The sequence below is a fragment of the Oryza glaberrima genome, chromosome 6 (genome assembly GCF_000147395.1).
Source record: "Oryza glaberrima chromosome 6, OglaRS2, whole genome shotgun sequence".
Lineage (NCBI taxonomy): Eukaryota > Viridiplantae > Streptophyta > Magnoliopsida > Poales > Poaceae > Oryza > Oryza glaberrima.
In genome coordinates, this window is record NC_068331.1 from 10,357,442 (window position 1) to 10,498,499 (window position 141,058).

The 141,058-nt window shown below is 42.9% G+C and overlaps 12 protein-coding genes and 3 pseudogenes across 20 annotated transcripts in view; 5 read left to right on the plus strand and 10 right to left on the minus strand.

Moving 5' to 3' along the window:
• The window catches only part of LOC127776891 (uncharacterized), a 3,038-nt gene extending 1,927 nt beyond the window's left edge, over window positions 1-1,111 (minus strand). The window contains exon 1 of the mRNA XM_052303461.1: window positions 1-1,111. This exon is cut by the window's left edge and continues 1,927 nt beyond it. Coding sequence (XP_052159421.1) covers window positions 1-1,111 — 1,111 coding nt within the window.
• Window positions 1,112-20,166: 19,055 nt separating this feature from the next.
• LOC127776153 (uncharacterized) lies at window positions 20,167-22,918 on the minus strand (annotated as a pseudogene).
• Window positions 22,919-29,205: 6,287 nt separating this feature from the next.
• Window positions 29,206-34,753, plus strand: LOC127776263 (uncharacterized). Its single transcript, XM_052302628.1, has 2 exons — window positions 29,206-33,474; window positions 33,578-34,753. Exon 1 carries the CDS (start codon window positions 29,898-29,900, stop codon window positions 32,820-32,822), a length of 2,925 nt encoding a protein of 974 aa, XP_052158588.1. The 5' UTR covers window positions 29,206-29,897; the 3' UTR covers window positions 32,823-33,474; window positions 33,578-34,753.
• Window positions 34,754-36,021: 1,268 nt separating this feature from the next.
• On the minus strand, window positions 36,022-39,629 carry LOC127776264 (nucleotide-sugar uncharacterized transporter 2-like). The gene is made up of 7 exons (XM_052302629.1): window positions 39,416-39,629; window positions 38,026-38,177; window positions 37,731-37,939; window positions 37,550-37,643; window positions 37,248-37,414; window positions 36,997-37,167; window positions 36,022-36,423 (listed from the first exon to the last, which is right to left on the minus strand). The coding sequence occupies exons 1-7, from the start codon at window positions 39,504-39,506 to the stop codon at window positions 36,141-36,143; spliced, it is 1,167 nt and encodes a 388-aa protein (XP_052158589.1). The 5' UTR covers window positions 39,507-39,629; the 3' UTR covers window positions 36,022-36,140.
• A 5,933-nt stretch (window positions 39,630-45,562) lies between these two features.
• LOC127776689 (uncharacterized) lies at window positions 45,563-49,806 on the plus strand. 2 transcript variants are annotated; one of them, XM_052303196.1, is made up of 3 exons: window positions 45,563-47,529; window positions 48,351-48,486; window positions 48,905-49,806. In XM_052303196.1, exons 1-2 carry the CDS (start codon window positions 45,682-45,684, stop codon window positions 48,447-48,449), a joined length of 1,947 nt encoding a protein of 648 aa, XP_052159156.1. In that variant the 5' UTR covers window positions 45,563-45,681; the 3' UTR covers window positions 48,450-48,486; window positions 48,905-49,806. The 2 variants fall into 2 exon arrangements, with proteins under 2 accessions (XP_052159156.1, XP_052159155.1); XM_052303195.1 differs by lacking the exon at window positions 48,905-49,806 and having other exon boundaries at window positions 48,351-48,754.
• Window positions 49,807-51,650: 1,844 nt separating this feature from the next.
• On the plus strand, window positions 51,651-59,990 carry LOC127776688 (C2 and GRAM domain-containing protein At1g03370). Its single transcript, XM_052303194.1, has 9 exons — window positions 51,651-52,896; window positions 53,867-55,144; window positions 55,499-55,681; window positions 55,773-56,056; window positions 56,146-56,262; window positions 56,929-57,191; window positions 57,360-57,528; window positions 57,641-57,913; window positions 59,275-59,990. Exons 1-9 carry the CDS (start codon window positions 52,545-52,547, stop codon window positions 59,467-59,469), a joined length of 3,114 nt encoding a protein of 1,037 aa, XP_052159154.1. The 5' UTR covers window positions 51,651-52,544; the 3' UTR covers window positions 59,470-59,990.
• Window positions 59,991-61,401: 1,411 nt separating this feature from the next.
• On the minus strand, window positions 61,402-70,705 carry LOC127776690 (mitotic checkpoint serine/threonine-protein kinase BUB1-like). Its single transcript, XM_052303198.1, has 8 exons — window positions 70,332-70,705; window positions 69,399-69,558; window positions 69,142-69,299; window positions 68,937-69,030; window positions 67,663-67,773; window positions 67,548-67,583; window positions 61,702-61,738; window positions 61,402-61,608 (listed from the first exon to the last, which is right to left on the minus strand). The coding sequence occupies exons 2-8, from the start codon at window positions 69,540-69,542 to the stop codon at window positions 61,601-61,603; spliced, it is 588 nt and encodes a 195-aa protein (XP_052159158.1). The 5' UTR covers window positions 69,543-69,558; window positions 70,332-70,705; the 3' UTR covers window positions 61,402-61,600.
• A 4,641-nt stretch (window positions 70,706-75,346) lies between these two features.
• Window positions 75,347-82,003, minus strand: LOC127777623 (zinc finger protein CONSTANS-LIKE 9-like). Of its 4 annotated transcripts, none has more exons than XM_052304224.1 (6): window positions 81,761-82,003; window positions 79,168-79,839; window positions 77,730-77,930; window positions 77,063-77,135; window positions 76,834-76,980; window positions 75,347-76,287 (listed from the first exon to the last, which is right to left on the minus strand). In XM_052304224.1, exons 2-6 carry the CDS (start codon window positions 79,756-79,758, stop codon window positions 76,238-76,240), a joined length of 1,062 nt encoding a protein of 353 aa, XP_052160184.1. In that variant the 5' UTR covers window positions 79,759-79,839; window positions 81,761-82,003; the 3' UTR covers window positions 75,347-76,237. The 4 variants fall into 4 exon arrangements, with proteins under 4 accessions (XP_052160184.1, XP_052160183.1, XP_052160182.1 ...); XM_052304223.1 differs by having other exon boundaries at window positions 75,349-76,287; window positions 77,063-77,138; window positions 81,761-82,002; XM_052304222.1 differs by having other exon boundaries at window positions 75,350-76,287; window positions 76,834-77,135; window positions 81,761-82,001.
• Window positions 82,004-88,989: 6,986 nt separating this feature from the next.
• Window positions 88,990-90,918, plus strand: LOC127776892 (uncharacterized; annotated as a pseudogene).
• Window positions 90,919-91,090: 172 nt separating this feature from the next.
• LOC127775611 (uncharacterized) lies at window positions 91,091-99,472 on the plus strand. 3 transcript variants are annotated; one of them, XM_052301875.1, is made up of 10 exons: window positions 91,091-91,299; window positions 92,503-92,583; window positions 93,074-93,192; window positions 93,784-94,403; window positions 94,501-95,693; window positions 95,789-95,868; window positions 96,260-96,355; window positions 96,440-96,513; window positions 98,516-98,660; window positions 99,187-99,472. In XM_052301875.1, exons 1-10 carry the CDS (start codon window positions 91,209-91,211, stop codon window positions 99,268-99,270), a joined length of 2,583 nt encoding a protein of 860 aa, XP_052157835.1. In that variant the 5' UTR covers window positions 91,091-91,208; the 3' UTR covers window positions 99,271-99,472. The 3 variants fall into 3 exon arrangements, 1 of the variants encoding a protein (XP_052157835.1); XR_008018005.1 differs by lacking the exons at window positions 98,516-98,660; window positions 99,187-99,472 and adding an exon at window positions 96,134-96,178 and having other exon boundaries at window positions 96,440-96,491; XR_008018004.1 differs by lacking the exons at window positions 96,440-96,513; window positions 98,516-98,660; window positions 99,187-99,472 and having other exon boundaries at window positions 95,789-96,178.
• A 538-nt stretch (window positions 99,473-100,010) lies between these two features.
• LOC127775612 (uncharacterized) lies at window positions 100,011-102,563 on the minus strand. The gene is made up of 5 exons (XM_052301877.1): window positions 102,286-102,563; window positions 102,014-102,162; window positions 101,777-101,938; window positions 101,021-101,136; window positions 100,011-100,505 (listed from the first exon to the last, which is right to left on the minus strand). The coding sequence occupies exons 1-5, from the start codon at window positions 102,443-102,445 to the stop codon at window positions 100,487-100,489; spliced, it is 606 nt and encodes a 201-aa protein (XP_052157837.1). The 5' UTR covers window positions 102,446-102,563; the 3' UTR covers window positions 100,011-100,486.
• Window positions 102,564-108,279: 5,716 nt separating this feature from the next.
• Window positions 108,280-110,441, minus strand: LOC127776893 (very-long-chain 3-oxoacyl-CoA reductase 1-like; annotated as a pseudogene).
• Window positions 110,442-121,872: 11,431 nt separating this feature from the next.
• LOC127775728 (very-long-chain 3-oxoacyl-CoA reductase 1-like) lies at window positions 121,873-123,380 on the minus strand. Its single transcript, XM_052302016.1, has 3 exons — window positions 122,706-123,380; window positions 122,547-122,616; window positions 121,873-122,422 (listed from the first exon to the last, which is right to left on the minus strand). Exons 1-3 carry the CDS (start codon window positions 123,374-123,376, stop codon window positions 122,174-122,176), a joined length of 990 nt encoding a protein of 329 aa, XP_052157976.1. The 5' UTR covers window positions 123,377-123,380; the 3' UTR covers window positions 121,873-122,173.
• Window positions 123,381-125,811: 2,431 nt separating this feature from the next.
• LOC127775727 (very-long-chain 3-oxoacyl-CoA reductase 1-like) lies at window positions 125,812-134,246 on the minus strand. 3 transcript variants are annotated; one of them, XM_052302014.1, is made up of 3 exons: window positions 133,450-134,246; window positions 126,948-127,017; window positions 125,812-126,798 (listed from the first exon to the last, which is right to left on the minus strand). In XM_052302014.1, the coding sequence occupies exons 1-3, from the start codon at window positions 134,109-134,111 to the stop codon at window positions 126,538-126,540; spliced, it is 993 nt and encodes a 330-aa protein (XP_052157974.1). In that variant the 5' UTR covers window positions 134,112-134,246; the 3' UTR covers window positions 125,812-126,537. The 3 variants fall into 3 exon arrangements, with proteins under 3 accessions (XP_052157974.1, XP_052157975.1, XP_052157972.1); XM_052302015.1 differs by lacking the exon at window positions 133,450-134,246 and adding an exon at window positions 127,747-128,320; XM_052302012.1 differs by lacking the exons at window positions 125,812-126,798; window positions 126,948-127,017 and adding exons at window positions 132,051-132,750; window positions 133,251-133,320.
• Window positions 134,247-140,105: 5,859 nt separating this feature from the next.
• Window positions 140,106-141,058, minus strand: part of LOC127776894 (very-long-chain 3-oxoacyl-CoA reductase 1-like) — a 1,740-nt gene continuing 787 nt past the window's right edge. Inside the window, exons 1-3 of the mRNA XM_052303463.1 lie at window positions 141,002-141,058; window positions 140,549-140,615; window positions 140,106-140,402 (exon numbers count right to left, since the gene is read on the minus strand). The exon at window positions 141,002-141,058 is cut by the window's right edge and continues 787 nt beyond it. Coding sequence (XP_052159423.1) covers window positions 140,106-140,402; window positions 140,549-140,615; window positions 141,002-141,058 — 421 coding nt within the window. The remainder of the gene's footprint in view (window positions 140,403-140,548; window positions 140,616-141,001) is intronic.

The window sequence follows — 141,058 nt, forward strand, 5'->3', positions numbered from 1 at the left end:
AACAACCATGTGTTTGTGCTTGCGGTTTAGTTTTTCTGGATAAAAACTTGATCACAGCAAGGCAAGAAATGTATAGGAGGACAGCGCCGATCAGGCAGAGGACGTACACGGTGGTCTCCGTCTCCCTGCAGCTGCCGGATGCGTAGGCGCCCATGAGACCAAGCAGCGCGAAGGCGATGGCCACGTTCAGCGCCGATAGCCTTCTCCCGTTGTTGCCCATGCTGGTGCTCAGGAGCAACATGATGACAGTGAGCGACGCGACGAACGCGACGGTGTTCAAGACGAAGAACGCCACGAAGCGCCAGTAGTGGCCCTCCTGCAGGACGGGGTCACCGGCGCGGTGGTGGCCACCGCCGGCGGCGGCGGCGCCACCCTCCTCGGCAGCATGCTCCCATGTGCCACCCGGAGGGCTCAAACCTGCCGTGTACGTGATCGTCACCATGAAGATGGAGAGCAGCATCAAGACCTTGCGCCGCTCTTTGGGGCGGAGCTTGCCATCCTCCACGGTCTCCTTCATGTCAAGCGGGTTACTTGAGCAACCATGGAGATGGCCATCCTCCATGTCCATGGCCTTCTCCTTGTCAGGTGAGTCGTGCACTGTCTTCTTCTCAGGCGTGTCGGTAGAAGGGGCGACCAGCGCATGAACCACGATGTAGACGAAGATGGTTGCCGAAAGCACCGAGGCGAAGATGGTGGTGTGCCTGCCCCGGCAGCTCCCGGCGATGTAGGCCACCATGAGGCAGAGCAGATCGACCACCATGACCCCTCGCACCGCCATGAGCCGGGGCCCCTCCACGCGGAACGGTAGGAGGAGGATGGTGAGCACGAGCGACGCCACGAACGCCGTCGCGTTGAAGTAGTAGAACAGGTCGTACCGGAGGCGGCGGGTGTCCGGCAGGATGGGGTCGCCGGTGAGGTGTTCGTCCGTGGTCTCCAGCCAGACGCCCCCCGGCGGGTCGAGCCCCGCGATGTAGGTCACCGTCGCCACCAGGATGGCGAGCAGCAGGAGGTACTTGCGCAGCTGCCACTCCCGCGATTTGGGGTGGCTCGCCACCGTCGCCTTCCCACCACCACCCGGCTGCTGCTTGTTGTCGTCGGCGTCGGGCTCCATTTGCACGGTGCAAACTGTCTCAGCTACGGGAGCTGAAGTCGCCTGTATTGTGTGATCCTGATTAGTGGTGTGCAAATGCTGTTATTGCAGATGATGATGATGCTGTATATATATATATATATATATATAGTGTAGCTGCGTTTGCAAGTCAAGTCGCGGCTAAGAAAATAAAATGTGGTGGTCAGGTCGCGTCGTTGTTTAAGCTGCTTCTCGGTGCTCAACCAGCCCTTCCATTTCCCAACCTCCGTGATGATAGTCTGACAGTCACATGTGAATGCAGAGTGCACGCCATGGATGACCTGACATGGTGCCATGACATGGTGCCAAGTCAAGCTGATTTAAAAGTGAAGGTATAATAGTGCACGAATATGGGAATCAATACTACAATGAATTGGAAATCCATTTAAGTACTAGCAGTAGTTATGGCCAGTTTGTGGGATATTGTGTGTTATGATATGCTACATTAATGGCAAAATTTGCTACGGAGCATCCAAAAAACATGTAATTAGCTGGTGGACATCGCAAGAACACGAATTTGCTATTGGGCAAAAAAAAAACTGGTAATTAGCTGATAAACACTCATGGTCATATTTTATTATTTCAAGAGGAGCGAAACTGATGTGGAGTACGATTCTGCCCCTACGCAGCTTCAATCGATGAGGTCGGCAGCAGGACGGTGGCAGGTGGCAACGGACGGCCGGCAGCAGGACGATGGCATCGATAGCAGCTCCTCCGCGTCGCCTCCGTCTGCCACCTCTACCTTGTCCTCTAGAGGTTGTTCCCCGACACCGAGCACCTCTGCCCTGGCGTCAACGTCTTTCCCAACCTCGTCAAGCTCGGCATCTGCTACACCTGAGCCATCATTGCGGAGCAGATCCGTCCACCGCGCATGAGGTCCATGTCACCGCTCGGCGGCACGTCCTTGTGGCTCAAGCTGCTCGATGTGCTTGTCCCCGCCCCGGATCTTGCTTGGCTCCCTTGCACTCGGCTGGGTCGGAAGAGCTAGCCGCGAGACCATCGCATGAGGACCCTTGACGCCGCCGAAGTCGCTTGAGCTCCCCCGCCACCGCCCTTTTGCCAGTCGCTGCCGTCCCACTGCCAGCCTCGTTGAGCTAGAGGAAGATCTAGGGAAGAAGATAAGTCTTTCAGGTGGGTCCCACATAGCAAGTTTGACCAGGGGCAAACTTGTCTTTAATGAGCGTTTCTCTCTCCAATTCCTCTGGAAATAATAAAATAACGTCGCGGGTGTCTATTAGCTAATTACTAGTTTTTTGTGGTGCTCGATAGCAAATTCGCGTTCTTCCGATGTCCACCAACTAGTTGCACGTTTTTTATGCTCCGTAGCAAATTTTGCCTACATTAATTGTTGAATGAAGTAAGTTTGACCAATATTTTTATTTATTCCACTTGTGTTAAAAAAAGAAGCATGCGGACACTTATATAAATTGGGCCGAGCATTGCATGTGTTAACACTATATGTCAAACAAGCTATACTTTTTGGTACACATCTCTCCTTTTTCATATTATTCATTGTGCTTTAGATCGATAAATAAATTATCTGCTTTGGTGGTCTTAGATTATATAAATACCAAAAAAAATGCATGTGCATTGCAATAAGTGAAGACAATTTTCATGATTGATAAAAGTGTAAAGTGCACAGACGGTTTTTAAACTTGTTTAGATGTGTCATCTCAGTCTCTAGACTCTCAAAATACATATTTTAGTCCTCGAACTTATCATGAGTGTCATATAAGTCCCAAACGGGCTCCAATATTTTTAGGTGAAGATAAAGAAGGTAGTCAAAAATGTTATTTTAAAGAGAACTGAGAAGGTTTACAGTGTGTTCAGAACTACAGGTTTCTAACTTCTACTCATTCGTTTTTCACACCTATGCTTCTCGACCTAATAAATAGTGTATTTTCTAAAAGAACATTCTATATAAAAATTGCTTTTAAAAATCACATTAATCTATTTATTTCAGTTTTTATAGGTATACTTAATTAATTATGCAGTAATGAGCCACCCTGTTTTATATGCGCGAAAGAGAAGTTTCCAACTTCTCACCTGAACACAGCCTAAAGAGTATTTTTGTTTTATTTTCATGTTAGGGCCCTAAGGGAACATAATGGAAGACTTAGATGGCAAAGTCATCCTTGAAAGGTTACATGTTGTGGCAACTTTGGGTAATTGGGTAATTGGCAAAGTCATCCTTCAGGTTTTTGGCCTTTTTTTTTCTTTTTTAGCAAATGACCATCTGTGTCAGTGTATTTTTAATAATAGAATAGAATCTTAGCCTTTGCTCAGAGAGTTTCAGCTAATTATTACAATAATTGTTCAAAACATATCATATCTCAACAATTCATAAAGAACACAACTAAAATGATAGAGGTACACACCAAACCACTAACACCAACTGAAGAGATAAACCACATACTTATTGAATTATATTTGCAAATCTCAAGCCGAAGTTGACGAAAAGTTAGTGTTGGTAAAAAAAAAACCCCTTCTCTAAAAAAAATGCAAATGTATCTATTCTCTAGATAATCCGACATGTGGCATACGGGGGTACTCAGTTTCAGGTTACGAACACTACGAAATTTTTCGCTCTTCAATCTTCACCTAGTTCCACAGGTTGGATGTATTTCCATGAAACATACCATGTCAATCAAGTTTCGTGGTAAAAGCTTCAAGAGATGATGGGATTGTGGGGGTCATTTCAAGAATGTATAGTATATTATACTCTCTCTTGTTCTAAATTATAACAACATTATAATACAAATTTGAATAAATTAAAACCATATATATATCTTGAGTCTGTCAAGATTAAGATTCAGAGTACTAATCAGTGATATAAATCTAGATTATTATATTTTAAAACAGATAGATTGTTTTTTATCACGTGCTATATAGTATTATTATTATTATTATTATATATTTTTTATACACATATGACGCACACGCACACCACCACCATGCATGCATTCACATGTGCTATTATTATTATTATTATTATTATTATTATTATTATTATCGCACACATCACCACACAGGCACGCCACGCTCACACACCTAAGTGTGTCCCTTAACCCACTTTCAAATAGAGTGAAACCAGTAGCGTATATCTGATCCCACTAATTATTTTGTTGAAGTCCACTAAATCTACATTCAATAATATCAAGATTTAAATCCTAAGAGCAGTTACAATAGGATGACTCAGCAGGCTCCAAAATATGCCACGTCATTTAATTCCTAGGTGGAAGAGAGAGAAATAAGGAAAGAGAATAAAGCCGGCGACTATTCTATCGCCGGGCACCAGCACAGTTTTTCACGCGCGAGCAGCACAGGTAACAATAAAATAATGTTTTATGTGGGGGGCCAAAATCCAATATCGTTACTGAACAGGGAAACAGTGATTAAAAAAACTAGAGGATACCCCGTGCGTTGCTGCAGGACTTGGTTAACATCAATTTGTTAGATAGGAAGTACAATCTTAAGAAGAAACAGAAGAAACAAATAGATTTCTTGGAGAAATTCTTTTTAGCAGCCCTATCCAAAATTTGTAGATAATTTAGGTAGCACATGTCAACTGAAGGAGCGTTCAGCCGTAAAGCTCTTTTATACGGATTGACGGGTTGGATACATGTAGATGTGTATAGAGAGGGGCCAATGTGTTCATATGTGCTACATTTGACACTGAGGAGGTGAAGAGACTCACCCGGTGACTAATGGGTTGGGTTCTATGTTGCATTTCATCCAACGTCTGAGAAGCAATCTAATGCATTCATCCAACGGTTCACAATTTGATGATGACGTGGAAGCACGAGGTTTGAGCTTTTGGCCTTAACTTCATAGAAAAAAGGGATAGGAAAACTGTCATTCACTACACCAAATTCTCACATCTCTGACGGAATACCTGTGACGGGCAAACGAAATGGTCACTGATGACCGTCACAGGTGACTAGTTACCTGTGACGGGTCGCAGCTGGACGGCCCGTCAGAGGTGAGGTTTACTCACCTCAAACGGCTTGAAGTCCTAACTCGTTTGAGATGACTTCTGCTACTATATATATATATATATATATATATATATATATATATATATATATATATATATATATATATATATATATCCGAATCATACACTTGCGGGGCCCACAGGAGGAGATAAGGCTGGCTCCCTCTCCTCCACTTCTCCTCTATCTCTTCCATTTCTTCTCTATCTCTCCTCTCTTTCTCTGTGCAAGGGCGGGAGGGGAGGCGCGGCGACGCCGGGCCAGCGGGGGCGGGAGGGGAAGCGCGGCGGCGGCGCTGGCCTGGCCGCCAGATTCGGCAGGGGCGAGAGGAGGCGCGGTGGCGGATGACGGCGGGATGGGAGGCGGGTGAGGCCCGGCGGCGGCAGCGGTCTCCACCTCCGCCGCCTCTGCCGGCGACGCCTCCAACCACGCCTCCGCCTCCGCCCGCGCTAGCCGGCCGCCACCTAGGCCTCCACCTCCGCCGACGCCTCCCCCCGCCTCCCGGCCGCCAATGCCACTGACGCCTCCCTCACCTCCACCACCAACCGCGCTACCCGCCGGATCCGACCTCCACGAGGCCAGGGATGTGCAGATCTGAATGCTAGGTACCACCTCCTCCATCCCTACCCACTGGCCACCTCGGTGAGGTTTCTTCTTGTTGTTGTTTTTTTACTTAAATCTTGTTGTTGTTGTTGTTGTTGTTGTTGATTTGAGGTGTTTGGTTTGAGAATGTGGGCTCTAATGGTGGTTTCTTGTTTCTTGATTTTTGTTTGGTGGTGCAGCAGTAGAGGAGTGCCTCTTCGAGATCCTCCGCCGCCTCCACCTGCGTCTCACGTCGCTGGTTCATCGCTGGTTCGTCATGGAGGACGACGAACTGTCGGCCAGTGTGCCCCTTTTGTGAATGATATGATATTGTTGTACGATAAATTCTTGCCATGCCCTTTTGTGAATGATTGCTATATGAGATGGTGATGCGGTGATGGAGGACGATGAACTGTCAGTGATTGCTATATTGTCAGTTTGAGGTTTTGGCGATGGTGATGCGGTGACAATGTGCTCCAATTTTCTTGCTAGGGTTTTTTTACACCTGTGATGGGTTGCAATCTATTTTTCTTTTTTTTTTGCTGGATTATAGACATCACTGACGGCTCACAAACTAATGCGCCGTTTGAGATAATAGTTACCTGTGACGGGTTCTATACGTGGCCCGTCATAGGGGCTGGTCACCACTGACGGCCCTTTACCCATCAAAGGTGAAGAGAGTCATCACTGACCACTAATCTCTGACGAGGGGCTGAATCCATCAGAGGTGATGGTTTAGGCCCGTCACAGCTAGCATGGTCCGGCATAGTGATTGGAAGCTATGTAGAGATGGAGTGCAGCTCACTTACTGTATGGGCTAGTTTTGAATATTAGCTGCAACATGCTGACATGGTATTTTTGTCACCGGTAGCTAGCGCTACTATTGACCTTCCTCTAATAGGTGTAGTCATTAACTCATAACTCTAGCACAACACGATAAGTATTTTCCCAATTAGAAATAGATAGAATACCAGCCAGTTTTGCACCATTGTGCCGCGCGGCCGGCCACAACCCGCACGAAACTGCAAACTGCTGTTGTCATTTAGCGGTACGATCTCGAGGCGCAAACATCATGTGGCAGCGGTGGTGGCCGGGTGGGAAGATGTACGGAAACGTGGTGGCGGCATTGAGCGGAGCGCGCGGCTGCTGCTCAGCTCGATGGGAGCTGCGCTTGCCGTGGGGATCGAGTCCCGGGGGCTTTGGTGCTCGATGAAATGCCCCGGCCACCGGAATGCGCGAAAGATGTTCGACGAAATACGTACGAGAGGATGGGCCGTCAGCTCTCTTCTCATGGCGAATTGGCGATCCCTCCTGCGGGACCTCGCCGAAAGTGAACTGTCGGAATCAGAAGAAATAGGGGTCAGGAGTGGGGGATCCTTTCTCCTAATGATTGAACAAAGCCGTTTTGCTTCTCTAACCAGGAATACCAGGTCTGATGTCCTTTTCAGCGAGTAGTTGTACAACTGAGATATAATCCTTCTCAATGGCAAGAGGCAACAATATCCCGGCACTACCATCGATTTTTAGAAGCATTTTTAGATAATAAAAATGGTTTACATGTCTCCGCCTTTTGTCATAAGGCACACAAACCAATAATCTTCTCCTGGAAAGTAAGAGCTAGAGAAGGCTGAAAGTAAAGTAAGATGGATGTGACAGATTGTTAGGAACCCAATTCTTCCAATTCAATAGCAAGGATCCACCATACAAGCAACCATTGTTTTGGGGTGAAAAAGAGAAGAAGAAACTAGGGAATACAAGTTCTAGAAGCTTCTAGAACTAGCATAGGTAGCTGGAGGTATGAAGAGAGGTAGAGAGAGATCGCCAAGGTTCCAGCCCGGAACCAGGACGCCGCCGTGGCCGAAGCCGCCGATGCCTGTTCTGTTCGATGGCTTCCTGGCACCTTGTTGGTGCTGCTTTGTTGCCTCTCTAGTTGGGCCTTGTTGGGCTGGATTGGAGAATAGTCGACGAAGCTCATGATTAGCCCAACAATACATGACAATCCCCTTTTCTTTAAATTTGGCTTGTCCCAAGCCAATAAGATATATCCCCTGGCTCCCCTGGCTGATAACTTCTCAATCCCTTTAAATCTTTCTTGTGTGACATATAGCAGGAGCAATGTATTGATCTTCTTGCCAACATTAAGGCTCAACATTTTGGTATGCTGCAAAGAGTGACACCCCTGCTTGCTCAAATATCGAGTCCACATTGGTTTATGATTCACTTCAGCTCTCGGCATTCTCATTTTATCAGTCAAGCATTTGTAATGCCAAGTGGTTCCTGAAGTAGTATATGCCACATCATCAAGTACCACCGATGCAGGAACTAGCCCAAAAGGACATACCTTATATTGAACTGAACTAGCACCTTCCTCAAAGCTCTTCACCCTCGTGTAACTTTTATCTTCAGCATTCAAATTTAACAACTTCTCTGCACCATATAGGACCTTGTAACTTGCTTGCTGCCATGATTCAGGAACTAATATTGTCATGCCAATATGTCTCATAACCCATTTTTCTGCTCTGCTAATCCAGAAAGGCAATAACACTGGGTATCTTCTGTGCAGCCCAACACAAGTGCATTCAGAAGATGTCCATAATGTTGATTTACCTCCTGTTGTGATCCCTCTTGGAAACTCGTTGACTTTAGTAATCAAAAGATGGAACAATGAAATGACAGAGACATTCCATTTTAGCTTGCCAACTGGAAGTTGTATTACCAATAGACAACACAAGCAGATCCCCATACCAGAATTCCATGGCATCAGCTTTTCTTTGATGATTAATCTGATCAAGTCCCCTTCAAGGTGTTCACACTGTTCCAAAACATTAATTGACATGCCAAATAATTTCAGCTTGTCAACATGGTTGCTTTTGAAGGAAATGATCTCATAACCACACTGCCTAGTACTGCTCAGCTCCACAATAAGCACACTTGCAAGAATCAAGTGACTCCAACTTAAGTAGCAGTCATTTAAGTCTAGGACATACAACTCAATGATCATCAATAATCCTTCCTTATTGTGATCAACCAAAATTGTCCTCCATAACTCCACTTCTCTTTGATTCACCAAAATGTATGTGAGGTCATCTTCATGGGGTGGAGGCCAAGGTTTTAATCTAGCCCAATGTAATGCTAAAATCATCATCACAGTGGGAAGCACCACAATATTGGAAATTACCATAGAAAGACACTTACTTGAGTGGGAGGTGGCCATGGTGGCACTAGATGTTCCACTGTCCTACAAAAATTGAATCCTGGCCATGGTAAAGGCCTCAGCTCACATACTCTAACCACTCCACCTAACCAAGGTGATGGCCATGGATTTTTGTTGAAATACTCCATCAGCAACTTGTCATCTCTAGTACATTTCATCGAACGCCCACCAGGCGCCAGCATTTTAAGGAAGAAAACAAAACCCAACCTTTGTGCCCTGACTAGCGTGGGCTAACTTAGCATTGTGACGATGTCCAGCTTGTCAAGAAAGAGTGGGAACACAACCCCAGTCTGGATGGTACCAGTGTTGACCATCATACCAAACATCGAACAGTTGGTGGGCATCGCCTTGGTACTATCAGGGGTGTCGATGTGGGTGCCGCTGGTGGTGCTGTCAGTAGCTACCAACTCCATCAATGACTTGACAGAGGTGGCACAAGTAACCACCACAGCCACAGTGAGATCGGGCTTATTGTCGAAGCTAGAACATAGCGTCGAACACTTGGTGGGCGTGACCTTGGGGAGGTCCTTGGTGGCAATGTAGGGAGCTTGGTCCATGTCCTTCCTGTCTCCTAGCTCCCAGGCAGCTGTTGGAGCAAGCATCTCACCAATGTGATTTGAATTCGCCGCCACCCAAGTGATGTTGTTGTTGGGGCATTCCGTCAAACACTTGGTAGGTGCTAGAGGAGGTGATGCCATGGGTGTTGTAGGTGATGTAGCCTTAAGGACAGCGGTGGTTGCCCTGATGGCTGCAATCATCTCCTCGGCGGCTGTTGGCGGCTGTTAAATGTCGATTCTATACCGCCAACATCTGCATAAAGATCAGATAATAAAACATCCAACATAGAGATATGTGATTAATCTCACATATTCCACAAGTGTTGGTATATATTTGTATGCAGACAATAAACCCCGATGTTGGGAGGAAAATCAGACTACAGTGAGGAGAAACATGTATCCATACAAGGAGGGGTTGTGAACTTCATCCAAATACCAGTAAATCAACTCAAAACTCCGAGAAATGGATAGTGGAGGTCCAGGGGAGAAGATGGGCCAAGAGCCAGGCTAGATGGGCCCAGCCCAGGTTCGGCCGAACCACAATCTCAGCCATCCAGGCTGGGGTTTGGCATGGACGGTCCTGATCATCTCCTAATGGCGGTTGCAGGGCATTTCAGACATTTCCCCTTCACTAACCGTCATACGTACCCCTATATAAAGACATCACTCCCTCACTTCACACATACACTTCCAAACTTGAGCTGAATTATAATAGGCTCTATTGTATTATATTATATACTAGAATAGGAAGAGAGTAGAGTAGAAGGAGTCGGAAGAATTCCGGAGTTGTCGGTAATCTTCTCCTATTTCTTTTATTCTGTTTATTACTCTGAATTCAATATAATATTCTTCTTGAGCAATTTAGATTTACCTTGTGAGAATTATCTCTTGGTTAGTTCCTAATTAGCGTACGGGATTATTGTTCACTATAATCAACTAAAATATAGTGAATGCTTTGGTGAGTTATAAACACTAAAGTAGATATTAATTGCTTAGACGTGGTGTTTAGGTAATTATTATCTAGTAATTGTTGCGTATCCCACAATACGTTTGAGGTGGGTGTAAAGGTGGTGACAGCTCTCGAGATCACTAAAGTCCTCCCTGTCTGGGTACGTAGTAGAGCGACATCTGAGAACAGCGGGTTGACAGTGCCTGAAGTATTGCGTCAGGATTCCCTGGACACTATTTCTCACTGGTAAATCCTCTCTATCCTAGCCTATCATTTGCTTGGTGTCCTTGGATGAACCGGAGGAAGCTCTGATCACACACGTTCCCTTGGATTCGATACCTTTGGAATACTCCGTAGGGGAAGTGCTACATTGGTATATTCGTGCGCTTGCGGATTCTATCTGTAACCGTACCAAATACCAACAAGCATTTCTGACGCCGTTGCCGGGGAACGGTTGCTGATCATTTCCGAACCCAGTTCATCCTCATATCCTTTTTCATTTTTTTTATTCTACCTTCACCCCCGCTATCCTAGAGAAGTATTCCTGTCAACTCTTCTCGACCATGGAGCAACCTCTTTTTGAGCTGTCTGCTCCTCGGGGCGAATTCTATGAGGGGCGAATTCTATGAGCCACCTCCTTCATTGGAGCCCATTTATACAACTGGCTATGAAATTCGTCCCGAACTAATTAGTATGGTTAGGGAAAATCCTTTTTCTGGTTTTGATCTAGAGAATCCTTACCATCATCTGCGAGACTTTGAACAAGTCTGCTCATGCCTTAAGATTCGTGGCATGAGACAAGAAACCGTGCGGTGGAAATTGTTTCCGTTTTCTCTTCAAGAGAGAGCAAAGCAATGGTACACCTCCACCGTTGGATGTGTAAACGGTAGCTGGGAAAAGATGCGAGACAGATTTTGTCTTGCCTTCTTCCCAGTTACTCGTATTACTGCCCTTCGAGTAGAAATTCTTGGTTTCAAGCAAATCAAAAACGAATCAATCGGTGTAGCTTGGTCCAGATTCACTAAGTTAGTGCAGTCCGAACCAACCCTGTCCTTACCCGAGTATGTGCTTCTCCAACATTTCCATACGGGTTTGGATGAGTCTGCATTCTATCTGGACATAACCGCTGGAGGATCGTTCATGCATAAAACGCCGTCAGAAGGAAAAACGATTTTGGATCACATTCTAGAAAACACTTCCTTCATGACGCAGTCCAATGAACCCCAGCTGGAGGCATCCGTGTCCAAGATAGAGGTGCCTCTAACGATCGAGCCACTTGCTGAACCATCTATTTCTACTAGCTCGATTAATGAGAAGGTTCCTGAGCAGCCGTCCGTCGAGAATGAAGAAATTCAGACTCCGGATTGTGCCACAATTATGTTCAGGGAAGGTTTTGACGAAGACTACGGCAATACCCTGAACTATTTTAGCAAGAGGAAACCACCCGTTCCTTTGTCACCTCCCGATCCTATGGAACTTGGGTTCCTGCAAGAAACTGTCCGGGAGTTGACATCCATAATGAGCGACGAATGGCTAAGGGAGGCAGAGCTTTCATCCAAAGTAATTCGGATAAATACCGCTCCCCGAATCATTCCTTGCCATCTGGAAGGGAACGACGTAGATATTCTCTACAGTCCAACAGTCGGGGCCAACCTCGTCTGTGAATCTTTTGCATTCGCTTATTTAAGCGATAAGGCAGTGACCCCGACAACCAAATTCTTCAAGCATTCGAACGGAAATATCATCGAAGGATTTAGGATTGTGCAAGATGTGCCTGTCTGCTTTGAAGACAGGGAGGCGATCTTGGATTTCCACGTCTTTGAAATCCAAGACTTTGATATCCTAGTCGGGCTGCCCATTGAGCAACTTCTCATCAACACACCCCGATTAGGTAACCTCAAAATAACACGGGGAGAGAATGAATTCTCAATTCCATTCTCGCAGGCAAGGATCACCTTGACCGACACTCTATTAGAAATTGAGTCAGCGGAAGAGGTTACTGCAGTTCCTCCTCATGAGTCTCCCGAGGCCCTTCTGGAAGATGAGGTCCCCGACTTCATCAAGGAAGAAGCAGATCCTGGTGAGACTGTCAACCTACCAATTATGGAACCACCACCTCGACCTCCGCTCGAGCTTAAACCTCTACCCCCAGGCCTACGATATGCTTTCCTACACAATGACAAAGAAGCCCCTGTCATAATCAGTGACAAGCTCTCTGAAGACAAGACTCAACGCCTTCTTACCGTGTTGGAAAAGCATCATTTTGTTCTTGGCTACTCGCTCCAGGACCATAGGGGGATTAATCTCGCACTTTGCACCCATCATATTCCTATTGACCCCGAGAGTACTCCCTCCAGGTTGTGCCGAAGAAGGGAGGAATGACGATCGTTGCAAATGCTCAAAATGAACTAATTCCGCATGGAGGATGTGCATCGATTACAGGAAACTTAACAAGGCTTCAAAAAAGGATCATTTCCCACTACCCTTCATTGATGAAATGTTGGAACGGCTGGCAAATCATTCCTTTTTATGTTTCCTTGATGGGTATTCCGGGTATCATCAAATTCCTATCCATCCGGAGGACCAGAGTAAGATTATGTTCACATGTCCGTATGGCACCTATGCATACCGTAGGATGTCCTTCGGACTGTGTAATGCTCCTGCATCGTTCCAAAGGTGCATGATGTCTATTTTCTCGGACATGATCGAAGATATCATGGAAGTCTTCATGGATGACTTCTCAGTTTATGGAAAGACTTTCGGTCATTGTCTGCAGAATCTAGACAAAGTCTTACAACGATGCCAAGAAAAAGACCTGGTGCTTAATTGGGAAAAGTGTTATTTTATGGTCCATGAAGGAATAGTTCTTGGGCATCGAGTGTCCGAACGAGGAATCAAAGTTGATCGTGCTAAAATCTATGTTATAGATCCACTTCCTCCTCCTGTGAACATCAAAGGAATCCGCAGCTTCTTGGGTCATGCCGGCTTTTATAGAAGGTTCATTAAGGACTTCTCTACAATCGCCAGACCTCTGACCAATCTGCTAGCCAAGGATGCGCCCTTTGAGTTTGATGACGCGTGCCTAAAATCTTTTGAAATTCTCAAAAAGGCACTCGTCTCTGCTCTAATCATTCAACCTCCTGATTGGACTCTGCCCTTCGAGATCATGTGTGATGCAAGTGACTTCGCTGTTGGTGCGGTCTTCGGCCAAACCAAAGATAAAAAGCATCATGTAATCTGTTACGCTAGCAAAACTCTAACCGGAGCCCAGTTGAATAACGCAACTACTGAAAAAGAGCTGCTCGCGGTTGTTCTTGCTATCGATAAGTTTAGATCTTACTTAGTAGGAGCCAAGGTGATAATTTATACTGATCATACTGCTTTAAAATACCTGCTCACTAAGAAAGATGCTAAACCTCGTCTCTTAAGATGGATTTTGCTGCTCCAAGAATTTGACTTAGAAATTAAAGATAAAAAGGGAGTAGAAAATTCTGTAGCAGATCATTTGTCCAGGCTGCAGATCACTAACATGCAGGAACAGCCGATCAATGATTTCTTAAGAGATGACATGTTGATGACGGTTAGCGACTCCAACCCATGGTATGCCAACATAGTGAACTACATGGTATCCAAGTACATACCACCAGGGGAAAATCAACGAAAACTAAAGTATGAAAGTCGCCGTGACATATGGGATGAGCCATACCTATATCGGGTCTGCTCTGATGGCCTGCTACGAAGATGTGTGCCAACTGAAGGACTCAAAATCATAGAACGATGCCATGCCTCACCCTATGGTGGCCATTACGGTGCATTCCGCACCCAGGCCAAGATTTGGCAAAGTGGTTTCTTCTGGCCAACAATGTACGAAGACTCAAGAGAATTCGTTAGAAGATGCACCAGCTGCCAGAGGCAAGGAGGAATCACTTCTCGCGATGCAATGCCCCTCACATACAATTTGCGAGTCGAGATATTCGATGTTTGGGGTATAGACTTCATGGGACCTTTCCCTAAGTCTCGCAGCTGTGAGTACATTCTGGTGGCAGTTGACTATGTCTCCAAGTGGGTTGAGGCTATGCCGTGCAGCGCCGCGGATGCGAGGCATGCCAAGAAGATGTTCACAGAAACCATCTTCCCTAGATTTGGTACCCCCAAAATGGTCATAAGTGACGGAGGTTCTCATTTCATGACAAAACCTTCCGAGACCTCCTACGAGAAATGGGAGCCAAACACAATGTGGCCACTCCTTACCATCCACAGACCAGTGGACAAGCAGAAACATCAAACAAACAAATCAAGAATATTCTGCAAAAGACGGTCAACAAAATGGGAACAGGATGGAAGGATAGATTACTGGACGCACTGTGGGCATACTGGACAGCATACAAGACACCCATTGGAATGTACCCATATCAGATAGTTTACGGGAAGCCATGTCGACTCCCTGTAGAACTTGAGCACAGAGCATACTAGGCCATTAGGAATTGGAACATGGATTTTGAGGGAGCATGAGAATGGAGAAAAATGCAGATCGCTGAACTTGAGGAATGGAGAGAAAAGGCTTACCACAACGCAAAGATATACAAAGAAAGGACGAAGCGCTGGCACGACAAAAGAATAAAGATCAAGAAATTCAAGTCAGGAGACAAAGTACTGATGTTCAAATCTAGGGTTAAGCTCTTCGGCCACGGAAAACTGCACAGCAAATGGGAAGGACCGTTCGACGTTATCGACACCTCTTCGCACGGGGCAATCACACTCCGCAACGAATCAGGTAACATATTTAAGGTAAACGGTCAACGCCTAAAGATTTTCCTTGAGCTAAATGAAACTTTAGATGAAGAAGTGGACGTTATTGAATTAATTGATTATGAACCATGATGATCTCATCCATTGCATGCTTAAAACCCTATATAGTTGTCATTTTTGTGCTTAGAATAAGTTTTAGTGGGACTAGGAAGAAAATTGGGGGCCTGCCGGACTCACTAGGGTTCGGCCGAACCTCATGGTTCGGCCCCGGATTTGAATGGTAGTCTCCCCTGCTCGTCCTGAGTCTGTTTAGATGCGAGTTCGGAGGTAGATCAGTCGTACCAGCACCAGAGCCCCTGTTCTTCCTCCTCTCTCTCTCACATTTTTGCAACCTTTCTATCCATCTCAACCCAATTCCCTTGCTCCATCATCTCCAAATCACCAATGGCTAGCAAATCCTTGATTCCATTCACCGGCTCTTTATCCAATTCCACATACGACCTCACCGGAGAGCCGACACCGGCGAATCAATTGATCCCGGTAGAACACTACACCATGGAAGGGGTGAACGCTATATGGGCTCAACGCCTTGCAGCTGTGTCAGGCTCCCCTGCAATTTTGGAGCCGATCGATGAGCTCCCTAGTTCGGCCGAACCAGGGGTTCGGCCGAACCCTTATCGTCCCCGATCGGCCCCCCGTTCGGTAGCGTGATCCCTCTCCCCTCGCCATGTTACAAGAACAAAAATCTGGGGGGATTCGCTTGCACGACGGCCGACTACGGGAGAGCTCGGTTTGTTGAAGGCACGATGCCTTTTCCAAGATGACGGGAAGGCCGCACTGCCTCCCGCCGAGCGCTATGTGGGCACCCTCTTCACCAAGGCAGGGGATGAGGTGCTCCACAAGTATACCACACCCACTGCTACTCTATCCACCCCAAAGGGGGAGCGTTTCCGTATTCAGGGAGTACGAACTCCCGGCGATGGGTATGGTAAGGGTTTACTCCGGCCTTTGACGGCATTGGAGAAGGAGGGGGCAGAGGAATCCCGTAGCCCTCCACCTATGAAGGTGAAGTGTTATTTGACGTCCCCTCCAATTGTAAGGGCTCCCGGCCAATTCCAAGAGGATGAGGTGAAATCACCGGAGCCCTCGATCCACAAGCTCGCCGCTCAAGTGAAGAAACTCCGCAAGGAGAACATAGAGCTTAGGGATCATAATGCGGAGCTAGGGGTAGAACTTGTTGAACTTAGGAATAGTTTTGATACCCTTAGTCGCGGTTTGTGCGCTAAGATCAAGCGTGCATTCATAGATATGGGAAAGGAAAATAAGTATTATGCTAATTAGATGTTTCCTTTCCCATGAATAAAATAGTAGTAGGTGCTTGGTTTTATCTTTTCCAATCATGTAAGCACTAGCTATAAATAATGTGGCTCATTGGTGTTAACCCCAATGTTTGCCAAAGTTTGTTTTTGTTTTATGTTTAATAAAATTCAGGTTTTGAATAAGTGTGGGGGAGATATCTCAGCTTCTGACATGCATATGCCCTGAAAATTGTTGAAATATCTGAACACCTGGAAGCACTGAACTCTGCAGAAAATTGCAGATAAATTGGGCACCAGAGTGGTTCGGCCGAACCAAAGCTAGCCCCAATCCCTCTCAATTTTCACAGGTAAGTAGGTAAACACGTCTTGTATCTGTATATCTCCACCATGGTATAGTACTAGAGCTGAAAATTCAGAAACAATTGATTCAAGCATAAGTGAAAGATAAAATTTCCAACTAACGAAATTCTTCATGTGATTGATCTTGTATATTCATTATTCCTAGTTGAACTTGTGCTTGTGAACAACCAACCATGATTAGGGAACCTTATACATCTAAGTGATTGTTTTATGTGAGATGATTAAGATGAAAGGAATTCTTGCAACTCTTGTCATGACTCTTGGGAATTTGTTTTCAAAATAAAATTGTTTCTAAAGGCTCAATCCTCCAATTGACTTTACCTTATACCTACCAAGGCCATATGCAAGTACATTAATGATCAACCTTATCATGCATATGACTGCTTGACATTATATTGAGCTTTGTCAAATTTGTGCGACTTGTGTTAGATATCCTTCATACTCTTATGATCAAAGGGTCAATTCCACTTTCATTTCCACATATAAAATTAAGCTAAGCTTCTACACTGGAAGTTGGCTTTCCACAAAAATATCCATTCAAATAAACTCCTGTGTTGAACTATGCTTTCTTCTCCTGGAAAAGCTCTTGGCCAAAAGAAAATGAGAAAAGGAGGGAAAGGCATGGCTATATATATAAAAAAAAAGAGAAGACGGAAATAAAGCTTGCTCTCAAACAATGAGCAAAGCAGAAAAAAATATAAAATATAGCCATGTCCCTTCCACAATCATGCCAAGAGAATCAATTGGAGAGAAAGTATAGTAAAAAGGGAGAATCATTTCTTCAATTCATCATTCCACAAAATATTTTACTTTTCCATTTTCCACCACAAATAAAGACCCTTGATCTAGGAGTATGACTGATGATCCTCTTGAGTCCATATCTTTGGCTTTGCAATATATATAATGCAGGTATGTCCCAATTTATCCCTACCAAATTCCACATATTAGCCTTAGAATAGGGATAAGTTCTGGCACATTTTGCCTTGGTGAGGATCCAAAGAAAATATACATCTTCGAGAGACAAGAGAGAAAGTCAATATGAGGAAAAGAGCTAGTTTGCGAAAATTCATAAAAATCCCCTGAGTTTGGCAGAGAAGTAAGAAGGACTGGAATCAAGATCATTCCATTTATCAATTACTCAAGATGGTAAGATAGCCACTGAAAAAATTCACAGGTACAGGTATGGTTGTGAATGATTTATATGCTTGATTCATATCTTGAAGAAATTCATTCTACACTAACCTTTACTCAGGGACGAGCAAAGGGCTAAGTATGGGGGGTTTTGTTGACGGCTGTTAAATGTCGATTCTATACCGCCAACATCTGCATAAAGATCAGATAATAAAACATCCAACATAGAGATAGGTGCTTAATCTCACATATTCCACAAGTGTTGGTATATATTTGTATGCAGACAATAAACCCCGATGTTGGGAGGAAAATCAGACTACAATGAGGAGAATCATGTATCCATACAAGGAGGGGTTGTGAACTTCATCCAAATACCAGTAAATCAACCCAAAACTCCGAGAAATGGATAGAGGAGGTCCATGGGAGAAGATGAGCCAAGAGCCAGGCCAGATGGGCCCAGCCCAGGTTCGGCCGAACCACAATCTCAGCCATCCAGGCTGGGGTTTGGCGTGGACGGTCCTGATCATCTCCTGATGGCAGTTGCGGGGCATTTTGGACATTTCCCCTTCGCCAACCATCATACCTACCCCTATATAAAGACATCACTCCCTCACTTCACACACACACACTTCCAAGCTTGAGCTGAATTATAAGAGGCTCTATTGTACTATATTGTATACTAGAATAGGAAGAAAGTGGAGTAGAAGGAGTCGGAAGAATTCCGGAGTTGTCGGTAATCTTCTCCTATTTCTTTTATTCTGTTTATTACTCTGAATTCAATATAATATTCTTCTGGAGTAATTTAGATTTACCTTGTGAGAATTATCTCTTGGTTAGTTCCTAATTAGCGTACGGGATTATTGTTCACTATAATCAACTAAAATATACTGATTGCTTTGGTGAGTTATAAACACTAAAGTAGATATTAATTGCTTAGACGTGGTGTTTAGGTAATTATTATCCAGTAATTGCTGCGTATCCCACAGTACGTTTGAGGTGGGTGTAGAGGTGGTGACAGCCCTCGAGATCACTGAAGTCCACCCTGTCTGGGTACGTAGTAGAGCGACATCTGGGAACAGCGGGTTGCCAGTGCCTGAAGTATTGCGTTAGGATTCCCTGGACACTATTTCTCACTAGTAAATCCTCTCTATCCTGGCCTATCGTTTTCTTGGTGTCTTTGGATGAACCGGAGGAAGCTCTGATCACACACGTTCCCTTGGATTCGATACCCTTGGAATACTCCGTAGGGGAAGTGCATCGGTATATCCATGCGCTTGCGGATTCTATCTGTAACCGTATCAAATACCAATAGCAGCCTTGCTCCTACAAGCCTCTATCTCTTGCAACTTATGTGGTATTTGATTGAACTTCTCCTCTTGCCTACGGTTGGCCTCCATCAACTCAAACTTCTCAAGAAGCTGGTCTAAAGCTTTGTCCATGGATATTCCCTCCTTCTTCATGGTGGATTTGATGGGAACAGTCTCTGATATCCTTTCATCATCATTGAACACCTCAGGCTGGCTTGGCATTCCATCGAACATGTTGTGGGCGTTGGTGTCATGAGCACCACCCTTGCCCAAATCAAGCAACCACTCGCGTGGGGGCGTTGCTGAAGTGCACTCCAATCGACTCCATGATAGAAATTCCACGAATCGACGACTCTGATACCAGATTGTTAGGAACCCAATTCTTCCAATTCAATAGCAAGGATCCACCATACAAGCAACCATTGTTTTGGGGTGAAAAAGAGAAGAAGAAACTAGGGAATACAAGTTCTGGAAGCTTCTAGAACTAGGAGAGGTAGCTAGAGGTATGAAGAGAGGTAGAGGAGAGAGATCGCCAAGGTTCCAGCCCGGAAACCAGGACGCCGCTGCCGCCGTGGCCGAAGCCACCGATTTGATACAAATTTGCTACTAAAACATGTTCCATGAAAACTGATTTCATTTATTTGGGAGACAAACTAACAATCACCTATGGAAGACTCCAACTAATAATAGTTAACATCGAGATACAAACTCTCACACATTTCCAGCAAGCACAACAATACATATCATGTGACTTTCCATCAGATGGCTGGATGGTTATTTCTTACAAGTAGCACAACATCTAAGCACACATAATTGGAAAACGTAGAGCACTAAACGAGCCGAGCCAGCATGCATCTAGCATATATGCAAATCGTCAAACACGAGCAGCTTGCGACGACGGACGAGAGCCGACCCCTCCATTGCCATCCTGTTCCCTGCCACAATGGCGTGAACTCAGACCAGCATATATCGCAACGTAGACCAGCACCGTGGCGGCCACCGTGACGACGTAGACGGAGGTCCCCCGGTCCCTGCTGCTCCCCGTCGCGTAGGCCGCCAGAAGGGCGAGCAAATCAACCACGGCCACCGCGTGCACCACTGTGATCAGTGGCAAGAAGGAGCTTAGCTTCCGCACCACCACCCCCCTCAGTAGTAGCACGATGACAAGGACGGACGCCGCGAAGGAGACGGAGTTGCTGTATAAGAATGCAAGGTAGTGCCGCCGGTCGCTGTCGCGGAGGATCGGGTCACCCGCGGCGTGCCCCTCCCCTTCGTCAGCGGCGGGCCACACGTCGCCCGGTGGTGTAAGGCCAGCCTGGTAGGTGATGGTGGCTGCCAGGGTACTTGCACAACTTGTGTGTTGTGATGTGCTGGCCATTAGTGACCACATCGCCAACAAGCTCAGTATCATCGTCGGCATGGTTACTACCATCCCCATTTCTGACCATTGGATGGGAACGGTGAATGTACAGGATGGCAAGAGTTAACCCTAGGTTGGCCGAGCCAAGGACGTACATGGATTCTTGCATCCTTCGAGAGGTGCCGCAGGCAAAGGCACCCGTCAATCCAGCCAAGACAACAAATACGTAGCAGTAGAGCGCCTTGCAGTACGCCATATCAATCTCAGAGAGGCTTTGGCTCACCAGGGAAACGATGGTGACAACGGACGCCATGAAGCTCGTCGTGTTGCAGAAGAAGAAGGCCGTGTACCAGCCACGGTGGTTGTCACCAAGGACTGGATCTCCATTATGGTGTTCTTCATCGGCATGTTCGATCCAGAAGCCGCCCGGTGGAGTTAGCCCAGCTTGGTAGGTGATGGTGATGGCCAGTACTGCAAGATTGAGCAACAGCTTTTGCCTCTTCTGCAATTCCCTTTTTCTTTTCTGCTCCGCTAACGACACATTTCCATTGTTCCCCCGAGTCAGAGACTTGCAACTCACAATGTAGGTCACTACTAACAGTACAATGATGGCAGCAACCAAGACGAAGATAGATAGGGAGGCACCAATATCTCTCCAGCTTCCAGCAGCGTAGGCACCCATGAGTCCCATAAGGTCCAGTATTATAGCGGCATGGAGCGCATATCGGTTGACTAGATCCTTGCTCTGCAATATGATCACAACAATGATGGATGCCACAAAGGCAGCCGAGTTGCAATAGAAGAAGACCTTGTACCGGATAGCATGAGTAGCGAGGAGTATCAGGTCACCGCCATTGTGGCCACCCTCATTGTCTCGCCAAACTCCACCAGGCGGGTCTAGGCCGGCCTGGTATGTCACTGTTGCCGTGAGTGTGGCTAGTAGAAGTATCATAGAGCGGCCATTGTTTAATGGATTCGCATGGGCTTCACTACTATGCTGTCTATGCACAACCATTGTTGATTCCGTAGGTGTCATTCGGGGGAGACCTGGTGTTCCTGCCATTACTGGTTCACCTTCTCCCACTGGAACAATTCGCACCAATGGTTGTATTGTCACTCTGCGACCGGGTGCTCCTGCCAACGAGTGGTGTTGGCTCTTGAATCCACCGAAAAGACACTCAACAATGGGAAGACAAGAAACGCAGAGGAGGATAACAGCTATAGCACCAGCTACGCAGCCGACTTGCACGGTGAAGATCCACTCCGTGCAGCTGCCCGAGACGTAGGCCCCCAAGAGCCCGAGAAGAGCCATGGTGATGATGAACACGTGAAGTGCAAGGCACGACATGTTTCTCCGCAGCCTGCTGCTCAAGACCAGCATGACGACGGCGAGCGATGCGACGAGAGCGATGGTGTTCGAGACGAGGAAGGCCATGAAGCGCCCTCGGTGGCGCTCTAGCCAGATGGGTTCACCGGCATCGCTTCGCCCTGCCTCCTGGGCATGTTCCCAAGTCCCTCCCGGCGGCCTCATCCCCGCCACGTACGTGACCGTCACCACGAAGATGGCGAGTAGCATCAAGACCTTGTTTGGTTTGTCAAGCCAGAGCTGGCCCTTGGAAGAAGGAGCCACCAGCCAGTGAACCACGACGCATCCAAAAACGACCACCGACAACAGCGAGGCGAAGATGGTGGTTGGCCTATCCGGGCAGCTCCCGGCGATGTAGGCCACCATGAGGAGGACCAGATCAAACACCATGGCCACACGCACCGCCTTCAGCTGCGCCGCCGCTTTCACGCAGGGCTGGAGGAGGAAGGGGATTAGCACGAGCGACACCACGAAAGCCGTCGCGTTGAAGTAGTAGAACACGTAGTGTCGGGTGGGTTGGGTGTCCGGCAGGATGGGATTGCCGGTGAGGTGCCCATCCTTGGTCTCTAGCCAAACGCCCCCCGGTGGATTGAGCCCCGCTATGTAAGTCACGGTCGCCACTAGGATAGTGAGCAGCATGAGGTACTTCTGCAGCTGCCACGCACGGTTATTGTCATCGATAACCAGCGTGGCTGCTTCCGTCGTCGTGGCCTGGCCAGAGCCCGCGGGCTGCAGATTGTTGTGGTCCATTTCACTACCACAGAATAGCACATCAGAACCGCCATTATCAGTGTCGGTTCGAGCAAACCCGGCACGGATGATGGGTTCCCGACCCTCGGAACCCTCGAGCGTCGTGGCCTGGCCAGAGCCGGCGTGCAGTGGATTGTCGTTGCGCTCCATAATTTGCACGGTGTAAGAAACTTAGAAACTGTAAAATGTAATGGAAGGATGAGTTGATGCTGTCAGGGTCTCCCGGCCGATGATTTATAGCCGCTGCATAAGATACGTTGGTTGTAGGTTAACTGCGTCGTCATAGTATATATTTTCTTCTCACCTTTCATTCCCCGCGCCACTGATGCGTCACAGCCATACTAAAGTTCATGGATGTGAGAATATGGATGACCCCAATTGTGCTGACGTAAGCCACCAGCAATCCATAAAAGTTGTCATTAACAAAGAAAAGACAAAGGTAATGGAATGGAAACTCCAAAATGACAGTAATCATGGCTAGTTTGTGGTGGGGTGGCTGAAGATTTAAAGTGCTAAGTCCTTCTAACTAATTAAACTTTGAATAAGGTTGTTTTGAGGATGAGTTACCAGTTCAATTCAGTTTATACTAATCTCAAACATGTACTTAATCGATTTACACATGCAAATTTTCATATAAATAAGGAGAGGGTATTTTATTTCATATCTGTATTAATTAGGTACAGCCCTGTATCTAGCTGAAGGCGCTCAATGAGGGAGACACAATGCAACCACGCAGACCTAAATTCTGCTCCTATATGCCATGCCACCTATTATTCTTCCCAGATGAAAATTTGTAACTATCGGGACGTGACTACGTATCATTTAACTAAAATCGCTAAAATTTAAAAACTAAAATTCAAAGGGAACCAGGAGAGGACTTTCAACCAAATTGAATACTAGTATGTGTTGCCTCCAAGTACTACCAGGGAAAATGTTTCCGTGGGTGGATAAAATTTATTTGTAGAGGCGGGTGGCATCCTCGCCTCTAACAAAACACCTATGGAAACATTGTATTCTCACATGCTGAGAATCTATCGTCAATTAGGGCTGTCAAAAAAGCTCGAGGCTCACGAACTGCTCGAGCTTGACTCGTCCTAGGCTTGATTCGAGCTCGGCTTGAGCTCCAAACGAGTCGAGCCCGAGCCTGTCCCAAAGCTCGTGATCGAGCTTTGTCGAGTCGAGCTCGAGCTTCTAATGAGCCTAGTAATATATGATTTCTGGTTGCTATTTAATAAATTAATAGATTAAATATGTTATTTGTATGCCTTGTATTTGCATCATATATTTATTTTATTCTTTTTCCTCTTCTATGAATATGATAAACCATAAATTAATTATTTTTAAAAGATTATCTTTTAAAATATACATTGTTCTAATTAAAAATGAAGCTCGGTAGTTGAGCTCGAGCTTGATCGAGCTCGAGCCAAGCTCGAATATTTTATAGGCTCGGCTCGAGCTTGTATCGAGCTTGGCTTGTATCGAGCTTGGCTTGTTGACAGTCCTACCGGCAATTGAAAATGATTAAAATGATTATCACATGTGGTTCTCTAATAGGACCACTTGCGATAATCATTTCAAAAACCTTAAAAAACAACATAAAACCTAGCAGCCTAGCCCACCCTAGAACCATCACCACCACCGTGGACTAGCTTGTCTGGATCTGCCTCTCACCATAGTGGCATAGTGGACACGCTCATCTAGATCAACTCGCCGCCGCAGTGAACGAGCTCAACCAGGATCCATCGCCATGAACAGGCCGGCTCGCCCTAGATCCGCCGCAACTGATGTAGACCCTCTTCCGCTGCCTGGACGAGCGCGTTGTGGATCATCCACCGTCATGATCAAGACGCTGTTAACACAGTGTTCGTCTAGACCATGGTCTAGACCGTCTAGATTAACTGCGTTTAATTTGATCTGTGAAGGTTGCCTGCTTGTACAGGAAAAGAAATACTTTCATTTGGCAAATTGTGGGAAATTACTTGTTTTCCTATGTGTGGTCATAAATTATCGAAAAAAATTCTCTGTGTGGTCATAAATTATAGAAAAAAAATGAGAATCAAAAGCTTTAAGCAATTGGTGTTTTCATTTCGTGTTAGAGCCTAGCCGCCTTAGGGATATAATGGAAGACTTAGGTGGCAAAGTCTTTGATGCAAAGGTTAGTTGCTACTTTGGGTCGTTGGCCTTCTGCTATTTGTCCCTCTATTAGTCTCGTGTGCAATTGGTATTAGCTTATTATTCAATAATGCAATTAGGATTTCTAAAATTGGAATAAATTAAGAAAAGGGATGGGGCAACTCTTTCAAATATGTTTGGCACGTAAATAAAAGAAATCAGAACGATAGCATATACGGATATACGGGTACTCAATTTTAGAATATCTATATATACACTACTACAAGATAGATTTTTCCGTGCGGTCAAATTGATTTTTTCCGTGTGGAGGTTTTCCCGTCTGAAACCAGGGGTCTGGAAAAATGAATATTTTCACGTGCGGTGGCCCAACCGCACGTTATCCCGTGCGGTCAAATTATACCGCCCACATGGAGCAAAAAAAAAACCAAAAATAAAAAAAAAACATGAAAATCGTCGCCGCCTGCCGGACCGCACGCCCCCAGCCGCCGCTGAGTCCGCCACCGTCATCACCGTCGAGCTCGCCCGCCGCCGCCGGATCCGGGCGGGGGCCGCCCGCTCGCCGCCGCTGCCTTGACGACGCACGCGACGACAGCGTCGTCGTCGAGGGAGCCGAGCGACGACGTGCATGACAAGGACAATGACCAGGAGTAGGTTCCGCCCGCTTGCCGCCGCCCCACTCGCCACCGTCCCGCTCGCCGCCGCTGCCTTGACAACGTGCACAACGAACGGCCGACGACGCCTCTGCCTCGCTGCGTGCACGGAAGGGGCCACCGCCGACGCCCGCTTTGATGAAGGAGGGGAGGGGGAGGAGGAGGAGGGGAAGCCGGTAGGAGTTAAGGTGGGAGGAGGTGGGAAGCCAGGAGGAGATAAGGTAGAGAGAGAGAGGAGAGTGGTTGAGGGAGGATAAAAGGGGAAAAAAAGGAAGAGAGAAGATGTCAAAAATTTGAAGTGGGTGGAGGGAAAGAAGGGAGGTATTTTCCTGTGCGGTTCACTTAAAAAGCCCGTATGTGAAAATCGTTTTTTTCCGTGCGGTCCTCTTAAGTTGACCGTACGAGATAATGAGGATTATCCCGTGCAGTCGGATTAAGACGCATGCAAGGGAAAATGCATTTTCCCGTGCAGATAACAACCCGGTGCCGGTCCCTTTATTTTCCCATGCGGTTCCACTTACCGTATGGAAATAAAAGGGGGGCAACGTCCAGGAAAATCTATACTGTAGTAGTGATAGCACAAAAAAGTTTTCACCATTCACCTATTTCCACAGGTTGGATGTATTTCTTCGGAAAAAGATTCATAACCATCAACTTCTATGGTAATGGTGTTAATAATTATCTTCATAACCATAAATGTAAATGGTTATCATATTAACGAAAAGTTAGGTTAAATTTTTGGACAATTCCTGAAATTTTAGCAAATCCTTTCAAACTCTTAGTTTTACTTATTCCTTTGCACTAAAAAACAAATTTTACATATAGTTAATGGTGTTTGCACATGCGAGAAAACCAACTGCCTCCTAACGAACAAACATAGAAATGTTGCATTTTTACAAACAAGACAGCGGTCGCATGTGGAGATGTATTTGGAGACATCAACAGCAGTCGTGATAAGTAAACCGTCTCTAACGCCAGTTCAAAATTCACACACCTCACAAATTGAGCCATAAACTGGGGAAGAACATGGGTCAAAGATACAACAACAAATGAGTTCGCCATTGTTGAGCTCAGCCTCGCTTCTGTCCTCCCACCTCCTCAGTACCTCAGCTACCTGGATCTGCTCAAGCCATACCTGACTTTTGCCATTCCTAGATCCACGAAAGATTAAAATAAATAAAGAGCGAAGAGGAGGAGAACTGAGAGAGAGCAAGAAGAAGGGATAACTCGTTCTCGTAGCTATGGACGCCATTGGGTGTGATCTTTTGAGAGAAAGGTGGCAGGCGTAGGTAGGGTGGGTCGAGAGGTTGAAAGGAGCAATGTTGAGGCAAAGAGTGTTTGAATGTCCTGAAGAGATCTTCAGATAAAGATGTAGATTAAGTTTTTTACGCAAAACGATACGGTAATAACGTGTGATTAATTAGATTTTAATTATTATAAACTTGAAAAATGGATTAATCTGATATTTTAGAACAACTTTCATATAGAAAGTTTTCGCACGAAACGCATCGTTTTGCAGTTTGAAAAGTGTGCCATGAGTATCCAAAAGTTAATCTAAGTTTTGTTGGAGAAAAAAAGAGCCATAGAGAAAAAGAGAAGACAGTGGTGGCCTAAAATCCTAGTACCCATTTTTTTTACTAACAACTTTACTTAAATACATATCGATCCATATAATTTAAATCGATTTCTTAAAGAAGTGATTTCAACGGTTGTGTATGTTGTTGATCTGAATTCGTTTGCAAATTCAATTTCTTATTTCCTCTTATTTGAGATTCGCGATTTCCAGCTATTCAAACTGCCAGTTATTTCCTCTTATTTTAAAGAAATTCAGTTGTTTGCCAGGGCGGCGGGCCGCGGCACACTGCTGCTATGCATGCTATCAATACTACTAATCTCGCGACGCAAAACTGCTGCCGTCATGTGACGCTAATATCTCGCGCGCGGCGCGGCGCACACGCACGGTGGCGGCGGGAGGCGGTCGACCGTACGGAGGTGCGGTGGCGGGCGGCATTGAGCCGAGCGCGCGGCGCGGCGCGGCTGCTGCTCAGCTCGGCGAGAGCTGCGCGCTTGCCGAGGGGAGCGCCGGGGGTCTCCGTGCTCGACGAAAATGCCCGGTGCCCCCGGTCCACCCGGTAGGTGTTCGACGAAATGCGTGCAAGGGGATGGGCCGGCGCCTTTTCCCCACGCTCATGGCGATGGCGTGGCTTTCTCGGCCCAGCCCCGAGGTGCCACGCCGACCACCATGGGCCGTCGTGGCGCAAGCGCTGGGACCTGCAGAGTGCTGCTGGCCTGGCTGATGCATTTCACAGTTCAAGAAGGCGCCAGGTATGCTATGCGTGCCTCCCCACCCACCCCCAGCTGCTCGTCTCTTTGCTGAATTGCGTCTTGTGCTGCTGTGATGCTTCGTTGCTTGTATATACTAGGACTTGTTTTATATCATTTGGTAAATTTGGGAGGGTTCTCTGGTTCTTTCGTGGTCATAGATTAGCAAAAGAATTGGACTCAAAAAGGTTTAAACCAATTTATGCTTTTATTTTTCATGTTAGGGCCTTAGGTGGAAGACTTAGGTGCCAAAGTCTTCGACGCAAGGTTGCTTTCTAGTGGCAACTGTGGGTTGTTAGCCCTGACTATAAAACAAACAGGTCACTGTCCCTATTCTAATCTCGTATTGCAATTAGTATTAACTTATTATGCAATAATGCAACTTGGGGTTTCTTTGGACTAAAGAGAAGGGGGGATTGGCAACTCGTGCAAATGTATTTGGCACATACAAAAAATCGGCATGACTTGGATTGCACTCTAAAGACCTATACTGAAATAATTAAAGAATCGAGCAACGGATCAGAGTGGCATGTTTGTTGTATTTCTGTAAGACACTTGTTATAGTAAACTGCTTTCCTGTTACTCATGGAGATAAGCTAGTTGCCTAACCAATGGTAGATGGGAGCAGATTAATTATTGTTTAGACAGAAATGGGCCTTCAAACCGTGTCATAATTGTTTCATCTAGTGGTGCCAAAAACCAAAAGGTTGTTAGAAAGAATCGTCTGTGTGCTGAAGAAATGGCCCCCACGACAGAAATCAAGGAAAAGTCCCCAAGTCAAGTCAACTGGTAAAACAAAGAGAAGCCTCCTTGTTCACATAGCTGTTGCAGTATTGGAACTAAAGTATACTACTGAGTACTGATCAAGTCTCACTAGTCACAATTAAGAAATCTGAATGATGAAAAGAAAACTTTTAGTATATTCTTAAAAGTTTAGTGAAAAGGGGAATTGGAAAGGAGGAAGAAAGAGGGGGCAGAAAGCAGACGAACTAGGAGTCCAGTCACTAAGAAGCAACGAAGACACTGCCTCCTGAATAAAGTATGTAGACTTGACTGACTCTTATATTGCTCTTTTGTTTGGAAAATTTTCCGTGTTGAAGTGCATAATTTGCCAAATTATCTCCTGAGACTGGGTTGAAATGTAGAATTTTTTTTCTGAATTTGAACTAATGCACACATTAGATTCAGACCTGTTTGCATGATCCACCAAACTGACTTCAATTTATATGAGACTGCACTGAGTAAAATTACTGTGATTTAATCGACGGCTAACGACATAACAACATACTAATAGGCCGTGTCTGGATAATGGGTTTGGGATATTATTTCCCACCCCTTAAAGGGTAAGCTTCAATCCTAGCCATACATTTTTCTCACTCCATTTCATCCAATCCATCCATTCATTTCCATTTCCCAATCCCACCTCTCCTAAGGCTGTGTTTAGATCCAAAGTTTGGATCCAAACTTCAGTACTTTTCCATCACATCAACCTGTCATACACACACAACTTTTCAGTCACATCATCTCCAATTTCAACCAAAATCCAAACTTTGCGCTGAACTAAACACAGCCTAACTCATTATCCAAACACATTAATAATTTCTGCCAGTTTGAGCTGGTCCACGGCTGAGAAGTGAGAACCCAATGTTGGCTGTGTTTAGATCTAAAGTTTGGATCCAAACTTCAGTCCTTTTCCATCACATCAACCTGTCATACACACACAACTTTTCAGTCACATCATCTCCAATTTCAACCAAAATCCAAACTTTGCGCTGAACTAAACACAGCCGTTGACTTGGATTTGTTCCTTTTTCATTTTTTATCGTTTGTTGTACCTCACTCTTCTATCTAGTGGAGGTGTATCCAAAGACCCAAACCCCTGCTCATATAGCAGCTCATCTCCATCTTCTTGCAAACCATCAGTAGTTAAGTTCATCTCTCCATCTGCACGACTTCAAGCCATCCAATGCTACAATCTTCAGAGGAAAACCCAAGATTTTCTTGGAATCTTTGAGCTCAACTCCATGAGCTCTGTAGAGAACCCAAGCAATGGCAGGAGCAATGGCCATGCTCCTGCCAACGCCTCTGCTGCTACTGCTAATTCGGCACAAGCGACGCAGCAAGGCCAAACCGAGCAGAATCCGTGCGACGCGGGCTCCGAGGCCGATCTCCTGTGGAAGCTGAGGAAGTACCTGGTGCTGCTTGCCATCCTAGCAGCGGCCATCACCTTCCAAGCCGGGCTAGGGCCCCCCGGCGGCTTCTGGCAGCAGGACCAGCACGGCTACCACGCCGGCGACGTGGTGCTCAGGTACAGCTACCCGAGGAGGTACCTCGTCTTCTTCTACTGCAACACCACGGCGTTCGGGGCGTCCCTCATCGTCCTCATACTGCTCCTCGTCAAGGAGCTGAGCCGCGACGCCATTTGGCTCCGGTCCCTCCAGTTCGCCATGGTGCTCGGCTTGCTCGGCCTCATGGGTGCCTACGCTGCCGGCAGCTGCAGGGAGGTGAGGACCTCCGTCTACATCTGGGCTTTGCTTGTTGGCATCTTTGCATATATCACTCTCCATGTCGTATTCTTCCGGCATCTGGCACCTCAATGGCTGTGTGAAATATTCTACACGATTCGGAAACACTGGAAGGAGATTCTGGGGAGTATACATGGAGATGGAGGAACCGATAAGACAGGGACTCCTCGTCAGACGGGAGAAACTGGGGATTCTGAAAAGACGAAACGTCTGGAACAGAATCGCAGCTTCTTGCTGGTTCTTGCCACATTGGCTGCAACGGTGACATACACCGCGGGGCTAAACCCACCAGGTGGATTCTGGCCTGATGACAACAAGCCTAGCCATCTTGCCGGTGACCCGGTGCTGCGAGATCACTACCCGCGCCGGTTCAAGGCGTTCTTGGTCTGCAATGCCACTGCATTTGCTGGATCACTTGTCATCATCATCATGCTGCTCAGCAATACAGCAGTGGATCATGTTGTCAAGTCAAATGCTCTGCGGTTGTGTGTGTTGGTGAGCCTCTTTGGGCTTATGGGTGCCTATGCTGCTGGGAGTTGCAGGGAAGTCCATACATCTATATATGTCTTTGCCCTTGTTGGTGCTGTTTTCCTCTACCTCTGTATTCAGTGGATCGAGCATATGGTGCCAATACCTTGCATAAAGAGTTCCATGGAATGGGTGGGAAAAAAGAAGACCCATTTACTTCAGAAGCTGGGTTCTTTCATCATGCGGGGGACTAGGAATCCTACTGAAGAATCGCGCTCTACTCCCAGAGCACAAAATCCAGTGAACAACAGAAGGTCAGGCACTTCCGATACTGCTAAGGATGATGTTGAGAAGTTGCGCACATATCTTCTGTTGCTTGGTATCCTTGCTGCCACTGTCACATACCAAGCTGGGCTAAATCCACCAGGTGGCTTTTGGCAAGATAATAATGGACATACTGCTGGTGACCCAATCTTGGAGGCCATCAATCCCAAGCGCTACAAGGCATTCTTCTATTGCAATGCTACCGCGTTTGTGGCATCTTTGGTGATCATCATCTTACTTCAGAGTCAACTGATTACTGTTGGTGCCATGAAGCGTCACATATTGCAAACAGCCATGGCATTAGACCTTTTTGGTCTTATGGGGGCCTATGCTGCTGGGAGTAGCAGAAAGTTCTCAACGTCAGTGTATGTGTTCATCTTGGCCCTTGTTGTTTTCACTTATTTCACGCTTCATGTTCTGCTGTCCATGGCTCTCAAGACTCAACTGAAGACAAAAATTGAACATGTGCCAAACTTATTCCATCGTTTTACGAGATTTTGTTTCGGAAGAACTGAAGGGGGGAGTGATGATGGACGAAGTGATTCGGTGGAGCAGCAAAATGAAGAAAAAGATTTGGAGAAGCGGCGCAAGTTTCTGATGATGCTTGCGATTCTAGCGGCTTCCATCACATATCAATCTGGTCTAAGCCCACCAGGTGGCTTCTGGAGTGACAACGATCGTCACCGAGCAGGCGATCCAGTGCTCCATGATGAGTTTCCAGGCCGTTACAGGATTTTCTTCTACTTCAACGCCACTGCTTTCATGGCATCTCTGGCAGTGATTCTGTTGCTTGTTAACAAGAGGCTGTGTGACAAGGGTCTGAAGTCCTATGCTTTGCGCGCTTGCGTGCTGGTTGATTTGATTAGTCTCATGGGTGCTTTTGCTTCTGGAAGCTGCAGGAGAGTGTCGACATCTATCTATGTCATTCTTGTCGTCGCTGCAGTATTTGCATATGTCATGATTCAAATCCTGGTTCTACAAGTTGCAGAACAAAAAGTGGACTTACTGAAGAAGCGCCGTTCTGGTTTTGAGAGCCAGCAAAGATCCATGACTCTGACTGGTCCAACTGGAAGCACTGATAAGAAACGAACAGAACACAAATGGCGCAAAGATTTGATGCTGATTGGAACTCTTGCAGTCACTGTCACATACCAAGCTGGGCTACTCCCTCCAGGTGGGCTTTGGCCTAGTGACCAAGGCAACCATTATGCGGGAGACCCAATCCTCAAGGTTACCCATCCTATAAGGTACAAGGTATTCTTCTATTGCAATGCAACAGCATTCATGGCCTCAACGGTCATGGTCATCCTCCTTCTGAACAACACAATAAGCAAGTACAAGAGATCACTCCTTGCCATGAAGACAGCAATGGTATTAGACTTGCTTGGTCTCCTTGGGGCATATGCAGCCGGCAGCTGCAGAAAGTTCAAGACATCTGCATACATTTTTGCACTTGTCATCGCCGTGTTTATCTACATCGTCATTCATGTATTGCTGTCATTTGATGAGGTCGCATTGTTAGTGAAAGAGAAGGGAAAGAAATGGATGCCATGCCTTAAGATGTGGGATCAGATTGAAACAGGAGCTTCGGATCAACCTTCTGCTACGCAATCAGGAGCTCCACCTGTGTAATAGCATGATTCATTGTGTCACTATTGTGACATTTAAACAACCTGTAAAGCAGATTTGCGTTTCATTCTTGTATAGAGTCATCGTGTAGAATTGTTTTCTAGGGAGCATTCTGAGCCTGTGAGGTTTGCTGCCATTTCTGTTAGCAGATTTTGGTAAAATAACAGACCAAACATGCCTCAAATACTTCTATTATCAAATTTTGGTAACACCAAATCCAACCCCAAAATCTGATAGGGTAGCAAACCAAACAAAATATGACCTGGTTCAAATCTGAACTGTGAGAGAGGTAGTTATTTCTCAGTTGACAATTTGTAGGCTACTATTTGGAATGGAATTTATTTACCTAGGTAATAGGGAAATAGGGGAATATACTTTTTTTTTCTGGGAGTGGCCAATATTAACTAATATTAGCCCACCTAATCTTTTCTTTTACGGGAAAAAAAAAGGACATATCCACCTAGTGGAGAGGGGCGAAACATTGTGCATAGATAAGTCATTTCTTGGCAGGTATATGAAGGGAGAAATGGGATATTCTGTCAAAACCAGAAAGTAATATATATTTTGGAAAACTTGTGTGGCAGCAAAGCAATTCAGCGGATTCATTATTGCCAGCTAGTGATGGCATTTCATCTGCACTGATGCCTTAAGTCAGGTATTAAGGTGCCAAATGCCATGTTCTTGTGGGTTGATGATGTTTATGCGTTTGTGTACTTTCAGGGCTTTTCCTCTTACTAATTTTCTTTCTATTACTGCAGGTAATGTTGACACACTGGCTCTTTAACTAGCGTTTCATTGGGGCATGGAAAGCAGTTCTTCAATATGGGCATAGCTCATTCATAGCAAGATTCTGTGACCTCGTTGTTAGTGAAAACTCATTTGCAGGCAGTGCTAGACTGCTACATTGCCTTATTGCACGATCCTGATGCTGATGCACAGTGCTATTATTGTGGCAGCAAGTGATGTCTGGGCTCAAGCTGATATTTGAGGTGGAATGCCTACCAGGAATCACCCAGTTATTTTCTGATGAAAGGAGGCCCATGAGGAGCTGTCAGAGTTCAATGAAGTGACCCTATGGAAATGCACAGGTGGTGTTCAGAAGTGCTACTGGGGAAATTTTGATTATGATGTTTGATGAAATACCTGCAGAATATCAGGATGCCAATCCAATATCTGTGCAAATCAGCTTGAAAAATATCAGCCATCTATGTGTATGATTCAGTGGAATGACAGAGATAAGGATCCAAGGTGCAAAACACCAGGTGTGTCAGTTCATTTGCTATTGTGCTCTTGATGTATGTTTGAACATGCCTATGTGACTATGTCCATTTGGAAGATACACAAATAGAAACGATTGGAAACTAGATAACTAAATTAGAAGCCAAATCTAACGATACATGGAAAAGTGACAATTGAGTTTAAGATTAACCATCTAGACTTTTTCTTCCCAACAGAAACCTACAGTCCTTAATGCAGGTCAAATGATAAGCTGAATAGCTATTGATGCATTCATTCATAGGAAAACTAGGATAACAGCATTGTTGTACCTGTATGTACTGACAGTTTATCTGTCACCATAGGAATGAACTAATTTGCATGTGTTCCTCGCATTCCTCAAACAACATCAGTTGCAATTTCTACCGTGATATTAAAAGGCGATCGACTCGGGGTAATGGGTTAAAGTCCTTATTCTCCTTTAAATCAAAGATTGGTAATTCCTCCAGTCTTCCTCACTATTCTCATGGTAAAAAGCTAGTAACCAAATGCTAAATGAGAGAATATATCGGCGCCAATATATTAGCATCAATCAATCTATATACTGAATGTCTCTGAAGCAACTGTAAGAATGAAACAGGACATTGCGACTGGTTTGTCATTAAGGTTGGATATTGGCTGGCAGCTTTACAACAAATTGTAAGAGTTAAGCAAAATGCATAACCTATCACTGCAAAGTAGCCCCTTTTCAGTTTTCACTGTTCCTTTTTCCATTCATTGCCAGTGGCATTGTAATAAACATTCGAAGGGTTTCTGTCAACAAGATCATTTCTTGGTGAAAAGGTTTGATGACATTGCATTTTTCGGAATCTGGACAGTTACATCAAAACCTAAGATAATGCAGATGCATCATCAGTTCCCGGATCGCTATATATTTGGCTAGTTCTTCTGCTTGGTGTATCCAGGATTTGGATATATTAGGCTAGTTTTGCTTTGTACATTCAAATGTAAAACTTTTCTCTATGATCTCGTTTTGTCCATCTGGAAACATCAGCATCCTGAATATATTCCTTTTTTAAAAATTTAAATTGTATTCAGAGCTTATAGTTTTCATATGTTCAGATCACTCGATATCATTTTGCATGTTTCAGTTGTCTTTCAGAACTTGTATTATTTATTTAGTCAGGACGTGCCTTTGTCACGTTACCGGTTTTTGGAGCGAAATTGCTGTTGTGAGCGCTTAATGTCAGGTTCTACAAGGAAACATTGCTGGAATATCTCGTATCTTGATGCTGCTGTTCCAAGTGCTCAGGATATGAGCAAACCGAAATGCTTCAGACTTTGTTTTTTCTGGTTCAAAATGAAAATCTGAACTTTTTCTCGACCTGTCCTTTATATCCTTTCTCATCAGATATGCTCGAGCATGCCAGTTCACTTCGGTAAATTCTGGAGATCCGTTTTTTTTTCTGTGGATTAATTTGATCTATCTTTAAATGGAGTTTGAACGTTTATGCTGCATTTGAACACTATTCTTTGCTGGTGCCACTCACAACAGCTAGGAGCATGCCATGCTCTGTACATTTTTCTAGGTCATTTTGAAGTACATTTTCCCTAGCATATATGATGTTGTGAGTATGAGCACGAGTCTCCTTGAAGAGCAACACAGTGAGTTAGAACAATTCAGTGTTTTTTTTTTTAGAAAATGGGATAAACCCGGCCTCTACATCCAATCGGATGTACACAGCCAAGAACAATTCAGTGTATAGCCTGAACGAAATGAAATTCAATCAGGGCAACAGATCATACATTCTCCAAATTCACAAAAAGAAAATTCCACGACCCAAGTGACATCGCAAACGCTAGTATAGTAGAGCAAAATTGCTTAATACTGGAAAAATAATATGTGTCTATATATACAACGGACATGGTCAGCTACAAACAATAGCTGACCAAAATCGCCTAAAACAAGAATCATAGCTAGCAAGAACCAACAAATGCGACTCAGAGGTCGGTTGAACTGGTTGACAACAAATATTCAACAAATGCAATCACCTAATGCTTCTAGTGGATTTTCAAAAATACAAGAATAAATGGCAATTCTTCAACTTAAACAGAATCAATAGGCCTTGTTTCTGGCTTTTCTCCATCTACAATAACCTTGGACTTCAGCAAATGAGAGTTTTGCCTGGATGTTGAAGGAGCTCTCTTACCACCACTGGCAGATTCTTTCAGCCCTAGGTAAGTGTAGACTGACATGCCTCCAAGAGCAATTATAGCTCCGCAAAGACTGGTGAATCCAGGATCAGAGTTAAATACCAAGTAACTAGAGAGCATTATGACAATAGTCTTGAATTGGCCTAGCACAACATGAGCAAGAGCAGAGGTTGCGCTGCATCACACAAAATCCAGTGAAATAGTTAAGTTCATTCCACAGGTTTCGCAAACTAGGATAAGTGATAAAAACTACATTTTTCCAATAAATGGACGGAACAATGTCCTATATTTTTCGGGATCAAATTTGGGTGAGTTTTGCAAAGCTGCTGATGTTAACCTGACATAGGCATTCTGTTGTCAGTTGACATTCTATATGTCAACATACTGCCTAAGTGCCTATCAGCTATAATCATCAGTTGTAACATGAAGTTACAAACAGATAATTAGAGGCATACTGCAAATCCTTGCAGTTCAATTTTATGAGTCTATTTGACATGAAGAATGTGATGCTACCATGTCTAATGATCTAGGCAATAGGCATGCATGAACATTTTTTCATTTGAAATATAAGATATTGTTGGCTAGCTGCAAATAGCACCAGCAAGCGAGTCAAAAAGTTTCAGAGAATAAAGCCATAAACTACTAACAAGCTTTGGTGGAGCTGTATTTCTCTCAGTTTCATCTCACGTTTAAAAAGTGTGCCAATAGAACATAAGAACAATCATGTGATAGAAATAATATGCCTCACCCAAGTGCCAAAGCACCAGACCACTGAAGAAGAAAACCAAACAAAGCAGATATCATGATTGCACTGCTGTTCTGGATATTCCAGTTGAAAGACAACAAGCCCGGAGGATCCAATAATGGCATCAAAACAAGAAAGAAAAACACAGTTATTGGGGTTGTCTTCCACATCAACCTGATAAAAGAACCTGAATGTTAGGAGAAAAGGATATATGCAATATGTTTTTGCCGAAACAGACAAAAATCACAACTTACGCAAGAGCAGTCCAGTTTCCACTCTGTTGTAAATTTGACCACAAGATCTTGTTTACAGCGCTAGGAATAATCCAAGCTACCGCTACACAAGCACCAAAAAGGTTGAACTCTAAATCAGTAACGGTTGCTACAGCCACACCACATGACACGACAGCCAATGTGATAACCTGCGAACGATTAGAACAACTCTTATTTGAATTATTTGACACTTGAACTAGCCTTAAATATTGTGAGAACAATTAGATCAACTGAATACTGAACAGCATATGAAGCTTATAGTTTCTAAGCTCTAGCAAATATACCTTTCGAAGGGAAACTTTTTTCTTGAAAAGAATAAACTCTGCTGCTACAATTGTTGGGGTTACAGCTATCTTAGCCATTTGATAAAATCCTACACTGAAGACACAGAATATTGAGCACATCCCTATAGTGCATATATGCCTTTTCATTTGTTAAATGGAGAAATCAAATCAGCAATCTCACCTATTATGCTTCAAACTGATGTTAGCTAGGCCAGTGGAAAAAGACATGACAGCACCCAAAGCAAATAATGAGGAAAAAGGAGTGGATTTTGAAGGAGGAGCTATGGGCAGCAAGTAAAATGCCTTGAGGACTGCCATCAGGACCCAAGCAGCTATGTAATGAATTAAGGATAGTGCAACTGGGAAGTTAAACCCAACAGCACCCATGACCTGCCAGACAGACAAGAGATGCCATGTGAAGAAAAAAAAACTAAGTGTAGTGAGAATTATAGAATAGGTGAAAAGATGATCCAGACCATTTTGTTTGCCATGATGATCCCGACAGCAACAAAAAAGTTGAATGTCAGTGCAACACTTGGTCCGCAAAACCTCTGCTGCTGGCGCTTGGCCCCTTCTGAAGTATGAAATTCATTGTAGAGTGAACCCCTCAGCTCCTCCAGTGCTCGACCTGTTAGGAGTGAAAACCCAGGTGTGCTCAGTCACAAAGCAATATGGAACTGGAATTGGATTTGAATAGTAAGTTTACAATTAGGTCAATGGGAAGAAATTACTTTCTTGACCTGCAGCCATAGTTCAAAATATTAAATCTGATCACTGGCATCATGATTACTATTTTCCAAAGCTAAGAATCACTTCCTTCTCTATTCAAAAGATGGAGTGCTTCAATAGAAAATGTACGGCATAATCACGATAAAAAGTTCCTTGAGATGGCCGATTAGGAGTTGAAACTTGAAAGAAACTTGTATGTCCATTTTGTGTGGCCAGTAATACCATATAACAAGGCAAGTTAGTAACATTATGTGCAATAATATTTCACAAACTGCGCATGGAATCAATGCCCATGAGAGACCAAAGCACCATTATTGCATAGGACATCATTCACATGCCAAGACTGCCATTGTCATCCGGTGAATGGAAACAATCTAATCACAATATGAGAAAGGGGGCACAGCACCCTGGGGACCAGGGAGCAGCAACATATATTGGATATCTGGAATTTCTCACACATGAGCAAAGACAAAGGACAAAAGTAGCAAGTAGGCAAAAGCATGACACTTTTCTTTCCTATGCATATCGAATCAACAAATATAAAGAGTTGATTATGCAATATATCTAATGGAATCAACAGGATGTGTTTTGTTCCACATTGGTTATCAAAACAGAACCAGAAAGGTGGAATTCCCCCCAAATGGAACATTTAACCAAATGGATATGGCACCTCTACTCATTTTTGTTCTGCAGGACTCTGAGGTGTGCAAATCAAGACATTTTTTTCCACAGGTAGAAGGAACATGATGCCAAAAGATACAATTATTATGCCATTTACCCGAACGAAAGAAATATAAAAAAAAAGAAAAGAAGAAGAAACAACTTGCTAATCATAAGATCTAGTAATAATTGCTAGAACAGACCATATTAACCCCCAGGAGACCAGGAACAGAAGCAATGCCTCTCACTCCATGAAGCAACCGAAGAAACACCCGAAAGGAAAGGGCACATCTTCTATTTACAATTACAACCCAAACCAAAAAGGCTTGAACCGAACCAAGAATGGCACTACCACATTGACGCGGTCGCATAGCACCAGGAACTTCTCTCGCCGACAAAAAAGAAAAACCCTAAGAACGTCGCACCGGCGACGCAAGAACTAGAGAAGGGAGGAGGGAAAATAGGGGTGGTCCTGACCAGCCTCGCCGGCGTCGCTGTCCTTGCGCTTGATGAATCGCCGGCCGCCGCCGCCCCCGCCGCCGCGCAGGATGGAGTCCCAGACGCCCATTGCCGCCGCCGCATCAGCTGAAGCTCACTCCTCGCTCCGGTTGGGGAGGGAGGAGGGAAGAGTGGAGTGGATGGGCGCAGCAGATGGAGGGAAGGGGATGGGGATGTTGGTGAGCGTAGGAAGAGGAGGGTTCAGTTCAGTTCAGGGGTGAAACCTGGGGATTGTTTTGTAATTTCAAGGGTTTTGTGAGGGGTTTTTTGTGATGATTTAATGCCTTCTTCAATTCTTCGTGACAAAAATGGATGTGATTTCCCAGAACCCCCAAACTGAGTTATAGTGTTAGTGCGCAATTGTTTTTTTTACTACTTGTGGTTCAGATGGCCACATGCCAGTGAGAGAATGCTACGTATCTCCTTTAAATTTGTTGAAAAACACTGAATAAATAGAAACGGTTTGCGAGAGTCTGAAAAAGATTTTTTTTTCTCAAGACTTCTATTTCATATTTTGGATCTTATAACTATATGTTTTGAAAAAAAAATCTGGTTTGTTCTAAAGAAAGTTTTAGAAAATTCTAGAAAAAGTTATAGTTGCCATAAGCATTTATGATAATGGTGAATCAAGGGCTCCATTATATGTACCAGTAGTAGAGTATTAGTGTTTAATTATCACAGTTAGGCATCAATCTTCTCAGCCATATGCTGTAGTAGTGTCTACCGTCTAACCAAATACCGTAGTCTAGACGGTCTAGACCGCGTCTAAAAGCTAGACGATGAGTTATCGTCTAGTTTAGGACCTATACCGTGAATTAGACCGTTTGACCGTCTAGACAATTAAAGATGATCCTAGACTATCTAGACCACACAATTAAACAAAAACGAGATAAATGTAGACTATAAAACTGTCATTTAGACTATGGTCTAGGCAACCAATACATTATTTGTGTGGTAGTATCTAAAACTTTGTGTTCCACCCTAGGTCCATGTGCCTTAGGTTTTTGACACCATTCCAAACCCCTCTTCTCTGCTCTAAACATCGCGCTGCCATGAAGTCATGTCACCTCTCCTCTGCTAGTTGTCGCCGTGGACCTTGCTTCCTCCTCTCTCCAACCCACGGCTCTATGCGAGTGGCTACACCTTTCACAACGCCACATGTTCTCCAATATTATATGAAACAAGTTAAGTGTATCTACATGTCATGTTGATCAGGGGCGGATCCAGCACGGGGGCGGCGGGATCTCGAGCCCCCACTACTGACGTGAAGACTATGAGAGCCCCCACGAAGACCCCACTAAAATTTTTTAGCATATATAGATTGAAGGGGAGACTGTAACTCTATTTAGTTTGCTCAGACCCCACTGCTATTTCTTTCTGCATCCGCCACTGATGTTGATAGTATATAGTATGATATATCGTCTAGACTAATATCTAGACTGTCTAGACTCTAGACCATGGGTCCGTCTAGTGTACGTCTTTCTAGGTGAACACTAAGTAGAGTATATTCTCCCTCCATCCCATAATATAAGTCGTGCACGCATTTCAAACCGTTAGCATAATATGAAATGAATTTTATTTGTTAAAAATTATATTATTAGATTGAGATTTAAATTTACTTTCAAATGGTTATAATTTTTTTTCTACAAACTTTATAGTATATGAGAAATTAAAAGTTAAAGATTAATTTTGAGGACCGTGCCAACTTTAACCGCGCCTTATATTATGGGATAGAGGGAGTAATACTTAAAGAACTCAATGTAATCTAGCGCATCAACAATATAATATCATCATTTAATCGATATATTTTAAGCATTGTTTTTTCTCTTATCGATATATTTTAAGCATTGTTTTTTCTCTTACATAAGACTATAATCGGTTAAATTGGTGTGCTTCTATAGTAAATGTAGATTTGCAAGTACTTACATAAGGTTTGCCAGGCTTAAGATAAGTGTTGGATCCACCACCACAGACTACGATTAGATTTGAGGGGAAAAAGAATACCATCACCTGCAAGTCAAAAATTAATTCTACCGTTGTAGAGGTAATTTCTCTTTTGCCAGTACAAAATTGTAATGTTGTTTTCCTCTTTACATATATAATTGTTAAAAATGTGTGGTCACTTTTCCATATGCACCCTTCTCCTATGTTCGCAATAGTACCAAAAATTAGGGCCCACAGATTAATCGGCCCATCTATCTCTATAAATTTCATCAGGAAGTATTATACTCTGTATTTATTACTCTACTACCTTTATTACTACCTTTATTGATACTACCTCTGTTTCGTATTATAATCTCTAACCTCTTTTTTTAACTTTTATCTTAGTCAAATTTAAAAGCTAATAGAAAAGTAGAAAAATATAGTAATATTTTTAACACAAAACAAACATATTATCAAAATATATTTAATGTTATATTCAATTAAAACTTATTTGGTGTTACAAATGTTGTTAAATTCTTTTATACACTTGATAAAAAAAGATTGACTACTAGAAAAAACTACTTATAATATGAATGGATGGAGTATATGTACTAATGCAAGGAAGCCATGGGATTTTGACATGGACATTAGGTTCTTGTATCTATCGACGGATAAAAATCTAATGGTTCAGAATTTTAGATCAATCTGTACACTCACTATCACTGTGCATGCATAGTACACCCTTGTCAAAAGAATCAACTCTGTACATAAATCTTGACACAGTTTGTGTTTAGATTTATATATAAAGGGTGACTTATTTTGGGACTGACCGACTGTAAACAGTGCCCTAGCAAGCATTGCCCTACAATATTAATGTATATCATGCGTGGTCACTTTTCCATACCCACTCAAATTAATCATGTAAACAGTAAGCCGCCTTAATTTATATAATTTGTAAAAGAAGGTTCAAATTTTAGAGGATTCCAATTCCGTAGGAAAAATGGCTAGAAAAACCTTTAAAACCAAGAAATCAAGAATTAAATCCTACCATTCCCTTTAAAATTTATCCACAATCCTATAGACTACATAAATTTTAGAGGAAATTTAGGAAGACCTCCAAACCTATTGAAAAGTATCTCTTGTGTCTTTTTATTTTATTCAATTCTTGTGTTTTTTTCTCCTGCGGTCTACTTAAATGGTCAATTTTGTAACAATTTTTAAATTTTTCAATCATTTGTTTTATGCTTATATTCCTATTAAAACTAGGCGCCACTACTATCTTCACCTCCTACTCCTCACCGTGAATGGAGAGGTGATGGTGGTCGCCGCTGGCGTCACTTGCTGCTCCGCCTCCATGTTCTTCATGGGCACCGGCTGCTGTCCTTGTCACTTGCTGCTTTGTCGTCCCTGACGCCGTCCTCACCACGTCATCCCTCTCTGGCATTGACCTCTCTCGCTCCCGGGCTTCGGCGCCGCTCGCTTCGCTAGAGCTCTTTGGTCGGCCTCCTTGCAGTCAACCCCTCGATGGGGAGAAGAAGGAAAAAGACGAAAGGGATGGAAAATGTGATGACAATGGTACGGTTTTAATTTTGTAAAATATCAGTGATACCCAACCGATATCGTGAATAGTAGTGGTAGTTTTTCTAAATCGATAAACTTGCAATGGCATGGATAAAATTAACCCATAAATTAAACACATCCATGCATCCAAAGACTAGCAGCAGCACGATGCAGATTGTTTTCGACAAAGTTCGTTAGGGGCCAGCTTTCTTAGCAAAGCTCCAGAAAGTTGGTGCAACTGATATGAATTGTATATGCTGGAAGTCTGGAATCATGTTGGTGTGGTACAATAGTGGCATACCATCTCTAAAATAAGGAGGATAAAGATTAGATGTTGTTTAGTCCTTAAGTAAAAAATTCTCAGAAGATTATGTTCATCCTAGCTAGTAGGAGTACATTATTTTTGTTTGGGAGGATGTGCATCGCACCTGGCAATCATGCCGTACAATTTCCATTTCCAACGCACCAGACCATGTGTAAACATTTCTTTAAAAAAGAAATTATATTGATGGTTTTGTTTTTCTGGAAATATTTATTGTTGAAAGTGTTTAATTTGGAGCATGCTCTCGTTTGAATTGCGGCTGACAATGTCAAATTTCAAACTTAACTAGTATAAAAATTATTTTAGCTTATTTTCTTCTTCTTCTTTTCTTTGCTTAGTGTAGAAATTTGCAGCTCTTCATCCTAGATCACAGACCAGTACCGTAGTATATATAGGCAACAATCGGTCAAAATAGTGGATTGAGATCCTCCACAGGCCATATAGCAAAGTGCTGCTCACTGTCATGTGAGGCTGAGAGCAAGAGCAAGTGGGACCTACATATGAGAAGTAGTATTACACATGCATTGTCTGACCATAGTATATATGATGTGAAATTAGCAGACTGAATCTTATGTCAATATTATTTTTAAATATATAGATATCTTTGTTTATAAATCGCTGCCTACAAAATGCATCCCATTGAGGCTTGCATAAAAATGCATGTTGTATTGTGGCATACGTAGTTTAATACATAAAAATGCATGCTCTCTGAATTTAAAATACCATCTTTTACAAAAGCACTAGTGTTGTGGTGGTGACTTACGCACACACAAGTATGTAGGTTTTGAACACGAGTTTAGTGAGACCGATCAAGGATGTATTATTGTTTTCGTCTTTTTAAGCATGTGTTAGTGAACATATTTACAGTGTGCGAGTGTGGTATTACGTGTGTAGTGGTGTTTGTGTGTTCGACGTGTAAACGGAAAAAAAAGGCTTCTCAAGTATTTTTCTCCCCAAAATCAATTGAAGACTTCGTAGATGCGTCCAGCTGTATATTGGCAAAATAATGCAACTGTAAACCGGACCCATATGCATGACAGCATTTGCCGGTCTCGGACAGATAGGGAAGAAAGAAACGTGCATATGCGTGACAGTGATTTGCCATCCTCTCCTTAATGAGACTAAAAACATATAATTGACAAGGAGTGTTTAATTAGCAGAGTTGGAACTGCCCTCTAGCTATAAGATCTGATTCCACGTGACTCTCATTGATCACCCGTTGATGCATAGTCTAAATCTTAATTAGTGACACTTTAATTAGTTTTGTCAACTAGACAGTTTATTAATCAGCAGATTTAATGCATATATAGTCTCGTTGATCAACTGCGCCCACCCTTTCCACCGCCCATCACCGATCTGCTGTTTTTCAGGTTAAATTCCTCTAAACCCGATCCCCTCTTTTCTCTCCCCAACACCACCCTTCTCCCTAATCACTACCCCCATCCCTAAAACCCTACCTTAATCCTAACCCGTGTGTTTGTTGTGACACGATTGAAAACCCATTCGTGAGATGCCTAGTTTGAGAGCGTTTGCGAACTAGTCTTCCCGAGAAATGAATGTGGTGTCTTCTGGGTTGCATATGCTAATATACTTAAATATTAGATTCTAACCCTTTTTGACAACAAATAAAATTATAACAAGTGCGAGATAGGTCTCTATAAAATATACTGGATTTAATTTTAGGGTGTTACTCTATTTATCAAAAATTATAGTAATTTCTAGCATTTAAAATTTGTCTCGAAATATAACAATCTCTGGAAAATTATGACATATATGTTTTAATATCGTTGGAATCACTTAGACATCTCAATTTTATTTATTTTAGTTTCCTTGAAAAACTCCATAAATATTTGGGAATTGGAATGAAGGGAATAAACCATAAAAAAATTTAAACTTTAAAAGCTAATTCTAGAGTTGGTTTTAAAAGTTTTTTATTTATTATTTTTTTCATTAACTTTTAAATTACGAACAGTATTTTTTTTCATTATTTTTACTCTTATGGTTTATAATCAGTTTAAGCAAAACCTCCTAGCCTATTTCATCAACAGTCCACCTCGTATCCTCCTGCCCAAACAGACACAGCTGTCAGAGCAACGCTCACCATTGCCGACGACGAGAAAGGGAGTTGCCACGTGTCACCATCCCCTTGGGGCCCCATACGTCAGCCTCGGAGCGAGTACCCGGTTAGCCACCGTTAAGGCGTTAACCCGTCTCCTTCCCCACCCTTTCCAAAACGCGACATCTTAATCCTAATTAATCCCCCGCTTAATTTAATTAATCTTTCCTTAATCTCTCCCATCATGGTTACCCCACCCGCGCTAATCACCCCCCAAATCCCCTCCTCCCTCCCATTCCATTTCCACCACCACCCGGAGGCGGAGCTTGCCCTCCGCGGCGGCGGCGGCGAAGTCGGCGGCGCAGGCATTCCGGCGCCGGTGACATGGCGCTTGTGGCTAAGGGTGAGCCCAACGGAGGCGCGTGCAAGGACGGGGAGGTGATGGACCTCCCCTGGTCGGAGATGTTCCGCTCCGCGTCGCTGCGGCTGCCGAAGCAGGAGGAGCCGACGACGACGAAGAAGCCGCAGGGGAAGGGGAAGGCGTCGGCGGCGGAGGAGGATATCGGGGGCTTGTCGCTGGAGCCCGACGCGCGGCTGGCGCTGTACATCGCGATGGCGCACGCGGGGCTCGCCACGGCGCTGCTCGTGGTGTACGGGCTGTACAGGCTGCTCGCCGACTTCCTCCGCCCGCTGCAGTGGGCGCTGCTCTGCTCCATCCCGCTCAGGGAGACGCAGCGCGCGCTCGTCGCCTTCTGGGAGCCCCCGCTCCGCGGGGGGCTCGGCGCCGCCGTGCTCGCGCTCCCGCTCGCCGCGGTGCGCTCGTGCGGCGCCACGCTCGCCGACGCGCGCGCCGCGCTCCTGCGGCGCCCGCTCCCGCCGTCGCCGTCGTTCCCGCGCCTCCTCCGCTGGCTCGCCTCCTCCTTCCTCTTCCTCCTCCTGCTCGACCGCCTCGGCACCGCCACCGCGCTGGTCCTCCTCGCCCTCTCCCTCGCCTTCTTCGCCGCATCCCCCAAGCCCTCCTCCTTCCTATCCCGCGCCGCCTCCTCCCGAATCGCCGGACAAACACCCTCCTCCCGCTGCCTCTTCCTTACCGGCGGCATCCTCCGCCACCTCAAGACGCTCGTCGCCGTCGGCCTCATGCTCGGGATGATACTCGGGTTCCTATCCGGCAGCGTCTTCTTCTCCTACAAGATTGGGCTCGAGGGCAAGGACGCTGTCATGTCCCTCAAGTCCCATGTCGAGAATGGCAACTACTCTGAAAAGATTGGCCTCAAGAAGTGGCTTGACGACAATGACATCCCCGGCTTGGTTGATCAGTATTCCGCGAAGCTCTACGATACCGTGTGGGAGCAGATAGATCAGTTAGCAGTGCAGTACAACCTTACCGATTTCACTAGCGGATTCCGGCATTTCTTGATCAGCCAATCAGTTGACCCATCTGGTGCAAAGGGCAAGGAGCTCATCACATCCGGACCACACCCGTACTCGATGAAGCTACAGGTTATTGCGAAGCATGTGAAGAACAGGGAGTGGATGGACATTTACAGGGAGCTGGACTCATTCTTTAGGGAGCTGTTAATCACAAGGGAGGATTTGGTGGTGAAGGCCAAGGGACTGGCATTGCAGGGGGCTGAGATCGCAAAAAGTCTGCTGTCTAGCAGCACATCGGTGCTCGGTGGTAGTGCCAATCTGATGTTATCCATTACTCTCCACATTGTCTCTGGTGCAGCTGAGGTGCTCAATTTTGTGTCACAGTTGATGGTTTTCTTGTGGGTGCTGTACTACCTCATCACTGTAGAGGGAGGTGGGGCTACAGAGCAGGTCATTGATCTTTTGCCATTGTCAAAACAAGTAAAGGATCGATGCGTCGAGGTCATCGACCATGCCATTAGTAGTGTCTTGTTAGCCACTGCCAAGATTGCCATTTTCCAGGGATGCCTGACATGGCTGTTGTTCAAGCTCTTCAAGGTGCATTTTGTGTACACATCAACTGTGTTTGCAATCATCAGTGCACTTCTGCCAATACTCCCACCATGGTTGTCCTCGATATTTGCCGCAGGACAGCTGCTCATGGAAGGGAGATATGTGCTCGCTATTGTGGTGACAGTGGTTCATCTCATAATCATGGATTATGGAACTACAGTCATTCAGGAGGATATACCCGGGTACAATGGATATCTCACTGGCCTTAGCATAATTGGTGGCATGGCATTGTTCCCCAATGCTCTGGAGGTACTGACTTTTTATACCAAATCTATTCACTTTTGTTGGGTTAAATGTTTTTCACCATTTTCGTTCAGACAACATTTAGGTGCTTTGAAGATGAACTTTTGTTAGTTCAATTGTATGATTTTACATATGGTGTGGATAATCAGAAGACATAATCTAGAATAAATGCTTTACGTTTTGCATTTGATACTAAAGAATCTCCTACTGTGGGCACCAAAAGCATATCTATTTTACCTATATCCCCTCTTCATACATGCTGCTTTTTTCTTGCTCCAAAAATCTATACCTTTTCAACCCTATTTATGGGTGTAACTCCAATCATTTTTGTACTCCAAAAAAAAAGTTATACTCTATCTGGCCTTCATGCCTATGATGTTATACATTTTAAGGCCCTGTTGAGGAGGGTTTTGGCTGATCAGCCACGTATCTTATCAGTGAAGTTCTGTAATTAACGCATGATTAATTAGTAATAACTATTACAAGCTTGAAATATGTATTTGTTTGATTTTTTAAAAGTAACTTCTATATCGGAAGTCTTTTAAATAATCTAGTAGCTAAAATCTGAAAAGATTGCGCTTCTTCTAGGCTACAAAAAATGGACACTAATGTATTATGTTGAATGATTTTCTGTATAGTCTGTGCGTGTTGTACACTTGTACTCTGTACAACATCTGTTTGTTTACTGTCCAGAAAATTCTTATGGAATCATTCTAGTCCTTGGAACATGGAGCACACCAATGTACTAGAGTGCCATTCCACCGAGCATCTGAGAATTGATATTTTCTTTACTCACATTGGGCTGACCATCTGATGTAACTCTGCAGGGTGCAATATTAGGTCCCCTTATAATGACAGTGGTGATGGCATTGAAGAACCTGTACACAGAGTTTGTGCTTGCTGATTCAGAGGAGACCAGCAGCTAGCATGAGATGGAAGACAACTTGTCCTGAGGGAATACATGTAGGATTTTTACTCTGTTTCCATGATGGCTTTGCCCTTGTACCATAGTTGAGTTTGCATTGCACCAGTTGTGATACTTATCCTGGTTGTAATTTTCCCTCTCTGTAGTGCTACAATGCTACTTAATCTGCATTTGATCTTTCCATAGTTTTGGTTTTGTTATCTGTGGAAAATCCCCTCTAGTTGATTGGAACCAAAATGTACAGTATTAGTAAGATTGGTGCTATAGTCAATGAAATGAATAAACTGCATATTAGCATTGTTGATATGTTGATGTTGTTATGTTATCTAGTTCTGATGCGCCTTATTACCTGCATCCAACTTCTGTAATTTTTAGTACAAATAATGAAATTAGTCTTGAGGAATCACTCTCTTTTCTTTCACTGTTGTTTTCGATTCGCGCTGTGCTTGCTGAAAGGTTCCAATATGGCAATATCAAGCAGTCTGGAAGAATTCATAGAGTCAAACCTGGACATCTTCACAAAAGACTCCTGTTCCTTGCACTTGTGCTGCAAAAGGTAACTGTCCAGACTTCAGATAGCTAATCACCTCTGTTTCTGCTCCTACTCTAGGTTTGTGCTTTTTTTTTTTACTTCGCTTCTTAATGTGACACTTGAGTTTGCGGGTGAACGATTACCCTGAATTGTTCCTTGGGGCAAATACTGGAGTAATATGTCATCTGCCGTGTTAGCTTGCGCTCAAAAAAGCTTTGCAGCTTTACTTTTGATCTAAACATGGCTTCAGTTGATATGGAGTAACCTAACCTCCTTTTCGGTTTTTGCAAGAATTTCTGCAACTTCCAGGAAAAATTGAAACTGGAACCAGTACACTCCTTAGTTTTGAAATTTTTTCCAACACTTCCTTTACGGGGAAAAATCACTTCATAATCTTATGTGTATATCTATCAAGTTGCTAAACCTTATCTGCATCTGGAGAGTTGATTGTTTAACAGCCATGGCAATTTCATGCCCTTGTGGCTAGCACACCTGTAAAACCTGTACTTCTTCTAGAGGTCATATTGGTTGTTCCAAGGAATACTCCATCTTTTAGCACAGTTCATCTAGAGAGAAGCTATTAATTATTGTCATATTCTTCGAACTGTCCGTGTGCTGTGTCCATTGACGTTGACACAAATGCTCCCTGTCAAACTTTCTTAGCTGAAAATTATTTGCTGTCAAGCTGCCTCTTCTTTACCCAGTCCAGTCATGACCACACAGCTGCAACCGACAAAGTACTTCTTGGGAGATTTTTTTTATTTAAAAAAGACACTACTCATTCTGCTAATTTGGAATTTAGTTTTGTCCTGTGGAATTATGATTATAGCTTGCCTCTAGCTTGGATAATCATCGTGTCGATGTGTCACGCTTTTTTATGACAGCTTCCAGCTTTCTCGTGCTGCATACTGTTGGGTGCATTTGGCACTTGATTACCTGTTTAATCTAATAGGATTATTAATTATTTTTGAAAAGCTTGATTTCACATGAACTTTATAGAGAAGAATATAATGATTAGTCCCAGAAGAACCCACAGTGACATGAAGACATTCAAGAAGGAAGAGCTGCTGTCAGTGCTGTACCTTAATATGGACCCAACTTATTAGTCAACATATCTGAAGATGGGCATAATTAGTCAAAGTGATCTTATCCCTGTTAAAAAAAAAGGACAAAAAACAGTAATTCCATTTTTTTAAAAAAAAAGTCAACATGGCCCTCCAATCCTACTGGCTACTGCTCCTGATAATTGAAGCATGCTCAAGAACTGGTCATTGTCTAGAACACATTGATTTCATATAAAATAATTATGTTTTCCACAGGAAAGAGGGATTTTTCCTGCGTTCTAGACAGGGATTAACAAGTGCACAATTTCTTTTGTCCTAAAAAGAAAATCTTTTGACAACTCGTAATTTGGCCTGATTGAAACCCAATAACTTCACTTGAAACACTTCAATTCCCATATAACACCCTCATTTGAGCGCCACGTGTTTTTTTAGATCCGGTAGAATTGATAAACGTGGAATTCCTGTGTTCAAATGAAGTCCCGAATTTTTTTTCCTGCCTTTGAATAGGACCTTACTCGACTAGTAAGGCTTTGTTCGATACTACATTTTCTCAACTTTTATTCTCTCATTTTTCTTGTGCACGCTTCTCAAACTGCTAAACGGTGCATTTTTAAAAAAAAAACTATAGGAAAGTTGTTTTTAAAAAAATCTATAGGAAATTCTTTATTTTTTTCAAGTTTTCTTTTCTATAGGTAATACTTAATTAATCATACGCTAATGGGTCATTTCATTTCGCGTGCAGGGATAAACAGATCCCAGCATACTCATCTAAACACAAATCTCTTTTGAAACACATAATATTTTTCACAAATTTCTATAAAATTTTGAAAGATTCTTATGAATATCTAATAAAATCTAAATGATTCATACAAAAACCCAATAGTATTTTTTTCATGTCTTGCACTCTTCCTCCCTTTGGCCGGCGCTTTTCATTGTCTGCTGCTTGTTGTCTTGCCAGCCACAGCCGAAATTTAAATTTTAAAACATAATTGTATATTTAATTTAAGATTTTTTTTCATCGTAGTTAAATTTTCAACGATGACTTTTAGATAGCTAAGAATATGTGTATAAAAAGGTGTCTAAACTATTATTTTTTAGTTCATTTCTCCACGTCTTATCAGCCTTACGTGTCCATCGTTTCGCTTATTAGCAATAAAAAGTAATTTATAAGTAAAAATATTATAGACATGTCGTTAACTATTCAAAAGAAAATGCTATAAGATAAGCCACAGTAAAAAAAAACCACAAAATCAACCTCAAAATTAAATATTAAATATTAAATTATAAATTCAAGCATAAGTGAAATGATAGAGTTGTTAAGCTAACTCGGACAAATTTTCATATAAAGCACAGGAAATGAGGTATTACCTAGTACAGTATGTAAGGTGAAAAAAAAAGAAGCTTGGAGGGGTAGAGATGTCCGTGTACGGGATTGAACACAGGAACTTATAGTTAAAACTACACACCTTTATTAATGTACTATCAAGTGTATCTCATATAAGATAATCTTATATGGTGAGAATTGTGATGTTCGGTTTAAGACCCTCTTTCGGTAATGATTTGAGAGTAGAAAGTTTCGGAAAATGTCAGAACTTGGTAAAATTGAACCGTGTTTAGTTTGTTACCCTTAAAATATTGAAATTTGAAAAGGTTAGAAATGATAACAAACTGAACCAGCCATTCGTGCTTGCCAGGTAAAGTGAGGTAGAGTTTTTTTTTTCTCGGTGGTAGTGGAGAGGTTGTAGTCATAGAGGAACAAAAGTGTAATTTTTTTTAAAAAAAAGTCGAAATAGTAAAACTGTACCAGTGCTAAAAGCAAACGCTAACGGGCAGCGGAGCGGTTTTGAAAGTCAGCAGAGGAGAGAAGACCCACACACACACACCGTACGCCTCGCGTTGTGTTGACTGTTGTGTTTAGTCCTCAAAACATTTTCATTCTCATTTTTTCATTTTCATTTTTCAGTTCTTCACCTCCTCTCCTCTTCCTCTTCGCCGGCGGCTCAAATCAAAGTCTTCCGTGCCCGAAGCCGACCACCGCCCATCCGTTGCTTCCACACAAAACCTCACCCAGGCTCCCCCCCTCCAATCGCTCTCTGATTCTGATTGGCCTCCGCAAACGCCCGCCCTGCCTGCTGCTGATGTTTGTTTTTTTCTCCTGATTTTCTTTTTTCTCATTGATTGGGGGTTGGTTTCTAGTTTATGCCCTCGTTTCTTGCCATTACCCGCTGAGTTCGTGGCGCCTTTAATCTCGATGGATTGACTGATTGATTGATTGGAGGCGGTGCGAGCGGGAAAGAGTGGATTGTTTCCTGGACAAGAGCAAGCGGGAAAGTTCGTTCTTGATTTCTCCGAGTTCAACGACCACTTCCATGTTTCCAACCTGAACCACAAGCTGCAGTTAAAAAAGATAGGATAGGAGGAGCAATCTCCGGTTTCTTGATTTTTTTTTTTTGAACCGCGCCCAAATCGTGATTCTTGGAAGAAGAGGGGAAGGAGGGAAATGAGGCTGCTGGTGCAGGTGAGCGAGGCACGCAACCTGCCGGCGATCGACGGTGGCGGCGGGCTGAGCGACCCGTACGCGAAGCTGCAGCTGGGGAGGCAGCGTGGCAAGACCAGGGTGGCCAAGAGGACGCTGAGCCCGACCTGGGACGAGGAGTTCGCGTTCCGGGTGGTGGACCTCAAGGACGAGCTCGTGGTGGTGGTCGTCGACGAGGACAGGTACTTCTCCGACGACTTCCTCGGCCAGGTCAGGGTGCCCCTCTCCGCCGTGCTCGACGCCGACAACCGCTCGCTCGGGACGCAGTGGTACCAGCTGCTGCCCAAGAACAAGAAGTCCAAGATCAAGGATTACGGTAAATTCATGGCACCCCCCCCCCCCCCAATGTTATCTTGAGTTCTTGAATTTGCCCTTGTTTCAAGATATGAAAAGGTATTATGCTGCTGTTTTGCAAATTCATCCAGCTTGTGCTGTTTTGGATGGTTTGCCTCGTGATGGTAATGTGTTGCTTTTACCTTTGAAGTGGAGCTTTGTTACTCCCTCCGTTTCGCTTTGACTGTTTTCATAGTTAAACTTTGTTTAGTTTGAATTTTCGATCAAGTTTATAGAAAAACTTGCCAACATCTAAAATACCAAATTAGTTTCATTAAATCTAACATTGAATATAATTTGATAATATGTTTGTTTTTTTTTGTTGAAAAATACTACTATGTTTGACTATGAAATAAAGTCGAAGCGACTTGTAATATAAAACGGAGGGAATACTTATAGAGTGTTGGATGAGTAGCTGTACTAGTTTCTCACTTTCTTTTTCCTTATTGTTCTTTTTTCTTGGCAATAGTCTCCTACCATGTCTTTATTTACTATTCCATCTTCTCAAATAGATGATGTTTAATGTGTGCAATCAAACATCGAAATCTTAAACCACTCATATAGGCAAAGATGTTAAGATTTGGTATTCAAAAAGATGCCATTAGTATATTTGGTACGAAAACACTTTCATGTAGGTATGTTTACAATAATTTTATACGCATTGGAAACCATTGAAATAATTAATAGCATTATTGACAAACAAGAAATTAAGCCATCTACACAGTTCCGTTTTTATTGGAGTTATGGTTGTGATGTACTAGTATGGATATGTTTTCGCCTGGATGATATACTAGCACTATTGTTTGCTGTTCAAGCTTTTCTATTTGTTTTTATTCATCCAAGTCTCCAGTCCTTCTCTTTCCATAACAAAGCCCACTTTTGTTTGCCTATATCCAATTTTGTTTATGCATGCAAGTAATTTATATACTGATAACAGGCAACAACTTCTGTAGGAGAAATTCGTCTTACAATATCTCTCTCTCTAAATTACCCTGAAGAGACAACGACACTTGCACATTGCGTTTCAGATGACCTCGCGTCATATTCTGACAAATCAACTGAATTACAGAAAGGATCTTCTTTGCCAAATATTCCTATAGAAATACCCACGTCAGTATCAGGGGGTGATGAAACAGAAATCATCAAGGAGGATAGATCAAATGGTGTCCCATCATTTGTCAATCGTCTGTATCAATTTTTCTCAGCGAAACCAAAAGATGCAGAAGCTTCAGCTTCAGCTCCACCTCTCACTACGGGCGATGGTAATTCAGATATTCTTGAAGAAACACCATCAACTAGTTCAGAACTTCCTGATAACCAGGATTATGAAACTGGTGTAACTATGTCCTTTGATGAACAACTAAAAGCCTTTGGATCTTGCCATGAAGGGAATGAAATACCTGAAAACTTGTCAGGTGGAGTTCTTATTGATCAAGTTTATGCTGTTGCACCCAGTGACTTGAATGGACTTCTTTTCTCACCAAGTTCAGATTTCTTGCAATCACTAGCGGAGATGCAAGGAACTACTGGTCTTGAAATCCAACAATGGAGACTTGAAAATGATGGTGAGGTCTTGAAGAGGGTAGTAAGCTACACAAAAGCTCCTACTGCACTAGTCAAGGCTGTGAAAGCAACAGAGGATGTGTCATATCTGAAGGCAGATGGAGATATATATGCAACTTTAGCTGATGTTAGTACTCCAGATGTTCCATTTGGGAATTCTTTTAGGGTGGAGGTTTTAACATGCATAATGCCAGGGCCTGAACTACCTGATAATGAAAAATCCTCACGTCTTGTAGTCTCCTGGCGCTTGAATTTTATCCAGAGTACAATGATGAAGGGCATGATAGAAAATGGGGCTAAACAAGGGTTGAAGGATAACTACATTCAGTTCTCTGAACTCCTGGCTCGAAATATCAGGCCAGTTGATTCAAAAGATGCAGCAGCTACTGATAAAGTTTTGTCTTCAGTACAACCAGAGCAAGAATCTGATTGGAAACTAGCATTCCGTATATTTGGAAATTTTACTGTTGTATCCTCACTGGTTGCATTCATTTATGTTTTTTCACACATCATCCTTGCAAGCCCCAGTATAATTCAAGGTCTTGAGTTTCCTGGCCTGGACCTACCAGATTCTGTTGGTGAAGTCGTGGTTTGTGGAGTTCTTGTTCTGCAAGGACAGCGTGTCCTAAATATGATTGCACGATTCATCCAGGCTAAGAGGCAGAGAGGTAGTGTCCATTTCTCCTTTTGCTGCTGCTGTTATTTTTCCTTGGTGGAAATTGAAAATGAAAGTTCAGTAGATAATCCTACAGTACATGGCACTCAACGGCACATGTTACATGTACTTAGTGTTCTATACAGGTGCTTGTATAATCTTTCCCTGATATGGAAAAATGTTACTGTTGCCTTTTGTTTTCCTCAACAAAATCTTCACTTATTAATTATTATTGTGGAGTCTGGACATACTGTTACTTTCTGTTTTCTTTAGAAAAACCTTCTATTCTTGTTCTGGACATATATACTCCCGTGATTTATGCGCATATGAACTAAACTTTGCTTACATGGTATTTGGGAGTATATAGGAAGTGATCATGGAGTCAAAGCACAAGGGAATGGTTGGTTGCTGACTGTCGCTCTGATTGATGGTACCAATTTAGCAGCAACCAAATCATCTGGTTACTCTGATCCATATGTTGTATTTACCTGCAATGGAAAGACGAAGACTAGTTCAATTAAATTTCACACTCTGGAACCTCGGTGGAATGGTAAAAGTTTGGCTTATTATCTTATGTTATAATTACTGCTATATAAAATTACAATTCATAATTTTGCAACATATCTTCTCAAAATTTGCAGAAATTTTTGAATTTGATGCCATGGAAGATCCTCCATCCGTTATGAAAATAAATGTCTACGATTTTGATGGACCATTTGATGAAGTTGAGTCTCTTGGTCATGCTGAAGTAAATTTCTTGAAATCTAATCTATCCGAGCTTTCCGACATTTGGATTCCTCTCAAGGGTAAGCTGGCTCAAGCATGTCAGTCAAAATTGCATTTGAGAATTATCTTGAATAATTCAAGGGGTACTGAAGTCATGAAGGACTACCTAGACAAAATGGAGAAAGAGGTTGGCAAAAAGGTAATGCACTTATCTTCTCTATTTTTGAGTGAGGTGAAGTGTCATCCTATCTTGGCCTGCCTCTTTTCTTATGCAAATTTACCATGCAGATTGCTGTAAGGTCTCCACACACAAACTCAGCATTCCAGAAGATCTTTTCTTTGCCACCAGAAGAATTTCTAATCAATGATTTTACCTGTCATCTAAAGCGCAAAATGCTCACACAGGTAAACTGTCTTTTAATTATGACACAGAGAGCTAACAAAGGTGTCCAACACTCTTGTATTGGTTTATCCTTATTTAGTTTTCTTCTTTATTGTGGGGATGGCTTCATTTGTTTCATAAAATTTCACTGTCCTTTGCTGACAGCTGAAAAAGTGAAGTCAGTACTCCCTCCGTCCCACAAAAAACCAACCTAGGTATGGATGGGACATCACCTAGGACTATGAATATTTTGTCCTAGGTGGTGTCCCATCCCCACCTAGATAGGTTTTTTGTGGGACGGAGAGAGTATCGTAAAACCAAACAATCAGCTGTTGGTACTTTTTCAATAATAAATATAAAAGTCTACAGAAGGTAGTCACACTTTTCACCCACTATTCGGTACTAAGTTGTAAAAAGGAATGCATTAAAAATAATTCAGCTTCTGCATCCCTTTTAAATTTAAATAATTCAACTTGTACCCCTATTTAAACAATATATTCAATTTAATCCATCTCCCATTACTGTTTCAGCCTAATGATGATAGGTCACCAAAGTGTACAGTAGCCTTTCTGTTACGAGACTGGTGTATTTTGTCACATAGCCATATTACTGCACAACCAAGTTAGACATTAAGATCTTTTTTTTTGTCTGTGAACTTGCATGGTAGCTGACGCTTGTGTCTGTTGCAGGGCCGCCTGTTTTTATCTCCAAGAATTATTGGGTTCTACACTAATCTTTTTGGCCACAAAACAAAATTCTTCTTTCTTTGGGAAGATATCGAGGACATCCAAGTGATGCCTGCAACACTATATTCAATGGGAAGTCCATCTCTGCTTATTATTCTTCACAAGGGCAGAGGAATGGATGCAAGGCATGGAGCAAAGCAACTTGATAATGAAGGCCGACTCAAGTTTCATTTCCAGTCTTTTGTATCGTTCAATGTGGCACATAAGTAAGTTCTGCTTCTTGGGTGGCGAACATGAACTTGTCTTGTCAAGCACGTCTGTTCATTACATGAAAAACTTCTTGCAATGAGGCCCGATTTTTTATCTATTTACTCACCTATTAAGTACTATTTTTGGTAACTTGTTTTTCAAATTTCCCTTTGCACGGTTTACAGAACAATAATGGCGCTCTGGAAGGCAAGGTCCTTGACCCCTGAACAAAAAGTACAGCTGGTAGAAGAAGAATCAGAAATGAAAGACCTCCAGAATAATGAAAGTGATTCTTTCTTAGGAATAGAGGATGCAAAAATGTCAGAAGTATTTTCATCTACAAAACCTTTTGATGTAAGATTCTTATTCCATCCTGAGAATTATCTGCGATCAATCTCTATGCTGCAAAAAGAATGAAAAAGAAAAACATGAGTTTACATTGTAGCCAACTTGTATGTTTCATTAGGTATCAACACTCATGAGCATATTTGAGGGTGGTCCTTTGGAGCATCAAGTGATGGAGAAAATTGGCTGTATGGAGTACTCAGTTTCACCATGGGAGTCCGTCAGAGCTGATGCTTACCAGAGGCAAATTCATTACAAGTTCGACAAGAGATTGGCACGCCATGAAGGGGAAGTAATGAGCACCCAACAGAAATCCCCTTTGCCTGATAAAAATGGATGGCTTGTTGAAGAAGTGATGACGCTTGAAGGTATTCCAGTTGGTGAATACTTCAACGTAAGTGACAATTTCATGGCTTATACTATTTCTTTTATTATGTACATTTCAATCCTATGCCCTTAATTTAGTATTGTAGTCATGTAAACAAGAGAGTTGTGTGTCTCCTAGAGATCTGTTTGGGTCTCAGAATTATGAAAACGAGGTTACATAAAAATAGGATTTAGTCCGTACTAAATAAACCTCCAATATGGGTGTCAGTAACTAAAACCAAATTTTGATTAAACTAGTGAGCAGAACAAGACAAGTTCCCTCTTTTGTTGGGTAAATATATAGTGGAAACCACTAATCCACTATCCACGTGGTAACCATGGAAACCAGATAAAAAAAATATTTAAAAAAATAAAAAGAATATATATCACATAGCTAAGATGATTTCAGACAACCATGCAAAATTTCAAGAAAAAATCCGTCTTTGTTTGTGAGTAGTGAAGAAAAAGACAACCAGGAATAGCATTTCTTCTTCGCCATTTGTTAACTTCCTATCTCAAACTAAGTCGAGTTTGCTCTTGAAATTTTATATGGCTGTCTAATACCATCTTCTCTATATTTTGTTTTTTTAGAATTTACATAAAATAATACTGATAGTTTCCAAGTTTCCACCTAATGTGTGGTTTCCACAACTGTACATAGTTTCCCCTATTTTGGTTCATCTGACTATCTGAGAAGCTATACTGTCAGCTGAAACCCAGCACTACGCCAATAACTACTGCAGTATTGACCATTCGTTTGCTCCTTGTTGGTTTTCTGTGGTATCTTCAATTGAACTACTCTCTCCGTTCCATGTTATAAGTCGTTTTGACTTTTTCCTATGTCATTTTTTTTTAAGTTTGACCAAGCTTACATAAAAATATAGCAGCATTCCAGCACAAAACAAATATACTCTAAAAATATATTCAAGGGTGGACTTAATGAAACTAATTTGGTGTTGTATATATTGCTATCCTTTTCGATTAAGTTGATCAAACTTGAAGAAGTTTGACTTACACCCAAAACGTCTTATAATATGAAATGGAGGGAGTACTACAGTAACTGATAAATGTCATCCTGGTTGTGGAGAATTGTTCATTGCCATTTCATAATATCAAAGAACACCTTTATTTACACGTCCAATTACTAATGGTGACTATGGTAAAGAGGTTCATCCAGATTCTGGAAAACCAATACATTACCATATACAGAAGATCTCATTAAACAAATATGCATTTCACCTGAAATTAGAAAAGAAGGCAGTCTCAGATTTATTGAATTGGTCTCTACTTTCTAGTGAAAAATCATCTTTTTGGTCATCTTATTACAACTGAAAGTGTTACTTTCCTTCTCACATGACTGAGCTGCACTCCCTCTTAACTTTTTTACAGCTGCATATGCGATACCAATTGGAGCAGATCTCATCCAAGCCCAAGGCATGCAATGTCCAAGTGTCTATTGGGATCGCATGGTTAAAGAGCTGCAAGAACAGAAAGAAGATTGCTCAAGAGGTACTATCCAGTGCATCTTCTCGCCTCAAGAAGATGTTTGGCCTACTCGAGAAGGAATTGTTACCAGCCAAGTAGGGGCCCTTTTTCATACCCTGCGTTTTCTGGTGCACCCATGTATTGCCCGAAATCGTCGTCTGGTGTCTCTTGGTTTTGACAACATCTTGTTCCTGATGCTGAGCAAGAATCAGTACATAATGAGAAAGGTTCTAACTTCGCAGGCAAGGCAGTGTACCATACCCTGATGAACATCTCCCCATGCAAGATTCAGACTGGAGAACTGACAGCAGAGCTAGGAAGTTGTTCTAGTCATGAAAACGTTACTGTTCAAATGCAGTTCTTGAACAAGAGGTTTGGTATCTTGCCTATACTCTTCAAGATAGATCATTCGAAACTTTGGTCTGTCATTGTAGTTATCAGTTGTCAGTCCCTTTAGCAACAGAAAACAATGCAGCTTCCGTAGCCATTCTTTTTTTAGATTTTTACTCCAGCAAAGATTACATAATCTGTTGTTACGGACAAAAGAAATGGGAAAATTTACCAGAAAAACTGAGCCACTGTTTAACCAATGGACCAAGCCATTCTTTTTTTATGCTACACTGATTGATCTGATTGGTTTCATGGTTAAGTCTGGTACACCACTGGTACCCATGTATACATGGGTTGATCCATTCACTTGAATTTTGGTTGTTGCCGCTCGCGTTCAGGGGATTCAAAATCTTGCACTGTTGTAAGTATGGAGAACATTGCACTTAGATTTGTTTCTGGAGAGCATGTATATTTATATTCTATTACTATTTGGAATTTTGGATTATCTTAGCAAGGAAATCAAAGGTGGTGCTGTCAGTTGGATGGCTCCCTGAGTTATAAGCATAGACCCTGTTGGGCCGGAGATTCTGAAGTTTATTGTAAGATAAAAGGAAACTTTATTGATTTTAGAAAATTACACCAAGATGATATAATAACTCTAATGATGATTAAAAAGACAAAAGAAAAATACAACATGACAACAAATATCAAATCGCCGCAAACCCAAACCAACCACGAGTGATCCTCAATCTCAAACTCCATCAAAGCAATACTTAAACTGTGGAAGAGGCTCTCCTAAAACAACGCCTCTAGAAAGGCAACGACGTTTTTACGCACCATCGTTACCCTCAACAAGGAAGCAAAACACCATTGTCAGGTTCTTCCATCTAAGGCCAGACCTATGGCTGCCAAATGGGATTCTTTTACCCACTTATCTTACTTCTAGTTTATTTTTTCTTTCAAATTTTGTACTATATCATATGAAAAATAAACTAGTGAGTTTTTATGCGGGTAGTGGGATTAGATGGTCGCGAGTCAGCCAACAAATCACCATGCCGTCTTCCCAGCCGCCGAACGACCCAAGCGCTACGTCTAACCATCTACCTGTCGAACGCAGCTCATCGAAAAGTCCGAACCACCCCGTCCAGAGTGTTCGATTCCACCGACCAAGAATGCCGATTGCCTCCAGCTTCAATCAACCCCAAGCGTGCGGCCGCACGTCTCCCTGGTGAGAGTAGCTCAATGGAAAATCTAGGCTACCCGCCCGAAGTGTCCAACCTACCGATTGAATCACCAATCGCTTCTGCCACCATCAACCTCGGCACCACATCTGGTCTTCTCCCTATTGATTGCAGCCATTGAACGGTTTCGACCACTGCCTGAAGTGTTTGATTCCACCGATAAAATTCCGTTGATCGTTGTCGTGCTCCACCTTGCGTCCATGTCCATCCCTGGACATCCTGTGTAGTCGTCGCGGCGTGGAGCTGTTCGCTGGTACTTTACAAGTAACTAGCAAGAATCACGCACTACGCTGCGTGCCTGGGTATGAATGTTTCAAGCTGTGTTATTAAGATCAAAACAACACAGTATCTATAATTGTAACTTTTAAGAATTATATATAAACATTCGTCTAAAAGAACTTTATGTCAGAAGCATACCCACATATGCATATACACTAATACACATTATGACTATCACCAAGATTCAAATGTGAATATGATATGTTTGCTCACATAATTGTTTATACAATCATGTACACTTACAGAAAAGTAGCAATGACAGAGGACAATGGATCTTACATGATGTGGGCTAGGTTAGAAAAAACAGCAATCATTAGGGGATTTGGGACAACATTTTCTCATAGATATCTTCGTCATGAACTAATTGAATCTTTTCTCATCTATAGCACTGCAGTACAGAGAACAATTTAGTGCTTTAGCTCAATAAAAACAACAGAACATCACATAATGTACTTACAACAGATTAGTAGATGAGTGGTACCTCCTTTGCATAATGGCACAGAATTTTGAAGTATCCCCTACAGAATACAGGGCATGTTTGGATGTCATCCATATATTGCTACACAATGAATATATGGCAGGTAGGACAAATACTCGTCTAAGAAACTGTGTTGAAATATCTCCGTGGCTTTGGAGAAGGGGCAAACATAATATTTCATGAATTAAAAGAAGTAATAAAATCATATTTTGAAGTCAGCATATAATGAAAACTATACAAGTGTATTTGTAAAGCAAAAATTCAATCTGGAAGGATGGGTCATTAGAAAATTCCAAAACAGTGCAGCGCTGCAAAAAAAAAGAAAGAAAGTAGGAATAATGCTTGTCAAGAAAAAATTACACCCCAGTGTGGCAGTGTGCCCTATTGGAACATATGACATGTCTCATCTAAAATTGTTTGAAGTGCATGTCACTTCGTCACACACCAATAAATTGAAACAATACTTTATGATCAAAGCAGAAAAGAGAATAACACAGTATAGCTAGAGATACTAAGGATTGGATTCTTTGGAATAGCACATATGTACAGTTAATCGGTATGGACTACACAGATCAACAGAGGATGGTACTATGCAGGTTAGAACTTAGAAGTATCTGTGGCTTTAATTCTCTCGAGCAACCATGGTTTCAGTGTTACTGAAACACCCTGCAAACAATGCTAACCTATGAAATCAATGTTCCATTACATATTAAATAATAGTAGCAGATATAGAAATGGGTATAGCACAAGAAAAATGTTAGCTTGTTATACATAGGACCTGAACTGATTTTAAAATGTAGTAATTAGGGTCTAGTAAAGTTCTTAAAAATACTGAAATCCTCAATCAAGCCAAATAAATATTTGTTTGCTAGATGTACAATATAATTTGTGATTACTGCCTTGACTTATAGACCCAATATTGACCCAATGTAGAGGTTACAATATGATTCGTAGAATAATGGAGCTTACACCATATAGGAGGCTAAAAGACTTGCGCCATGAAATCAAATCATTACCTTAATATCAGCACAATCATCTGTCTATATTGAGCCCTAAAGACCCTGAGGTTTATCTCATAGAAAATTAACTGCAGGATCCAAATATAAGGGTAATATGCCCAGATTGTCAGGCTTACAGAGAATTTCTGATGATGTATGCATCACAATGGCCAATATAAGATTGTCGACAAAGAATATCATCAATGCAAATGTGTGTATTGCCATTCTGCGTACAGAATTAGTGCACGACGAATTAACAAATAAAATATGATTTGTTGGACAGGAAGGAAATTGAGGCAAAACCTTCTGATAGCATAAACAAGATATGCTATCATGGACTAAACCTAAATAATCTGATAAGAAATATGAAGACCACATATATCACCCAAAGAAGACAATAAGAAAACATCCAACCTAAAAACAGAAGCATAGAAAGGTGGCAGCAAGAAAACTTACTGACATGCTCACTATATTACCAGTATTGTACAATGAAGGAATACAGACATTACTTCAGAATTCACTCATTAACATGTTATGGGCAGAACTCAGCACATTCAGTCAATTTGTTAGGCTTTATTAGATAAGGTTGTTAGGAGGTTTGTTAGGAGCCGACTCTATTTAAGGAGAGGCACCGCAGTCATTTGGAATGAATCAAGAAAGAAGTTAACCTATCTCTTGTCTCCCCTCCTCTTCTGTTCGTCCTCACCCAAGCTCCGGGGCAGCGAGGCTGCAGGCCTCGCCCTCCCATCGAGCACCCCAATTCATCTACCCACATAACATCCTAGTAGCTGCTAGGTGGAGATACTGTACGCAATTTCCATCCGGGCCAATAGATGTTTCAGCTTTCAAGTGGACATGTGGCACGTTAATTACTGCTGCACACGCACGCACGAGGAAGTGCTACGAAGTTACGAAAGGTATCTTATACCACTTACACAGGCAACACAAGGGAATCGGGAATAAAGATGCAGGTGAAACGAGATGCATGTCTCGGTCAGGATAGGCACAGGGAGGTCTTCTGTTTGGCCAGTTGCTGGTTCAGCTTGCCGACGAGCTGCCCGTTGGTGTACAGGTACTCCTGGAAAGACATCCGGAGGCTCCGGAGCACAGCCGCTTCGCTGCTGTTGGAGGTCGCGTTGAGCAGTGTGCAGAAGAGGTTTTTCCACAGCTCCACGTTCCAGTACCTGTAAAGGACAAAATGGCAGCAAACAGCTCCTGTTACATGTGTTGGCAACTTTTTGTGATAAGTTGACAAGCATGATCGCAGCACCTAAACACCTTGCGGTGATCCTAAAGTCGCCAACCACCTCAATCTAGCAAAAGCTAAACCAAGATGGGTTTTGATAACTAAACCGGCTAGCGGAGCCGATTCTAGATAACTACCCGTTTCGTGGGCAAAACGGAAGGTTTTCAGGACAAACCTACAAAGAGTAGTCGCACTCTCGCAGCGGCGGTGGACGATTTACAGCGCAAATCGACAAAGATGGACAAACTAAAAGAAAACTAAAAGCAATAAGAAAAACAATTCGATTGATTGATTGTAGATTGATTTTTTACAATGAACCGGCCATGTCCTTATATAGGGGTTGGTCTTACCCTTTACAGGCCCTCCTCCACGTCCAACTCGGGATAGAATCCAAAGGAAACCTGAAACATGCCTTCCCGAGTAAGGAAACTTCAAGACCCGACGAAACAGTCCTGGACTCGGACTCTGCCGGTCAGACCGGCCCACTGTCGGCGGCCTGACTGGCCTATACACGGCGGTCTGACCGGCCCTAATAGAGCCCTCATAGAGGAAAACCGGCAGTCTTCCAAACTTTGACAATTTTCCCTATTTTATCCCTAGGTGCCAAATTTGGGTGTAAACACATGCCCCCCTGCCTTTTTGATGAACAACGTGAATCTAAAAGCATAGAACATGTTTTTGGTCTTAGGGCGATAATCCAATTACTGGCCATAGCACCTCCTAAGCATCTTGCCAAATGCTCGGGAAGTATTTCTTCAAGTATTTCCCGTTGATTGCTCGCTGAAAACGCTCTCCTTGAAGTGTCTCCAAAAAATATGCGTTCCCTCGAACAATGCCGCATACTCGATAAGAACCCTCCCAACTAGGAGACCACTTACCGACCACTTACCGAACTCCCTGGATCGAGTAGCCAAAGGCAAAATTGTCTACCAAACCATATCTCCAACTTGAAACAACTTTACTTTCACCCTTTTGTTGTACGCCTTGGCCACCCTCTTCTTCTCTTTCTCTATCTCTTCCAAAGTCTTCAAACGCTTGTCGATGACTTCATCAAGATTGCCTCCCATCAACGTCTTATAATCTTCACTTGACAAATCATCTTGCTTGATATACCGAAGAGAGCCAAGATTCACCTCAACCGGCAAAACGGCTTCTTGACCATAAACCAACTCAAAATGAGTGACTTTAGTGGCACCATATTTAGATATCCTATGCGCCCACAATGCTTCAGAAAGCACCTCATGCCACTTCTTTGGGTGTTCCTCAATCTTCTTTTCGACTAGCTTCAACAACGTCTTATTACTCGACTCGGCTTGTTCATTAGCCTGAGCGTAGTAAGGAGAAGAACTCAACAATTTGATATCATAAGATTCGGCAAAACTCTTCACTTCCTTAGACATGAAAGAAGCTCCTTGATCCGTAGTTAATGTTTGCGGAATACCGAATCTATGGATAATATGCTTCAAAATAAAGTCAATTACCTCCGTATGAGTCATATTCTTGAGCGGCACGGCTTCGACCCACTTGGTGAAGTAATCCGTTGCAACTAGCACGAACCTATGCCCCTTTGATGACAAAGGATATATTTGACCAATGAAATCCAAAGCCCAACCTTGGAACCGCCATGGTTTGATAATAGGGTTCAACGCGGCAGTGGGCGCCAATTGAACATTGTCGAACCGTTGACAAGCTTCGCATCCCCTATAATATTTGAAACAATCTTCAATCATCCTCTACCAATAGAACCCGCTCTCTAAGCAACCAATTCATCTTATGGGCCGATTGATGAGTTCCACAAATTCCTTCATGCACCTCTTCCATAGCCACTTTTGATTGATCATTATCTAAGCACTTCAATAGAACTCCATCCATATTACGGCGATATAAATCTTCATCAAACAATGTATATTTGAACGCTTGCCGCCGAATCTTCCGATCAACCTTAAGTGTAGGAACTTTCAAATATCTAATCAAAGGAATTCTCCAATCTTCTTCTGTTTCCTGGGCACAAATGTCCGAATTTACAATTAATTCGGCCTTTGAATCAATTGTGGCGTGCCCCCCAGCCTTCTGTCCATAATCGGTCAGACCGGCCATGCAAGGCCGGTCAGACCGCCCGGGGTGGCCGGTCAGACCGCCCCTGGTAGCCGGTCAGACCGGCCGTGCAACGCCGGTCAGATCGGCCGTGCAACACTGGTTAGACCGCCCCTGGTCTGCGATTTTGCCAATTTCGCTCAGATTTAAAATCAAGCATCGGCTCTTCTAATATCAAAAATATTCCCCTCTTCACATTGTAGCCAGATGCTTGTTGTGCTAAATCATTTGCCCTAGAATTATCATGTCTAGCAATATGTCTAATAGAAAAATACAGTCCCTCAAACTCACACTCATGCACACAGCTCACACATCAGAGGCGGAAGAAGATGAGAGAACAGAGAGCACAAACACTTGGTGCTGCTGAACTAATTTGAGCTGCAGCTGCTCTACTACTTTATAGAAGCAAATGTCAACTATCTAGTACAGGCATACTTGAGTACTGCTATACCAACTACACTACCCACTAACATCTAACTATACATTTCCCTTCCTTGCCCCTTTTTAGGTAAAACCTTGGGCACACACAGTGTATGGGAAAAAGGGCATCCCAGATGTTCAACTTGACAAGATTGACTATTCATTCATTCCAGATGTAAGTATAAGTGTTTCCAGCTTCCTTCTTGCATGCAGCAAACTCCTCGTTCAATTCATCTACACATGTAGCACTACAACAAGCAAATCCCAACAACAAATGTAAAAAATCTCAAATTTGGGGGAAAAAAGTGTTTCTAGGGTTACCCTCCGATCTACAAATTCAACCGATTAAAACGAAAAAAAGGGGGGGAATGGAGGAGTCTACCTTTCTCTTTGATTTCCACAAAAAATCCCACGAAAAAAGAGTTCAAATTAAGTGGATCTGAGGTGGAGAGGTGAGGGGCAGAGAGAGAGGGAGAAGAACTCGGGCTCGGCTCGGCTAGAAGTGCTAGCGCAAATAGCTGATGGGAGGAGAAAGGAGGTGGGGCCCACGAGGGTTAAGCGGCCCCCAGGAGGGGTGCGCCAATACCGCTGGCGCTGTGGTCTGAGGGCCGGCGCCAGAGTGGCTAGCGCTCCCATCCGCCCAGTCAACACTACCACAACAGCCCTAGTGCCACGGTAGCACGGTGAGGGCGCCAGGGTGGCTGGCGTTGCCATGTTGGAGGACGGCGCCAGCCTCTCTCGCGCACCAAAAAGGGCCGTTCCTGGATTAAGTTTTTCCAGGGATCTATTTGTAAAATAAGTTTTTAAAAAGGACCAAAATGTAAAAAATTCAGAGGGATTTGTAACTAAATTTTATTATATCATCAATATAAATGGCCTTTTTTATAAATAAAAAAGGGTATATTCCTTCCTCTATTTTTTTTCAAGGAGCATTATGTATTCGTTGTGACTAACAGAGCATTGATCATGAAGGAGCCAAACAACAAAAATGATTATAGTTTTGGTAAAAGACCGACAAGCAAGAAATTATAGTTTATACCTAATTCAGTGACTTTGTTTCTTAAAACATTCTGAGGCGAAGTTAATGGCACCTTTCCATGATAGACCTTGTTGCTCTGATGATAGCCCTGTCAAGGATTTGGGCAACCGTCCAAGATGAGAGCTAAGCTAAACACTAGCGAATCATATAGAGTAAATGCAACTTACAGCGAACTTCTTCAGGTCAACATTAATGTTCTCCAATAAATTATTCATAGTAGACTCAGACCATGGATCCAGCAAAATAGGTTCTTTCTTTTGTATTTTGGATGGTTTCGGCTAGCAGACAGTAACCAAAAAAAGATGGGAGTTAGTATGGTGAATTATGCACAAAGAAGAATAACATTAAGCGACTATAATATGCTTGCTGGCTACAATAATGGCCAGTAATGACAAGTAATAGAAACAAAAAAAAAGTATTAGCATAGATTACTTACTTCACAAGCTTAATGGGGTTATATAGATATTGTTCTTCAAAAACATATAGAAATTGCATGTCTCATGTTTCTTTATCTAGTAATGATCAGTCCACTCAAGCAGGGGCAGGGGCGTAGCTTTCAATGGCACATCATGTGGCTTCAGCCCGATATTTCATTTTATTCTTTGCTTTTGCAATTTGCTTGATTTTTCTCTATTTATTTATGAATTAAACCGTATAAGAAGATTGTTTGGTATGGTACTGTTATGCTGATAGCCCCCTATATTTATGTTCTGACTTCACCACTATGCTAAAGCTGTGCAGATGCACTCCCAATTCTAATATATTTCCGAGACAAACTCAAAATGGAACACATGCACCACAAGAATCAGTGGAAAGTACATCCTGAAATTCATTCCCAACTATGATTAAACTAAATAAAATATATCTCTAAACATATAACAAAAAGCCACTCTAAAAAACTAGAATCATGCTATTTTTGTAAAAATAGAGTTGTAGGAATGACAGAACAGAAACTCTTTCCATGAAAAATAAACCATCCTGTATTTAGTTGAAATAGATGTTACAGATGTACGAGCTAGTAAAGATCGGCAAGTACAAAGTAGATATCATTGTGATTAGCCCCAAATAAATATTCAGTTCACAACAGGCAAGCATGCAAATAAATGAATAAATTATGTAAATTAGACTTGGTAAAAGAATGTATCACAGTTCACCAGCACAGAAATGTGAAGACAATTATCCTATTGCTTGCCAACCTTTTTTGGAAAAGCAAATGCTCCACAACAGAAAAATTATCATGTAAGAAACAATATCAAAGCAGTTCTTACTGCCGCAAGTCTGTCAGCCTTGTGACCAACTGACCATATATAAAATATTACAAATCTACAACACAGCCACAATCTCCTGATTACTAAAATGCAATTGAATACGCAATATGTGAATCATTTGACAAATATTCAAGGACTCGACAAATGTCCATTCCACCACACAGTTATCATACCTGGGCATCGGCATCAGCTTCTTCTACAATCTTCTCCAAGTGTTTTAAAAATATTGTATGCGTCTTCTTCAAATGATCAAGTGGCTCGGCTTTTCTGGTACCACAGAAATGGTTTGCGATCACATCAACATGGCAAATTTGACATCAGGTTATTGCTGCCCAAAAAGTTCACTTCAACAAAAACATAATTCAGTGTCATACTAACCTGGAAATACCAAGTTCATACACCTTACAAGCCTCCAGCACTTCCCCCTTACTGAAGGAAACAGTGCATATGCATCGTAGAGCAGTGCATGCTCTAAAAACATTCTTTTTCTCCTCCAACTGCCTATACACCTTATCAAAATCACCTATTGCATCCGCCTAACATAGAACGAAGTGTGGGGGGGGGGGGGGGGATGAGCAAAAGGGGATAGAAAAATGGATAAGGTAAGAATTGAAACTTCAAAGCCAATCAATTACACAGAGGATCCAGATCTTGAGGAGTCGGGGGTCTGTGGAGTACTGGTAATCGTCACCATACTTATCAATGCATTCCATTACACAAATCTTGAGCCAATCAAGGGCTGCTGCTTCAAATTTTGGGCCTCTCCTGAGCTCATCCATAGCCTTGTTGATAGACCTGAATACCAAGTCAGAAACTGGCATAAGCAAATGCATACACCAGGACTGGCCCTGACCAGGACAAACAAATCACACTGATACATAGATAAATTATGCATGAATACCAGCATGTGCATGAAAGATTAGATTTACCTTACAAAATAGATATGATAGTACCAGGAACAACATAAAAATAAGTTATATATGCAAAGTTTAGACCAAAATATCGGAAAGCAAAACATTAGTACAGGAGGAGCAAATAAAGTGGGCACATTACATTACTCGACAGTTCAAGAACTGATAAGGGAATAAGAGAAACTTCTCCACATAAACAAGGTAATCCTTCACAAGAAAAATCAGCCTAGCTGCACAAAACAAATCAGCTCCAGAACTAAATCCTTCCCCAAGTCCCAGCACTGGACATTACTCACAATGTCTCCTCAATATGCACTTCTATCGTTGCCAGACACTCAAACAGTGGTGGTCATATCGTTTAATTCTTTTTCTTTTCTTTTTTTTTTTTTGGGGAACATACGCCCCCATTCTCACATTTCCGTTCGTCCAAGTTCAACTGCACACAGGCGAAGTGTCAAAATCAAAATTACACGCCCAATTAACTACATAACTCAGAGGAAGGGACAGAATCCCAGTACGATTCCGACGCGCGCATAGCTTCAGGCGAAACCAAGCACTATTCCACACAGCTACGGCGGAATCCCACGCTGGTACACCCCTAAATAGGACCTAAATCGAAGGAGCAGGTGCAGATATGGATACTGATTTGGCAATTACCTGAAGGTAGGGGAGGATGGGATCGAGGGGAGGGGGTGGCACCTCCCTCCGAACCCTAGGCGATGGCCTCCGGAGCGGGCTGGAGGCGGCAGCGGCGGCTGCCTCCGGCACCACCAACGGCGATCGTTCGAGCAGAACCATCTACCGCGGACGCAGGAAGAAACCCTCGGATTCTTGCGGCGATCGCCGGCGGCGAGCTCTCCGCTCCCGTGTGGGGGTGGCGGATGCGTGCTCTGTGTGGAGAGAGAGAGAGAGAGAGAGAGAGAGAGAGAGACGGGAGAGTGGAGCGGAAGAGAGGAATAATTTGAACGGCGACGGTACACGGCGGCGGCGGTGGCGGAGGCGACGGGGACGGCGCGAGGGGGAGGCGGAGGGTTTAGGGGGGTTAGTGGATGTTATTTTGCGAAAAAAAAAAACCCTCCTCTTCCACATTTTACAACGCACTCCCTGTGCACGATTTTTCTTTTCAAATACTCCATCCATTCCAAAATATAAGGGTGTGTTTATTCATGGTCAAGCGTGGATGGGATATGGCGGTCCATATTTTGTTGGATATGACGATCCAGTTTTTTGTTTGGTTGGATGGATATGGCGATTCAATTTCTTGTTTGGTTGGAGGAATGAAGGTGGTTTTGGTGATCCAATTTTTTGTTTGGTTGGAAGGAGTAGGGTGGATGAGCAGGTGTGGTCACCTCTCACTTAGAGAGGGTGAGTATACCCCCATCAAATTCATATATACTACAAATAACAAATTCCCTAACAAATCACAAATTCATATATATATATATATATATACACACACACACTACAAATCCACATAGAGAAAAAAATAAAAAAGAAAAAGGACAAAAAGAAAAAAATAAGCCCTCGCATCCTGCCGCCGCCGAGCTCGCATCTCGCCGTCGCCTTCTCTTCCGCGCAGGCAGGTTGCCGCCGCCACCGCGTTCATCTCACGCCGCTGCCTACCTCGCCTCCCGCTGCCGCGGCTCTCGCATCTTGCGCTGCCGCCGCGTTCACATCTCGCGCCGCCGTCGACCTCGCCTCCCGCCGTCAGTGCCGCGTTCATCTCACGCCGCCGCCGACCTCCCTTCCCGCCCCACGGCGTTCGCATTACGCGCCGCCGCCGCTGACCTTGCCGACCTCTCCTCTACGTCAACCGTCGATTCACTCGCGTGGCCGCTGGTAATGCTCGGTGAGGGGCTGAAGCGACCCGTCGCCCTGCTCGCCCGGGCGCCCGGGCGGCTGCATCCGGGCAAATCGCCCGGACCCCCCCCCCCCCCACCCAGCATCTAACAGGAATATTCTTCTTGGGGTCGTCGTATCCCACTTCCGCCCATCAACCAAACGGCCACAAAAAATGGGCCGCCATCTCCTATCCACCCAAATCCTCCCATCCAAACACACCCTAAGTCACAACTACCCTTAACCCAAAGACCAAGAAACAATTATTATCATCTTCTAGTTTGGATCACCCTAATAAATATAATGCATGCATCCAATAGAATTAGAGATCTTAAGGGTGGAGGATTTTAAAAAGTAATAATTTAATGGAGAATATGTCATAATTAATTGTATGCATGCATGTATGCTTTATATTATGGAACATCTAAAAATAGTAGTTGTGCCTTAAGGCAGTCCCAACCCATAACACTAGGCATGGTTTCCATAAACTCCACGTCATCAAGAAACTAGTACTAGACACTACTCTTCCAATGCAAACACACTATTCCATACTTTAATTTAATGCTACTTATCTCACATGATGTCTTGGATATTGTGTAGAAACCATGTCTCATGCAAGACATGGTTTCCTTTTCTTTCCTCATTTATTCACTTGCCACATTATTTTTTGTCATATGTGGCAACTTATTTAATGCTATGGACACCATTCTAGTCATTGGGTTGGGAATGCGCTTATATCATGGAATGGAGGGAGTACTATTTGTTCGTGAGGGGTCTACTTATATCATGGAATAGAGGGAGTCCTATTTGTTCGTGAGGGGTCTATATCTAATTATAAACAATATAAGGACTTTTTCGAAACATTTACACCTCGCGTACTACAAACAGTGTTCCGACGTGCCACGCGCGAGCGCTCGGCCTTTCTGCGCACCTAGGCTTAAAAAAAATTGTCACGTGAATTAGCTCTTATTTTTATAATTACTCAAACATCCGATGTGATATGTGCTAAAGTTTAGTCTCCGGATCTAATCACCACCTTAATATTCTCCAATACTACGGAAGAAAATTGGCAATTTTTGCTACAGCCTACACAACGTCGTGACTTTGTGATTTTAGCTATAGGATACCACGCGAAGCCACTTTGGGGAAGACACTCTCAGAAATTAAATATTTGCCACGGGACATCGCACCCAATAAAATGATATTTTTCGATTGAAGAGGAGAGAGAAATCACGTGTGTTTGGAGAGAAAATTAATTTTTCGTCTCTCTGCCCAGGGAAATAAAATAAAATAAAATATGCGGGCGTGCCAGTGTACTAAGTACAAAAAATAAAATAGACGAAGGAAAGTGCATTTTATTATAATTCTTAAGAATTACAAAAATACAAAATCCTTGAACAAATACGCACCACAGCCCATCGACATGGTGGATCTAACTTGGCGATTGTGCTCTCCTGGTTCCCGGGGTCTCGGAAAACACCCGGTTAAATACTCTCGCGAGTTAAACTCATGAGACACCTCTGATTAAGGTACGATGGTCGTCATCGTTGGTCTTGGCTTCATGTTCTCCCATGTATGATGTTGATGTAAAGATAGCAATCTTAAAGGCCACATCGGTGGAGGTAAAGATTGTGCTTGTAGTGGAGACAAACATGCCATTGGCGACGGTAGCCACCAAAACAACGTCGGCGGGTGTATGGATGAAGCTTGTTGCGGTGGCACCAAACTTGAGATCATCATTGGCAGATGCACGACGACGTCATTTACAAATACTCATCAGAAGTCTGGGGACACCGGCAGTGGTATGTGTGTATGAATGCTGTCAGTGAGGTGACGAGCTTGAAGAAGACGACGCCGACGATAGTGATGAGCTTTAGGTCGTCACCGGTGTTGACGGGGATACACGTAGACCAGATAAATAAGGTATTGGGGTACGTTGGTACGAGGATTTACACGATACGACATCAAAACAAACAGAAGACAAGAGTTATACTGGTTCAGACCCCTCGTGAGATAATAGCTCTAATCCAGTTTATATAAGATTGATATAGAAAATCACAAAGTACAATGAGAACAGATGAATCCGATGATACCGACAAGATCCTTGTCAAGATTGATCGACGAGATCTCCCAACGGCTTCGGCTTGAGTCCTTCGGCTTCGTAAACTTTAGTTGGTGTGTTGGCGTTATGATTCAATGATCTGAGCACCTCAGGAGGTGTGCCCTTCATACCATAAGTTACCTTAGTCTCCAAGTAGAACTCGGAGACAACGAACCCCGCATGATATAGAATAATCCATATCCTCTCCGAGTAGGACTCTGATAATCTTCAGCCCGTGAGGATATTTTCCATAATATCTTGTGTGTTTCCTTATCGCATACGGAAACATATCGTAGGATATGAGGTATGCTAATCCGATATATTCGGTAAATCGTAGGATATAAGGTATGCCTTATCCATAACTCTGACAGTAGCCCCGACTTCAATTTAAATGAACTTACGTTGGCATCCACAACTTCTCTGCCAACGTAAAAAGTGTGCTTCCTTCGTTTCAAAATAGACCAACCTATCATATAATAGAATATTAATACAACAAATCAAATCTAGATAGCCACAATAAGACCATCAACTTATTCAAATATGATTTGATTCCTTTTCCTTGAAATTTCAAGGGTGTTTAGAACCTGTTTCTACCTCGATCTCTCTCTTATCCCCCAAATTTCAAAGCATCTCCAACAGACTCTCCAATAGACTCTCCAAGTTAAAATTTAGCCATTTTAGCAAAAAAAAAAAATCTCACTCCAACAGCCTCTCTACTAGAAGGGCTAAGCCAAATGACTGGCCAAACTCCTCCCTCAATGGCCAATTTTGGCGCCCAAATTGCCTTGCCATTCGTGGGCCCCACGTTGGAGATGCTTTTCTCTCGCCCCGTACTACCTGCTCTGCTCGAGCCGGCTGCAGCTACCGCCGGCAACGGCTGCGACGAATGGGGACGGAGCCCAAGCGACAGAGGATGGCGGCGACAGGCCCGAGTGGCGGCGACAAGCCCGAATGGCGGCGACGAACCCGAGTGGCGGCGGCGGTAGCGGATGATGGCGGTGGATGGGGACGGAGCCCGAGCGGCGGTGGATGGCGGCGACGAGCCCAAGTCCCTCTGCCTATCACCGCCGCGCCCTTTCTCCCTCCGCTCGTGCCTGCCGCTGCCATGGGGAAGGAGGAGCGTTGTCGCTCGCTCGCATCCTCCGCCCGAGCTCGCCGTCGATGGCTCGCCCGCGCTCAAGATCGATGACAATGGGACGCCGGCATTGCACCTCCCCGAGGAGAGGATTCCGGCGTCGCTCCTCCCCGCCTCCCAACGCCGACGCCGCCCCTCAGCCTCCCCGCACCGCCGCCCAGCCGCCATCCGCTGCCTCCCCTCTCAGCCTCCCCGCGCCGCCGCTCCTCTAAGCCTCCCCGCGCCGCCACACAGCCACCGTCGGCCATCCGCTGCCGCCATCCGCCCCCATCCCTAGCAATCCGACGCCGTTGCCCATCTATTGCTGCCATGCCACGGGGAGGTGGGAAAAGAAAAGAAATGAAAGGGAGAAGAGTGCCAAGACACTGGCAGGTGGGGCCCAAGTAAAAATGGAGAGTGTGGAATGGACAATCTATTGGATAGTGTAGGAGATATGGAGAGGAGTCTTTTTGGCAAGTTAGCCAAATGGATGAATAGAAAGGCAAAAATAGCCATGCTGTTGGAGATGCTCTTTCTCCAAGTGATATGCGGCACCAAGCTGACACATCTGATGGCATCTAGCAAAGGATCCAGCCAGAGCTTTTCAGAGAGCTTTACAGCAAATCAGATGTCCAGGATTGTCTGGCCCCAACAAGATTCTGCTTTCAGAGACGGAAAAGAACCAATACCATCTGTACAATGTAAAAGGTCAAATCAACCACAAAAAGAATATTACTTGTAACAAAAAGGACCGCATATTCAAGCATATGCTTAGTACAAATAATAGCATTAAGCCAGTCTGAAGTTTTCGAATATTTGAGCATAGTGAAACAAAAAAGTTGGTGGCCGGTTACATGGGTTCCAATGTCATCAACTTGAGATAATAAAGAAAACTTTACATCTACCAGTTTATTCTGATCTGGTATTTACACATGCAGAGTTGCAGAATAAACTCCGGATTACAGCAGATTTTACATAACAATAAATAGAGCAGCAGAAGATTTCACAACTACATCCATCCTTGTCTTGCTAATAGTCCAATCTGGAAGCATACCACCAAAAACACCACAGCAAGGGTAGGTGGATGCTCTGGTTAGTAGAAAGGAGATAAAAATGCAAGTGAAGTTTGTTCAGCTGTATCAAGATTAATTCACAAAAGGTGGGCAGCGACTCAAATCGCTCCTCCCGAAAGCAACAGAAAGATGCAAATTCCCTCCACTGTACAGAAGAAAAAGGAGGGGGTAGCATCTGAAAAATTTCCCAAATTCAAATCTTTTTGTCCTTTTTGTCCCCTTGATTGCTCTGTTTTTTTTGTTGTTTTTAGAGGCAGACCTGCCACATTGTTTGTAGTATGAGTGCCTTCCTGCCAGCCACAACAAGCATTGGTTGATGCTTGCTAACCTAACACTCGGATAATGTTTTGTTGTGTTCAGTAGCTCCTCGTTTCACAGAGTGGATCGTAGTCATATGCTTCACCAGCCTTAACAAACCGGCCCTTGACTCTTTTTCTCACATCTGCCCTAGCCTTGCGAGATGCATACCTGATTTTCTTGTCAAATCTGTCAAGAGAAGCATGAGAAAAGATAATCAGCTAGCTGTCAAAAAGGAGGCAATTGGTATGCTAGAAACATAGCATGCTAGCATCAGTGGACTGACATATTAGAAGAGAAGGCAAGAAACAAGAAGTTATTAGCTCTCTGAATGAAAAGGTAGCAATAAGTTATCTTCAAGCAGAAAATCTTCAGCATGTTTTTATGTGATGCAGTTACCTACCAAAAACATTTTTGGTGTAAGTAAAAAGATACAGAGTTAAGGTAATTTTACTTCTACCTACTGTAAAACTAGGGTAACAAAAACTGATGTTTCCAAAAACTCAAAATTTAACTTCCATGAAAACTACTTCCATGTGTCTTCTTTCATGAAATTCAACGATACAAGCACTCTTTACCAAATGTGTAAAGTAGTGGTTGTGCCGAAAAGTTTACAAGCTACAATTTCTCTTTGAGTTCTTTTGCAGCCACAAATTTATTATAGAATTCTTACGTGGTTATACAGCATAAATGTTTAAGCAAATGAGTAGCGAAATTAGTAAGAAATGCACTTACTTTCTTCTCTTCTTCTTCTCCTTGTATCGTGTGATAGCATCGTCTCTGGTAGCTCCAGCAAATGACCCCTCAGGGCCAGGAGGATGCCAAGGAGGCTCACCCATAAGGAGCACTGGTGATACCCCACAATCTTGGTAATCTCCAGCACTGCTCTCACCAGTCAAACCAGAAAATGAAAGAGAGATACTGGACCTAGCTTGCCTCACAGGTATACAAAGACTGGAATCACCTTTGGCTCCTGGGATCGACATCCGTGAATCAGCAGATACTGCATTGCTGGTCACTGGCTGCATCAGCTTGGGCTGCTGAAAAGATAATAATGAATATAAATGCTGAAAGTTAACTCCAATAAGCCCCAGACAAAACTAAATACAACATGAATTTCCAAACAAATGGATTACAAATGAACTGCTGCATTTGAGAATGTATACTGATTACCATTTTCAGTCATAGTTTTGTTTGTTTCATAAACACAAAGACCAGAAACACTAATTAAGAACTTCCATCTTTTGCTTCTTGAACAGGAGAGCAGGGAAGGAACAACTGAAGGGGAGGGATCTAAGAGAAGGATGAGACCATGGACTGAAATGATAAACTTGGGAGAGACGAGAGTAATTTAATTATTAATCCAAATGCTGACTCCTCTTGTACAGAGATTTAACACCTAATAATTTATCTTTAATGAAAGATAAATTTGACTCAAACCAGGTCAAATAAATAACATATATCTGAGAAATCGAACCAAGAGAAAAGCCTGCAAGCAATAAAGATGTGCAGGGCAAGTTGAATTGGTGAAACAAAGAAGATCAGGAGTTGCGAGAAAACCTACAAATGAATGTTACTGTGGAATTGAAGCTTACTTCTTAAAAAGGAACCATTAAGAGTAAACTACAAACCTCATCAGAGTTTCCAGAAGGTATTTCCTTCGATTCAAAGTAACTGTCGATCCCAGCATCATCAAACAGTTGCTCTGTTTGAATATGGGAGGTGCCAAATAGTTCCTCATAATTTTCGAAACTAAGATCAACATCGTCCACACAGAAATCTTCATATATACTGTCTTTGCTGAACATATCTTGGTCTGCCGTATAGGGCACCTGCATAAGGAGACCATAAACACAGATTAGTGACAAATTAATTTTGAAGAAGCATGGAGCATGCACACGTGTGGATTAAGAGGGAAAGCATGTCCTGGGTGAAGCCTTGTGTGTGCATAGGGTGCTTACACGCACACACGGTGTGAATGTATGTGGAAGAATGTGTTTGTGTGTGTGTGTGTGTGTGTGTGTGTGTCTTATGCTCTCTAAAAAAGAAACATGGTGTAGTGGAAGATTGAAGTAAAACGGCCTTAAAATTTGCAAATGCTGTACAGAGAAAGTGATTTGAAGAAAGACGAAAGTAAATTCTCTCTGTATAGAATCTTTAAAGTTCTCCACACAAATAACCTGTCATGGGAATCTATGGTCCAGTAAGATAAATTAGAATACGAGATAGACTAAAATGTGAAATGCTACATCATCCAAATAATACAAAGCAGTGTTCTTAACATTTTCCAAAGAAATTGTGAAGGAATAATTTTAAAAGATTACTTGTACCAAATTTTAATGTTGTGAGAATATGCATTTGTAGATCTGCATGAGGTCACAGAACACTTGGAAGACAAGACTTGACATAAGAACATAAGCACCATAGTTATCCACCTGTCTAAACCTCTCGATAGTCCTATAACTATTTCTGTAATATAGACATTTTCTATACTCCATATTCTGTTATTACCCTGTTTCATCTATTCATATCTGCTGAGTGGATCCAGATTGTAGTCCATACACATCATAATGTTCATATCTCATTGCACATGCATGTATACAGTTTCAGCAACTTCTGCTAGCCTATTGAACCTCCATGCACCATCCACTACCCCGATAAGCTTATGCTTATGCACAATTAACAGTTTTTTTTTGGTATAGACATTTAACTGAACTCACTTGCAATATCCATTCAAAACGGAGTACACAGAAAAAATCCATGACATATGGTAAAGTAATCATTGACAAGCTTATGCTTATGCATCATTAACAGTTAGATTATTTCTTTTTCTTGTATAGAAATTTAAGTGAACTCACTTACAATATGCATTCAAAATAGAGTACACACAGAAAAAGAAAATCATGGCATATATGGTAGAGTAAACAAATGATAATGGCCAACTGTAGGGAGGAAAACAGTCGATTATCTTACATCCATGGGATATGGGTAGTATATGCAGCGGCAGAGGTGAATTGAGGCGAATTAGTAAATCTATGTATGGAGGAATGTGTGAAAGCCTTATAGCACCTTAGCTGATGTCGAATCCACGGATCCAGCCATCTGATCAGTAGCAAGTGGAAGAAGGTTCACGCCAGCTTCAGATGAGGAGCCTATCAAAGACTTTGGCTTGCCAGCAGTGCCAAGATCACTCATAAGGGTTGCACTAGCAATATCTAACAAACTGCTGTCCCCTGCAGCATTGTCTTGATTACTGACACCACTGTCGCTGATGCTCATCATGCTTATCCCTTGCTCGCAATTCGGCTCAGGAGCTACATTAGGAATATCCGAAACAAATGTCCAGATTTTTGAAAGTTCTGAAGATGATGGGCACCCTGAGTAGCAGTTTATGGTCTGCCTCTTATGACCAGCAGCTGAAGACCCAGCACTATGCCCATTCCAATCACAATTTTGGCAAAGCGAGGCATTTTCAACAAGGCAGCGGACCATGGCAGGCTGTGAAGCACATCTATCACACAGAAGTGTCCTTGTATGGCGCCGAGAAAGAGCATTAGCTGAATGCACATTACGGTCACACGATAAGCACAAGGATGCTGCATCTGATCGGCAATAAACCATAGACCTCTGCTCCCCGCAGAAATCACAAAGAGCGCCCATGATATTAGCTATGGGCAAACTTTAGGTATGTGCCACACTCTTTTTTCACAAACTTTCTGGATCGATCAGATTTACATAAACCTGTACAGTATCAACAAACAGTTATTAGAAAAACATTAGTACCAGCACATAAAAAAATATTCCCACATACTATTGGAAAACCGTAGAGTATTCATAAATGAATATTCATACATTTATGGGCATCCACCTACATGAGAACATAGATTTTATATTTTTTACTGTTTCAGTTGCTATGACCTAGGACCCTAGGTAGCCATCCTTTTCAGTTTTCATTCAAACCAAGAGAAATGTTCAAAACAGGTAGCAACAAGTATGTTCCACTCAGCGTCGTCTTGCATCAGCTATCAATAATATAATCTAAAGGATAATGTAGATATATTTCCTAATTAGGACATATTACCGCCATCTACTTTAGGTTTCAACGGACTCATTAATCTGTGGACTCCGCCCCCATTTGCCAACCGAAGCATAAAAAATCGAAATCCCACTACAAAAGTATCAGCAACTAGTCTTTGGAATCTCCTGCTCTTGGCACATATTATATAATTCCAGCACCTCACTCATTGCTTCTAGCATATATTCCCATTCCCATAGGTACTAAGTTTCCAAGGGAAAAAGAGAGATGTAGAAAATTATCACAAGAACCAAAATAACTACATTACGAGTCAACGACAATTATCGGTTTCATTATGAAAATAGTATATTTTATCACAATTTCTCCAAGCAACGAACGACAAGCCGCATTAGTTGAACACTCGAAATAGGGGGGAAATATATCTAACAGAAGAGGCTGAAATAACGATATAAGCAAAGAAAGACGGAGCTATCCTAGTCTTTTTTATAAAACCAAAAGAAGGGTCAATTTGCAGGATAAAATCATAGCATCAGGGGAGAAAAAAAGCCTTATAAAGGTAAACGAAAAGGTGAAGTAAAATTGCAGTCTTGAGTACTAGTACTCCAGTAAAAAGTAGGGTAAGGAAGCCTATTAAGAAATGTTTTCATGGACATGCAGGATTGGCAGAAAGAAAAATGTTTGATGACATGGCAAAATAAATGTTATTTTAGGCGGGCATAGCAAAACACACAACTTTTGCATCTAGGCAAGCTATGTCTGGATAAAGATTAAAAAAAAGGAACTAAAGATTTTAATAGCTATGGCAAGCAAGAAAAAAAAAAGCTGCACGAAAGAAAATTTTATGAAAACGATGGAATTTAAGATGTAGAAAAGATGTCCCATTAAAAAATTGTAGAATTAGTCAAAGACCGAGTTCTCTTTCATTTTAACTCCAGTTTCTTAGACCATAGTACGAAAAAAAAAAAGCAAGAACATATTGACAATATATTTCACAATAGAAAAAAGCTGAAATTTTTTTATTTAGTGACAACATACGAAGAATAAAAAAAGAAAAACAATCCTAAGATCCATAACTTTTTTTAGTTCATCGAATAAAAAAACAGTCCCACAAATTCAATTCAAAAACATGCTTCGCCCATTTGTTAAAGGGGAAAAGATTTATTTTCTGATTGAAATAAAGGGGAAAAAATAGCCAATCGTAGAACAGTCGATTACTGTTAAAAAAAACATCTTGTAAGAAACTTCAGAGCTGTCGTCACAAACTTAACCCGAAATCTCACTTACATGACCCCGGACGAAATCCAAACCAAAATTAACCCATATCAAATCCAACCACACGAACAACGCCGTAGTACACACGAAGCAGCAATCACTCAGCCAGTAAAAAATCGAAGCCAGCCAGAAACATAACAAAACCCCCCAAATCCTCCGTAAAAGGACCGATGCATGCAGAACACCCCAAAGCCAACGAATCCCAACAGAGGAAAGGGCTCCGAAGTACTCGAACTCGGTCCAAATCCAAACCAGAGCGCAAACCCCCGCGGACGCAAACACTACCAACCTCGCAGAATCCAAGCGGGAAAACCAACGCCTCAACGGAGATTGAGAGAGAGAGAGATCACGCACCGGGACGAAGGAGCGCCGCTCCTCCTCAGATCCACCCCCAGGAAACCCTAGAGGGGAAGGGAGAGAGATCAACCGATCAATCCAGAATCCTCTGGAAACAAAAAGGGCTTAGGAACCCAATAAAAAACCACTTTTCTCTCTTCCGTGTCGCGCGCGTAGAACAGCAGCAGCAGCAGCGAAGCAAACAGAGAAGAGAAGGATAAGAGGAGAGAGAGAGAGGGAACACGCAGCCTATAGCCGGAGGAGAGAGAGAGTAGTAGTAGTAGCAGCAGCGGTAGCGTGGAGTAGAGGCGGGAGGAGAGAGAGGATGAGGTGGTGGGGGCCCACCTGCCTGCGTGGGCTTGTGGTGGTGGCCCCACGCCCAAAAGCGCGCCGCGCTTTTTTGCGCTTTTCAGGCCCCGGAGGAGGAGGGGGGCAGGGCAGCACCGTCAATTCGCGTCGTGGCTGAGGATAAGGCGCGGGTGGGCCCCACCTGGACTGGAACGCCACGTGTGCAGGCCCCCCACTCCCGCCCCCGCCCTCAGGTTTGGTTGCTCCGTTTCGGCAAAGCGCTGGCCTGGCGGGCTCGGAGGAGGCTGACGAGTGGGCCGTTATACGCGTGGGTCCCACTTGTCTGTGGGTGTTGGGTAGGGTGAGGCTGGGTAGACGTGGGTTTGCTGCTGCTACTGCTGCTGGCGGCACTGCTGCGCGAAAAGTTGGAGGTGCCCCGCGACTGGCCCAATCTGACTTTTGTCCGCGCGTGCCGTGGAGTCGCTGACGGGTGGGGCCCAGAGGGAACCGACAGACAGCGACATCATCCGCGCTCTGCCTATTTTGGTAATTTTAGGTGGTGGTTGTGGATCGCCCGTTTCCGGTTGGCGTGGCCACCGCCGCACTAGCTGGCCCCGCCGACGGCATATTTCCTTCCGCCCTCAGCCTGCCACGTCCACACGTCATCTTTTCGATTATACTTTTTATCAACCAAAATTTAAATATTTTTAGCTTTATATTTAAAGTTAATTTTAAGGTACTTTTTATCAAAGTTTATTTTTAATCTTTACTTTTAAATAGCTAAAAACATGTATATAAAAATTTTTATTTACAAATTATTTTTCGTTTATAAATATGCCATTTGCTGATGAGGCTTAGTTGAACCTTGAGTGCAGTGAAGTAATCCGTTCGTTTTAAATAATTGTTTCTTATTTTATTTTATACTTTCATATGCTCTGATACAAATGTTGATTAAAAATAAATTTATTTTGAGACAATCAAAAAGGAAAAGATGAACTTATTATATAAAGAAGTAGTATTTGTGTGAATTTTAGAAACCAAAGACCAAGACGATAAAAAGATAAAATATGTAAGCCCATCTAATTGCTTTAAGCGGATTATAGATTATCTGATTTTGATGGTTTAAAGTAATAGATTAACTATATAATTCCTTTTTAGAAAATAATATAGTGAAAATAAGCATAACGTTAAGATGGGTTGGTTTGTATTGCGATCCTATCAAAAAAAATTATGGTGCCTACAAACTTTCATGGCAGAAAAGAGAAGACTTTCACCGTGTTCAGATCCAATTTTTTCTTCCGACTTTTTCCATCACATCAAATTTTCCTACTCATATAAACTTCCAACTTTTCGGTCACATCGTTTCAATTTCAACCAAATTTTCAATTTTGGCATGAACTAAAAGCAGCCTTTGTATATGGATATTGCCGAAGTTTGAGTAGAGCGTTGGTTTGATGGAGAATGTTTGTTTGTTACCCTCTCTGTGGAAAAATAACTCCATCTTTGGTACATGAATGCCATGTTCTTTTCTCCATCAAAAGTTTTAGATAAACTTTTAGATACTTGTGGCACGCTTTTCAAACGGCTAAACGGCGCGTTTCGTACGAAAACTTATATAAAAGTTGTTCTAAAATATCATATTAATCCATTTTTCAAGTGTGTAATAATTAAAACTCAATTAATCACACGTTATTACCACCTTGTTTTACATGAAACACTTAATCTTTATCTTCATCTTTGGAAGATTCAAACACCACCGAAATACCTGTAAATTTGTGTCGTGCTGATTCTTAGTCTAAGGGCTCAAAACTAATTATTTGATATGTATAAGTTTGTTAAGATATAAAAAATATCAAAACTGAAATAAACCAAACTATTATGACTCGACTTAAAGGCCCAGTTCGAATGTGTAGTTGGGCTAGAGCTATTCGTGACCAGGAAAATGGTACGGATCATTAGAGTATGATTTATTATAAATTAACTATTATAAATTTTAGAAAATAATTTATTTGAGTTACGGAAAAGAGCTCATCCTGCGTATATGTATATGGGTAGCGAAAAGAAAATTTACAATTCAAAAAGTATAAATTTGTTTGCACGGTACGTCCGAGCAATGACAATGGTTTTATTCTATATACTTTTGTAATATAACAAAATAAAACTCTCAAATAATCTTACTTTTAATCAAAGATCTGATCATCCACCTGTAATACCTGAGAAATAAAACTTTTGTGAGGGTACAACATTTCCTTGTCAATTGGGAAAAGGTTTGTTTTCGAAAGAAAAAAACAAAAGGACAATTAATATAAAGAAAAATGGATTAAAAAAATCGAGCTCACCGAATTGCAGGGACTAAAAGGAGAATTTGATGCGCAATTTAGGCACCACACATATTTATCCATTGGAGCAATGGGAAAACTGAGGCATCAAATATTGCGCTGCTACCCGCTTGAGTAGATAAGAAGTATGTAGCTGTAGCATCAGTCGATCCGATCGTGTCATGAGTTGTACTCCCTCCGTCAAAAAAAAAACAAACCCTAGTTTCCGTGTCCAATATTTGACCGTCCGTCTTATTTGAAAAAATTATGAAAAAAATTAAAAAGACAAAGTCACATATAAAATATTAATTATATTTTATCATCTAACAACAATAAAAATACAAATTATAAAAAAATTTCATATAAGACGGACAGTTAAAATTAGACACGGAAACGCAGGGTTTGTTTTTTTTTTTTGACGGAGGGAGTACGGGATGAACACATGAAAGTCTCTTTCCAGAGAGTTAAAATGGCCATCATTGTAGATGTGGACATCAAAAAGGTGTCTGGTACTTTGTTCTTTTATTTTAAGTAATGTTTTTTAAAAGCTAGTTTAATCTTTGATTACGTTAACTTTGAAAATCATTTAGGTCATGATCTCAAATGGGAAAATCTTGTGCACCGGATGTTCCTTGTGTGTCAACCCCTTCTGACGAAACACACAGAGGACGAGCAATAACATGTCGCCAAATAAAAAATCTGTTCAAAATCGAACGTCTATTGGCATTTAACAAAAAAAATTAAGCTAAAAAAACACCTCATTAGGAGTTTATTATACTCCTATATCTTAACAAATAATTTATGAATCGGTTTTGATAAATCGAAAACGGGAAAGCCGTCATTTCAAGTTTTCAAGTGAGAAAAGGGCTCTTGCTGGATTTGTTTGGTACAGTGTCCCTTCTGGAACCCCGGATCCAGCTGGGGATCATCATCAGGGCATGTACAAAGATAGAGTCAGATATGAGCTCTACGTTATCTAAAGACTAGCATCTTATAATAGTTAGAGACAATATGGTCTCTAATCATTAATGTATCAAAATATTTTTTCTTACTTTTCTTTCCTTTGTTTCACAACCATGCAAAAAAATTTGCTCTAATAAATACTAAGAGTCGACTCTGAGCTGTTGTCATGCATAACAACCATACTTCTTTCTCTTTCTTCCATGTCATTAAATTTACTTGCATGGCAATAGAGAGACCACTAATAAACACCGTTGTACATGTCCTCAAACGCGCGACACACGGGCTCTGTTTATTTCGCGAAATAAAAATTTTTAGGTGTCACATCGGATGTTTGACCAGATGTCAGAAAGGGTTTTTGGCACGAATAAAAAAAATAATTTCATAACTCGTCTGAAAACCGCGAGATGAATCTTTTGAGCCTAATTTAGCCGTCATTAGCACACGTGGGTTACTGTAGCACTTATGGCTAATCATGGACTAATTAGGCTCAAAAGATTCGTCTCGCGATTTCTCCCATAACTATGTAATTAGTTTTATTTTTATTTATATTTAATGCTCCATGTATATATTTAAAGATTTATTTATGTTTTTGAGAAAAAAAATTGGGAACTAAACAGGGCCAAGCATCACTTTCATCTGCTGCTGCTGTGTATGACTGGTGGGCCCACCAACCTCGGTAGACCATTCTTCTCTTATTGGCTCCCGCTTCCTAACCTGGTGGGCCCCGCCGGGATCTTGCTTGTCTATCTGTTTGACGAATTTATGGAGAGGGTTTGGTTTAGGTCCAAGCATCTTCCCGCTTTGGGAGAAATTGTCTCGAATTTTACCATCTTGAGAGCGATGGTTTTTAATTAGGTAGAAGTCCGCCTCAATGTGTTGCCGTATGCTGCAAATTATGACTTATCCGTAGAGTTAAGATTGAGAAGCCTTGAAAAAAATCAACCGAATATTATGTATGGATAAAAAGGTTATATCTATCTATACGTTTTACGATTTAAAACCCCATGTAAAAAATAAACTATAAAAAACCCTAAAATCAACTACAAAACTAAGATTCGAATTAAAGTTTTGCTTATAGCTAATAGGTAACTAAGGCCTTGTTTAGATCCTAAAAATTTTTAGCAAAAAACGTCACATCAAATGTTTGAACACATGCATGGAGTATTAAATGTGGGAAAAAAATTAATTGCACAGTTTGCATGTAAATTGCGAGACGAATCTTTTAAGCCTAATTACGCCATGATTTGACAATTTGATGATACAGTAAATATTTGCTAATGACGGTTTAATTAGGCTTAATAAATTCGTCTCGCAGTTTACAGGCAGAATCTGTAATTTGTTTTGTTATTACTATACGTTTAATATTTCAAATGTGTGTCCATATACTTTAAAAACTTTACACCCAAAGAACTAAACACACCGTAAGCAGATAATGAAAGCTTAAGGCGAAACAAATTCCCTAAGAATATGTCCCTGCATAAAAGGGTGGCTATTTACAGGGGGCTAGGAAAAGTCGCAAACTAAAATTGACGGACTAGCTTGAATAGTCCTTTTAGTTGAAACATTTATGCATTTCATTTTATCACACGCAACACGTGACTAAAATGGTAGTACAACACTAGAAAGTGATTAGACCATTCACAATGGTTGTTCAACAACATGATTTGGTGAAAGATTTGATTCCTTGCTAAAACTGCAGCGTGCAACAGTACCACGTGCCAAAACTTATTAATTCCGGAGGCTGTGTTATTCTCAATGAGTTGGGAACTCATCTCCCATGCACATTGAACTGAAAAAATGACTAATTAAGTATTGAATATTTGTTTTAAAAAATAGGTTAATATTATTTTTTAAAGCAACTTTCATATAGAAAACTTTTTAAAAAACACCATTTAACAATTTTAAAAAAGGGTGCATGCGGAAAAAGAGTGGTGAGTTAGAAAAGAAGGGGAAATAGCACAACCGGTAGTCGTTGTAAGAGCAGGTACAATAGCAGAATATAAGCCAGCTATAACCATATATCGAGAAGATAAAAGAAGAGAGAGAAGAGCAGCAGGTTACAGATTTGTAGGCGGCTGTAACACGGACTCCAAGACAGAATACATGTATGATGGGTGGGACCATGTAAGTGTATGTTTATAGGTAACTTTTGTATGAATTGGCTATTAAGTTGGCTATAGGTATTTTGGAGCTAGTAGTTCGTTATACTATTAGGCCATTCCTAACCCAAGATACTAGATATAGTTTACATAAACTCCACATCATCAAGAAACTACTCTTCCAATGCAAATACCACTATTCCATACTTAATTTTAATGCTACTTATCTCACATGATATCTTGGATGTCGTGTAGAAACTATGTCTCATGCAAGACATGGTTTCCTTCTCTTTCCTTATTTATTCACTTGCCACATCATTTTTCATCCTAGTTGGCATCTTATTTAATGTTATAAACACCATCCTAGTCATTGGGTTGGGAATGGCCTTAAACTTGCTCTAACATTATGGAGTGAACATTAAAAAAGTTTAATTTATGCGGGAATTGGGGCTAGGGATAAAATGCTATATTCTCAGCTTTCCAACATGACATTTAATTAATTTGTGAAATCAACAAACTGAGAATGACTAAAATCCTTTGTCGAGGACACGTGTAGCTCCAGAGGGCACGCCAGAGGACAACGTGGAGCAGTCGCTCCGTTTTTGGCGAGCTAAAACCACTCACTGAGTCGGTGCATTGTTCATGCCCTAAGAAGAATCCCATCATTAGAGGAATAGGTGATACCCCGCGCTTTGTTGCAGGATATGTGGTAAATACATGTTATACATTATAAAAATGGTAAATGTTCATGTTTAAATAATACAAAAATAATGTGGAGTTAATGGTTTAATATTGTTTGCATATTGAGTACTAAAAATATAACAAAATCGTAAACGATATGTCATGTTTGCATGATATTTAAAATACTCTAGGTGTTGCTAGTGAGTAATGATGTGTCATACTAGAAGTTAGTGGGCATCAACTATATAGATAGTATAGATGTGAGCTTAATAACTTGTTTGGTACGCAACCGTTGTGCTTTGGTGGTTGTTCTCCTATTTTCCTAGGTGGCTGAACTATTGTTTTTAGTCAGCAATAAATAAAATAGCTAATTGTCTCTAATGTTTTTTTGTGTTCACATATAGAACTAGGTGATACCCCGTGCTTTGCTGCGGAATTCATGAATAAGTATAGGTTAAATATTATCGAAATAGTGAAAGTTGAAATATTGAGAAAATAATGTGAGGAAGATGATTTGACACATACTTGTCGATCTCTATAATATAATTGTCAGGGTTATGGATACCACATACCTAATAGTAGTTGACTAAATCTCGGCAGGACCCACCACATACCATGTCTTATACGGAAACAACTTTCGGATATAGGAGGAGTTCCGCATAAGGAAGGATGAATAGAGTTCTACATGGAAACGACAAGGACTACTCGGATCGTATCCATATTGGTTTTCCTAGTTCTACTTGGACAAGTGGATACCTATGGGTATAAATACAAGGCCCCCTAGGAGGAGAGGGGACACGGAACAATAGATCAAGACACAAGATCAACATACAAGCCAACATACGCCAAGACAAGCTGCCAGATATCGACATCAGAGATAAGCCTAGGAAAACCCCATATGGTACCTACAGGAACCAAAGAGAGGAATCTAGTGCTATCTCTGACCTCGCTGAATGCTGTTTCGAGGAGGAAGACTACCCCGTCGTCGACTAGTGTTGGTGATCCGGCCGCCAAGTCGACGACAGTTAGATAGGCTACCCAAATATTGTACTGGTGTGATTATGGTTAATAAGAGTAATGACCGGCTTCGGCCAACAGGATGTAGGGCTATTACCTAACAATTCAGGGGCCCGAACCTGTATAAAAATCCTCGTCCCCATCTCTTTTACCTAAGTCTCGCATATATCCTGGTACCAACGATCCCCATACTATGCAAATACCGGAATCGTCGCGACATTAAACGTTGACAATAATATTGTAAATGATGTGTAATTGCTAGTGAGTGAAGATGTGACATGCTTGCATGGGATTTTAAATGGATGAGAATAATAATTGCTAGTGGGTGATGATGTGGTATACTTGCATGTGAGCTTTAACTTCTAATTATTTTGTTGATCTCTATAATATAATATTGTAAATGATGCGTAATTGCTAGTGAGTGAAGATGTGACATGCTTGTGTGGGATTTTAAATGGGCTAGAATAGTAATTGCTACCATTTGAGGTCATCAATCCGCAATACCAGAAATCTCTACCCCTCAACTATCACAAACCGTCAAAAAAAAAAAAGACCCTGAGGCAATATTGACCCAATTTTCCTGGTTTTGTTGACGTAGCATATGGTGGGCCCCACATGTCAGCGTCCTCCCTTCTCTTATCTTCTTTTTCACTTTTCTTCTTCTCTTTTCTCTCCTCTTTCCTTTCGTCTCCTCTCTTCTCTTCTTCAGCGAGACTGGGAGCCGACGGGCAGGACGATGGTGGGCGAGCGCGACAGCGGGTGGGAGGCAAAGTAGACAGGGGCGGGGCGCATCAACTGTGGCCCGCTTCAGCGCGACTGCTCCCTCTCTATGGAGGCCATCCTCGCCGTGCAATCCCTCAAGTGACTCACCTACTCTAACCGCTCCCCGGCCGTCGCCGCCGCCTCAAACCTCTCACGGCCGCCTCCTCAAGAGCGACCTCCTCACCGCCATGGCCGAGCTCCAATGTCAGGGCTACTGGTCCCTCGCCCTCGCCACGCTCCACGTCGCCCGCGTCGAGCCTTGGTAACGCCCCAACCTGACCCTCTATGCCACGTTTGTGTCCTCCTCGCCGGTCACCGAGGACGGCACCGCCGCTGCTGTGGATGCGCTTGTGGAGGCGTTCCTAGAGGAGAAGGAACGAGGCAACGGGGTCGTGGAGGAGGGAGGAGGACATGTACAACTGGTGCGCACGCTGGTGGTGAGGGCGAAGACGCGCGCGGGGCGGAGTGTGTACGAGGTGGCGGTGAGGATGGGAGGCTGCAAGGTGGACAAGTACATGTACATGGTGATGGTGATGGGAATGGAGCGATTGGGCTTCGAGGCGGACTTCCGGGAGTGGAAGGCCAAGATCTTGCCGTTGGCCAGAGAGATGCTCGATGAAATGCGCGAGAGAGAAGAGCAACACAACAACGGCTTAACTATGAATTTGATTATCATTTAGAAACTTGAGGATTATTAAAGTTACTAATGTTTCTTTTGCACTCGTAGTCATTGCCTGCACCGACCCCTGCCTGCTTCGTCTGCTAGCCTCCCAGTCTCGCTGAAGTAGAGAAGAGAGGAGACGAAAGGAAAGATGATAGAAAAGAGAAGAAGAAAAAAGAAAAAGAAAAGAAAGAGAAGAGAAGAGATGACACAGACATGTGGTGCCCACCGTATGCCATGTCAGCGAAACCTGGAAAAATTGGGTCAATACTGCCTCGGGACTTTTTTTTTTTTTTTGCACAGTTTGTAATAATTGAGGGGTAGAAATTTCTGGTATTGCGATTAGGGACTTCAGACAGACTCGACGTGAAGTCGAGGGACGTCAAGTGAACTTATTCCCTACTACTAGGCCCAACGATAAGCGAGTTCTTCTGGACTCTGAAGCCCAGATATATACCCCATGCTTTACGATTCGCGCACATCGAAACCGCCTCGCCGCCCTACCCCCGCTTCGCTTTCCTCTCCTTTCCAAACACGAGAGAGCACGAGACCCCTCCCTTTCGTTCTTCGTCTTCGCCTCCTCCCCATCTCACGGCCTCCGAAACCCTAACCCTAGGGGAGGAGGAAAAAGAAAACAGGAGAGAGAAAACTCGCTCGCCCGCCCTCTGCGCCGCGCGATGGGGAGGAGGAAGGAGCGCCGCCTTGCGGCCAAGGCGGCCGCGGGCGGCCGCAGGGTGAAGCTCGACCTCTTCCTCGATCCCTCCCCCGGTGAGTCGTCCTACGGCCTCTCGAAAAATCTTGGGGGGGGGGGGGGGGGGGGCGATCTCGTTCGCTTTCTGATCGATCGCGGCGTGCGTTCGTGATTAGTCTCTCGCTCGCCTGATTGATTTTAGGGAATAGCTGATGGTTGAGAGCGGTTGACTCGTGACTAGTGCTAGATTTGTAGGCGGGCTACGCTTTTCGATCGAGCTTGATTGATTCGGGCAGCACGAGATTGTTTTTTGTCTTGTGGTTACTTATTATCGTTTGGTGCGTGGATCGGTCCATCCCCCTCTGCTCGAAGCTAATCCTGAACTCAACCTGAGGGCTGTCTGATCCGTGCGGATGGGTTTGGAATATGTTGTTTGGTGTTTCTAGTATGTATGATCTGGAGGTAGCACACGATATGGATTTGAAAGGAGGATGAAGTGCCTAGCTGACAAATGGTCAGCCTGTTAGGCTTTGAGTCAGCAGTATCTAAGCAGTTATCCAAAGTGTTGACTAATAAGGTTGAATAATACCAAAGGGCACAATTGTTCGCCACATTTGGAAATAAATATATCCAGCACATCTTCTGAACTGGCCAAATCTGAAACAAAAATATGGATTATCATCATGTTTAAACACTAGGAAGAGAAGAGAAGATAAGTGTCAACATCCAAGGAACGACAATAAATACGTTGGACGGGGACAAGTGAAACTGCACTGAACCTAGATAACACAAAATCATGTATAAAAGCTGCACATAAACACATAAATATAACTTAAATGGTGCTTCTGATGTTTTTGCCTTAAAAAAGAATAAATAGGGTTGGGTTGCGGCGATAGCTTGGGCAATGAAAAGGTTCGGTGGTGAAGGCAGAGGTGAATTTATATTGAACTAACCAAATTTTGAACATGTGAAATGGGAGGGGGCAGAAACCTCATATAGCAGTCAGAGCAAATAAAAGTTTAGGTTTGGTTAAGGGAAGGAAGGTCGATAAACAAATTAAATCAACGTTTATATAGTAGAGGTGTTGTTCTTGGATACTCTTCCTAGTTTTTTAACGATGAAAGGGGTAATTAGGGTAGCAATACGTGCTTGTAAGTAGTAACAGTATAGGGACCTAATATGTAAGAGATATTAAATTAGCATGCCTCCAGAGGCATTCTGATATATTTTGGGATAGATATTTTTGATGAAAAGCTGACTGCTGCTACGGTATTTTGCAGGGGGAACACCTTCGAAAGAGGGAGAGCGAGGGGAAAACCATGACCAACAAACTGGGGTTCCCACTTCACCATCTTCTTCAGGTGGGTTTCATCAGTTTCCTTCCAAGGGATTTGTAAAGAAGACATGCCTGTGGAACCTAAATTTGGTGGAAATTTGGAATTTTTGTACAAGCATATATATGCTCCACATATATGGTTGAGGCACATGTAGGGTTCCGGCCTGCAAGGAACATTGAGTAAATTCTTCAAACCGGGCTGCTACTGTCAAAATTGAGTAAATGCCTATGGGTAATTTCTCTTTTGGCAGCCTCTAAGCGTGCGGATCAGAATGTGATTGTTGCCTCCTCGGTTCGTATGTCTCTTTCTCTATAATTCATCTCCTAACCTGGTTGTTATATTATTGCCAGGCTGATATACTGCATGTAACATAGTTTTAACCTATATACACCACTTGTTTGACTTCTATTATACTCGAATACTGTGTATCTTCATATATACTTCAGAATAAAGTGCAATGCAGATTGCCACATGCAAAGCTATTGCAATTTTACTGATCCATTCTTATTTCCAGATAAGAAGGAGAATCCTCTAGCGTTGCTTGGGCAATATAGTGATGATGAAGAGGAAGAGGAAGCAGCAGATCAACCCAATGATGAAACAGAGGCTAATCCTGCAGATGCAGGTGATAAGGTAATTCTACCTTTCATTTTGGCTTCTCTTTATCCATTTCTTTGGGTCAATCTACAGCTTTGGTTTATCTTATGGGCTCTTGAACTTAAGCTTATGCTAGTTTTGTACTATATAAAGCAACAAATAAGCTGGAGCCTATGAAATGGCTTATAATAAGCTAGCTTTTGTTCTGTGTGTGTGTTGTTGGGGGGGGGGGGGGGGGGCTTGCTTGGCCAACAAGCCGCCCTGTTTGGTACAGCTACTCTCTAGTATTGTTGGAGACTTGGAGTTTGATATCTCTAGCTCCAACAAATCTTGGAGTTGGAGCTGGGCCCAAATGCTGTTAGGGCGAGACATTTTGTTCACACATTTGAGTCTACCGTTGGATGACTAAATTACATTGTTCAGTTTGCTAACTCTATTTTCCGCAAGAATCCAGGAGAAGCATGCCAAACAGGCCCTTGGCCTATTCTTAGCAATATGTTTTCCTGTACACTAGCCACTATAGGAAGCAATGTTGTCAACTATATCTCTTTGGCTTGAGAACTGATTTTATTATTGAAGAGTTTGAACACGCCTGGCCTCATGGTAACACTACTTTGCTTGTTTCAGATTACTCATGAACGTGGGGACTTGACTAGGAATGAAGGTGATGCACAAAGTGATCTGGCTGGTTCTGCTAATGTCCAACAAGAGTTAACTGAAGCTGATGATAAGAAGTGCACTGGAAATATTGCTGAAGAAAATGTTGTTGCCATAAAGCCAACTCTGGAAGATGGGACTGCAACAGCAACTGAAGCTATTCCTGACTCATCTGGGATGCAAATTGTTGGTGACATTGGTGGGAATTGGAAGACTATAATGCATGAGCAGAGCAACCAGTGTTACTATTGGAACACAGTTACTGGAGAAACCTCTTGGGAGATTCCTAATGTATTAGCTTCTGAAATTGCAGCTGACAGTGTCACTTCTGCATCTGCTCCTACTCATGTAGACTACTCTATGGAGGCCCAAGCACATGCCCTTACCCACAATGCCATGGAAGCTTATCCAAGTGATATATCTGTGCTAAATGGCTCAGTGGCTTATGCTACTTTGGGAATGGGACAGCCTACTCATGATGCTTATGCTTATGCTGGAGCTGTCACTAGTCATGAATCGATGGACATTGATCCTTTGCAGCTTGCAAGATATGGCGAGGAATTGCTGCAAAGATTGAAGCCGCTAGAAAGGTGCTTGTTATTATTTTTCTGCCATTTACTTCCTCTTTCAAGCATTTTTCCACACCTTGAACTGTATAACTAAACTTTTGTCATGCTTCTGTTGTAGGTTGCATGGTTCCATTTACAATGTTGAATTGCTAAAAAGAGAAATTGAGATACGAATATCAGACTGCAATGCACTTTCATCGTATGGATCTTCTTTGCTTCCATTGTGGTTGCATGCTGAGGTACACCTTAAGCAACTAGAATTCTCAGTTTCCAAATTGGAAACTAGTTACTCTATCACTGAACCTAGACATCCAGAGAAAGCAGACACAGAACACAAAACACCTAATGAAGCTGAAGTGATGATGCCACCCTCCAATGGTGAGGGTTTGAAATCTGAGGTGAGCACTGACGTTATGATGGATGGAAATGTTAAAAATGAGGAGCCATTTTTAACATCATCCATTCAGAAATCAGAAGAAAATGATACCACAACAGTCCCATCAAAAATTGAATCCGACAATGATGAAGATATGGATGTGGATATGGAGGTTGACGATGACAATGTTGAAGAGCATAAGCACTCAAATTCCACGCCTATTAAGGAATATCCTCCATCAGAGCAAGTTCAGTCACCGGCTTTGTTATCGTTGGACGGTTCAGCTGCACCCCTAGAGGATAGCGACATTCCTCCACCACCACCAGAAGATGAATGGATTCCACCTCCACCACCTGAGAATGAACCAGCTCCTCCACCTCCTCCTGAAGAACCTGCTGTGTCATCTGTTTCTACTGAAACAATTCCACAGTCCTATGTCGATCAAGCAAACTTGGTCTATACAGTTCCTGGAATGGAGTACTATGCTGCTGCAGGTACAGAAGGTACACATGCCAGCTATTATATGCAAACAAGTGAGCCTCATGTCGTTCAAGCACACCAGAATGGTTACTATGCACCAGTATCTGCAAGTGGCATATCTATTCCTGTTGATGCCACATCTATTGCTCCAGTACCTGTTTCTTACTATAGCTATCCTTCAGTCACTATGGCTGCCACTGGAGAAGCAGCTGAGCCTTCTGGATACTACACGGCATCAGTCTCTGCCACTTCTAGCAGTGTATTAGATAACACAACAAGCTCTTCCAATCTTGCTCCTGCGAATAGTAGTTTGCATTCCAGGGAGTCTGACAACATCATATCCAAGGAGGCAAAACTTGCATCTTTGAGCCAACCTGTGGGAGCAACATCAGCATCAGCATCCATACAGGGAAGTTCTGCACAGGCTTCTACAAGTACCACAAGTCAGAGCAAAGGTAATTCTGTTATTCCTCATAAAAAAACTAATATACTATCTTGTTTATGGTTCCTACATGGAAAACATTGTTTAACCTTTTGCTGTGTTTTGCAGTTGTTCGTAGCAAGAAGCGAGCTGTTTCTGTTGCAACATCACTGAGGTCTAATAAGAAGGTTTCAAGTCTGGTGGATAAGGTAGCTCTCTACGATGAGCCTCCTATAACTGTTTCCAAGCATCATATCTGTTCACAACATGTGTAATTGCTAATTGTTTATGTATATATACCTGATGAAGTGTATGGAGATTGTGAAGTCCTCAACTGCCTCTTCCAACAAAGAACTAGAGCAGCTTAAACTTGTTTATTTCCTTCTGTCAAATAGAGGTTATGCTGAAAAAGATTCTGAAAACATCTTAACTATGTGCTACCTGATTTATTTTTCTCATTTCACCATTTCTTAGTTTAAAGGCAGATCAATCTGTTTACATGGTAAGGCATAAAATGAGGTGAGTATTGATGTGCATATACTTATTCCTCCACCAATTTCACTTTGCTAACACAACTGCTTGTGTATTTTCTTATAATAGTGGAAAGCTGCTAAGGAGGAGCTTCGTGATGAGGAGGATGAAGAGCCAGAAAGTGCTTTGGACGCATTAGAAAGAAAGCGTCAAAAGGATATTGATGTAAACTTCTCTTTCGCCTGACATCACATACATGAAATATCTTTGAAGTTGCCAATTCATTTATGTTCCTTCCATTTGTTTCAGGAGTGGCGCAAGCAACAGATAGCCAGCGGAGAAGCTCAGGAAAATGCCAATTTTGTTCCCCTTGGTGGTGACTGGTATTGTTTCCTTACTATATGATAGTTTGATTTTAATACCTTCATTAACTTACCAGAATACTAGTTAAGACCTACCACATATTACTTCTGACTGCTGTCATGGCTATTTTGTTTTATCTTGTGTTTGCAGTATTACCATATCTGATATCTGTCAGTATTTTTCATATGATAATCATTTGTTCTTTGTAATGTACACTAGCTTAATATGTTTTAGCTGCCTGCTTTTGAGGGTTTGGTACTTCACTTTGGTTGCATGTGTATGACTACAAAAAAAGTTATGTATGAACATTTTTTGGAGGTATAGCAAACTAATGTAATTAGATTAGTAAATAGATGATGTAAAGGATGACCTTATTTGCCCCTGTCAACTTCATGTGATCTCTTATTTGCCCTTGATGTTTCATTGGATCCATCCATGTCATGTGACAGTTAGGGGCAAATAATTGGTTGAAGTGATGGGATGGGTCAGGTTGGGTTGAACCCATTTTTCAGGGTGTTTGGTTTGAGGACAGGTGGGATGAGATGATCCCTAAAAGAGAATATTCCCTTGAGATCCGGGTTGCCCTTGTCCCTTAAAAAGGGCAGACCAATCCAACCCACTTTTCTCATTGATAGGCCATCCCTTAGGATGTGTTTGGTTTGGGGATGAGGTGGGATGGGTCATGGGTTGGACTCATCCTTCTTTTTAGGACGGGATCATTCCATCTATTCGTTTGGCATGAGGGATGGAAAATGATCCTAGTTTTCGGGGATGACCCACATGTCAATGAGACAGAAAAGTGGGATGGATTGGTCCGCCAATTTTTGAGGGACCAATCCAACCCGGATCTTAGGAGAATATTTCTTTTTAGGGATCATCCTATCCCACCTATCCTCAAACCAAACACCTTGAAAAATGGGTTCGACCCAACCCAACCCAACCCACTCCATCCCTGGAACCAAACACATGCTTAATGTTTTGGTTTGGGGATGAGGTGGCATGGATTAGACCCATCCCTGTTTTTATGGGATGGGATGGTCCCATCCATGTGTTTGGCACAAGGGATGGAATGATCCTATTTTTTTGAGAAATTGGACTATTGGACGGTGTAGCAGTTTTCGAGGTATGAAGCTGACCTAGATCTAGAGGGAATATTCCCTTTCAGGAATCATCCCATCTCACCTGTCCCCAAACCAAACACCCTGAAAAGTGGATTCACGACCCGACCCATCCCATCACTTCAATCAAAACACATGCTTTGCCTCTGTTTGGGATGGATGGATGGATGGGGGCATCCCATTCCAAAAACATGGATGAGTGCAACCCAACTCACCTCCTGAACCAAACACAACAAATAAGGATTTTATCCGAACTTGAAATAGGTATAGGTAATGTCTGATTCGTGCGGCCAAACCTCTGCCAGTTGAGCAATGTTCTGTGGTTGCTACCAGTGATAGCTGGTTTGATGACTGCCGAAAAACTGAACTTCTGCTTTGGGCTAGTTAGTTTCCTTTGGAGTTTGTTGGATTCAATATGGAGTGTTTTGTTGAAACAGCTGGAAACCATCTCGGAGATGCCCAATTAGACCTCCAGCTGGTTTCTGGAACTTGGCCATATGCCTATATATCTTATACTCTGGTATTGGAGAAATGATTGGACATGTCTCAATTCGAACTTTAAAAGCTTTTTGGACTCCGATATCTTTTCGACTATTTAGATGGGATGTCTAAAAATAGTTGTTGATTTGCCTTGACATAAGTTGTGGGTAGACCTTGAATCATGCCACCATTGTACAAATTAAGATTACATGTCCTTTATGCTTTTTTTTTGGTGAACTGTTTAGTTTATAATATGGCAAGTTTTAAGTTTTCTACAACAAAATGCTATAGATTTAGGTATGCAATGGGAAACTGTTGACTAACTGGGAATTGGGAACCCAACTACCAATGTTTTGAGGGAGTACGTGGGTTTTTCCGTTGCATATATTGCGGGTTTTTCAGTTTGAGCAAATATTTTGTGCAGGCGCGATCGTGTGAAACGCAGGAGAGCGGAAGCAAAAAAGGAGGCAAATAGCGAGACTATTCCTGCACCAGTGAGTGTCACCGATCTGCATAAAGGACAACCTGATCTTGCAGAGCTCTGCAAGGGTCTTCCTTCTGGATGGCAGGTTAGTACAATTTTTACTGCTGTTTCTATTGTGACTAGTTGAGCTCAACCTATATTAAATGGAGTAAATTGAAGAAAATTCAACCTGGCAAGAGAAACATTTTGAAGCTAATTCGAGAACAAGATAGGAGCTAGTTAATCTAACAAGCTAATTCGAGTTTTTACCACTCAGAACATCCTTCACCTCATCAATCTCTTCACCAGAGATGTGATTACAGTTGAAGTTCAGTTGCACAAAATCTGGCTTGTTAGTAGCATGGGTAAAGCACCGAGCTCCAACCTCTGGAGCATATTCGTGATAACAACCTTCCTTCAGATCCCAGTGTCCTTCCAATGACTAGAGATACGTCTAGAATAAAATCCAGCATGCAACTTGATTTTCTGATGACAATTCAAATACACACTAAAAGAAAGTCTTCAGGACCAAGTTCACGTATTCTCTGCTCCAGTATCGTGCCATGATAGCCTTGCTTATTTAACATTTACGTTCGTTAAAATGGAAGTGCTGACTTTTCCATTGTTGGCAGGCATACCTGGATGAATCTACAAAGCAGGTGTACTACGGGAACAGCCTCACATCAGAGACGACATGGGATCGGCCTACCAAGTGAAGATAGGACTAGGAAGTCTAGAACATGTTTTGCGGTTTCTTGTTGGGTCAACTGCCAATTCAGTGATTCCCCTATCTAGATAACTAGATATCCTCTCCCCCCTAAGGAGCGAATGACACTGTAGCTGGCATATTTTGAGAGAAGATAAGTTTTGTATGTTTAAAATTACCTTGGAGCAAAGAAAAGTTTTGCATGATTAAAATTTCTGTGGGGCATTGTCTTTTCTGTCTGCTATCGTAGAGCTGCAATATTCTATAGAAATTAAATTTAAAAATATACTGTTTATTTATTTTTTCAGAATATCCGGGATGTAATTTTTCTAGCACAAATATACCGTCATCGTATGTGAGTACCTGGATCCAACCACCACCCAAGTCTCGAAGGGGCAAACAGCGGCACCGCTTTAGAATGATTAGTAACTAGTAACTAATTATCCCAATTAGCAATTATTTATAACTAATAATGCTAATTATAGAAATGATTTTAGTTAATTGCTAATGAGTAATGTATTAATCGCGCTAGTTTGAATTCTCTATCGCGGTCTAGCGCACTTACCGCGCAAGGTCGAGCGGTCTCGTGCCCTCACCCTGCGAGACTGCGCGGTCTGATGCCCTCAATCTGCGAGACCATGGCGAATCTTGCGATCTCGTGGCACCGCCTTGCAACAACGGTATACTTTCATAAATTTCTTTTAAACGTGTATATTGATGTAACACCAATGAAAAAAAATATATTTTCAAAATTTTTCCATATTCTATAGGACTTAAGAATGTCAATGAAGGGTCCTGAATTGCATCAGTATTCACATGCTACTTTCCCAAACAAACGGAATGACCAGCTTCAGGATACATCATGTATAGTGCATCTCTCGACTTAGTAATGTATCCATAAACCAAAAAAAAAATTGATCTACGGGCGTTGCTTGAACAAAGTTCAGGCTTTCTACGCAGAATGTGATGGATATTTCCATGACTTCTTATATAAACAAGCAAATTTAACAACAAAGCCGGCTTAGATGTAATGCAATTTTGGCAAAAAAAAACTCAGTCATGCAAACCTCAGTTATGGTGCTTTACATATTTCAATGTCAGGTTTGTGGCAGGATGATGTGCATTGCTGCTAAAGTGAAAAAAAAGAGAGAGAGGAATGCTCTTCTTGATCATGGCTAATCAAAATATTTCCTGTGGTCAGCACAAAGGAAAACATGGTCTTCACTTCAAGAAGCTCCACAGCACCTTCAAATTCAAGGCAGCAAAAGGGAAATGTCAAAACAATATGGGCGAGAAATACACTATACACTATAAATATATAAAACTAAATCTGGTTTGCACCATTAGAGTTATTACATTCTTAGTTTTTATTTCCTTAATAGATAAATAGTGCAACAACCCATTTAGATGAAATGCACAAACATTGTGGTAGCTTCCAATTTTGTAGCATATAGGATTGAGACATGTATCTTTCTATTCAAGATTGGCAATAGGTTAAAATTTACAGGACAATGCACATATTGGAAAGTTTAAATCCATTAATCTTGATCTATCTTTTGCTAAATACTCCAAATAGCAAGAGCCATGTGTATACTAAATAGAACAATTGTCCTCATTATAATTGTAAAAGATACTATTGCAGTCAGAGCAATGAGGAAATATAGCCAATCAAGGAACCGGGGAAATATAGCCAATCAAAGAATAGCAGCACCACAATGCAAACACTGTTACCAACAGAATCAAGCTCAGAAGCATCTTACTTTTTATATCGTTTCTTAGAACCACAGGGGCACATAGCATTTCTACTTATCTGTCCACTCTTTTCCAGATTAGATCTGCCAACGTCCAGTGGTGTAGAACCCATTAGGTTTTTCACCTACACGCATGATATGATTAAAATGATTCAATATGACTGAAAGACTATATGGCATAATGTCGCATTCAAGATGACAATAATTTGGACAAGCTGAAATCCAACATTCAAAATCGAGCATCCTGTAATACCGATATCTAATATATGTAAGAAGTAATATGAATCACTAACTTCTATCATGTCTTTTAATCGAAACACATACCACATTTTTTACTCTCTCCTTAAATATTGTTCAGAAAATCATTTACAACAATTGAAAGTAGCTTTTGCCACTTTGATCACAAATTAGGATTCTACACAGATACATGGTAAACACTAGAGAAAATGATATCTCTGCACTGACCTCATTCATATTTTGGCATACAGAAATCCTAGGGGGCCAATTTGCTTAGTGCCATTGAAAAAAATCAGAGCGCAGTAGTACCATCATGTGGGCCATGATATTGACTTTAATACCTTATGCTTTTAGGTTTATATTTCTCAAATAGACAAATACATCAAATTTTCTCAATCTATTATATTTCTTCCCAATTCCTATCTGTTCCCAATTATGTTCCTTTCAACGGTCATCACAGGCATCTCTAAAATGTGTAGTGAACAACTAGATTAATAACACCTTTGGTCTTTCAAGACCAGGAATTACCTCATTGAAGTTCTTCGGCAACGGCTTCCCTTCTTCTTTGAGCTTTACTATCTTCTTCTGAGCCTCCTTAGCCCATGTGTACTTGGCCAGTATGTGCTCCACATCCGCAATCGTGCAGTTGCAGTGCTTGGTGGCACCGATCTTGTCGCTGTTCTTGAGTTTCTGCAGAGCAACACAATCAACACAACCACCACGCAACGCAACGCAAAAAATCGAATGCAATCGATCCTTGCCTACCTCGCCGGTGGGGTCGATGGTGCCGAGGTAGCGGAGGACGGCGGAGTGCTTCTCGAAGGCGTTGACGACGGTGGCCTCGCTGCACCGCCCCATCACGAAGTTCTTGAACGTCCCCAGCTTCCTCGCCTTCTCCATCGAATCCGCGAACTCTGCAAGAATCTCCCCCCAAAAAACCAAACAAGAAGCCGAATCAGGAGGGCCATCACCCACGCCGCCACCAAGAGAAGAGAAGAGAAGAGAACAGGGCATATGCGTCCGGAGAGCTCACTCACGGAGTAGGGTGAAGTTGGCGGAGGGGTCGGTGGCCTCGTCGGGCTTCTTGCCGGTGAAGGTGCTCTTGATCTTGTCGAACCAGCCGAGGGAGGCGAGGTGCGGGGTGGAGGAGATGCCGCGGGAGGCAGTGAGGAGATGGAGCGACCGGCGGGACGCCATGGGGTGGGCGGCGCGGGAGGCTGGCTTGCCCGCTCTCCGGTGGGTCGCCGGCGGCGAGGTGTGGTGTTTCTTGCGGGGTTTAGGGCGTCGGCGACGGGAGGAAGGGTCAGAATGGGAGACTACTCATTTGGTGGGCTTTTTAGGGGAGCATGATGTTTAGTATCCGTGGGCCTATTTTAAGGCCCATACAACATTCCTAGGACCTTGTTTAGAAGGCTTGGAAGATAACATAGCAATTAGAAGGAAAATTAGAATCCCTTGGAACAAAATAATGAGGTTCAAAAAACGTACAAGTCCATTTTACACCTCTCAACTATTACATTTATCTAAATACCCTTCAAACCTCAAACTTCAAAACCAGGTATCGAACACCCCTCAATTATCAAAACCAGGAGATTTTCATGGCAACATTTTTTTTTACATGTCAGCTATCCCCTAGTTTGCCATCTTCAACCCTCCCTATATACTTTGCACGTGCTACCTTGGGTCTTCAGCGCAATCTTTGCTGTCGCCCGCATGCTTCCACAGCCAGCTTGCTGTCACTTGCGCCTCCTCCACCACCATCTTGACGTCGCCTATACCGCCTCCACCGCTAGGTTGATGCCACCTACGCCACTTCCTTGGCGGGCTCGCAGTCAGCCGAGCTACTTTCACTGGGGATTTTGGACTTTATACCATCTTCCCCAACGCCTCATTCCCAAATGCCACCCTCCTGAACGTCCTCGCTAATTTGCCACTAGGCCCCACAAAATTGTTGATTCTATGCCATTATCCTCTAATTTTGACTCCACCTCACCGGTACCCCTTGGCACGAAAAACGCGTCGTTTCTCGTCGTCTCATTCCGCCACCCTAAAAAAAAGCGAGTAGCAGCTGATGAATCCACCGACTGGCGACAGCGGCCAAACCGTGACACCAATCACAGACATGAGATCGATAGATCCACCATCTTCCCCTCTTTTGGTTTAGTTTGGCATTTGTTTCCCTCACTTTTTTCTCCGGATTCACTTGTTTTTTTTAGATCTGATGGTCTAGGGTTTGTTGAAGCCATGGTTCTGTCTGAGTGTCCATCGTGGCAAGATCCAAAATCCCTGCTTTATTTCTTCGCTAAGAATCTTATTTGTTTGCTGTGGCTTATTTGGAGACGGTTGCTGCTCGCTTTTTTTTGTCCACACACACCAGGGGCAAGATGGCCAATTCGCCATCGAGATTCCACGTCCGCTACTGATGTGGCATCAAAATGGGAAGAAAATGGCATAGAATCAACAATTTTATGGGGCCTAGTGGCAAATTAGCGAGGATGTTCAGGAGGATGGCATTTGGGAATGAGGCGTTGGGAAGATGGCATAAAGTCCAAAATCCCCTTTCACCGCGAGCTCGAAGGAGGAGGTTGAGACGGAGAGGGCCAAGCCACTCCCCTGCCATCGCCGTTTACTCAAGGATGAGGAATCGTTGCCAGCCAAGCCTCGAGTAGATTCGTGAGGTAGCACCGCGGCAGTGTAGGGGTGGAGCAGCGGCACCTGGAGGCAATGGATCGGTGGAGGTTCTCAGGGGTGGCGGGTCTCGTACTTGATGCAGGGAGGAGCAGGACAAAATCCAGCGGCATCCGTTCTCTTCTCGTTGGTCTCTGTTGCTGGTCGAAATCGGGTGGTGTACCTCGGGACTCAGGAGGACATCGATTGGTGGCGGCAGTCTCGCGGAGGATCTCGGTGGCGGTGGTCCAGAGGGAGGACTCTGGCAGCGGCGGTGGCGCTCGGCGCTTCTGTGCCGTTGTGTGTCGTCACTCGAGAAACGGGATCAAGAGGGGAAATATGAGATTGAGGATTGAGAGAGAGAGAGAGGAAGAGGAGAAAGAGAGATATTTTGGCAACTGACAGATGGGCCCCTATAGTTTTTTTATATTTTTTCGCTAACTGGACTGCCATGTCAGATGCCACGTAAACCAAAATTGCCTGGTTTGGAACGAAGGGGGGGGGGGGGGTGAGTCTAATGGTTTTAATAATTGAGGGGTATTAGATACCCGGTTTAATTTTGAAGTTTGATGGTGTATTTAGACAAATGTAATAGTTGAAGGGTGTAAAGTGGACTAATACCTTCACACGATCTTTTGAAATTCCTATGGAATTGCTCATTTCATATGAATCTTGAAGAAAAATTACGAAGAGACAAGACCTATAATGTTTTCTCTCCGTCTCTCAAACATCATATGTTTTTTCTATAGTGCTACCGAACGACGAGTTTTTTTTTTTCAAAATCTATCCCATGGATTCACTTCCATCATATTCGTGGAAAATGTTTTTCTTGTTCCTACATTTTCAAAATCATGTTTTCCAAAAGATCTATAGTGTAGGAATTTTCTCTCTCATCTCACTCTTTAGCGTAAGAAGAGAAAACACTGGCTTCTAACGGATGTTTTTGTGCGCAAAAGTACTTGTATAGGAATAATCCCACTATATTTTGCATCCCTCCGTTCCTTTTTCTTAGACAATGGAAGATGAGTAATACTTCTCCTGTCTGTCTGTGTTGTAGCACATCTAGCCAAGAGTACAGTAGGAATAAAAATAGGTGTTGGACAATCCCAACATGCAAAGACTGAGACAAACAACATACTGAATCCATCCAGCCTTAGAGGAACTAGTATGTCATACACGCTAGAATAGTAATAGTAATAGTAAGAAGTATACTTTTTTCATCAGCACCGGCCACAAAACTAAAATCAGGACTAAGTTACAGCGACCTGAGTAGCACCCTAAAATCCTTAGTTCAAATCTTCGTAGGAGCGAATTTCAGATTGTGTTATTAATTTGAGGGCTAAGTTCCTGTTTGAAATACTAAGTTTCTAATTTTAAAAAGGTTGTATATATCCCGTTGGATGTAAAGCTCGGGTAAAAATACCTTTCTCTAGAAAGAGAAACTAAAATCATGATCGAGATGCAACTTTGGTGCTATTAAATTGCTCAGTACATTTCGTGTTGTAAAACCAAAATGAAAACTTTTGATGTTATAGAACCAATTTTATCATCAACAAGCCTAAGCGAAACTATGGTGCTGCAAAACCAACAAATGAAAACTTTTGATGTTATAGAACCAATTTTACCTAAATTCATCAATAAACCTAAGCGAAACTATGCCATCCGAAGAGAAACAAGAGATTTTTGGCTACCATTTCAAGCATGTAACTCCATTACAGACAATAGCTTGCTCTCCGGTCGCACAATCGAAGACCAATTTTTTTATACCCACAAAACATCCTATATTGACATATATTCCTTTCTTCCAAGCGCATAAACAGTAGATTTTCCAATAGAAAATTTTCCTTTGTTTTCTCCTTGGTTTTCTCTTGAACCAAACACCTTCCTATATTGACATATACAATATACCAATTTGACATTGCATAATACTACAACAAGTAACTCTCGGAACGGGAGCAGAACAAGTTAAAAAACGAGGAACCAATAACATTAATTACATAGAGCCATAGAGGTCACAGTGACAATGCAACAATGTCGATGAATATGCATGCACGACGAAGAGTCTATGAAACAGAAAACTAATTAAGAGAAGCACAGAGCTGGGATTACACATACGCTAATGCAGTATCATTCGATAAGTAAGTACTTATATATAGCCGCGGTTGCTGGCACTACGCTCCGGCTGCCAGCATCTGCTGCAGGGCGAGGCGCTCGCGGGCGTCGACGAGCGCCGCCTCCAGCCTCCCCGCCACCGCCTCCAGCCACTCCCGCGCCTTCTTCACGTCGCCGGCCGCCGCCCTGAGCATCTTGCGGACGGCGCCCGCGCCCTTCCGCGTGTAGCCCTCGCCCTCCGACTCCGATATTCCTCCAGCGCTCCCGTGACGGCGATGATGAGCGCCGCCACGCCTGCGGCCGCGGGACGCCGCGGCGATCTGGCCCTCGAGCCTGCCGCGCTTGGCGTCCAGCCGCGACAGCCTCCGCGCCACGTCGCCGAGGAGGTGCTCGAGCTCCTCCACGCGCAGGAGCGCCGCCCGCGCCTGGTCGCCGCCGTCGTCGCCGTCCGCCGGTGCCCCGAGCAGGAGCAGCGGCTCCTCCGCCACGCCGCCGTCCACCGTGAACCACGACGGCGACCGGCGCCGCACGCGCGAGACCGAGACAACCGGCTCCATGGTGGCGATCGAGTGGTGGAGTGGAAAACCGAAGCAGATCGAAGGCGAGTGGCGATCGAGCGCCGCTTGGAGAATGGAGGATGACGTCGTCAGATATATAGTGGCGCCGAGGCCGGTTACGTATCAGCGCCATGCGTGGGGAAACGAAGGGGTTGCGCGCGCGCGTGAGCGGTTAAAGGAATAATGGTTCGTTCGTTTGGACGTGCCTCCTCCAGTACTCCACTACGGCGGCATTATATTCGGGTGGACGAATTAACCGGCGATCACACCATCATCACCACGCCAAGCGCCGCGCCGTCTCGCCGTCGAGGTGCCTGACTGACTGAACACTGATGCCTCATGCCTGGGATTCCTTTTCTTCTTTTAATTTGAGATGAGCACCGCTCCACGTACTAATTTTCCTTTACAAAACTATTACAAACAATGATCTTAGCCGTTTAATGTAAGTAGTTGAAAGTTATAGAGTTTATATATTCACAACATGACACGTCATGTAGTGATAGTATAAGAGTTTAAGTAAGTATAGTATAAGAGTTTAAGTAAGAGAAGAGTGTCTTAAGTTGAATAGTCGTTCGTTTGCTGTCTTGGGTTTATAGCCTATCCATTCATGCAAATGGTATCGGGTTTGGTGAAACAGTGGTATGAATCCTCCGTACCCAACATCTGTACTTCTAGGTTATAATATGATTAACATGATCAATACTACTAGGTGTATGCATAATTAGTATTAGATATGCTCCTCCTAGCAACATACCCAACCAACTTGATTCTTATGTTTTATCCTCAAATAAAGTTAGCCTTGCCGAAGCCCTCTGATTTACTGCGTAGGGGCTCTACTGCATTTATATATGTGCGCCGGAGATGATGAGCATGCCTGAGAGTTCAACAAGGCGAAGAGGAGGATGATTGCCAATTGACCGGATATGTGAGCCCGATAGTTCAGCCAAGGGTGGACAAAGAGAACTAGAGATCTGCGAGGCCAATTCTTTGGCCAAGAGTGGAGGAAGAGAACAATGAAATTGGGGGATTAGTTGTTGAAGAAGGTAGTAGGTTTTGGAGTAAATCGCTTCGGCCTTATCAACAATTTTGTCTTACGTGCATTTTACCGTTGGAGGCGTACCTATTTGGCTCTTCCTCGTGAGCTAGCCTTTTCTCACTCCTATGGGGTAGCTCGCCCTGAGGAGCTAGGATTTTGTTACTATTCCAAATGACTGGTCTTGCTAGGCAAGGCTAGGCCCGGATCCAAACGCTTCATTCAACGAGATCCAAAATAATCTAGCAAACGGGCAGTCCACAAGTGTGTGATCTTTATGTTGTATATATGCACGTTTTTACACTACGAGAATAGTCATGTAACCAGGTTTTTCCCTATGGATCAGCATCCGGATATACGCACGCAATCTTTCTGTATATATTATAAATCGAATTGATTTTTTTAATTTCTATTTGAAATTTTAATCAAACTTATAGAAAAATATAACAACACTTATAGCACGAAATTAATTAGTTTTATTACATCTAACATTGAACATATTTTGATAGTTTTTCTTTACTTTGTGTTGAAAATATATTATTATATTTTCTATAAATTTGATCAAATAATATAAAGAAGTTCAACTTAGATAAAAAAATTAAAACAACTTATAGTATATAAAACGGGGATGTAGCAGTATATCACAATGCTACTGCCCACTATTATTGTTCATGAACGCAAGACGAAGCGCCAAGAATGAACTTCCTGCTGTCACGACGGCGCCGGCGCCCCCGACGCTCTGATTTGCTGAGACAACGTCGTCCTCTGCTCCAGGTGGCTGCGCAGGAGGAACCAGTCGAGCACGGAGTCCGGCGCGGCGGCGGCGGCGCACCACAGCAGCCGGTGCCGGACGTTCGGCGTGCAAAGCGGGCCGCCGCGGCCGATCCACCCCACCGCCGCGCGCGCGTAGGCGCCCGGGGTGACCGTGAACGGCGAGAGGCGCCTCGCCTCCGCCAGGTTCTCCACCATCCTCGTCGCCACGAAGAACGGCGCCTGCATGCAGATAAGATGATCGGATGGATGCATCGCGTAAATTTGTTGTGTGTTTCTTCACTTGGTTTTTTTGGTTGCAAAATTTCGTCAGATTGCTCTCGTCAGATCAGGGTTACCTGGCATTGCACATGGATCCCTTCACTTGCGTACTCGAGGTGAAGGCTCCGGGAGAAATGAGCCACGTACCTGCATCTTGAAATTAATGAACGTAGTCACTAATTATATCAGGTTGTGCTGACAATCACACATATATACAACTTATATGAAAGGATTATAAATCTCTATGCCCACATATATACAACCATGTGTAATTAAGACGACAAATATAAACAATTTTTAGGTTTGTAAGAAGAAGGTTGAGGAAAAAATGACTTTGATGGCGCTCATTAAATGGTGGATGGTTGGCAGTGGCCGATCACTGTTCTTTTGTGCTTGTTCCCAACTAATCTATATCGTTTTCCATGCGTACACTTTTCAAACTACTGAACGGTGTATTTTTTTAAAAAAATATAAAAAAATTACTTAAAAATATCATATTAATCTATTTTTCAAGTTAGTTTTAGCTAACACTTAATTAATTATGCAACAATAAGCTGTTTCTTTTTCTGTGCTGGAGGGATAGACTCCTGACCGGTACAAACGAACAGCCATAATCCCTACCCCTAATTAATCATTAATAAGTCTAATTAGCCACCAGTAAAGAAACTGTTCGGACGGCACCGATGCAGCTGTCTCGCTGTTTCTACTTCTTTTTTTCAGGGCCTGAACTTGCAGAATACAGAACTTACTCTAGGTATACTATAACAGATATTTGTGGATATTTAACACAGCCATAAATTAAAATGGAGAAAGTTTTTTTTTCGATCATATGCGCATATTAATTAATATATCTCTGCTTCAGTCATACTACTATGTTTTTACACTAGCACGGTAGCACTCCGTCAATTTACATTTTGGATTTGTCACGGATGGTTGGGAGTGTGATGGTGGTTAAGAGCAACACGGGAAGAAAGGTGATTGATGGAACAAGCATTACATAAATCCTTATAAACAAAAATTAAATATTAAAATACTTACGAAGAGAGAGAGAGAGACAGTGAGAGTAAGTAACCTTTACTATAAAAAAGTGTAGTAACATGTTACGTGTGTTTGTTGCATGTACGTGCCGTTTGGTGGCGGAGTAAATGGTGCAGAGGGGGAAGGAAGGGATGGCCTGCGATGATGCCGAGCCGATGTTAACAACAGCGCCCCTGCCCCGCTCCACCATCCCTGGCAGCACCGCCGCCGTCACCTCCGTCACTGCCCACAGGTTTACCCGCATCATTCTCACCCACGCCTCCACGTCCGCCTCGTGTAGGTACGCCATAGCCGGCTCCCCCACACCGGCGTTGTTCATCAACACCCCGACATCCAGCCCCTCCACCGTCTCCCTGAGCTGCCGCAGCGGCTCGTCGCCGTGGGGAGTCGCCACGAGTGAGAGGTCGAACACCACGGTCTTGGTCTCCACCCCGTGGAGAGACCTGACCGTGTTGGAGATCTCCTCGAGGTTGGCGGGGTCACGGCCGACGAGCACGAGGTTGAGGCCGCGGCGAGCGAGCTCTAGCGCCATAGCCCGGCCCATGCCGGATGTCGGCCCAGTAATGACCGCCCACGCACCGTACCGGCTGCGGAGGTCCTTGGGCTGACGGTGCAGGGAGAACGCGAGGTAGGCGAGGAGGCGGAGGGTGACGGTGGCGACATAGGCAGCGCCGAGGAAGACCAGAGAGAGGAACCACCACGGTGGCGCCGGCGGCGCCGATTCTTGCCGAATCATGAAGACATGACCAGCCATGACGATTCCAGCCACACCTCACGGGCTCTCTCTCTCTCTATATATATATATATGGCTTCCTCGCCATGCACCGGTGTTGCACGATATATAACGAACTGTGTGTACGTTTGGCCGAGCAACACAGTGAAACAGATGCAATAAAATGGGAAAATTGTACCCTGAATATTTAATACTGTTGACTTTTTTAAACATATTTAATTGTTCGTCTTATTAAGTAATTATTAATTCTTTTCATATCATTTGATTCATTGTTAAATATACTACTACTTAAGTTTTTGAATAATATTCACAAAAAATTTTAATAAGACGACGGTTAAATATGTTTTAAAAAATAAACGATGTCAAATTTTTAGGGACGGAGGGAGTATTATATATGCGCTGTACGACACGCAGCACGCGCATATATTATATTATATATGCACAACAATAAAATCAGTGGGGTGATTAGGCAGAAGGGAATAGTAGCGTGTTAACGTCACACACACACACAGTGAAACGGGTGGACTGTGGTGGCCTAGCTGCCAGCTGCCACCAATGAAAATATGCAATGGGCCACACCTTTGATCGATGTAATTGCAATAGTTTCACGTACACTATTGATCTTTTTTAAAAAGAGATAATTCGTACGTTCTAGATTTACTTGGTTAAAGATAACTTAAAATAAGTAGTGATTGTGTTGATGAGAAAAAAATCAGTACTAAATTAAATAGATTTACTTGGTTAAAGATAACTTAAAATAAGTAGTGATTGTATTGATGAGAAAAAAAATCAGTACTAAATTAAATAAATACTAACAAAACAGTAGCATTAGGTGCGCAGCGCGTGGCCGCGTGTGCACACGGACACATAGTTGCTTAGAGAAATGGTGCGACCCTATAGGAAGGTTATCAATATCAGGATGCTAAGTAGTATCGTTTTGTTTAAAGTAGTATCGTATCGTATGATCGAATACTATAAGATTTTTCTAAGTTTAATTAATATTTGTATTAATTACATATAGCCATTCTATATAAAAAATATAGTAATAATATATACCATGCAAATAGGGATATTTATCAAGAGAAACCACGTTAGTTTTGATATATTTAACCGATTTTTATATAAACTTCAAACCATCTTATTATATAATCGGGATACTACCTAAGATTTCGTAAAATGTATGGTAATGAATAGTAGAATCGAGATATTATGACATTTAGGATACTAGGTAAGACTATGATCGGTATCGTGATCGTTTCGCTTGGTAGGATCATAATATTGTAAGATACTAGGATACGGATTGGGATACTGAGAACCTTGCACTGTTGGTTGTACTTCCTCACACTGTTCAAGTCCAACATTTGACCGCTCGTCTTATTTGAAAGAATTTTATGATTAGTAATTTTATTATTATTAGATGATAAAATATAAATAGTACTTTATATGTGAATAGTTTTTTAAAAAAGTTTTAATAAATTTTTTAGATAAGATAGACGGTTAAACGTTAGACACCGATATATATGACTGCACTTCTTTTGGAATGGATATAGTACTGTATATGCTCGCGCACTGCAGCAATTAATTTCCAACAACTTATGAGTCACGATTTTAAGGTAACCGTTGTAAACTTCACCCATATCAAAACCGTTAATTGTACTTTGAGATTCTTGCAGTGCCTTAAATTTCACCCATACTCAATCTAAATTAAATTTCCGTTTTCTAACCAAGGGTGAGAGCTATATATAGGTCGCAAATTTCTTCTTTTTATTGAGCTAATGTGTACTAAATATCTAAAGGTTAACATGCAAGTATAATATTTATTAGCACTTCTAAAACCTATATGCAAGCATGCCACGTCAACGCATTCATACAAAGCTTAACGTGCAAGTATATAGTAACTATATCTACAATTTATTTTATTACAAAACTATACATACACATGCTAAATCATTATTTTTAAATCATTTTTATAATATTTCAATCCAAATCATTTCATTAATATCTAATATATATCCCGCAGCAAAGCGTGGGGCATCATCCCATGCTCGAAATAATTAAGCATCCTGATGAAGAGAGATGGACTTACTACAGAAAACACCATGAGTACCTCCGGGTAAGAAATATTCAGCACGTATAAACTTATATAAACACATTTAGCGTATTTATTTTAAATACATGAAAGAAGAATCCTTTCTTCCAAAATTATAACGCCATGTCACGTAAACATGGTTCGTCTGATTTTTCATCCATACCTCACAACTCAAATATGAAAAACCTCTTCCGAAACCTTCGAGAAACTTTTTTTACAAAAACATCCTTCCACGTCCCTGCCTAGAGAAACCGAGGCTCCTACAAATCGGGCGCCTGATTTTTTTTTTTACAAAATCGGGCGCTGTTCCACCAAGTAGATCGAAAATGTTTCACTAAGTAGATTGAAAATGTTTCAATCGCTTAAAAAAACTGAAACACAACCAAATCACCTCATGAAACATTTTGCTACAACGTATGAAACAACGGTTTCCAAAAAATCAGACGTTATTTCACCTATATAAAAACAATGTTTCAACAAATAGTGAAAAAATGTTTCAATTCTAAAAAAAAAGTATAACATGGTCAGATCGCTAGATGAAACAATTTGGTTCAAACGTATGCAACAAACGATGCAGATGCATGGCTTGTCCGTTGCCGCCTCCTCTGCCCTCCCCACCGCCACCGCCGATCTCCTTTTCACCACCCTGCCGTTTTGTCCTCATCATCAAGAAACTAGTACTAGCACTACTCTTTCAATGCAAACACCATTTTTCCATACTTAAATTTAATGCTACTTATCTCACATGATGTATTGGAAGTTGTGTATAAACCATGTTTCATACAAGACCTGGTTTCCTTCTCTTTTCTAATTTATTCACTTGCTACATCATCTTTCATCCTAGGTGGTAGCTTATTTAATGCTATGGACACCATTCTAATCATTGGGTTGAGAATAGTCTAACACTAGTACTAGACACTACTCTTCCAATGCAAACACCACTATTCCATACTTAAATTTAATGCTACTTATTTCACATGATGTCTTGAATGTTGTATAGAAACCATGTCTCATGCAAGGCATGGTCTCCTCTCTTTCCTCATTTATTTCTTTACCACATCATTTTTAATTCTAGGTGACAACTTATTTAATGCTATGGATATCATTCTAGTCATTGGGTTAGGAATGGCATAAGGGAGCCACCCACGTCGTCGGGCATGGGGTGATGCTGCCATCGGAAAAAGAGGTGGATAAGGGCACACTACTAGGAAAAGCATTATCACAAGTGACCGAAAAGGGTCTTCGCAGGCGGGGCGACCGTCCGCCTGTATGCCAACAACTATGAAGATCGCCGATCTTCGCAGGCGGGGCGGCCGTCCGCCTACGAAGATAATTTTCGCAGGCGAACGTTGGCTGGTCCGGTCCGCCTGCGAAAATAGGAATCGGCCGCCTGCAAAAAAAAAAACTTCCGCCTGCGAAGATAGGTAGAAAATATTGAAATTTAATAATAATTTGCCCGTAAATTACTTTTAAATTATTTAATAGAAATTATTGCAGGTAGATTATTATGTACATATATTGGAAGACTATCAAGCATTTGGTACTGAGAAATCTACATATATTGCATAACTCAAAAGTGTTGCCAAAATATATATATTACAATATTTTTTTACCTTGTCACTTCAAATAACGTCATCTAGTTACATTATGGCATAGCAGTGTTCCACTCCCGAAGATCCTTGAATTCATCACTTGCCGCTAGGGCACCCTCTGGGTCGAAGAAATCTCCTTTCACATGACAACACTCATGGTGGATGAAGTGGCACAGATCACGCTGGACATTTGTGGTACCTGTATCGTTAAAGCTTGTTCGACATTGTAATCTTGGCAACTGCATGCATTGAAGTTAATCCATATATTAGTATCATAAATATGTGAAGCTGTCTAGTACATAGTATAGAGACTTACATCCTCTGCGTTAGTCCTATACCGTCCATTAACCCTAAGGAATTCGCACGCATAATACCCGCAAAGGACCGTTCCTCGCGGTTGCTTGTGACACTTCAGTACATATCATAGAAAAAATTAGTTAAAATTTGCAATTAGTGAAACAATTGGAATACATTAAGTGAGTGGAGTATTACCGGCCAATAGGTACATACTAGCAGCTTCTCCCGTGTTCGGGTCTATTCTCCACCCTTGAACTTGTAGTATTGGTATGCACTGTATGGATGTCGTACTGTTTCACAATAAGGAGGATATTTATTTATAATACATTCATATACAAATGCAAGAGTCATAATCACTTACTACTGTAAGATTGTTAGAAATTCTTTGTATTGCTTGTGACTGTAATCGAGAGGGTCCAAGACTACCACGGTTCCGTCTTTAGAGTGGATGAGTAAATAGATATAATGATCGCTACATATTAACAACAGTATAGTTAGTTAGTACCAGCTAAAATAAGACATATGTGTACAAGATAAATGTACCGGACTTACTTAAAATTATAAGCGGCCATGACGACTCTCTTATTTTGAAAGTGCAAGAAGGCTCGTCCAATGTACTGTGCGACAGTAATCAATTTATCCTTGTGCAAGCCCTTCTTGTATTCTGCTATTTCTTTTGGATTCTTGCCCTTCAGCTGGTCAGACCCTGGTGCTAGCGTCACCGTATGCTGTGTTTGGCAGATCTGAGTTGGATCCAAGAAGCCGATGGGTTCTTTTTTCTTCTTAGCATCCATGTATTGCATCCTACAGAAGAAGTTTGTTAGTAACAATCACATGGATTTGTATTGTACATATTTTTCATCTAATTAATTAAAACTCATACTCACATGCACCAAACACCGACGTAGTTGACGTCCATCTTATCCCGACGATATATGGCGTGGAGATCTGAGAAATCTAGCCATACGTAACCTTCTTCGCCGAAACAATCAGCCGGTGATCGAGCTGTTATATTGCCCAAGCCTTTCTTGCTGGCCTCCATGTAGAAGGTATGTAACCTTCTCATCTCTCATGGTCCTTCTTTCAGTGCCCATTCCGGCAAGAATGCTTTCTCATGTTCGTACTTTTCCGGGCAATCATCGGTTGCGAAGTATATTGGCCCGGCTAGTTCAGCAGCCTTCTGGGGGTCGTCATCTCTGAGCTTGGCACGTTCCTTACCCCCTCTAAAGACGGTTACCATGAACTTCTCCTTGTTCTCATCTTTGGACTTGGAGTCGTGGCTCCTAAGCACTCGTGGCACCTCAGAACTGGTAGTGGCCTTCTCAGGGACCGTGGTCTCTTGAACCTCGGGGTCTTTCGCAGGAGAAGGGTCTTCAAATATTTCTGGCTCTGTACCGTCCCATTCCAATCCTGATACTTCTTCTATTTCTGACCCAACTGATGCCACAAATTGCACCTCTGGTTCTGCCACTGTAATCTCTATGGGCACATCCGGCACTGGAATCTCCATGGCTGCCTCCGGCGGTGCAATCTCCATGGCTGCCTCTGGCAATGCAATCTCCGGTGGCACTTCCGGCACTGGATTTTCCCTTTGCATCTCGGGTTCCTCCGCTTTATCAGTCACCTTCCTCTTAGAAGGTCTCGGAGGTTTTCCCAACCCCGGTTTAGGCACCACAGGTTTTTGCGTGGCGTCGGTGCCCAATCCAAAGGATATGTCATTCTTGTGCCAGAGAATTACAAGATCGACCGCATCCCCAAGTACGGATACACCATCTGCAATCGGGAAGTCAATGTCGTAGGACTCAAACCCTTCGTGGACCAATTGCGGCTGTACCTTGGCATACGCATCGGGTATGAACTCTTCATTGTATGTTCTCCCAGGGATAGCAATGGCTGTAGCGGCCTCAAGAGTTTTCCCGGAGCGTCCAATGGGAACGTGCAATCTGCAGGGTGTATTCTCCTTGAGGTCATCGAAGGGGTAATCTGGCTCAGGTTCTTTGGTTTCGGGGCGAGGCAAAAGCATGTGCTTGACGCAGAAATCCATCATTTGCCTTTCAAACTCCGCAGCCCCTTCGTCTCTAAGTTTATCCTTGTACACTTCACGCTTCTTGTGGGGGTCATTTTTGAACCCTTCCTTCCAACTCATCTTGCTCGACACACCTCGAACCCTTCCCCCATGATTAGGAGTACCCAGCGCCGTACTTAGCACATCTTTCTCCCTTTTAGACTTAGAAATTTTGGCGCCGCGGGCTTGCCCTTATATAGGGCAACGATCTTCGCAAGTGGGCGGTCCGCCTGCGAAGATCGTTTTTACTATCTTCGCAAGCGGGCCGTCCGACTGCGAAGATGTAAACCCTACTCTGTACAACAATTTTCGCAGGCGGACCGCCCGCCTGCGAAAATTGGTACAGAGTTGAATATATTTATTCCAAAATATACAAACCTTAATATTATTACGAAATATACAAACCTTAGTATTATTACTTTTCAAATGTATAAATGGTTATTGCACATAAAAATATTACTAATTTAAATTTTTTAACAAATTTTTTACACTACAAATGGTAAAAATTGTAATTGCACATAAAAATAATTACACTTTTCAAATATTACTAATTTAAATTTTTTAACAAATTTTTTACATACAAATGGTAATTGCACATAAAAATTAGTACAAACTAATTACATACCACCAAAATGTTGAGTACAATTATTCGTCAATTTGCGATATGATCACACATCACCTTACATACCACCATTATATAACTACTAACTTCTTAGATGCTTACATGCCACTCAACAATCATTACCCTTTAACATTTTTGCCCACACCATCCGTGCGTATGTAAGGCTTCACGGTCTTTTGAGTAGATGTCTCGACATTCTTAATCTTCTGTACAAATTGACTATAAAGTGGCATACTATCGTATTGGTTGTAATCTTCGACATCTTCAATCCCATCCACTCCCAATATCTTTTGTTTCCCTGGTAGCACTATATCTTTCTTCAAATTTGAAGGGTCTTTCACATAAAACACTTGTTCCATGCGATTGGCGAGTACCCAAGGGTCATCCTTGTGACCCACACTCGCCAGGTCAACAACAGTAAGACTGAACTTATCAACATTGACCCCGTTCGGGTATTTTACCCACTGGCACTTAAATATAGGGAATTGCATTGTGTGCCCATAGTCGATTTCCCATATTTCTTCAATAAACCCGAAGTATGATTGTTTTTCCCCGGCTTCATCAATTGCGAAAACACGGACACCGCTGTTTTGCATACAGGTCTTATTATCTTGGGCTCTTGTGCTAAACGAGTATCCATTAATGTCATATCCCTACCAAGAATTTACTGTAGTTGATGGATCACAAGCCAACCGCTTCATAGTTATTTCATCGGTAGTTTGTCCCTCAGGTAAGTCTAGGTCTCGCAACCAATCTATGAAGAGACGCTTGTGTTCTTTCATTATCCACTCGGTGGTGCGACCCTTATTGTTAGCTCGTATTAGTTCGATATGTTGATCGATGTACGGCTCAACGATAGCAAACTGATGAAGCACGCTGAAGTGAGCTTCTTGGAATGATTTGTGATCATGGGTGACAAACCTCTTCTTTCCTATCGTTCCCCTACCACTCAACCTGCCCTTGTGTTGGGGCATAGGTACTCCAATTGCATATCCATCTTTGAGGTAATTGATACAACACTCGACAACCTCTTCAGTACTATAACCCTCAACCATTGATCCCTCTGGATGTGCACGATTTCGGACGTAACCCTTCAGAACCGCCATGTAATGCTCGTATGACCACATTTGATGGAGGTACAATGGGCCAAGCGCAACCATCTGCGGCACTATGTGAACAATGAGGTGCTCCATCATATCAAAAAATGACGGAGGGAAACACATCTCAAGTTGGTACTGTGTCTCATGTGCGAATGTACGTAGATTTCCTAACTCTTCGAGACTAATGACCTTCTGTGACACTGCGTTGAAAAAGTAGCACAACCTTGTGATAGCAACCTTTAAATGCTCTGGTTTTATGGCCCTTATTGCAATTGCAAGAAACACGATGAGCAAGACATGGCAGTCGTGTGAATTATAACCAGATACCGACAAATCTTTCATTGAAACTAGTCGACTGATGTTTGATGAGAAAACTATGGGCACTCTGACATCACGGAGTGAGTTGCAAAATGACTTCTTCTCCTCAGGTGTCAGTGTGAAACAGGCTGGTGGAAGATATACTTCGCCATTCTTTTCTCCTTCTTGAGGGTGTAACTCTTCCCTGATTCCCATCTTGACTAGGTCTATCCTTGATTGCAGACCATCTTTAGTCTTCTTCGGCATGTCCAACAATGTTCCAACTATGTTGTCAAACACATTCTTCTCTAGATGCATGACGTCTATGGCATGCCGAACCTCCAGATCTTTCCAGTACGGGAGGTACTTAAAAAATATGGAATGCTTCTTGAATGGGGGAGGGAGTTTATCATCTGGCTTCGAACTATCATCTTGCTTCTTACTATCCCCTTGTTTCGTATTCTTCTCGGGTTTCTTGCGCTTTGTCCCCTTTGATGGTTTCTTAGTCATTTTTCCAAACTCGCAAACAATTTTCTCTGTTATTGCACACACCTTTTCTCCCGATGTAGGTTTTGGTGAAGGATCAGTCTCTTCAGTACCATCGAACTCCGCCTTCATCTTGCGGTACTTGTGATTTGTGCGTAGGAACCGCCGGTGCCGCATGTACACAAGCTTGTTGGAACCTGGGAGATACCTATAGTACGTTCCATTCAAGCAGATCACACATCCTGTTTTACCTTTAATTTGACCTGAAATTGAAAACATTGCTGGATAATCGTTAATGGTCACGAAGATGATGGCCTTCACTGTGAAGTATTCCCTTAAGTACTCGTCCCACACTTTCAATCTCTCTTTCCATAAATCAGCCATATCTTCCAACAATGGTTCAAGAAATACGTCAATATCAATACCAGGCTGACGGGGTCCCTGTATGAGGATACAGAGTAGTACGTATTTTCGCTTTTGACAAAGCCAGGTAGGAAGATTATACATGGTGAGAAGCACTGGCCAAGTACTATGTGAGCTGCTCACGTCTCCAAAAGGATTAACTCCATCAGTACTCAGGGCAAATCTAATGTTCCATGGGTCTTTAGCAAACTCTCTATACTGAGCATCAAAATTTATCCACTGACGAGCATCTGCCGGGTGTCGAATCATCCCATCCTTCTTGCGCCCTTCTTCATGCCAGCGCATTAGTTCTGCATCTCGCGGGTTTGAGTATATCCGTTTAATGCGGTCTTTGACAGGAAGGTACCACATCACAAGTTGCGGGATTTTTCTCTGTCATCCCTCAGTTGCTTCAGAGGGTTCTAGGCCAGTATTGTTATTCGACTTGTACCGGCTTGCACTGCATGTTGGACATTCATCTAAAGAAGCGTACTCTTTCCTGTACAGTATGTAGTGATTTACGCACGCATGAATCTTTTCCACACCAAGTGAAAGGGGGCATATGAGTTTCTTTGCTTGATATGTGCTCGATGGTAGTGAGTTAGGCCTCGGGAGCATTTTCTGCAGAAGTTCTAACAGACTGTCGAAACTGGTATCAGACCATCCATGTCTCGCTTTTAACCTCATAAGTTCAAGAACTGACCGGAGTGTTGTGAACTCACTGTCACAACCCTTCGACTCATCGTACAAAACTTCCTTTGCTGCCTTTTGTAAAGCTTCAAAGTTATTTAACCCTTTAGCCGACCCCATCAGCACCTCGGGTTTTGCATGACGTAACATTTCCTCTAGGTCGATTTTGTCCTCAACAGAACCATCGTCATGCACCATGTCTTCAACTTGTGTCAGAACTACATTTTCAGGCCCGTCCACTTGTTCTTCGCCATGAAGTGTCCATATTTCGTACTTGTCCATAAATCCACGAGTTACTAAGTGTTCCTTCACTTTAAAAGCATCGTCAAAGTCCTAGGCTATTTCATTCTTACAGTCAGCACATGGACAAATTATCTTCCTCATATTGTTCTTCTCAGCGTGTGCCTTGGTAATACCAATAAATTTAGACACTTCGTTTCTATATGGAGACAAAAACCTCGGCCAATGATACATCCATTCCCGACTTTCCATATCTCTAAAAAAATATACGTAAAATATTTGCACAATTAATACCAAATTTGTAGGGTTTATTGAAAAAACTTATCGCTATTCAAAACTAATTAACTAAAGGTTAAGTGTAAATTAATAAAAAATCAAAGTTTATTTCAATTTTTTTTACACAGACATGACAAATTAGTACATTAGGAAAATCTAACAAAATCATATCATTGGCATATTACAAAATACTATAACTATTTTTTGATTGCACCGAATAAATAGACATTAAAAATTTTATTCTCTCTATATATGACAAGATCTAAATCTAGATCTAGAACAAGGAGGTAGATGTGATAGCAAAAATAAAAAAAATTGAGAATTTATGTTACCACATTAAACCACTACAACAAGAGGCATCATGTATTACACATACATCTAACATCAACATATCAAAAGAAATAAAATTAAAAAACATGGAACTCTTCCTTCACAATTTTGCATGCATAAATCCATCACAAATTAAGGTCTAAAAGCTTAAAAAATTGCATACCTAGTGTGGAAATGAGTAGATCTAAGTATCGTAGAAAAATCCTCCGAAAATTTGAAGTTCAAAACCTCCCTCCTATATTTAAGTCACTTTAGGAGAGAGAAACTTCGGGGAGAATGAACAGAGCTCGAGGAGGAAGAAGACTATATAGGGGCATCTTTTCAGGCGGGCCATATAAGCGGCGCCTGCGAAGATTGATCTTCGCAGGCGGACCATATAAGCGTCGCGTGCGAAGATCGATCTTCGCAGGCGCACGACGTCTGCCGCTTGCGAAGATCGATCTTCGCAGGCGACGCTTATATGGTCCGCCTGCAAAGATCAATCTTCGCAAGCGGACCACCCCCTCCACCCCGGGTATTTTTTTTGCCGGCGGGGTTTTGGCTCCGAATTACATGCCCGCCTGCGAAAATTGATCCCCTACGACGCCGAAAATAAGTTTTCTAGTAGTGGCAAGTACTATGGGCATCCAAGCACAAATCCCAAGATGCCACATAGGACTAAATAGTGAGGTGGAGGAGAGAAGAAGGATGAGAGAGAAATAGTCACCTCTCATGAAAGATATTGGGGATTGTGTGGTAGAGGTGACCTATTATACATATCACCTCTCAATTTAATTATGTATGTTATGCATGAAATTAGATGTAATAGTCACATCTACTATAAAACTTGCCCTAAGGAAGAAGAGACCTCACTGCCTCTTCCTATCTCTTCCAATCGTCACTGCTTAATCCTCCCCATCCCGACCGTGATGCTACCAAATCGCCCCTTCCTATTCTACTGATGAAAGTGCGTATCTTGCATTGAATTCCATATCTATCACGATAGATTAAATAGTGCTAATTAAGTTGTTGATTACATACTGTCCATAACTCCATATCAATACTTGAAAGTAAAATTACATTTTGACATAGTTTTTACAAACCTAATCTCCACCCCTGACTCGCTCGAGATACACACATCGGGCGCGACTTGTGGTCACGACGTACGGCTGATCGCCGTTAGGGTAATCGAACGCCAGCGGTCAGGATGGTAACTTAGCGAGCCACCACAGCTCTCTGAACTTGCATGCCCCTCGTCCTTGACACTCTGCTCCGCTGGCTGCAACAGCTACCGTCCTCTGTTCCAGGTGGTGAAGCGCAGGACGATCCAGTCGAGGACGGACTCCGGCACGGCGGCGGTGATGCACCACATCAGCTGGTGCAGGAGTCCACCCGGCGTGCAGAGCGGCCCGCCGCGTCCGATCCACGCCACCGCCGCGTGCGCGTAGGTGTCCGTGCTCACCTTCAACGGCGACACGCTAAGCCCCACCTCCTCCTCCAACTTCGCCAACATCGTCGTCTCCACGAAGAACGGCGTCTACAATTAAAGCACATCGCATACACGTCGCCGCGAGCAGGCCGTAACATTTGTTTTTTCTCTCTTCAGATTTCATCAGAATCTGTGTGTACAATGATCACTAAACTCAAACTTAATTGGTTACCTGGCATTGCACATGGATCCCTTTGTTCGCATACTCGACGTGAAGGCTCCGGGAGAACTGAGCCACGTACCTGCATCTCACGCACATGTATATATAACATGAATTGTACATGTTGTAATATGTCATTTTGTGTTTGGTGAATGTACGACATGTATTTACCGTTTGGTGGAGGCGTACATGGTGTAGAGGGGGAAGGACGGGATGGCCTCCGACGCCGCGGAGCCGAGGTTGACGACGGCGCCGCCCCTGCCCCGCTCCACCATCCCGGGCAGCACCGCCGCCGTCACCTCTGTCACCGCCGACACGTTCACCCGCGCCATCCTCACCCACGCCTCCACGTCCGCCTCGTGGAGGTACACCGCGCCGGGCCTCCCCTCGCCGGCGTTGTTCACCACCACCCCGACGTCCAGCCCCGCCACGGCCTCCCGCAGCCGCCGCAGCGGCTGGTCGCCGTCCGGGGTCGAGGCGAGGGACAGGTCGAACACCACGGCCTTGGTCTGCACCCGGCCGTGGCGGGAGCGGATCGTGCCGGAGATCTCCCGGAGCCTGGCGGGGTCACGGCCGACGAGCACGAGGTTGAGGCCGCGGCGCGCGAGCTCCAGCGCCATGGCGCGGCCGATGCCGGACGTCGGCCCGGTGATGACGGCCCACGCGCCGTACCGGCGGAGGTCCTTGGGCCCGCCGAGGCAGAGCGCGACGTAGGCGAGGAGGCGCAGCGTGACGCCGGCGACGTAGGCGGCGCCGAGGAAGGCCAGCGACTGGAACCACCACGCCGGCGCCGGCGCTGGGTCGTCTTGCCGGAACATGCCGTAGAAATGGCTAGCCATCATTTGATCCGGCCGCAATGCACAGCTCTCTTCGGCGTCATTTGCACATAGTTGTGCGCGCGTATCTGTGGGTAGAGCTAGGTTTTGTTCGTTAATGTGTAAATGTGTTGACGTGGACGTATATGGGCGATATATGTGTAAATGTGTTGATTTGGAATGGTTACCCGCCAACTAATTAGTTCCAAGTTGCAACAATAATGTGGCAACAACTAGCTAGCAGTCGCGGAGGGCTCAAAAACTAAGTTGTTAGCAAGAACAAAGGCTTTGATCACAGAAAAGTATAGTTTTAAAGTTTCATTTATTAGATTCATATTCAAAACTACTTCCTTATGAATATGCTTTTATATTCGGAATTGCTTAAAAAAATTTCGCAAGTTTTTTCTCTAAAAGTTTTAGATTTTCTCAAAACTACTTCCTTATGAATATGCTTTACTTTTCAGCGATGTTTTCTATTTTACCATAGTTTTAGTTCATCTTTGTTGATTTGCACCGTAAATCGTCCGCCGCCACTGCGAGAGTGCGACACCTCTATGTAGGTTTGTCCTGAAAACCTTCCGTTTTACCCACGAGACGGATAGTTATCCTCTTATCGATCTAAATCGGCCTAGAGGCTGATTTTGATCTCTAAATCGGCTCCGCTAGCCGGTTTAGTTGTTTTTTTTTACAAAACCCATCTTGATTTGGCCTTTTGGCTAGATCGAGGTGGTTGACGACTCTATATCACCGCAAGGCGTTTAGGTGCTGTGATCGTGTTTGTCGACTTATCATAAAAAGTTGCCAACAATACTAACCATAAAATAGATTTCGGTTCTTCAAAGTATCAAACCATTAACCAAGCTGAAAGCTAGTTAATTAATCGGTACGTTAGTTTGACAACGATGGCTAAAACCACCTATAGGCCATATACTAATGAGATATAATAAAAGTACTGAGCAAATTAATGCACAATAGAGAGTTATCAATTTTCGCGTGCAGATATGTTAAGGGGGTCCATCAGTTAAAATGCATTTTCGCATGCTGTTTTTAACTGCAATTGAAAAGGTGATTATTGCAGGCAAGACTAAGTTACCATCCGTCTGAAACCTATAGGCGCTCTTGTACAGAAAAATCCATTCTATAGTAGTATAGCTCTCGGCCCAAACGGTTCACGGCGGCAGACTGGTGTTGGTGTGATCCTACGCAGACGTCGTCCACTAAATCATGATCCACTTTTGCCAACATTTCCACTTAAACCGGTGTACTCATTACTTTGTACTATTATTTTAAAATAATACACTATTTTAAAATAAAGTTTACACAATTATATTGTACACCTATCAAATAAACAATTTAAGATCTATATTCGTGCACTTAAACCGATGGACCCATTATTTAAAACATCGTATCTATTTTTTATTACATTGGACTCTTATCCTCAAATAATACACTGTTTCAAAATAAAGTCTACACCATTATATTGTGTACCTATTAAATTAGCAATTTAAAATCTATATTAACTAATTTACACTTATACTAGAACCGATGGACTCATCATTTAAATCATCGGATCTATTATTTGCAAATAAATAAAGCGTCCGAAGTTCTCTTTTTGGCCCGCTGCACAATGCACGTCTGCACCTTTGCCTTTCGCACATGTGACAAGCGTTGTGTCTGAGGCATCTAAGGTGATCACGACCGCTGCAACACTATTGCTTTGCCACATATCAAATCATATATGGAGATCATTAATTTTGTTAATAACATAAAAAGAAAATTAAAGGTGTGATGCAACGAGAGAAGAATTAAGCACCGTGGGTTGTGTTTTTTTTTCCAACACTTAGCTCTGTTTAAGCTAAAAACGAGAGTTGGTTATAGAATAATTATAATGTATTGTGTTATGTCGTATTTGGATTTTGTATTATTTGTTCGTATAGGTGAAAGAAATTATTATGTTATAAATGTGAGCATAATATTAACGAATAACAATAGAACTCTTACTAAGACAAGGGTGTTATAAGGGAGTTTAAGATTCTCTTTTTTCCTGATTCCATAGTTTGGATTTTCGTTTGCACACTTTCCAAGTTTATAAATGGTGTTTTTTTAAACGATAATTTAACTTTTTAGAAGCCAATTCATTCGTTTATACCCTCAAATAGCTACCACGCAAATCAGATAATTCATCAATTTCAGCTGTCCTAAAACCTAAGTAGCACTTTTTTTTTCATGCGAGTCATGGTGATCAGTAAATTGGGGATCAACCGATAATCAAGTCGTAAGATGAATATGTAAGAGCTACTATGAACAATTGTAAATAGGTGTCAAAATTAATTACTATTAATTAGACACATAGTTAATTATTTATATAAACATGGACGAAGCTGGACAAATATTACCATATGCCCCATACATATATATTACATGGTTAATATTCTAATTACATGTGTTAAGTCCTTTAAATTTTCTTAAAATGCTCTCAAGCTACCACATGGTGCTCTAATAAATTAGAGAAAGTATTATAAATTCTAAAGAAAAAAAAAGCAAAGTATCTATTATTTAATTTTCACTTAAATCGGTACGTTCAATATTATAAACTATTAGATTAAATTGATCTTGAAACAAACTAAATACTACGAGGTCCTACCTCTCCTCCCGCGGCATAGGTACGCACCTACATACGTGGGGTACGTGCGCTTTCCCTCCCTTTTTTCATTTTTCCCTTTCTTCTTTTTTTCTATGCATACGCTTCCCTCCCTTTCTAACTATATCATGCGCCTTCATAAGACGATTTAATCACAAGAATTTTGAGTTAAACATGATTCAAAAGTCACAATAGTTTTTTATTTACTCGAAAAAAAAATATGATTCAAAAGTCGTAAGTACTTAATGTATCTCCTACTCAAAATTTTGTGAATGGTTTTCTAAGATATCTTAAACAAAATAGAACCCTTAAATTATTATGAAATAACATTATTCAAACTTTAATTTGCCCTTAATCTATGAGATGAAAATTTTGAACAAACAATAATCTTAGCTTGCAATAATGTAAGTGCCCGCGTATGCGCGCGGGCCACCTTCCAAGCGTGAATAAAATGGGCAACAAACAATATATCGGCAAGTGTACTTTTCGAAGACACATTTATTTGTTGGCAATTCTTTAGCATCGCATAATCTGTCGATAGAACTTGTCACTCTGATCCGCTGAAACGACGCTTTCTGTTCCAGGTGGTTAAGTGCAGGAGGATCCAGTCGTGGACGGAGTCCGGAACGGCGGCGGCCATGCGCCGCAGCAGCTGGTGCCGGACGCCCGGCGTGCAGAGCGCGCCGCCGCGGCCGATCCACGCCACCGCCGCGCGCGCGTACGCGTCCGGGGTCACCGTGAACAGCGACACGCCGCCCGCCGCCTCCTCGAACCTGAACATCAGCCTCGTGTCCACGAAGAACGGCGCCTGCATGCATGCACATAATTAGGAGCCATACACACTCCTATTTGATTCCCTATTTGCACGCACATACTTTCCAGATTTTATCAGAATCTGTCAATGAGTAAATGATTCAACTGAAAGTTACGAATTATATTTCTGATGAATTAAGTTACCTGGCATTGCACATGGATCCCTTTACTTGCATACTCGACGTGAAGGCTCCGGGAGAACTGAGCCACGTACCTGCTAGAAACGAACCAGCCGGTCACCACTAGTACAGAAAACCATATATGTAACGGTTGGGAAGACCTAATAGGTAATGGTTTCGATGCCGGCACCTATTAGTCAACACTAATGACCAAAGTCGGTGGTATCGGTTTCCAAACCGGCGCCTATGTGATATTGTAGGTGCCGGTTTCGATAAAGAACCGGCACCTATAATAGAGAAAGTGCTGCCCTCGCAAGCATATAGGTGCCGTTTCTTTACCAAAACCAACACCTATAATACTTCATAGGTGCCGGTTTTGTGTTTATAGCCGACACCTTAATTTACGAAGGTGTCGGTTTTTACATTATAACCGGCACCTATAATACTGTAAAAAAAAGCCGGTCTACAGAACATCTATACGATCTTATAGATATCGGTTCGATGTCTATATGGTCTTATAGGTGTCGGTTCTTGTAGAGGTTGGCGGGAAATACGGTATAGGTGCCGATTTTTACCTATATGGCCGATCCTTATGAACATTTTTGTAGTAGTGCATTCTCATGCATATGTATGACATTGTGTGTACTGATGTAAATATGGTGTCGTAAGTTGTAACATGTCACTTTGTTTACTGCTCACTTTGTTCTAAAATTACTTAACATAGTACTAATAAAACAATAAATTTGTATAATATAAAATTTGTTATATCTCGTACTAAGTTGTTTATTTTAGAAGCAAACGATTATGTTGTCGTGGGTACGTACCGTTTGGTGGAGGAGTACATGGTGTATAGGGGTAAGGACGGGATGGACTCTGACGCCGCTGAGCCGATGTTGACGACAGCGCCTCCCCTGCCCCGCGCCACCATCCCCGGCAACACCGCTGCCGTCACCTCTGTCACTGCTGACACATTCACCCGCACCATCCTCGCCCACGCCTCCACGTCCGCCTCGTGCAGGTACACCGCGCCGGGCTCCGCCACGCCTGCATTGTTCACCACGATCAACTCCGACAGAGACGCGATCGTGTCGGAGATCTGCCGGAGGATGGCCGGGTCACGGCCGACGAGCACGAGATTGAGGCCGTGACGCGCGAGCTCCAGTGCCATGGCACGGCCGATACCGGACGTTGGCCCGGTGACGACGGCCCACTCGCCGTACCGGCGGCGGAGGTCGCCCTTGGGCATGCGGGGGAGGCAGAGCCAGAGGTAGGCCAGGAGACGGAGCGCGACGAAGCCGACGTAGGCGGCTCCGACGAAGGCCCGCAAGATGAACCACCACGGCGTCGCGATGTCTTGCCGGATCAACAAGACGTGACTAGCCATGATGATTCCGGGCTCTTCTTCGCCACTGTACAGGGCGCCGCGTTTGCACGATATAAATATGTGTGTAACAGTAAATGGCGCAGCACTGTGGAGAGCGACTTGGAACGGTTACTCGCCGAGTTGCTAACCAACAAAAACTGGCGGGATGCAAATTAAAGCATGGGAGAATCTATAATGCACAGGAAGTAATAATTTCGCGGCGTGATTAGGCACCAAGGAAGCTGCTGTAGCTCGTTAATGTGACAGTGAAATTAATTAGATTAAACGTGCTGCTCTGCGGTGTTTGGCCGGAACGGCGCATGACGCGGACCACCGAAACTTGGGGATGCAGTCGGCACTCGCACTGGTGCACTGTCACACAACACGTGATGGAATAAACAGGGCCAACAACTTACCTCACTAGTACAGATCTACACATTATTCCTGATGAACTATCCATGTCGGATTAATGACTACAGCAGATGACCCATCACTGATAGAATGTCAACTTTGTTGGATCCTAGTCTAACACGTCTCGGATGACATTTGATGGGTCACAACCATGCTCCGTCATGTATAACAAGTCATCCGTAACGGGTATAGTGAGATGATTCGTAAAAAATGAGAGCACTTATCCGTGATGGGTCTTAATTACCACCCTTCACAAATAACGTTATCTGTGAATGATTGTTGTTACGAACCGCCACGGATAAGGAAAAATTTAAATTTTTGAAATTTTTAAACAATCTAAGATAGCTTATATGAATGTATGAGATCTATAACTTTAAAACTGACAACATTTAAATTTGAGATAGTTTATATGCCCAAATATGTATTATATGAGGTGAGATTTATTTTGAAAAACGTAATTTTGAAGACAACCATATCCTCACGGCTAATCCATCCCTCCCCTTCCATAGCCACAGTGCCACACATCAATCCCTTTGACCCAGCCACGGCCAAGCGATCTGGCGAACTTCACTCCGGCGCATTCCTTCCCTGGCGGTCTGCATCCCTCCTCTCACTGTCTACTCAGCATCAGATTGGTACCATACAGCAACTCAATATCTCGGGAAATATATATCAAGCCAACGAGGCGAGGAGCCAAGAAGCAAGTGAAATGAGAGCCGAGGAGGATTTGAGCGTGATCGCACAAGGTGTTGGACGCTGGTCGTACATCGCGTGCACCGAGCAGGTGGCCAGCTACAGGATGGCAGCGCTGAAGAGGGAAAGGGAGCGCCGCCGGTGCATCGTGCCGTGGACGTGGCGATGCTGGGCCTGCGGCGTACCCTTGGAAAGTCGAGAGGAGAGGGGACAAGTATCATGGGTTTGAAGCCTGAGCCGACGGTGTCGAGAGGAGGAGCTGGGTGTTGCTTCGTGGTGCTGCATCTGCATCCGTCGGTGTGTTAGATTACGGTTGGCTACCTTACTGGGCTAGGCTGTCCGAAACCGGGAGTTACGAGCTAACCGATATAGAGGTGTCATCATCTGTTGAAACTAGACAATTTATCCTCCTCCACTAGGGATAAAAACGGAGCAGATATTATCCGATCCGATCCGCTCCGAATCCGTCCGATATGAGGATTTGGCAAGGGTTTTTAGATATCCGGCCGGATGCGGATGCGGATGCGGATTTTGTCATGCGGATGTGGATGCGGATGTGGTATGAATGATATCCGACGGATGCGGATTATCCAATATTTTAATCGGATTATCCGATGTACTGTTTGGCGGATAATCCGCAAATTTCAGGCCACACAATAACTTTTAGGCCCACCTAGCTAGCCCAATAGCCCAACCTGGCCTAACCTAATCCTCTCCTCATCCCCCAGATCCGTCTCTAGCTCTCTCTCTGTGCCGTCCCTCAGCTGTCAGTCGAGGAGTCGGAGAGAGTAGCGCAGCAGCACGGCGCGACGGCGACCCTGCGCGGTGGCCGCTCCTCCCCAACACGCGCCAGGCCGATCTTCCTCCCCAACACGCGCCAACCACTCCTCCTCGGCTAGCGCCGCCGCCGCCAGCTGCAGGCTGCTAGCGCCGCCGCCGGCTGCAGGAGGCTGCTAGCGGCTCGCTGCTGTGTGTTTTGTGCTGTACGCCTGTACTACTACTGCTGTATGCCTGTATGCAGTATGCTGCGTGTAGCACTGCATACGGGTGCTCTACTGCTCTATGCTTGCTGTTGCTGTATGCCTGTATGGCTTGCCTCATGCCGATGACTTTTATTTTTACATTTTAACACAATGACCGGTGAACTATTGAACTGAACACTTATATTATGTTTTTGATGGATCATGGATGTATCTTGGATTATTTTGACTAGTGAACTATTGAACCGAACACTTATTACTTATTGTTATACTATTACTATTGAACTGAACGCAATGAACTAATAATGTTTTGCCATCGTATTGGGGCTAAATGTATTGCCACCCTCTTGTTGTATGGATTGAATACAAACTTAACATCCGATAACTTTTTATCCGTTTTCGAACCGAGTCCGCATCGACTCCGCACTAAATCCGACGTCCGAAATAATCCGCTCCGCATCCGCATCCGCATCCGCACGTCATCCGCACCCACTCCGCATCCGCTTAAAAAATATGGTTTAGGATATGGTATAGCTATTATCCGTCCGAATCCGCTCCTTTTTCATCCCTATCCTCCACGGTTTTATGGTGATTTCATCCTAATTCTCTATGGAAATGGGACAATGTGGTGTGTGGACTGTGATATGCAGATAGCAGCTCCATGCGGGAATCTTTTGTATTTTCATTTTTTCACTGGCGTTTTATTAACCGCCTTTAGAAAGGAAATTCAGCCACCTATAAAAACTAATTATGTAGTAGTATGTAGCAGAAAAAACATACACAAACCATGTGAATATGCGGCACTCCGACAAATCACATTACTGAGTATCGTCGTATGCATGAATTTCAAAGAACGATGCACCGGTACGTGACGGTGACGGTGCCTGTTTTCTTAAACACACACCTCGTGTGTCGATCACACACGCGTAACTCGGTGTTGTCACTGGAAATCGACCAATAGTTCATTGATAAGTTATGCCGATGTTGGTATATGTAGATCTTTGACAACGAACATTGAACCGTAATTCTTGGACATGATGTGTGATCCCCAGGGTTTACCTTATCGTTTGGACCAGGGTTACCACCGCCCTGCAGTAGAACGATAACCATGATAATCGCTTAAAATCACACAAAAATCACATCTAAAAATTCGAATTCAAAACTCGTCAGTTTCGCTGTTTCACCGCGATAATCGCACGGTTATGGTTATCACGAGCTGTGTAGCTGAAATCATGTAAATAAAAAATAAATAGGGAAAAAAAATCAAAATTACGGTTGAATATGTGTAGAAAACTAGAAATTGAGAATAATTGGAAGAATACGTAGGATACTTAACGCCCAATATTGTCTTCATTTTTTTAATTTGTAAACTATTTTCGGTTTTGTCCACAAATTTGAAACTAGCTTTCTCTATTTCAAAAAATTTCTTTACCATTGGCAATTACAAATTAAGAAGTACATCCATGATTTTTTTTTCAATTTCTTTTAATTTTTTTCCGGAATTTTGAATTTGGTGAAAATTCTTCCAAACCATATCGCCGGTTTCCCCTACCGTACCCGCGCGGTAAGCGCGATAATCACGCGATAAGTGAAACGATCCCCTTGATCACTACCTTCCGATCCTGGGGGATTGAGAGAGAAAACACGTCGTTTTCCGCGCGCAAGCTTTTCAAACTACTGAACAGTGTATTTTTTTTGCAATAATTTTCCATAGGAAAGTTGCTTTAAAAAATCATATTAATCAATTTTTAAAATTTAAAATAGTTAATACTCAACTATTCATACGCTAATGACTCAGCTCGTTTCTTAATCTTCTCTTTTCCTCTTCTCTCAAACACTCCCCATATATACTATTTGGGATAATTAAGACTCCTCTGCAAGTACTCGTTGTTATGTTCGTTGATACTACTAAATCAATACCAAACGCTAATCGCCAGCGCTACACCATGGTCCAATTTTGTCAACAGAAGTTAATTGGGAAAATACTAGATCTCGGAACCGATTATGTGTATGCAAATATGCATAAAATGGGCAACAAACAATTTCTCGGCAATTGCACTTTTCGAAGACACATTATTTGTTTGTTGGCAATTCTTTAGCATCACATAATCTGTCATCTGTCACTCAGATCCGCTGAAACAACGTTTTCTGTTCCAGGTGGCTAAGCGCAGGAGGATCCAGTCGTGGACGGAGTCCGGCGCGGCGGCGGCCATGCGCCGTAGCAGCTGGTGCCGGACGGCCGGCGTGCACAGCGCGCCGCCGCGGCCGATCCACGCCACCGCCGCGCGCGCGTACGCGTCAGGGGTCACCGTGAACAGCGATACGCCGCCCGCCGCCTCCTCGAACCTGAACATCAGCCTCGTATCCACGAAGAACGGCGCCTGCGCGCATGCACATACATAGCATCATACATACTCCTAGCTATTTGATTCCCCTATACTTTCCAGATTTCATCTTAATCTGTCAATGAGTAAACTCAAATGGAAGTTACAAATTATGCATGGGGGTGTTTAATTAGATCTAAGGCTGTAAAGTTTTGATATGTCACATCAGATATTAATTATATAGGGTGTCGCATAAGGTATTCGGGCACTAATAAAAACTACTTACATAATCCGTCAGTAAACCGCGAGACGAATTATTAAGCCTAATTAATTCGTTATTAGCAAATGTTTACTGTAGCACCACATTGTCAAATCATGGAGCAATTAGGTTTAAAAGATTCGTCTCGCGAATTAGTCGCAATCTTTATAATTAATTATTTTTTAGCCTATATTTAATATTTTATGTAGGTGTTCAAACGTTCGATGTGACAGGATAAAAAATTTTAAAGTAAGATCTAAACAGGGCCTCTATACAGATTTCTGATAAATTAACTTACCTGGCACTGCACATGGATCCCTTTACTTGCATACTCGACGTGAAGGCTCCGGGAGAGCTGAGCCACGTACCTGCTCCATCGAAATGAACAGGCCGGTCACTCTCATGGTCTATTCATATGTACACAAGAGTATAATACCACTGATCTAAAGTATGGTGTTTTTAAGTTATGACACATGTCACTTTACGTGTGTACGAACCGTTTGGTGGCGGCGTACATGGTGTAGAGAGGTAAGGACGGGATGTACTCCGACCCAGCCGAGCCGATGTTGACGATGGCGCCCCTACCCCGCGACACCATCCCAGGTAGCACCACCGCCGTCACCTCCGTCACTGCCGACATGTTCACCCGCACCATCCTCACCCACGCCTCCACGTCCGCCTCGTGCAGGTAGACGGCGCCGGGCTTCGCCACGCCGGCGTTGTTGACCATCACCCCGACGTCCAGCCCCTCCACCGCCTCCCGCAGCCGCTGCAGCGGCTCATCACCATCGGGGGTCCAGACGAGGGACAGGTCAAACACCACGGTCTTGGTCTTCACTTTGTGGAGAGACCTGACCGTGCCGGAGATCTCCCGGAGGATGGCTGGGTCACGGCCGACGAGCACGAGGTTGAGGCCGTGGCGCGCGAGCTCCAGCGCCATGGCACGGCCGATGCCGGACGTTGGCCCGGTGACGACGGCCCATTCGCCGTACCGGCGGCGGAGGTCGTCCTTCGGCCGGTGACACCGGCAGAGCGCGAGGTAGGCGACGAAACGGAGCGTGACGGTGGCGGCGTAGGCGGCGCCGACGAAAGCCAGCGAGAGGAACCACCACTGCGCCGGCGCCGTCTCTTGCCGGATCATGAAGACATGACTAGCCATGATGATTCGCTCTCTCGCTCTCTCTTCCTCCCCACCGGCGGAGTTGTACAATATAAATGTGTAGCATTAGCATGCAGTCTAGCCGGCCATGGCGCGGTTGAGAGCGACTTGGAACGGTTACTCGCCGAGTCGCCAAAACTATATCACCAAACAGGCCAGATATATGCGATATATAGTGTGGAAATATATGACGGAACGCATGCGGCACGGACTAATGCACACGAGTAATAATTTGGCGGTGTGATTAGGCACGGTAGGAAGCAGTAGTGTGTGTTAATGTCACAGTGAATTGAAATGAAATAAAACCGGCAGGACGCGGACCACTGAAACTCGGGATCGATCACTCGCACTGGTACACTGTCACAAGGGCAGGTGGATGGCATAAATAGGGGCCAGGCCGGATCTAGGATTAGTGAGGAGGCTTATCATCTTCTTCCTACTCCAGCCCTCTAGTCCTCTTCCACCTTTCATATCTCCTTCTCTTCATGGGATTCCACTGGGATAGAAGGGTTTGAGCATTGAGCTCTCTGGCTCATACGTTGGATTCGTTCGTAAAGAGGGTCAACAACTGGCTGTAAATATATTGTATGGTTGTTTTGCTAAAAATATAAGGCGTCATTTTTTACTTTCATTTTAGTATATATGTAAGATCTCGTGTTTGTTCTTTTTCCCCAAAATTCCAAATGAATGGCTTAGGGTTTTCAAAGGGAGAAATTTTATTGTTACGGAGAAAGCACTTATAAGACCAAAATCTTACAAGTGTATTTGAAAATATCGAAAATATGATATCTTATGGTATTTTCTTAAGATGATAAAATTACACTTTTAAAGGAAGCCCAAGGAGAATACTTTCTTCCCAATAGCCTCATAGTAGGGTTGATCTTTAATGATCTAACGCACCAAAAGAGAAGGTACAAGGGAAAAACCTCATAGTAGGGTTGATCTTTAATGATCTAACGCACCAAAAGAGAAGGTACAAGGGAAAAAGTATTAAAAGGGTGGGCCAGGTATGAAAAGTGGAAGGTTAAAAGATTGAGTTTCATAATTGATTTATGAGGTTAAGGGCAAATGCATATTTTCTTTTTTTTTAATATATGTATATTTATGTACGATCCGTTCTGAACTCCCGATCCGTTCCACTTCCAGGCATCGGTGGAGGTGGCTGAGGCTGAGGCGTCGACGACCACGAGCTCACGGCGCCCGCACCCGCCGTTGCCGCTTTTGAGCGCTCCTCCCCGATACGTTCCCGGTTGATTCTGATTGTAATCTCCCCTCAAGTCTGGGCGGCTGCTTGAGTTTCAGTTTCAGTGGTGGTGATTCTCTTTCACCTGTACTAGTTGGCAATCCAGAGGTAGACAACGAAGTTGACAGCATTGAGAATGGTGAGCAGCCAGAAGAAGTAGTCGAGATGGCCGCGGTTGAGGTTGTCGGGGATCCATCCGAGGCCGCTGCCCCTGGTGGATACGGCGGTGACGATGACTGATGAGTAGCGTGCTGAGGTAGTTGCCGAGCACTGACGAGGTGTGACACAACGCGATGCACATGCTGCACATGTCGTCGGGTGGCCGGTGAAGCAGTGGGCAGCGGGACGATGTGTTCATGACAAGCTAAATTCATGCAGCATAGGAGGAAGAACGCTGTGCATCTTTCTGTTGTTAAACGTTTCTATAGTTCTCTTCTGATACGTAGATATAAAGTCCTATATACGATGTTACCTTGTAAATTCCTGGATTTTATAATTACCATGTTCAAAATTGTGGCCATCTGCAACCAAATGGCACACCTGCTAGTCGTTGCTGCCATACGCGCCCGCCAGTTACGGTCGCCGCACGAACACGGCAGCCGGTCGCGGCCAACGTACGTGAAAAAAAAACAATCATGAATCGGCTTGACGCCGCTAGGCAGTGGATCGGAAATTGAGGACTGAGCAATTACTAAAACTGCCCTAGTTAATATTATTTTCTATTTCTAAATTGCCCTTTATGAATTAACGGTGGATATTAATTGATTAAGGAGGTACCTCAGTTACCTTCCAAGCACTGTAAATTAAAGATCTCTTATCCACACTATATATTTAGGGAGGGTATGGGTAGAAAGGATTTTAGTTTTGGGTAGGGGAGGGTAATACCCATTACTTCCTTCGTTTCACAATTTAAGTCATTTCAACATTTCCCACATTCATATGGATGTTAATGAATCTAGACATATGTGGAAAATGCTAGAATGACTTACATTGTAAAACGGAGGTAGTATTACCCACTTTATTCATACCCATTTTATATATATAGAACCCAGTCTCAAAATTTTAAGACTTGCGTTTACACTATAAAAGCTTACCAAATTTGGTTGAATTTCGTAGGAATAAATTATTGTACAGAGAAGCAACTTTGTTCAAGTTTTTGAGCCATTTCTAATAATGTGGGGCCACATGGATTTTACATACCCATTGGATATGAATAAGCTAATTATGAAATGGTTATGAGTAAAATTAGTTACAGATATAGGTTACCCGTACCCTCTCTAGTGAGAGGCCTACCTCGTAGTAATTCCACCCATCGTATTTAAATCCTCCCAAAACCTTAATTTGTTCCGAATGAGTCCTTAGTTAAAACTTGACGCCCAGCCAGCTGAAAGGCCTCCTGCTTGAGCCACCCCAACGACTCGTCGCCATGAGTGGGGTGTAACACCACGGTCCACGGGCTTGGTCTGTACGACTTACTGTACGCTGTCATCGCGAGGTCACCACGGATCGTGCCGGAAGCTGAAGATTTTCCGGAGATTAATTGACAGCGTCGAGCTGAATGTAATTAAGAGCATCATCTACGGAATATATATAATCTATCCCAAAATTATATCATTGGGTTTTCTAAATTGAAAATAGAAAGAGGAAAACTTCTTTCTATAAGTGAAAGCCTAAATTTAATCCTTAAAAACTAAAAAATGGACCCTTTTGTTGAACAACCAACCAAAATATTTGTTTTTCCACTGACCCTATGTAAAAAATATATCGCTTCTCCAAATGCGCGATATTCCCTCCCTGTGTACAAAGAGAAAAACCTTACGGAAAAGAGGGATTTGGGTAGCTCTCCCTCAAATGAAGAGCGAAGAATACGGAGATGGAGTTTTCAAAAAAACAAAAATAGTATCAAGATAGGATTTTTTTTCACCAAAATTCCAAAAAATTAGGATTGATGATACTCCCTCAGTCCCATTTTAACTGCAACCATAAATTTACATGTCCAACTTTAATCGTCCATCTTATTTGAAAATTTTTTATAATTACTATTTTTGTTGTTATGAGATTATAAAACATGAATAGTACTTTACTCGTGACTTATGTTTTTAATTTTTTTTAAAAAAAATTTAAATAAGACATATGATTAAAATTGTTCGCGGAAAACCATAGCTACACTTAAATGGAACAAGGGAGTAGTATAAAAGGACTGTTGTTGATGCTTATAACGAGCACTAGGCTGACGCCCGGGCGCATAGGCCGTTCGGTTCGTCGTTGAGCTGGCAGGCTAGCGCATCAGCCGTCTGGCATGGACATGGACATGGAACGGTTACCTGCCGATTGGCACGCAGCAGCTACCCGCAAATTGCACGAGTAAATTTAAGGGATAATTAGGCAGAAGAGGATAGATAGGTACATAGCAGAGTGTGTGTCGTCCGTGCACATGGTTGTTTTGATTCCAATGTTCAATGTAGTAATACATAGGGTGAAAATATTATTTATCATGTTTAACAAAATTTACTATCATTGTTTCCCGGTAAAATCCGAAGTAAACTGTTAAAATATACATATTAAAAATATTACTCTGTTGGCTTAAAAATTATAGTTCGTGTTATATTATAAGTTGTACTAACTCTTTTTTTTTTCAAGTTTATCAAGTTTGTACTAAAATATAAAAACATTCTCAATACAAAATAAATATATTATTAAAATATATTAAATGTTAGTTTTAATGAAACAAATTTGGTGTAGTACATGTTGCTAAATTTTTCAATAAACTTCATCAAATTTTTTAAAAAATGCTAATAAAAAAAGGGACAATTGCATCTATGCCCCTACTTTCAAAGCCAATTGCTGTTTTACCCTACTTTTTAGGGTTTGCACTTTTACCCTCACTTTTTGAATTTGAAGCAGCCATCTACCCTCAGTTGTAACAACCATTTGGTGGGTCCCACGATGTTGTGTTAAAAAATACAAAAGGAAATAAAAAAAATGTTTTAGGAAATATGATATTACGTTTATACCCCAAAGGGAATGGATAGGATGAGTGAGTCTCCTCCCACCACCGTGCGTCGGTTTCCTGGAACCGTAGCGCCGATTGAGACCGGGTGGCGGCGGCGGCGGTGTACGCGCGGCGCGGAGGCTGCGGATCGAGGGGGCGGAGGCGGCGGGCGCGAGGCTGCGGCGGCGGTGGCGGCGTGCGCGCGGCGCGGAGGCGGCGGAGAGGGCGGCCCTGGGCGCGCGCGAGCAGGAGGCGGCGGGCGTGAGGCAGCGGCGCCGGCCGTGGGCGGGCGCGCGCCAGCTACTGTGCGCAAGGCAGTGGCGGCCGCAGGCGTGGTCGAGGCGGTGGCGGCCGCGTGGTCGCGTCGAGGGCTAGCCGGCGTGGTCGAGGCTACTACCTTTTTTATTTTGGAACAATTCATAACCGTGTTGTATTTTTTTTAATAAGAACAACCCTGTTGTATTATCTATGTACTACTAAATGTGGTATCAATTGTGCATACTAACATCGTAGTCTCGATTAACTGACGGACGTTGAGCTGTAGTTTAGGGGTTCAGAGTGAATGCATGAGCTTTGGCCGGTCAAAGCCTCACATTATAACACTCACACAAGCTGAAAAAAATGGGGCAAAATCACACAAAGACTGAAAAAATAGGGGCAAAACTGCAATAACCACCAACGGTATATATGTCGTTTTCTCTATAACTAACACCGTTAGTTGTGACTGTTAGAGGGGGTACATGGCTGCTTCAGATTAAAAAGTGGGGGTAAAAGTGCAAACCCTAAAAAATAAGGGTAAAACAATAATTGGCCTTGAAAGTAGGGGCATGAATGTAATTGCCCCATAAAAAAATCAATGCTAGCGAGTAGTAACTTCTAGTGTTAAAAATTTATCCCAAAATATCAATTTCTTTACTGGAGAAAGTATACCAAGATACCTATATTTAACATTAAATATTTTGGTATCTCAACTTACCTAGTACTTGCTGCAGGTAGTAAATAATTGCCGTACTTGAGAAGGACGGTAAAACTATCCCCCTCTTTACTTACTCTCTTGTTATAGCCAATCACAAATACATAATCATCTTCCGTGTTTATTTTTCCACCTCGTAGCTAATCTCAACCGATCACAAACATTCCTCATTTAATTTCACCTATTATTTTCATCATCATGTAAAACTCTTAAAAATCATTATATTTTGATATTAAGGAAGTATAGTAAATATAAATAATATAGGTGATATGTACGCTTAGTACTGTGTATATATATAGTACAATGCAACTGCTGAGTGCTGACTCGCTTTTATAGACTTAGGCTTCGTTCGTTCCTGGGTTATATGGGAGATTGAGAGAGACAACATCTCGTTTTCCGCGCGCACGCTTCCCAAACTACTAAACGGTACGTTTTTTTAAAAAAAATTATATAGGAAAATTGTTTTAAAAAAATCATATTAATCTATTTTTAAAATTTAAAATAGTTAATACTCAACTAATCATACGCTAATGGCTCACCTCGTTTTGCGTATCTTTCTAATCTCCCCAATCTCGTCAATCCCCTCCTGCTCAAACACACCCTTAGTGTAGTACAGCGTTCAAGATGGTCGTCACTCATCTCAATTTGTTTTTTTAATTTTACTCAACATTTATATCCAACAGGATAAATATAGTTTTTTTAATTGGGAACTTAATTTGAACTTTGGATCTTAAGTTTTACTCGGGTCACCGTAACCATCAGGCTACGTGCCCTTTTGCACTGGAATCAACTCCGTGCTGCGAAGACGGAGATGGCGCCCTCGATGCTCTGATCCGCCGAAAGCAGCGTCCTCTGCTCCAGGTGGCTGCGCAGGAGGATCCAGTCGAGCACGAAGTCCGGCGCGGCGGCGGCGGCGCACCACAGCAGCTGGTGCCGGACGCTCGGCGTGCAGAGCGGTCCGCCGCGGCCGATCCACCCCACCGCCGCGCGCGCGTAGGCGCCCGGGGTCGCCGTGAACGGCGAGAGGCGCCTCGCCTCCGCCAGGTTTTCCACCATCCTCGTCGCCACGAAGAACGGCACCTGCACATGTATAAAAAAGATAAAATTTTGGCGTAAATTTGATATTGTGATTCAAGTGTGTGTGTGTGTGTTTGGTTGCAAATTTCATCGGATCCGATCCTGCCAGTAATGAGGAGAAGGTTAGAGATTGGTCGTTCGTCAATTAGCTGGCATTGCACATGGATTCCTTTACCTGCATACTCGACATGTAGGCCCCGGGAGAATTGAGCAACGTACCTGCTCAAAATGAATGCAGTCAATAATACAGGTCATGCTGCATGCAGCGCAGTTGAACTTAAAAAAAAGGCGAGTTTAAATCTTACGTTGTGTTTAATTCACACTGAAGTTTGGTTAAAATTAATACGATGTGATAGAAAAGTTGTGGTTGAAAGTTGGAAGTTAATTTGGACAAAAACTTTGGAACTAAACAGGGTCTTAGTGCACATAAATATGACTGCGTTAGTTCGAACAATTTCTTTTAGTTCAGCGAGTAAATACTTTATGATAAAAAATTACAATATTATCGTATGACTCACCTTGATATAATTAATTGAGTTCGACCAAACCTTCTTCTTTTTTAAAAAAATTATTGTCACATGATGTGGACCGTTGTATGTACGCACCTTTTGGTGGCAGCGTATATAGTGAAGAGCGGGAAGGAAGGGATGGCCTCCGATGAT

What these genes read in the sequence shown, in the direction of transcription:
- LOC127776688 (XM_052303194.1), top strand. Translation starts at nt 52,545, where the DNA reads ATGAGGCTGCTGGTGCAGGTGAGCGAGGCACGCAACCTGCCGGCGATC. An exon ending in CATCTACAAAACCTTTTGAT is followed by an intron (nt 57,529 to 57,640) that starts GTAAGATTCTTA and finishes ATGTTTCATTAG; the next exon opens with GTATCAACACTCATGAGCAT. An exon ending in CAGTTGGTGAATACTTCAAC is followed by an intron (nt 57,914 to 59,274) that starts GTAAGTGACAAT and finishes ACTTTTTTACAG; the next exon opens with CTGCATATGCGATACCAATT.
- LOC127776689 (XM_052303196.1), top strand. Translation starts at nt 45,682, where the DNA reads ATGGCGCTTGTGGCTAAGGGTGAGCCCAACGGAGGCGCGTGCAAGGAC. An exon ending in TGTTCCCCAATGCTCTGGAG is followed by an intron (nt 47,530 to 48,350) that starts GTACTGACTTTT and finishes GTAACTCTGCAG; the next exon opens with GGTGCAATATTAGGTCCCCT.
- LOC127776690 (XM_052303198.1), bottom strand. Translation starts at nt 69,542, where the DNA reads ATGGATGAGCTCAGGAGAGGCCCAAAATTTGAAGCAGCAGCCCTTGAT. An exon ending in TCAAGATCTGGATCCTCTGT is followed by an intron (nt 69,300 to 69,398) that starts GTAATTGATTGG and finishes GTTCTATGTTAG; the next exon opens with GCGGATGCAATAGGTGATTT. An exon ending in AAGCTGATGCCGATGCCCAG is followed by an intron (nt 67,774 to 68,936) that starts GTATGATAACTG and finishes ACTGTCTGCTAG; the next exon opens with CCGAAACCATCCAAAATACA.
- LOC127775728 (XM_052302016.1), bottom strand. Translation starts at nt 123,376, where the DNA reads ATGATGGCTAGCCATTTCTACGGCATGTTCCGGCAAGACGACCCAGCG. An exon ending in ATGTACGCCTCCACCAAACG is followed by an intron (nt 122,617 to 122,705) that starts GTAAATACATGT and finishes CGTGAGATGCAG; the next exon opens with GTACGTGGCTCAGTTCTCCC. An exon ending in GGATCCATGTGCAATGCCAG is followed by an intron (nt 122,423 to 122,546) that starts GTAACCAATTAA and finishes CTTTAATTGTAG; the next exon opens with ACGCCGTTCTTCGTGGAGAC.
- LOC127775611 (XM_052301875.1), top strand. Translation starts at nt 91,209, where the DNA reads ATGGGGAGGAGGAAGGAGCGCCGCCTTGCGGCCAAGGCGGCCGCGGGC. An exon ending in AGATTGAAGCCGCTAGAAAG is followed by an intron (nt 94,404 to 94,500) that starts GTGCTTGTTATT and finishes CTTCTGTTGTAG; the next exon opens with GTTGCATGGTTCCATTTACA. An exon ending in TTTCAAGTCTGGTGGATAAG is followed by an intron (nt 95,869 to 96,259) that starts GTAGCTCTCTAC and finishes TTCTTATAATAG; the next exon opens with TGGAAAGCTGCTAAGGAGGA.
- LOC127775612 (XM_052301877.1), bottom strand. Translation starts at nt 102,445, where the DNA reads ATGGCGTCCCGCCGGTCGCTCCATCTCCTCACTGCCTCCCGCGGCATC. An exon ending in CGCCAACTTCACCCTACTCC is followed by an intron (nt 102,163 to 102,285) that starts GTGAGTGAGCTC and finishes AGATTCTTGCAG; the next exon opens with AGTTCGCGGATTCGATGGAG. An exon ending in CCATCGACCCCACCGGCGAG is followed by an intron (nt 101,939 to 102,013) that starts GTAGGCAAGGAT and finishes GTTGCTCTGCAG; the next exon opens with AAACTCAAGAACAGCGACAA.
- LOC127777623 (XM_052304221.1), bottom strand. Translation starts at nt 79,758, where the DNA reads ATGGGCGCTCTTTGTGATTTCTGCGGGGAGCAGAGGTCTATGGTTTAT. An exon ending in TGGATTCGACATCAGCTAAG is followed by an intron (nt 77,931 to 79,167) that starts GTGCTATAAGGC and finishes CTCCTTATGCAG; the next exon opens with GTGCCCTATACGGCAGACCA. An exon ending in GAGAAGAAGAAGAGAAGAAA is followed by an intron (nt 76,288 to 76,833) that starts GTAAGTGCATTT and finishes TTCTCTTGACAG; the next exon opens with ATTTGACAAGAAAATCAGGT.
- LOC127775727 (XM_052302014.1), bottom strand. Translation starts at nt 134,111, where the DNA reads ATGGCTAGTCATGTCTTCATGATCCGGCAAGAGACGGCGCCGGCGCAG. An exon ending in ATGTACGCCGCCACCAAACG is followed by an intron (nt 127,018 to 133,449) that starts GTTCGTACACAC and finishes CGTTTCTAGCAG; the next exon opens with GTACGTGGCTCAGTTCTCCC. An exon ending in GGATCCATGTGCAATGCCAG is followed by an intron (nt 126,799 to 126,947) that starts GTAACTTAATTC and finishes GCATGCATGCAG; the next exon opens with GCGCCGTTCTTCGTGGACAC.
- LOC127776263 (XM_052302628.1), top strand. Translation starts at nt 29,898, where the DNA reads ATGAGCTCTGTAGAGAACCCAAGCAATGGCAGGAGCAATGGCCATGCT.
- LOC127776264 (XM_052302629.1), bottom strand. Translation starts at nt 39,506, where the DNA reads ATGGGCGTCTGGGACTCCATCCTGCGCGGCGGCGGGGGCGGCGGCGGC. An exon ending in TCATCATGGCAAACAAAATG is followed by an intron (nt 37,940 to 38,025) that starts GTCTGGATCATC and finishes TCTGTCTGGCAG; the next exon opens with GTCATGGGTGCTGTTGGGTT. An exon ending in GGAAACTGGACTGCTCTTGC is followed by an intron (nt 37,168 to 37,247) that starts GTAAGTTGTGAT and finishes TTCTTTTATCAG; the next exon opens with GTTGATGTGGAAGACAACCC.